The sequence below is a fragment of the Chroicocephalus ridibundus genome, chromosome 2, assembly GCF_963924245.1.
Source record: "Chroicocephalus ridibundus chromosome 2, bChrRid1.1, whole genome shotgun sequence".
Classification (NCBI taxonomy): Eukaryota; Metazoa; Chordata; class Aves; order Charadriiformes; family Laridae; genus Chroicocephalus; species Chroicocephalus ridibundus.
The window spans coordinates 105,053,422-105,197,600 of record NC_086285.1 but is presented as its reverse complement, the minus strand read 5'-3'; the positions used below and the strand labels follow the sequence as shown (position 1 = coordinate 105,197,600).

Below are 144,179 nucleotides of genomic sequence, written 5' to 3'. Positions count from 1 at the left end.
AAGGATTGTTCCTAGGAGAGGAAGTTAAAATTTAAATTGCCCAATTTTTTCCTTAGGCTGGCATAAATCAGAAGTATCAAATGAGCTAGGCTGGTTGGAAAAAGCTGAAAATCTGGTCTGTAATCTCTGAAAGAAAATGCATTTCTATTGTACATTACTAGAAAATTAAATTTTGTTGCCTCCATAAGACAACCATGGGAAAGGAAGAGAAAATAAAAAGCTCAAAGTATTGTACTAGGTCCCATGGTCTCTTTTTGGAGTGTCAGTCATCAGTCCTAAAATAAGGTCCCTCCAAGGCTGCAAAGGACTCCAGCTTTAAAGGAATCCCAAAATTGTGGCCAGAAGCCCAGGGTCCTAACAGCTGACCAGAAAATAAAAGGGCAGACTTCCACCACAAACCTGTCAAACTTGAAATATTTCCATGAAGCATTTCGGGTTAAACTAATTGTCCCTTTTTGAGTTTTGTCCTGGCTCTACTCAGCTGGCCTGTAGTTGTGCCAGAAGATTTCTGTAAGTGAAGAACAGGAAAGCCTGAATCAAAACCTTCCAATTTTAGATACAGATGATCCGCGAAGCCCTGTCAGAGTCTGGCCTGAGGGGGGTTCCAGCTCTTCATTTGCCATTTATAATTTTTTCCCCTACGTTTATTTCAAAACCACAATCTTTCTCCTCTTTTAGTCTTGGATGCATTTCATGCACTGAATGCCGGCTGCCACTCCTGCTGACGGCCTGATGAAGCCTGCACCTATTTCTAAATGAAAGCTGGGAGTAGACGACAGCATGTCTGAGCCAGGCTGGGACAAGAGGGATGCTTGCATGAGAAGGATGCTTGAGGTAGGGGAAGGGACAAGTCAGAGATTTAGGCTCTGTGCTTGTTCTCAGGCTGATGATTTGGGGCAGACGACTCTGCCCTTTACCAATAAAAGAGGAACAAAACTACCCCTCTCCCTGCTGCTCCATGACACAGGAGTGGGGGAAGAAGGTATTTGTTTGGAGCATCCAACCACCCTATAGATCCTGGAGCCCACACCCCAGCCTTATAACAAGGCCATGCTGCTTCATCCCAGTAGCAGCCCTCCTGGGAGCGCAGGGATCTCCAGGCTGCTGCTGTACGCCTGACAGAGCTGGTAGGCAAACTAAGATGGATTTGAAACTTCTCCTCCTAACACGGGAGGAAAAAAAATTAAAACAAACAGGCAACAGGGTGGCTAATAGGGCTGGTACAATCACTGGCAATAGCAGCTGTAATAGAGTCAGCCTTGGAGCGAGCTGTGGGGTGGTGATGTTAACTTTATTCTTAGTAATGATCAGTGTTAACTAATATTTGTGTGCTGAATGCCTACAGGTCCTTGTCAAGGATCAGGCCCCCACTATGGCTGGCCCTGAGTACAACCTAATAAAAAGCCGCCGTCCTCCAGAGCTTGAAATTGAAGCACAAGTCAAAAGACAATAAGCGAATTCTGCAAAGAAACAGGTGGACCCCAGGGTAAGAATGAGACAAATGTGTGATGACATGGCCTGAAAGTGGCCAAACAGTTACATGCAAGAGGATGAGAAATGTAGCTATTTCTGTTAATTTGAAGAGTCCCTCGGACAGTCTATCCAAGTTAAAGTTGCCAGGTCTTTTGATGCTTTCTCAGAGTTGAAGTCCCCCCTCCTGGTAAGCAGCTGTCAGGGAGGCAGGGAAGAGGTAGCCGCTCTCTCGAGGTGACGTGAAGTGAATGTGGGAGCAGCAATGTTGATACCTAAGGCTAACGCTCTGCACATCGTCCATTTGAACTGCATCTTCCAGAAGCCAACCCAGGCTTCCCAAGCAGCTAATAAAAGGGATTTGTCTTCTGTACAAACTGGCTGCTGCCAAGTGGTCACTGCAGACTGAGCAACCGGTCCTTCCGCAGGCTCCTGCTCTTCAGAAAATAATGATGGCTTTGCTGTCTCTGCTGACCAGCTCTGTACCGAAACAGGAAAGGCTCCATACCTGTAATAGGAGCTCAGAGACCATGGTAATGAGTATGGTATAAAAAATGATAGATAGGTGGATGGACAGATATCTCTTTATCATTTCTCTGAGCCATCCAATTTCCCCAGGCACGGAGTACACCCTGGAGATTTGGGTTTAAGGCAGAGAAAGCTTTACACGATGGATTGAGTGTTGCGTAAATATGTAAATAAAGAATAGCTCTTTAATTTTTTATGAGGAGTGCATTTTAAAGCCCTGCTTTGGCTTCCTTACTCAGGCAAAATTGCCACCTAACAAAATGGCAGTCATACCTGAACAAACATAACTATGATCTGCACATAAAACATCTGCATTAAAAATTAACTAATGAAAAAATATTTGGATAATATGAGGAAAAGCAAAAAAACCTGTGCTGAACATCAGGTGAAAGATTCCTGGGGTATTAAGTGCATTAGGCTATGGAAGATTCCCTTCATAGGCCACATGCGGCATGCTAACATGCTCGAATCCCAAATAAACAGGCTTTGCACAGGGAAGCTAATGGGGTTTGGGGGCAAGTAGAGTGTCAAAGCCACCCTACTGCTACGCGTGACGTGTCTTGAGGCAGTCCGTGCACAGCAGCATGTAGTGGTGGCACCGTACCGAGCTTTTCAGCAGCAAGAATGGCACCTAAGCATCCTGGAGATGCTGGGCCCTTGGTAAGCCTGCTAGGCAGGACTGTCAAGAAAGCCTGAGATGGTGTTTAAGCACACAAGCTCCCAAACTGGAAGCTGCAGTGCCACCATGCTGGCAGAGGGAAGCAGAGGGCTAATCCCCCCTCCACAGCATCGCCTGAGCTGGCCGTAGCGTGCTGGGTCCCAGGTGGGCATATCCACAGCCTGTGTCTCCAACATACAGCCTGCGCCTCGGCATCTCTGAGGTGACCTTAGGTGTTGTAGTTACGTATAGCCCGTACAACTGGTTTCCTCGGCTGTGGCAGCATCTCCTCACAACGCCTCTGCCAGCATTGCAGTAAGGGCACCTGCACGTCTCCGTTCCCAACTACGCAGAGAAGCCAGCACTCCCCTGCCTGCCTGCCTTCCCCCATCTTGCTCTGCCTTTACATAAGGGGAAGGGGAAGGGGAACGGAAGGGAAGGGAACCTCCAAAGCAATGAAAGACACATTGCAGGTGATGTACATGGAGGGTGTAAGGCAAAGCAATGTACGCGACTGGGAACAATCCTGAGCCGGTCGGAGCACAGACAAGATGGTCCGCTCATAATCACTCTGTTCCCCCTCCAGGCTCTCCAGCAAGATGTGAAAAGTTTCATTAATTGATCACCATCATCCAAAGGAAATCCATATATTATTTTTTTTAGAGCTGTGGTTCTGCTTGCATTTAAGAAAAAAGAAATCTCAGAACTGTTTTCCTGCAAGAATTCCAAGTGTAAATATCATTTATAAGGAGAGACTCTCTGCCATTAAAAACATCCTTGTTTTGTTCATACCACCAAAGACACAGTGTTCTGCCTAACTAAAGGTCACAAAACAGCAGAAATTTGAATGCCGCAATCCAAGAGATTTCACATAAAGCCTGTTTACCATCCAGTAAACATACATACATACATACATACATACATACAGATATTTATATACACACACATACATATAATGAAGGAGGAAATGTTTCCTTTAATAACGTGACCTTGTTGTTTGGTAGCACTGTTTAAGAAAGGGGTTATTAATGAAGTCAGCAGAAGTGCAGCAGTGTTTGTTAAGGCAGGGAAAACACCCTTTCCTCCTTTTCCAGCCGAAATGAAACCCTCACATGCCATCCACGCTCTTGCAGTGTTTAGGTGTAAATAACACCCGGTGTGTACAAAGCTCCCCCTTTCATATTCATTACTGTCATAGCTTTGAAAGGAAAAAAGCAGAGGTCATTTATTAGAGGTTACTTTTCATGCAAAACACCCTGTGGTTGCTGTCATTCAGAACTACTTAGTCTACGCCCTCAGTCATCTATTAGCAGGGCTTCAGGTCATAACCTTTAGTGGCATTTGGAATCCCAGAACCTCTGATTAGTGCAGGATTTACATATCCTTCAGTAAAAAATGCTCGGCTATAGAAACGCATGAAGTGTTGTAAATTTGTTTGGCCTTTTGTCTGGGATACATATGAACTCTGCATTCAAAGTAGGGTGCATTAAACTATATTTGTTTGTCATGTTGTAGCTCCTCTATTAACGTGGCATCAGTTAACCCATTAAAGACGAACTGCCCTTTCAAAATGGACTCATAATTGAGCACAAAGAGGAGGTGGACGCTGGTGCAATTAATAGGTTCAGACTACATGAACCAACCGCTAGTGTTTCTTTAGGCCCATTATGTTTTTCTCAGAGAAGTAGCCATGCCTGTACCAAGTTTGATTTAATGGTCTCTGCTGGGATCCGTATCATGAAATTTTACTGGAAGGTGCGAGACTACTACTGAGTCGTTGCCTCGGCAGATGGTAGCAAGGTGTAACCTATCATGCACTTTTTGAGTTTCAGTAGCGCAGAAACATCATTCATTTTCAATACAGGATCAATACATGTTATTTTTTTGTTGCCAGGGTTTGGAAATAAAGCCAAATTACACTGTTCTTCTAACAGAAATGTCATTAACAAGCATTAGCATGACTAATTGGTTGATTTAGCGCAGCAGGGAGGATTTGTCAAACAATACTAAGCTGGTTTCCCAGATATTCAAGTACTTGGGGTGCTCTTCTACATTCTCACGTATTTCAAGGAAAACATTTTAAAGGGTATAACATTCACCGTGCATGACTAGAATTAGTCATGTGTGCGATTGAGAGGACCTCGACTGAACTGAAGTTCTCTTAAGTCATACATGGTGAGAGACCATCTATGTTTTATTCAGGTTGGTTGTGACTCCCTTACCTGGACATGAATTCTAATAGCGATAACAAAAGTGGTAGCCTGGTGCAGTGCGGGTCTTCTGTACCTCTATACCAGAGCTTCACCAGCATGTCCTGACCTTTGAATCAAATGAGATTCCAGCTGGAACATCATTTAGCCTCTGGTCTTCCTGCTGAGGTAGTTAATTTGGATGTCAGTGAGTGCCAGTGAGTACCCAGCAACCACAATACTTGACACACATTTTGACTTTGGGTGGTTATATGTCCCCTCCAGCTAAAGCTTGAGACATTTTCGCCCTAAATTTTCAAAACTATACATTTAGGGTCTACCTCCTTACACTACGTGAATACATGAGCATGAATATAAGCTGGTGGACATCTTTGGCCCCCAGTTCCTTTCAATTTACAATCCAACCGAGAGGTGACATGCTGAACTAATTAAAAACAGTGAAAGGAGATGAGAAACCAAGAGACAGGCAAGCCAGGCACATAGCAAACTGGTGGTTAATTGTTCTAAGCATTTTTTGCACTTAGAAGTCAGTCTCACAATCGTTTGTTCAAAGATCAACCTTGGCCACCTCCCTGCCAAATCCGGCATTATTTCTGGATGTCTCAGTGATTCATAAACTTGCACGTGAGAGGAACTCCTTGAAGTCCTGCAAATATCAATGAGAGACACAGTCTGGAGGGATGCTCCCTGCATGGACAGAGCTTTGGCAGACTGATCAGTGGTAAACAAAGAGGACATCACCTCCACAGGTCTCTGACATGTCTTAACACCCAAACGATTGTCCAGTTCTGCTGGTACTCTTTGACTTGCCTGCAACAGGTTGAGCATGTCTGAATGGCCTGGCCTTCTGAGTGTGAAACTTGACTTTTGGTGTTCTGGCTGTACGTTGTTTCATCTGGAGGCTGCAGTTCCGGACGAAAGAGGTCAAGCATTTAAATGTATCTGCTGGTTTAAATTAAACTCAGTCATAAAGGGCAGAGAGACTCCACATTTGGGTGATTTGCTGCATTGGCTTGGAACCAACCCACCAGTGAGCAGAAAGACACAATTTCACCTTTAAATTGGCAGTGATGGAGAAAGAATGCCAACACATGAACTGTATCTCAGGTGATAGTAAACTTGACTTTTTCAATTCAAGAGAGTATTGCAAGGCATTAGGGGCTGAAATAGAAAGCACAAATCTAGTCATACTCCAAGAAGAAAAAAGCCTGACCCTTTGTCTCTATCTTTCTTCCCACAGAGGAGCAATACCTTTTCAATTGTAAGAGACATCAAAAAGCCTATCCGTGGCAGGCAGAAGGCTGAAGTACCAACTTAGGAAATGTCATTTACCTGCAACATCAGGTCTGGCATAGGCACCTTCATTGATCAGGCTTCATAAGCCCTCAGGGTTACCAACTCAGCTGGGTAGAATCGCACGTACCTTTTACATATCACAGCAGAACCAGAAGAAAGGCAGATGTCAATTTTTCATTCTGCGGGATCAGAAAAGGGTATGACACAGAGCAAACAGTTACATGAGCTCAGGACCAAAGCTGAGGACATTTCCTATGGGAATGTGAGGTGGAGAATGATCAACCACAGGACATATCCAGACTGAAAATAGCATCAAGGGTCTAGCAATGTCTTCCGTTAATGTTTTGAAAGCCTGAAATGCTACAGATTCTCCAACATTGTCCTCAGAAGTTGTAGGAGGCAGGACACTGCCAGGTGAACATGGTGTCTGGTACACCCGAGCCACACAGGGAGAGCCTTAAATGCACAAGGAAAGACCTCTGCCATTCTCATCCCGATGTGGCACTGCTTCAGTGCACTTTTGTACTAGAGTAAACAACACATAAAAAGTGCATTGGTAGGTGTTAAGGTTGGTCTGCGGGGACACAGGTGAGAGCTGGCTTTCTGACCTTCCATGGGATTTCAGAAAAAAATCATCAGTCATCCCCTGATGACAAAAGAAGCTTCATGCACGGGACAGTGCTCACCACCTGCAGAATAAGAGCCCTGGGGGACATATCAAGGGTAAGGAAGGATTAATAATGGGAAACAATGAAAAGTAATAGAGAATTGAAAGTGAGAAGCAGTAAAAGACATGGTGGAACGGGATCAAAGCAGTAAAACCACTTTGAAAGCAAACTTTCACATGGCTGGTTGAAAAGAACAGATTGCATATGGCCACCCCTTAAATTATATAGTGATTTGTCAGGGCAAGTAAGAAAGCTACCCTACAGATACCTCTAAGCCTGATGACTTCTGGCTGCCGGTGGCATGCACATTTATTCAAATTTCAAATGGACAAAGGGAGCAGCACTCCAAAATGGAGATTTTTTTAGTAATATGAAGAAAGAGAACTGGACTGATACCACAAACTCTGTTCCACATGGGCCAGTGGTGGAAAAGATTATAAGATCCAACAATTTTGAAGAGAATTTGGTTTCTTCTACTAGCTAGGCAGTTAATCCTCATTCATCAAAGCTTTTACACCAACTTTAGATTGTTGGACACCAACGGGTCTCCAGCCCACCTTTAGTTAAGCTGGAACAAAAATGTTTTGCTAAAATGAGACCCAAGGTTTACACAGAAGTCAAGGAATGCTTTGTGACCAGCTTCAGCGAGGGAAGACTGAATCCCATATTGTACAGTCACAAACTGTATTAAAAAATGAATTTAATTTAGGAATCATTTTGTTAAGGTAAATACTGTATTTGTTATCTCTTCCTCAAGTAAATCCTCTACCCTTTAACTACTTTTCTCAAAACCTAGTTATATAAAAGTACAACATTCAGGAGAATATTTGATATATTGTTCATGTTAAATTGAAGACGATACATAAATTCAAGCGCTGATCAGTCCCTGCTACTGAACGGGAGGAGCCACTGTTGAGGTCAGAACTGAGAAGAGTTGCCACCAGATCCCTACCATGTCCCATCAGTTACTCACATAGTTTTGATGTGCCAGACGCCCACTGTGATTTAGTTAGATGAGAGGTTTTTAGCTTCTGTTGGAACTTGAATGTGAATCACATATTCTCAAGTGAATAAGGTAATAAATTAAAAACAATTTTGGTCAACTTTCTAACATAAGTGAAAGTTTTGGGTTTGTATATACAGGCACATATATCTCTGTGTATGCATGTGGGTTCTAGTGGATTATTCTGATTGTCTGCCCTACAACTGCAGCACATTCACTGTGCTTAAGAAGGCTGCGACCTCCCCCTGTAGAGGAGACTGTGACTGCAAGGGCGGAAGACACAACGGTATGTTCTCCCCTGTGCTTTTCCCTCCTCTGCTTCAGTACTCCCCCGCATCCTGACACTTGCTCAGACAAGGAGGTCGGATCTTTTTTCCCACTTCACAGGTTAACTCAGTTTATTATACCACCATTCTTCAAAATTCGCCACCCCTGTCCATGTTTGCAGTGCCTGCGCACTACGGCGCCTTCAAATATAACTGTCTCCTGTCTTAGGGGCTTGTGCATTGACCTTATCAACTTCCCTTGGAACGATAATTATAAACAGCACTTTAAACACCAGATTTATTTAAAAATGAAGCGATCAAGTGAGCACGGCACAACCAGGGCTCAGGGAACACGTTTTTTATCCCTGGCTCTCCCACTGACTGGCTATTAAGACTTTAGGCAAGTTACTGAGTTTCTCTGTGCTTGTGTTCAGCGCTCAGACACGTCTCTCTTTAAACTTCACAGTCTCAGAGACAAGGACTGTCTTTTACTCCAGATTTGTAAAATGAGTGGCACAGTAAGGCCTTGTTAGTAGCTGGGATCTGTAGCTATTATGGCAATACCGCAAACGCTGTTAACGTTTTATAATCAAATACTGTACTGCAAATGTATTTAGCGCCCGACGGTCAAATAACGTAATAGGTCCCTGCCACATAATCAAGGTTAGATTTCACTTAAAACAATAACGCTAAAGAAGGCATTTGAGTGGGGCAACTGGAGCAGGCTTGAGATACAGCCTCCGTGACATTTTCCCGGCTTACAAAAGCGTTTTCTGCCTTCCATCTGAGCTGCCACGGCTTGACTTGCTTGCCTTCCCAGCAGAGCAGCGTGCGCGCGGGTTTATCAGTGCCGCTCTGACCAGCAGCTGACCGGCCTCAGGCTCATGGTAGCCACGGGACGTTTGGTCAGCGGGGGTGCTTCTGCCTGAAAAAGGTGTTGTGTAGAACCATCCTCACCTGGCAGATGGCCGAGAGGGAAGCTGTTCAACAGAGCAGGCCCTAGTATAGGTCAACAAATGGAGACACGAGGGGAGGAAATCACCGTCTCCTAAAGCTGCAGCCCTGTGTCCAGCCAGGACTCTGCTGTCCCCTCCTGCGCAGAGGAGGTTGCGGTAGCTAAGCAAACGTCTGCTGACCTCACTTCAAGACAGAAACCTGCGGCAGAGATAAAGCAGGCGACAAACACCAAAGGCACGGTTTCTCAGATAGATGCGTTTGTAATTTGTAGGCCTACACACACATGTTGTAGAGCAGAACTGGGACCTCAACAATTTGTGCGCATTGATTTTTGCACTAGACTCAAGCTGTTCAGTTCACCTCTGACATCTCTTAGCAGAATTTTTTTAAAACTATCATGTGACAACGAAGTGAAAAATCCCTGTTGAGCTGCCTCTGTCACAAGTGTCTCCACCTCTCTGAACTTTCCCAGTAAAGCATCCATGAGAAACGCAATAATGCCACTTTTAGTCATTGTCTCATTTTCCAGCTGTTGGTAATGGACACACTGTGCTTTAGCCTGTAATGATAAAACTGAAACCATGCTCTCTGTGTTTATAGGTCTCTGCTCTTTCCAAGCGGTGACATCTTTGCCAAAGTAGGTCTTTTTGGCTACAGCTGGGAAAAATACACCGATAAGACACTTAGCTGAAATGTATTTTATCTCAAAGAGGTGAGAAGGATTATTAAAAAAAAAAAATCTCTAAATATAATGATGCCTTTTTATGATTTTTAAAGACTAAAGAAGCATTTGATTTATAAAGAAAAAACAAAACAAAACCAAACCAATTCTGGACTGTTTGGTCTTCCTGTATCACAGAGTGAAAATTCCTTAAACCTCTTTTAGCTGTGGGTGCTGATCAGTGAAATATCTTGAAAAGTAGTGGGGTTTGGGGTTTTTTTTGGGGGGGCAAGTGGGCGAACCCAGCAAATCCCGCCAGAAAAATGTATTTACATACTGTGTATGAGCAAACCAGTGCTGCTGGGACTGGGATTGCCTGGTGAAAACCACGGAAAAGGCTGGAGCCGGCAGTGCAGAAGGGTCCCTCTCTCTGTTCCTGCGAGTCTCACACATTGCCATAAATGACCACCTGAAGGCTTTTCCAGAAGGACAATCCTCAATTAACAGAGAACCAAGACAGTGGGTAGCGTTTCAAAACCAGGAGACGGCACGGTCCCAGCTCGATGGACTCCAGCAACACGTGGCTGATGGGAGAATCCCCCAGGTTACTGGGTTGCACGTGTGACTGCCCTAAAATATACCAGTAATGAACTCTCTCTCTCTCTCTCTCTGCAAGCTGAGATTTGGGAGACCTCAAAAGTTCTACTGAAGGTGTTTTTGCTGTGCCCCCCATGGCCCCAGGCTGCCTGTCGAATGGCCCTTGGCTGGAAGCCCCCCACCAAACCAGAATCATTTTGAGGGTGTGTTACCCACCAGAGTTATGCCCCATAAACACGCTGCTATGCCTGTGCCTCCTTGTTTCATTACCTACAAGAGCAAGTGCAAAGCATGCAAAGAAAAACTTCCAACTCCCATTCAAAAGCAAACAATGGTAACACCCAGGATTTACCCCTTTTGCTTTCCCGTTATTATACCCATCACGGTCTGGAGGACGGGGAGGTGGGGATGGGAGAAAGGAGAGCAGCAGATGTTTCCAAACCTCCCGGCCAAGCTGTCTGGAAGAGGTTTCACATCTGGGAGGGAAACCATTCACATATGAACTGCTGTAGTTACTTAATCCCTATACCCACAGAAAAATTGGAGAAAACCTTAAAGGTTGGGGCAGTTCTATTTGTTCCTATTGAAAGCCCCTGTTTTGGCAACCCAACACCGAGCCTAGGCTGAGATGGACCCTTTCCTTCTTACCTTGCCCCTCTCTCCACTCCCTCACACCCCCAATTTAAACTGGAAACCAGTCAAATGTTTTTCTTAGGCCTGCAAGTCTAATTCTTTGTAGGTTTGGGTTAGTGTTTTTTTCAACTGAAAATGCCTAGTTATGTGTAACATATGGATTTTATAAAGGTAGCTATGTATTAAAGGTAAAACAGAAAAAGAAAGAAGTTTATTATTTTACACAGTGGAGTGGACACCCTATATGGCTAATTCTTGAGCTAAATGAGTTTTCCAAGAAAATGTTTAGTCTTTCGTTGAACAATTATTTTAAATACTTTGCCACCAAGCAAGTAAGGCGGTGTAAGTTTTATGAACATTTTTTTTTTTTTCCTTTCACGGAAACATTTGCTTGACTGATCCCTTATAGTTCCAGAAACAAATATGAGAGTGCATTTGCTTAAAATAACAAAACCACACACAATACTTAACTCATTAGGATGATTTAGCGGTGGTTCAGTATTTCTTTTGGCTGAGTGCTCTGGATGAAATCCCATGTATACAGCCTTGTATTTTACACCAATACTTTTACTTCAGGTTATACAGTAATCTCTGTCAGACGCCATGCCCCATGTACAGTATAAAAAGATATCTGCTTGCGGAGTGTCTCTGTCTAAAGGACATGTGCAAAATAGATTTTTAAAATTAAACTTGTTTAATGCATTACGCTTTATGGGTGCTAGAGCAGAGAATTAACTGAGATAGTAAACCCATACTCCCCACCGCTTAAAAGATAAACACAGTCGCTGAGCAAAGGATATATTCGCAGCTGTGAGGAAAAAACTCGCCTCAGTTCTAGAAAAACTATCTTAGACTGTCCTCTTTCCTCTTCGTGTCTAACACGCGTAGAAATAAAATCTGTTAAACTGTAAATTTAATTAAAAGAAACCTCATAAAATATATTAGCGCAATCTCTATGAGTACTCCTCTGTACCAAACTTTTATTGGCTTCCCTTTTAATGTGCCAGAATAATCCTTTGTGAAATTTCTCCTTAAATATCTTTAATTTATATCTCTCTGGCTGGTGACACTCACTCTTAACATCCCTGCGGTACGGAGGCAGTTGACAGCAGCCTAAGTGTTGTGTATCCAGTGTTGTGGCACAAGGTTTTCCAGCTCAGACTCACCAAATGCCACGCTGTGACCCCATACTGCCTGCTACCTGCGACCATTTAGGTACCAAAATGTTACTTTGCCTGAGGAAGGGTGACAGAATCCCGCCCTAAAGAGGTGCGTGTATTTACAGGTCCCATTCTGCCATCCTTCTGCAGACACGTTTCCTACTGGCTTAATTAGAGCTGCAGGCGAGCTTCTAATTTTTCCGGTCATACTTTATTATCCTCTGATTACTAGCCATTAGTCTTCATCTTTCTCTAGGTTTTGGGTGGGGTTTTTTTTTGCTATTTTAAAAAATAAAAATTAAAAAGCGGCCAGGAATGAGATATATGTTGAAAATCAATTTATCCTTTCGTCAAAGTAATCGCTAGCTGGGGATGATAATTTCTTTCTTCGGAGCAGAGACAGAACTATTGTCTTGGCCTTCTAAATTGGTACGCCATACCCCATGCTGCCTGCGAGTATCAGTATGGAGCCATGCACAGTAGATGCTGAATATACTATATAACGGAGGTGTCCCTGTCTCACAAAAACTAACTCCTTTTCTTTTCTTTTTTTTTTTTTTTTTAATGGAAGAGAAATAATGAGACAACCGCACAGCATTTTAGTCCACATTTCTCTATTTCCTTCCCATAAAAGGTCTCAAAGAAATGCAAAGCACCATTGAAGAGTTCAAAGACATACCTCAGAATGTGACTGCACATTCAAGGCACACTGACATATTCAAGACTGGATAGCTCTATTGGAGGGGGGGAAAAAAAGAAAGAAAGAGAGACAGAGAGAGAGAGAAAAGAAAGAAAAAGGCTCAGCATACAAAATACAATACACAATATCTAGTTCTACTGTGTGAAACTCACTGCATTCATTTTGCTCACTGAGCAAACTAGGTCCCAGAGTAGAACACATACAATAAATCTAGCCATTTTTTCCATAGGAGCTGATTTCTAGAGAAGCTAAAAATTACTTGGTGTAAATGATGCAGAGGCTGATGCAGCTGAATTTATAAATCGGGTTGAAAAGTTTGACATGCTGAATTAGATTATACCGTATAATGCATCACTAAGTAATTGATATGTACATTACGTGCAAAGAAAGCCCCGCTAACTCGAGTGTAACTTTTTTTTTTTTTTCATTATTGTGCAACTTGGCCATCAGCTCATTGTCATTTGAACAAATTTTCAAAAGGAGATTTAGTCCTTTATAAACTGAATAAAAATACAATTTTGTTACATTCTTGTATTCTAAAAATAAAATTCAGGATAAAGATATTTTAAAAGTAGAAAAGTAGAAATGCATCAGAGCATTTAAAGCCCTTTTGGGGGGCTTTTTTTTTCATTTTTAGGGAAGTTTTCCCTACGTTTGTTCAAGAAATGTAACAAGTCCAGATGAAAGATGTGCAATACCAGCACCAACTGGAGAGGTGATGGGCGGGGCTGGGGGGGGGAATGGAAGGAAATGGGGAATATACAATTTTCTCAGTTAAAAGCAAACAATGTAACACAGCATTCACAGGGAGGCTCTGGGAGCACAATAGAAATTAAAAAAATATCTTACCAGAAAGAAATCTGAGTTTTATACTAGCTGTTCAGTGTATTTCCAGTCTTCTACTGATGATCTGCATTTATTTCAAAGAGATGAGAGCATTTCCCTCTGCAATTACGAGCATATCTGCCCTGATCCAATGCTGATTACAGCACAGGGTCTTAAATCTCTGTAATCTGTCTGAAATGTTATTAAATATTAGATTTCAGTGTGATTTGTTTTCTTATCATTTTACTTGTAACTTTACTGCCATTCACCACCAAGAGACCTTGAACTGGAGGCTGCGGCTTTAATCTCAATTTGTTATACTAAAATGCAAAATTAAAGAAAAATGAAGAAAGTTGAATATTACCGAGGAATGTGATTGATAACATTGTGTCATTTTTGAGTTTTAATATTATAAACTGAATTTTATGATACTGTACCCTAATAGTGACATATTTAACATTTTAAGACCGGATATAATAATTTTATGGGACAAAATGGGTATTGTTAGAAGATTATACAGTAGTACTTTGTCAAATCCTTGTATATTAAATACCAAAACACTATGATAAAGTAATGGTAAGAAAAAGTCTCACTTCTTCTCAGAGAAGAAAGCCCATCCTTACGTCTCATCTCTGGTTGGAGACACCTCCTGGAGGTCCCTGGTCGGTGAGAAGCGCAGCGTGCAGCACGTGCCACCGCACCTCTCTGCTTGGGGTCATGGACAGCCGGCATTTATAACGTACTGACAGTTTTAATTTGCAAACGTGAAATAGGGACATTTTTATATCCCGACAACTTCTGCTTTGCTTCCAGGCAATTCCAGTTTGGTAGATGCCCGAAGGACGTATACCAAAGGGAACAGGCACGAGCATGCTTTCAAACAGCACAGGAGCAGCCAGGAATGGATCACTTTTTATTTTTCCCACTATGACTGACCACCTCCCAAAAAAGAGATCCCCTCTTCCACATCACCAGCCAGGCTCAGACTTCCTTACATCCACGTCCCTCTAAAGTGTTTCTGGCGCACTGCTGATACTGATGCTCGTTGATTTGCATCACGTTTTCCCCCCAGTATTCTCTTTCCCTCTCTTCCATCTATCTCCCGGCCCATCCTTATACTGCGGAGAACTCAGGATACAAAGGAATAAAACACATGCGGAAATACAAATCTGTGTTCAGAGCGAGCTACCTCACTGGAGCGTGGTAGGACACCATCAACGATTATAGCGTTGGTACACGTCTGTCGTGGTAAAGGATGGTGACCTCCTTGACTGAGAAGGGGGATTCATTCCCTGCTGTCAGGAGTCTGAAACTCAGACAATGTTCAAACCCAAAATAAAACCAAAGAAAAACAATATATTCATAGCAATATTAGTCATTATGGCTGCAGTGTGCACTATACCAATGGCAGTAACTCAGGAGATGAGACATAATTGTATGTGCAGGGTACAGATGTACGAAGAGGGAGGACAGCACAGGACTGGCAGCCATAGAAATCTGCAGATCGGGATACGAACTGAGCAATTCCATTGTGCTTTGTCTGCCTGTGTTGCTATTCACCATCACCCAAGCAATGTTCCTCCTTAACAGTCTATCCTTAAAGTGCATATAATAAAACGAGGCCACTGAGACTTGTACAGGGCTGGCTCTCTCCGCTGATTTTAATTCACTAAGTAGAAATGCTGCACAAGGTCAGTTTATGTGGAAAAATACATATGAGCACTCGTTGACCCTCCTTTCAGGAGGAAATGATGTGATTTTAAATTGGGTTTTCTGTATAGGTGAGTAGGGTCCCACAATGAGAAAGATGTCTATAGAAAAGAATGGCGACTGAGATTTTTATACGTACATATATAAAGGGTTTGAATAGCGATGTCACGTTTTTGTTATTTATATAGGTCTCTTTGGGGATCTATAAAGATTGTGGATTCACAAAAATTAAACATTTCAGAGCTGTCAAATGACAAGTGTCAAATAAACGAGGTCTGGGGGAGTTTTCAAGTCCATTCTAACTGGGGAGGAAAGAAAGAAAGAAAGACAAAAAAAAAGGCTTATACTTTGAATATCCCTAAATATGAAAAGACAATCCAGCTACATTTGATGCTGGCGAAGGGCTTAATGTTAGAGTTGACTGCTCTAGAAAGTTCTGTCCAACAAGCGCTGGTGCCCCTGATGTAGCACCCCAAGCATGATACGTTATTGCTTAAATTTGTCATCTCTTACGGGTGAGATTTAGGGACAGAGGTCTTTCCCTAAATCCTCCCCACCAGATGCAGGTCAACAAAGGTCTTACGAGCTGGTGTATTTTCCTGGCTTCCTTTCACATTCACATCCCAGATGAGTATCCCAACACCTCTGCTGTCTTTCTCCCACTCCCTCCCTGTTTTTTGTGCACGTACACACAAAGTGAAACACTCTTCGTTTTGGTCTGTTAGAGATATGGATATTTTTTTAAGTGGATTTTTTAATTCTAGATTATCCCAGGATGGGAAAACTTTAAAGTAAAATTTAGGGAAACTAAGGGATGCGTATCTATAGCAAGAGAAATAAACTAGAGATTATTTCCTCTATTGTATTCAGTTTAAACCAACTAGAAACCTTTGCAGATACTAAGGACAAACTTCATCCCAAACAGAATCCAAACAGATTCTCCCTCCATCCATGGACAGTCTGGGAAAGAAAGGTCACAATTGCCTTCCAAGGGGAAGACGATCACAAAATAAATTCTGAGATGTTAGTTTCAAAGAAACATCAATTGCCGGGCCCGCAACATTTTCCCAGGGCACAGTACCGAATAGAAACATTTATTTAAACATGCCAGCTTTGTTCAAAGTGAAAGAGAATTCCCTTAAAAATACTTTCAAAACAGAAATGAACAGCAATTCCCCTCAAAAAAAAAAAAACCCAACCAAAACCAAAATCAAAACCAGCTCACATCTGTAGAATGAGAAATACAACCTGTTTGATCACACTGAAAAAGTATGCGCACGTTTCGCAGCACAAAGCAAGGAAGTGAAGCTGGCTAATATTCTCCGAGTTTTGCCTTTTTTCTTCTCGGAAAACAAAGACAAAAATAAAAATTAAAAAAAAAATTAAAAAAAAAAACAAACAAACCAACCCAAAAATAGGGTGTGAAAACGTGAAGGGAAAAGGCAACACTAGCTTGGGAGAAAACCCTCCCTAATTCCACTTTCGAAGATGTCAGCAAACATGAAAAGCTGCGGCGGCAGCGGGACGAAACGTTACCAGTATTGGGAGCCACACACTTTACAGCAGGCTGGGGTCCCCGGGGAGCCGTGACGCCTAACGAGGAGCAGCCGGCGCCACCACAGAGGTTTTACTGCCCAGGGTGCGGGGGGGGGGGCGGACAGAGCGGGCGCTGGAAGGGGCCGGGGGTGGCAGCGGGCTGGATTTTGCCCATCTCGGCGTAAGGGCGCTGGAGCGAAAGGAAGAGGACTCCGTGTACTTGCACACGGTGGCGTGCTGTTCTAAAAATGATTCTTCCCGACACATGATGGCTGTGACTTGGCTCGCTGCTCTATCAGAATTAAAAAAAAAAACAAAACCAAAAAATAAACCCCATCCATCCAAAAACGGTCTTCTAGAAAAATTCTGGTTACATTTCAACCTGGAGGCACAGAAGCCCAGACACCCAAGAGGTCCATCCCAGAGCTGTGGCACCCCCAGCAATAATCAACGGGAACATTTTTATATCATGGCACAATAGAGTCCTGGTGTTTGGACTTGTCAAAACAAACAAACCGTATTCAGTGAAATCCGTGGCACAAAAGAGCTAAACAAATTACGGGGTAGAGGCAAACGTGGCCACACCATCAGCATTCAAGACCTGAAGAAAAGAGTGGAAACTTTCAGGGTCTGAATGCAGGAGTGGAAAAGCTAATTGAGCACAAATGAAAGGATCCATTACGGCTGAAAGAATAAGTGAGAGTACAGGCAGGACAATACTCTCATTTATGATTCAAATATCCACGGATAGTGGAGTACAGCTCTAAATACAATTTACAGCCTTGATTACAAATGACTATGTGCATCAACTTGGAAGGAATGCGAAGACTGTGAGCGAGAGAAAGAGCCTGCCTTGTCGGAAAGGAAGGAGAAGGGGATAAGTGAAGGCAGAGCTGGGCTGGACACTCAGAAGCAATGGGAATGTGCAGAATTATGAAATAGCGCTTTTAAAAACCTGAAGATGAACTGATCAGTGAGCAAGAAGGCTCACATTTAAAATAACCGAATTGCCCAGTGATAAGATTATAAAGGGAGATTTATGCTAGATAATCAGGGCGAGATCGGGGGGGAGGGAGTATCATTCTGTCCCTGTGTCTTCCAAAAGCAAAATGTAAAAATATGAATGTGGTAAAAATAATAAGTACTGGAAATGAAGAGCAAGGACAGGCTCCTAATTTTATGGAAAGCAGCAGCAGCTTTTTTCCTCAGCTTACAGGAGACCCAAAAGTGGTCTGAAACCAGCCGAGTTATAAACTGTGTTCTACCCAGAAGCTGTGTCCTCACTGCTCTTTTTTTTTTATTTTTTATTTTTAAGCAGTGTTATGTTTTATGGCCCGAACGTTTCTTCCATTAAATTGACGATTAAATTTTCCAAGAGTTTGAAAATTCTAAAAATCTTAGGAAAACTGTAACACAATTCGGGCTGTGTAGCAAGAAAATTAGCACCAGCCTCTCATGGCTGGAGCCTGGCACCTAAGACAGTGCACCCACCCTGAGGTTGCCCGGGCTGTACGTTCTCGTGTTTTCTATTCCACATCTATTCCTAGCTCCGGAGGACATTGTGTACCACAGCAGCTAGCAATAGTCAGGAAAAAAACATCAACCCTCCACAGGTCACAATTTCCTAATTTTCCCAGAGCCTGCCTGAAACCAGAAACTCACCAAAAAGCAACTGGTGGGAGCTACACCTCAGCAACAAGGGGATGGCCACAACCAGAAGCAAACAGATGGGTGAAGCTGTGACCTTCACACCTGCGGGACATCAGTACCTGAGAACTCAGCCCTGCTACGCTCCTTACTGGTCTTGGCTACACAGTGAGGGTAAGGATGCTTTTACCTCTTTCCCTAGGTGGCCCCAAGACGTTGCTTCTTCCAAGTGGAAATCGCTGACTCAAAGTGATCTGTGCATCCACGACTGTCAGGCTTAATCACTGGCAGGGCACCATATGCTCGGGAGTGAAACTCAAATTTAAAAAGCCTCCATGGCTAGGGCAGCATGCAGCAGTCCCTTGACTGAATAAAATCAAGGAGCTGTACATACATCCCTGCAATATCCCAACCGGCTCCCACCAAACTCTCTTCAGAATGGGTTTCCAAAATTTGCAGGTAGCGAGAACGATCAGACATCGGGAATTACCTCTCCTCTCGTAACCCAGAGCTGCAGTCTTCATTATTATGTGCATGGGCATCTATAACTGTGTAACGAGGAGGTAGAAAATGAGAGGCTTCTAATTCAAGGCGATGGAGCCCACATCTATAAGCCCAAAAAGTAACTACACAAAGGACAAAAGCGAAGTCACCTCTGTTTTCCTCATCATAACCATTCATTGCAGAGCGCAATAATGCTGGGGCAAGTGTGTGTATTTTTACTTCTTTTGTAAGGGTTCAGCTGGCACCTCTTTTAAGCAAGGCAGTTAGCGTGAGTAGCCAAACATAGTACCATTTCCCTACAATTATTCATTTTTTAAGGACATTGTTTTTGAAACGAAAAGAGAATGAAACTATACGGCATGTGCTCCCAGCCTCAGATTGGGTGTGGAAGAAAATAATGGCCACACACTGCTATACAATTAGGTCTGTCTTGGAAAGGAATTATACTGATGTTTTTCTAAGCAATGCCAGGTGGTTTATTCACCAAATAATGAGACACTAAATGGATCTAAAGATTCTTGGCAACTGGTAAATGCTTACCTTGGACTCCCTATTCCTCTCTTCAAGAAATGGTTTGCTTTTCCCAAGAGTTTTCTTAAGCAGCTCCTCAGCTGTGATTAAAAGCAAATAACAGTGGACTGAAGGTTGGTTAACTTACTTACACTTGTTTAATGATACAGCTCAGGGAACTGTGAGTGCACATCAGATGTCTCTCATTGATTAAGTAAACAGCATCAGCCATTGGAAGACCTTGTTTTTAAAGTCCATAATTCTCTTTAAAAAAACCGAAACCAAACCTGTTGTAGTTAACTTTTCCCTACTTGATCTCTGCCCAAAACCCTATTTAAAAAAAAAATAAATAATAATTTTAGCTACGCTGTAAGGAAGAGCCACAAAAACATGCAATCATTTTAAACTGTGCTGCAGGAGGAGGGCAGACAACCTCAGCAGCGGAGCAGTTCTGGGAGCAGGAGGTGGCCATGCGTGCGCCTGTGGGCAGCGCTGCAGTGAGGACTGGTGGTAGCCATAGACCAGCACGGAGCACCGGGGGAGCTGGGCTCCTACCTGCCTCCAAAGCTGAGCAAGAAAGGGAAAGGCCATAACTCAACAGGCTTACGGCAGCCTCCCTGCTCCATGTCGACTGTGAAGTGAATCTGCTCCATGTGGGTAAGAAGGACTTGAGTGGACCCAGCTCCAACGTCTGCCCAAGCCCAAGCACCACTCGTGGTGGGGCAGCCAAAGGCCTTGAAGCCGACGTCGCAGAAACTCTCAGCGTTACCCCGTGCCCCTGAGTTCAGAGAAGCACCAGCTGAATCATCCCATTGATCACCGGGAAACACAATGTTTCAACGGCAGCTCTGTCCCCCCACACATCCACCCACCCCGTCTTCAAGGACTGGAAAGCAAGCGCTGTAGCTCCAAACAAAACTGACATGGGGATGGTGCACCTCCTGTCTATATGCAAAGCAACATATTGAATAAACCTGTGGCTGCTGAGGTCAGGCTTAAGTGTGGGCTTCTCTGTTTCTCCCACCACTGTGGATGAGTACCCTGCACAGGCAGGGGTGGACGAGGCCTCGTGGGCTGGGGTGGACACCAATGTCAGGAGAAGCACCAGCACCTGGCAGGTAACGGTGGCTGGACATCACTCAGGGGAAAGACTTTGCAGAAATGCACCACTTCATAACTACCAGCAGATAGAAAAATTGATTAGCCGGCAGATTTTGCTTCCCCTTCTCTTTGTCAATTCAGGGAGCAAAGCACATTATAAAAAAATTAAGAATTTTTTAAAAATTCTGTGAATAATTCTTTGCTTATTTTTTCTCCTGGAAATATTTGGTATTTACAATTAGTATGGCTTTGGCCATGTCTGTCCAAAGATTACTTCCATTTCAAGAGATGACTACTCACAGACAGCAATTTAAAATCTCATTTATGTGAATACAAATTGATATATCTATGTAAAATCCTACATCTCAAGTACATCTACTTAAGAGTCATTTTCTAGAATAGTCCACAAAACTCTAAACATACTGAACATTGCAAGGCTTCTCAAGAAGAACTAATTACAATGCCCAAATTAATATCTGAAGGAAAACTTGAAGCAATAGCTCTGCTCTCATTTAAATATGTGACTACTGTCTTTGTAATGTGCAAAGCATTATAACCATTTATATAAGTTCCAAGTGATATATTACCGAGTTGAACCTAGTTTCCCCTTCTTTTGTTCTGGGTTCGTAACCTTGCTGTATTATCTTCCATAACTCTATAGCTCACTAATGCATAATTCAAGCCTCTCTTATTGACAAAAGGCGGCAGAAAGAAAGAATATTTCAATGCCACTTTCCCACGTAGATAGTATTGCTTTCACTTCAACTGGTATCATTTCCATACTAAAGCCAAATCTTTTAAAGTATATTAAGTATCATTTTCATTGCTTCCTCGCAATTGATTCACTGGGACAACTACACCTGTTTACCTCCATCTTCTGAGAATACTTTATTGCAAGTTTTTTGTTGTTTTTTTTTTTCTTTTTTTGAAAAAGATGTGCTTCTTGCCAAAAGAAGAAACTTCAGTTAAAGCATTACGAGCTAATGTATGACATCAGCTTCACACTAATCTCTTGATTTAACTAGAGCTTGGCTTTAGGACTGGTGTCACAGTTGCCCAGATGTGTGTAGGGAGCAGGACTATTTTGCGATCATCCTGTAATCCCTGTTCTAACCCCTTCCCTCCATAACATAACTAAGCAAATAGGCATGTATCAAGTTTCTGTGCATCAATGACTGGAGGTCAAATTTGTCGTCACAGTCAGCCATGCAACTATGCAAAAACCCCACTGATGTTTAGCATAGAATCATAGAATCTTCATGGTTGGAAAGGACCTTTGAGATCATCGAGTCCAACCAAACACACACAAAAACCCCCCTACAATCTCTGCCACTAGAGCATGCCCTGAAGTGCCACATCTGGACGTTTCTTAAACACCTCTAGGGATGGTGACTCAACCACCTCCCTGGGCAGGCTGTTCCAGGGCCTGACCACTCTTTCAGGAAAGTAATTCCTCCTAATATCTAATCTAAACCTCCCCTGCTGCAGCTTCAGACCATTTCCTCTGGTCCTGTCATTATTCACGGAATCACGGAATCTTCAGAGTTGGAAGGGACCTCTAGAGATCATCTAGTCCAACTCCCCTGCTAGAGCAGGATTGCCTAAAGCACATCCCTCAGGGCTGCATCCAGGCGGGTCTTGAAAATCTCCAGAGTGGGGGACTCCACAACCTCCCTGGGCAGCCTGTTCCAGTGCTCTGTCACCCTCACTGTAAAGAAGTTTTTCCGTGTATTTGAACGGAACTTCCTATGTTCTAGCTTGTGCCCATTGCCCCTTGTCCTGTCACTGGGAGCCATTGAAAAGAGCCTGGCTCCGTCCTCCTTAAATCCACCCTTTAGGTACTTGTAAACATTAATCAGGTCCCCCCTCAACCTTCTCTTCTCCAGGCTAAAGAGTCCCAGCTCTTTCAGCTTTTCCTCATAAGGGAGGTGCTCCAGTCCCATAATCATCTTGGTTGCCCTTCGCTGGACTCGCTCCAGTAGTTCCCTGTCCCTCTTGAACTGGGGAGCCCAAAACTGGACACAGTACTCCAGTTGTGGCCTCACCAGTGCAGAGTAGAGGGGGAGAATGACCTCCCTCGACCTACTGGCCACAGTCTTTCCTATGCAGCCCAGGATGCCGTTGGCCTTCTTGGCGACAAGGGCACACTGCTGGCTCATAGATAATTTGCTGTCTACCAGGACCCCCAGGTCCTTCTCCTCAGAGCTGCTTCCCAGCATGTCCGCCCCTAACCTATACTGGTGTTTGGCATTCTTCCTTCCCAGGTGCAGGACCCTACACTTGCTTTTGTTGAACCTCATTAGGTTCTTCTCTGCCCAGCTCTCCAGCCTGTCCAGGTCACGCTGGATGGCAGCACGGCCCTCTGGAGTGTCGGCCACCCCTCCCAGCTTAGTATCATCAGCAAACTTGCTGAGGATACACTCTGTCCCCTCATCTAGGTCATTTCACCTGGGAGAAGAGGCCAACACCCACCTCTCTACAACCTCCTTTCAGGTAGTTGTAGAGGGCAATGAGGTCTCCCCTCAGCCTCCTCTTCTCCAAGCTAAATGTGCCCAGCTCCCTCAGCCTCTCCTCATATGACCTGGTCTCCAGACCCCTCACCAGCCTGGTAGCTCTCCTCTGGACATGGTCCAACTGCTTCAAATACATGCAGGTGGGGAGGAGAAGATAGCTTGCCCTTTTTCCATGTTGGCGAAGGATGGAGAGAACTCCAAAGGCCTTCAGTCTCTTCTCAGAAACAGCTTGCATCCTTCCAACGGTACAAAAGTGACACCGACTCAGGGACAGACAGAATAGTTAACAACAATTAAGGGCTCTATAGAAACAGTGAAGTATCAAACTTTCCACATCATTACCTGAGCAGGTTAAGACTGTCAAGTTCTTGTGCCTCCACAGACCCTCGCAGCTCAACGCCCTCCTGTTAGAGCATCTTTTGGAAGCATAAAAAAGGACACAACATCTTTCTTTACAGATGGCTGTAGGGCAGTGAGGAGCTACTCTTCCTTTGTACCAGCCCAGTGGAGAGATTGTCACCACGTCCTTCACGCGCTCCCTGCTGTCTGTGGCTCAGCACGCCATACCATGCAAGGAGCTGTGCAGGCTGAAGCTCCTCCATAGCCGTCCTACAGGCCTGTGCATTTACCTGAGCTGTGAAATCCTGCTCTCTCGCATCTGACTTGCCCCGGTAGGCAGCCTGGGCTCAGTCTGAAGCCAGACTGCCTACACATCCCACCTGCCCTTGTGGCAAGCAATGTCCAACACCCAGCCAGCATTATTTGCTTCGTATCTTCATTGCAGTAAGAGCAGAAGTTCAGGGCGGATTGACCGAAACCAAGAGCGCCAGGGCCCACCCCCATGGCAGGTAATGCCTTTAGAGCGCTGCCCGTGTCCCCTGGGCACTGCACCTCGCTTCTCAAAGCAGCAACTGGTTTGCCTCACAGGCAGCTTAAAGGCATTCAAGCAGGTAAGTGAGGTGGGCAGAGGGTGAATTTGCCTGGCAGCCCAGCTCAGGGTCACTTCTGCATGGCAACCCTCGTGCAGCTTCCGCATCAGGAAATGTCTCTTGCCATACGGTGCCCAGCACAGACAGACACCTACCTAAGAGGCCCTTTATATAATAAAGGAAACTGTAATCTTACAAAGAAAAATATTCTGCCACAGGCAGTATGACGAATGATCAGAGGAGGCCCTACAAGGCACCTGTGCTCCCCGGAGTCACATTTACCAAACCAGCCTCAGTAATAACGTGGCCAAGTCAACATCTAGCTAGGTTTACAGCTCTGGTGCTCCTTCCCATGCCACCTCAGCGCTCACTTGTTTCTTGCAAGTTCAAATTCCTGAAGCACTGTAATTCCGGCTACAGTCAAAATAATTTCTCTAAACTTAGGAGCTCGTTTTTCTTTTTCTAAAAACTCTCAAAGACTCATTTGCTGCAAAAAAACCTCAGAAAATACAAGTTGAGAAGCGAAATTCAGGTGGGTTTAATGGTGCCTCCAGCTGTGCCTCATTTTAAAGTCACTGTTTATTTAACAGAACCAATGCAAAGGAGAACTAACTCAGTTATCAAACAATTTAATGTAATGCTCTGAAAAAGCAGCAGCTTAGGACAGCAACACTGCTGCTGCTTGGACTATTCCCCTTCTACTTGCCTCACCTTAAAAACCATGTCATTCCTCACATCGTGTGCTGTCGGAGGAGGCAAAATGAAAATAACTTCAGTAACTTTGCGGGGAATTCCTTAGATGTTTCCAACCCTGAAAGCGCTAAAACTTCCAGGGGCAGTGTAGGAAATGGAGCAGCCCGTAAACAGTGTGCTGTGAAGTAATCATCAGCCTCTCCAGCAGCAACTGAAAAGCCTATGTCATTTTTGACACGTGCTCACTACCTCTCCTTCCCCCTACCCTCAACACTGTAAATGGCAAATTGCTTTCTCAAACACCACGTACAACACTGAGCAAAGAACCAGATCTACAAAATCATCCACCAGATTACCTTCAGCAATAACGAACGGTGGATTCACTGGCATTTTGCTTGGATTTAGCCCTAGCGCTGTGCTCAACCTAGCTCAGGAAGTTCCCACGGGCTTCTCGCAGGTCACTTCTGCCCATAAACGACCCCTGGCCAAATGCTAGGGAGCCCTTACTTGCCAAGGGTGAGCACAGAGTTGCGGCGAGCCTTTCCAGAAGTGACCACTTGGAGTCTCAGTTGCTCATCACACACAGGGTCCTCCAGCGTGGCCTGGAACATCTCCCCAGCTAAAAAAGCTCAGGGATGCTGGCTTCTGGACTGCTCCCACCGCATGGTTGGTGCAAAACAAAAACCTCAAAATACAGCTGTGCCAAGAGACACCCTCCTCGACGGCAGGGCTCAGACCAGTCGTGATTTCCTTCATAGCTCTCTCCTGGTGGATGTGGCTCATGAGACATGAGCGAGCAGAGCTTCCCCCTGCTCCCAGGCTGTGAGCTGGGGAAGCGAGCGGCTTGGGGAGGGGAGCCCAAGGAAGAGCCATGCACATGTGTCACTGCCAGGGACATGTCCCCCCTCACCACCCCAAGGCCAGTGACAGTTGTCAGCCTTGCCTTCTCAAGGCAGGGATGGTCGGCAACCAGAGACCGAGCAGTTGAGCAAATTTCTACAGAATTCCACCTTCTAGTTGACAAATGTCCACAAATCCACTAGTGCAATGAGCCCCTAGAGCCTGCCAGTACGCCTAACTTTCCTACAGATATAAAATGTGCTTAATATTGCATCTGCATGAGGCTTCCTCCAGACTCTCTCTCTAACATTCCAGTCCAGGGATGCTCTCTACTCTGTCAATATTTGAAAAGAAAAACTAGGGAAAAAACAATCATTCCCATATACACAGCTGGCTTTTGTGTGTTACTGGGAGCACAGTCACACAACAACTGATTTGTCATTTGACAGGAGAGATGGGAGGAAACCCCAGCAGAAGGGACAGGACTATCTGCAAGCCCCTGACGTGGACTTATAGCTGACAGAAACTCTTCCCAGCTGCCTGTTCCCACCACTGCTCTGGAGATGTCACTTCCTCCATGGTGCGAGTAACCCCCTGCATCTGTGCTTTCTGAGGGAGAAGGAGAGGAACACATAAAGACGAAAAGTTTGGTAAAGCAGTAGCCAGCAAACCGGTTACCATTTAAGTCCATGGTCCTCCGTGGGTGAGCTGACCACAGTGACCTCCCACCACTGGCTCCCATCTGGAAGAACAGACCCAGTGTCCCTGCAGCATCAGCATGACTTCAGTGAAAACAAGAAATTGTTCAGTTCGTGACCTGCCTTCGCCAAGGGAGATCCCTAGCAGAAGCGTGTTTATTGAAGCACCACTCCAGCGCTCTGCATCAAGCTGTAGGTCTCAGAAACCACTAGTGGCTCGTTAATTGTCCCAGGCGAGGTACAATGCTGCCCTGTCCCAGAAAAGTAAGCTGAATTCTGGGAGTAAGGACTGGAGGGCTGGCGTCCCATTTATTTTATGTCACATCAGAGCAATGAATATTTAGAAGATAAATATATCATTTTTCTCTAGAAAAATCTTCTAAGACTGCTGTGGTACTTGGGTTGATGACAATGAAATATGATGTGCAGAGATTTTCACTTACAGAAAGGGAACGTGAGTACCTCACACTTTCTAAACTCTTGACAAGTAACTCACCTTTGTAGGCAACACTGATGACATAGGAACAAGCAGATCAAGCCATCTGTACCAACCTTATACGAACCACAACTTAAATTTGAGATACAAAGGAATTCACAAAGGAGAGGGCCAAGTGTCTCAAGCCATTTTAATATTGGACGTTTTTTTTTAACAGCTTTGAGCATCCCCAGCTCTTTTATTCAACACACTATGAGGCATCTTAAAATATTCTGTATTAGAGAATGCTATCTGAACGTACCCTCTAGCATCCTCAAAGGATTGCTTCAGTTCAGCATCTGCTTAAAACACTATGCCTTCTTGCCTGCCTTGTTGGTTGTTTTTTTTCCCCCTCCTGCTTGGGGCTAATCAGAGTCCGCTTGTTTCTCGAAAAGAGCAATATGCTTTTCAAACCCCCTTGGGTATTGGAGAGACCCTTCAGTCCAGCCTCAACTACTCGTAATTATAGTCCTAACTCTGGTTCACCCATCAGTCAACAGTAAAGATCCAAAAAGGCGTTCCCTTATTTTCTGTCAGAACGTCATTCAGGCTTATGCCACAAAAGAACATTTTTGCAGAATAAGATGATTCACCAAGCTTAAATTATGTGCTTATTTTCTGTAGTTTCTAATCCGTCTCCCCAGAAGCTGCCGGCCTATCCCTCCTCCCTTTCATCTGAATAGGAGGCCTTTGCAAAGAGCACGGACCTCTTCTGGTTTGGTTTCAGAGTTTCGGCTCCACCTCCATATCCTTCTGATCTCTCACACTGTTGTCTTTGCCCTTTTTGGCAACTTTTTAGCTCTTTGGTGATTCTCATCTAAACCTCTTGCTCTACTCCTGACTTCTCCTTGGTCCTGTCCTCAGTTTGGCCTTTCTGAGACACTGCCTTATGTCTACTTACTTGAATTTCAGAGGGTCAAAACTTAGCCCCTTACCGATCTTTCACGTGCTTTCTCCATCTCTTTTTCTTATGGCCCTATGGGCAACATCCAGCTCATTCAAGCCCATAGAGCTGGGTCATGTTGATGCTCTTGACCCCTTTACCCAAAGCCACAACAAAACAATCCCCTGTTCTGTGCCTGCTTCCTACTCCCAACACAACATCCTTTTCTCTCTCAATAGCAAGTGCCCCCCATTTTGACTAGTAAAAGGTGACCAGTTTGGAAATACCAAACATATATGGATTTATTTTTTTTTCCCACCTACGGTTTGCCCTTTGTCCACCAGCCTCGAATGGAAGGAAACTTTTTCTGGGGTTTAGGGTTGGTTTTGTTAGGTTTTTTCTTTCTCCTAAAAGCAGCACTGATGAACCTGAAGAAAAAAATATAGGCATAAATAAATTTTTAACAGCTACTGTCTACCTTGAGACAGCTACGAATGTCAACACATGGTTGTAGTCCCTCTCAAAGACACCAGGATACACGCAGCCCCACAGAAAGCAGTTCATAGTGGAGTAGGTCTATGCTTTCACTGATCTTCAAGTGTTTTACACACCTAGCTGTTCCAGAAGCAATCATTTCATCATTTACAATGACAAGCTAAAGCGTAAGAAATTTTTATATATGAGAATATACTCCATTTTATTTGAGTTACTCTCTAAATATTGGGATCAAGCAGGCACTCCTTACCTACAAGCTCCCAGGGAATGCACACGAGCTTTGCCTCCAAATATTGGACTTCTCTGAAGCATGGGGCTGTCAAACACAGCAAGAGAGAAAGGAGAGAGCGCGAGGGAAGAGGACTCTCTGCAATTCAGTGCTTTGCACAGAAATGCTGGCTTAAAAATCCTGGCTTGCACGGGGAGCAGGAAATTTGACTTGACATAAAATGCAACCTCTCCTACTTTTAACCCAACGCATTTTTATGTAGCAAGAACCTAATGAAGAAGTTACCTCTTGCTTTGTTCCAGGTCATCTTGGGACAGGTTGGTTTTTCAAGGTGAAATCCCCAAATGTGTCCATGAATTCTAGGCACTCTTGCTGGAGCTGCTGAGATATGCCTTCAGCAGGCCAGCACGGGAATACCACAAGGAAGGAGAACAAAACCAAACATGGGCCTGGTCAGAAACACAACCCTTTGAGCATGAAAACGCGGAAAACGGGGATGCACTCCCACTAGAATGACACAATTTTGTAAAATGGCTCAAAATGTCACGCACGGTCTGATGCGGCGAGCACGACAAACCTACGCATGCCCTCCACGACACGCAGCACCCCAAGGCACGACAAGGTGGCAACATGTTTACGGGAATTACCATGAAATGCACACGGTATCAACACCTGGACATCACTCCAGTGATGTATTTTTATCTGACGGCTAGTTAATAGCAGAAAACTTTTTTGCACCAACAAGAGGATGCTGTTTTCCAAAGGATAATTTTCTTAACTAGTTGGTTTCATACAGGCAGAGTCTTCCATAGGATGAGGGCAGCAATTTATGCTAAGGCTTTTCGACTTTAAGTGGTTTTGAAATATAAAACTAAAAACTGTTTTGGCTTTTCAATTTGCTTTCCATTTTGCAGTATGTACCCATTCACTTGTAGCATTTCTGACAGAAGGAATTCCAAGCATGCAAACAGCATGATGGCCACATAGTAGCTGATGAGCTCCGTGGAGTAAGTGTTCTCCAAGTTCGCCTTTTCGGTCAGTGCACAACATTGAGGGTACAAAAATACTGTGGAGAGGAAGGTGGTCTTTCACTTCAGCTAGAATAAAAAAGGTCTTCTGCACTTTAGCTACAGTAAACCACACGAAAACCAGAGAGAGGGAGAGAGAAAGAGAGAGAGAGAGAGGGGGAGAGAGATGGCAGATACACTGAGAATCTGCAGCGTAGATAATCAAACCCTTTATTGTCTAAGTTACATTAGACTTGCAACACCATAAAAACCTGTAAGAAGAAGAAACAGTAGATTGGTAGAGGTAGTAGAAAGTCCCTGTAACAGTCATAAAAGGGCTTTACAGGAGCATGTCATGCCAAAAAAAGTTATCACGTTGCTTAAAAGAGCTGATCAAAGCCCATTGACTAAATAAATAAGGAACACAACTCATTTTAAATACTATGGCCTAACTAAAATAACAAATCAATACAATACAATGATAAAGAAGAAAAAAAGAAATTGTGGGATTTGCCTCTGAAAACAGATGGTCTTTAAGGTTGGTTTTCCCCCACCCACTCTTATTTCTTGTTTAATTAAGTGAAAATCTCATTTCTGTGCTATACACAGCATATAATTATTTAAACTGATTTCCCCTACTGTTGTTCTTCATGGAGCTAAATTATGATTGTAAACTTTGCTGATTAGTACCCTGGTAATGGCAGTGACAGCACTAGCTTCTCTGTCAGAGATTCTGGAAGAAAAGCTCCAGAAAAAAAAGCTTTTGGCTCTAAATATTAACTCAGATTTTCTAGATCAGCTTGCAAACAAATGCAATTTAAAAAAAAAAAAAAAAAAAAAAAGGGGGGGGAGAAATTACAAATGTAGACTACACTTTTGTGCCATTTTGGGTACAGAAGAGTTTTTAATAACTAAAACACAAACAAATAGGCTAAGCAACTAGCTTTTGTGCATTCCTGAACTGCATTACTTTCACTCATGGAAAATATGACTCAGAAAAGCAACAAAACAGAAGCGCAACAACAACAACAAAAAAAAAGAACACAAAAAACCAACCCAAACAAAACAAACTGAGAAAGCTAGTGCAAACCCAAAATGATAATCATTAAGCAACACAGCAAAATATTTCATTTTTTGTTTTTTTTTTCTCTTTTTTTTTTTTTTTGGTGTACAATGGAATGTGTCTATGCAACCTCCCTCAAAAATAACTTCACAGAACAGTTAATTACAGTCACTTATAAGTATTTGCACAGACATTCCTAACTACACCGAGACTTACAGAGAATTCTGGTATACATCTGGTGTAATAGCATAAGGAAAAACTAGTTTAAAAAAAATACATAAGAAAGTTAATTTGCATTGTTGCAAGTGTTGCGAAGTAACAAAAACTGTCAAGTAATTTAAAACAAGTAACAAGTAGTATCCAGAACCAATTGCTGACTAGATTTTTTTTTTAAAAAAAGCAACCCCCCGCCCGCCAAAACTGTTAGAACAGAAAGATCACGCTTTTTTTCTGATTTTTTTTTTTTAAACAAATCTTTGTGTCAGAAGCCCATTTCTACAAAAACAGCACTATTCCGTTATTGTATTAAGTAAACTGTTGCTCTCACCTGTATTAAAGGTTAGCATAATTTCTGTACATGTAAAATTATTGCTTTGTTGAAAAATATATTTAGCATGCTAGGGTTTTCTTTTTAATCCATTTCCTGCCTTTACAAAATGTTACAATTTAAAAAAAACTAGTAAAGCTTTTGCAAAAATTTTCACAGAACATTTTCTTTCAAGGCAGCAGTAACTTTTGATAATGCATAAAATTATATGTGCAAAATCTGAAACTCTCAGAAATATTACCATCACACATAGTGTCACAGCAATAAGAAAAGAAAATATTTATATCTGTGGAATACATTTTTAATTGCTTACACCGCACGGTTTAACAACCTGTTATGTGCCACAACCCCACCTTGAAAACTTGCAGTTAAAGAGTTACTGTAGAAGAGGTATATAAAGCTTTTTTTTTTTTTGCCTTTTTTTTTTTTTTCCTAACACCACCAGTGATCACCAAGTACAAGACATGACACATTTATATGAACATTAACCTGCCACCACAAAAGAAGTTCCTCGTCTTTCCGAAACGTCATCGGGCCCAGGAAAGGAGAAGTGAACCCGCCGAACCAAATGCAGGAGCAGAGAGTACTGTATGGGCCCAAGGGCTGCCTCAACTTGTTCAGTGACACCTTTTCTCTTCTAAACATACAGATCAGCGGCGTTAGAGAGCTGAGCGTTTTGTTTTATTTTATTAATTTTTTTTTTCTTAACATGAAGACTTCCTTTGTGACCAGGTCGAAGAAAGTAGCCCTGTTACAAAAAAAGGTCCTGAGAGTAAAACACAGAAGCCTGGTGTTTTGTTTTTTTTTTTTTTCTTAGTGTTCGACTAGCTTTTCTTTTCCAAAGCAGAACAGAAGCTTTTCTCTGGAAGTGTTTCAATTTCCATATTCACATACTATTAATGGTGCGCAGTCAAGAGCAAGAGCACTAGAAATGCAAGTGGTCCCCAAACTGTAATGAAACAAACTATTGCAGAATGACGGTCTTTCTCTTTAGTCCCTTTAATCCTTCATCAAGCATTGCTTTCTCAGCACCGAATGCCACCTTTTCCCCGCACCCCCCCCTTCTTCCTCTCTCTGTTTTGTTTTGTTTTTTTTTTTTTTTCTAATTTGCTTTTCAGCATGACAGGCAGTGGCAGTTTCATTAATTAATACTTCTCCAGCCCTCGAATCCACTGCTGTTTTTCAAATGTATCAAATAGTCATTGTGAGCATCAGGGAGGTTTTTGTTACAGTGCTTAACTTCTTCATGCTGTCCAAATCACATAAAGTTTAATTTTTCCAGTGTCTCAAACTTCTCTTGATTAATATAGATGCCTTGTGCTGCCACAGTGCTTGCCAACTCCACTGTTTATTATAAAGGAAATAAGGAACCATGGGACTGATTAGTACGTCAATTTATATATATCTTGTGTAGCATCTTCATTTATTTTAAAATGATTAACAGCGCAGAGGCACCCCCCTCCTCGCAGAGCGCTGGTTTCAGTCCTGCGCAGCGGCTGCGGGCGAGGCGATGGCTGGCAGGGAGGCTGCTCGGTAGCCGCCGGGGCACGGGGGGCCGCCAGCACTGCCCGTCGGGGTGGGGGCCGCTGGCCCGGGGGCTCCTCTGCCGGGGCTCTAGGTTCCCTTCCGGAGAGGCAGCGTGTGGGCGACCTCTGCACCTCCGTGGTCTCTCCCCTGCAAGAAGGACGAGACAGAGAAAAGCTCATTCTCGCCTCTGCTCCCACGCGCAACCCTCCAGCAAGCCCCTGCTGGCGTTCGTTACCCTTTATTAGCATCACCTACGTTCATTTTGGCCCCCCACATCGGAAGTTTTTTGGGTTTATTTTTCATCACCTCCAGCAAGACAAAGCGTGTCAGGCCCATACACAGTCCCTGACGGACTAGAAGAGCAAGTAATAGCGTCTGATGGGGCAGTTCAGAGAAGGCTGAGAACAAGGAGGGGAAGAAGAGGCCTCCAAAAAGCAGAATTTTGAGATAGCCCAGAGGGATTCATAACTAGACCAGTGTTTTAAAAAGGCTGAAGTTTGAGGTCACAAAAGCAGCTAAAAGAAGAAAAACTGAATTCTTGCGCAGGTCTGTCAAATACTAAGGCGGCTTTTTTTCCCCCCTTGTCATCTTCCTTTTATTTTTTTTTAGCCAATTTTCATGAATAATTACCACGTTGAAAAAAATAGCAGGGATATTCTAAAATCAAGTGAAATTAAAGATAACATCATGAATAAGCGGGAGCCTGCAGCTCCCAAGAAAAGCTTTAAAATGACATTTAGAACATCACTGTCGGAACAATGCAGTTTACAATCCTGATCCTAAAACAACATGGCAAGATTAATCTTACATAAATGCATTATCCTTAAGCTAAAGTCTTGATGAAGTGAAACAGACCATTTTAAATTAATGCAACATAAAATACGGCACCCATGTAAAATCCAAGCAAGTTTCAAGCTGTGCCTATGGCAGCCCTCGAAATAGCTAAAGAAAGCCCAGCTCTGGTTGACATAATGTATTAAGTGCATCTCTTTTGTTAATAGATTTAGAAAATTCCTAATTAAACCTGGCCTGAGATTCATGACATTTACCAGTCAAAGTTTGGTTTAAGTCGGAAAGATTTGCAACAAAATTAAAGAAAAAAAAAGCTGCTGTACAGACGGCAGTATATTTGAAATGTAGGAAACAGTAACTGAATGAGAGATGTGATAAAACTTCCTTAGTTGGATGCTGAATTTCCTGCAGTAAACCAAGAAAGATGCTTTACATTTTTGCGCGGCTGCATCATGCCTGAGAGACAGAGCCACAATTCCAGGAGGAGGCATTCATCATTAAAACGTCTCGTATCGAACCGGCTCTACGTACACGGGGGAACGCAGCAGGGTTTCGCCAAGCCGGGAAAAGGGAGGGAGGGAGGGATGGAGAGAGGGAGGGAGGGAGGGAAAGGGGATGGTAGGCGCCTCGGCCCAGTTTCCCTGGGTAAGAACTGAAAAAAGGGGTGTCATTTGGGGTGCTTTTTTGGGATGGGCAGCCTGGGGGGTGCTGGGCGGCAGAGGGGTGCCCCGCAGGTCCGGGTACCATCCACCCACGGACCATGAAAAAGGGTAATCCATCCTCCTCCTACCTGGCAGGGAGGCGCAGAGGGATCAGGGCCAGTGGGTGGGTGGACGCCACGGCAGTGCTCCCAGTTTCACGGGGCAACAGCACCTGAGCTTCACGCGTGCCAAAACGCACCCAATGGCTCACCCCCTTGTACCCACACCGGCCCGAGGGGGTAGTCAGATTTTGAACCAGCTGACACACAGCTGGACTGAATTCTTCCCGATGTGAAACGTTTATCGGTTTAAAAAGTAGGCTTTCTTTCCTTCCGGCATTTTGAAGGGGAAAACCAGATCTTTTCTTAAGTGAAACCTATAGCTTCCATGCCAAAAGCTGCTTTCATACCAACTTCTAGTGCTTTTCACCAGTTAATAGGAAAAAAATCAGTTTGTGTGCATGTTAAGATATTGGAGACAGATTATCGCGTGACATATTGAAATAAATTGCTATGATCTGTTTGGAGCACAGATACCGCTCCAGTTTGCTGGCAAGGGGGAAGTGTTGGGACAAGAACTAAAGCTGCTAATCCTGTCTATAACGCTCAGAAACTAACGGACATACAGTACATGCATATTACTCAGATGCCGGTACAGCAGCTTCCATGATTCCTTGATTGTTTGCATTATAATCTCCATATGTATGAACGAGACAAATTAGGTTGCCATTTATTTGTTCATTATCTATTATTTTGATTAATGGAATTCTTGTTCTCAGAATAACTATTTAAAAATAACATTTGCAATAATGAGGACTGAACTATTAATCATGGTCTTTAGCAGAAACTCTGCAAGGAACTGGGGCAAGACATTTCATATGAACAAATGTCATAAATAGGACTTCTAACAGACAGCGCTAAAATTTCAAATGCAAATAAAGCCCAACCAAACCCAACTAAACTCAGAAACCAATGGTTTAAGTAACTTTTAAATATGTTCTTATTTTTTTGCTCCTCCCCTTCTCTCCAAAGTTGCTTTAGGACAAGCAGGGCTGTAGTGGTGCTGGACTATAAAAACATTAGAGGTACCAGATGCCCCCAGCCCTTCTCCCAAACTCCCTTACGATATATGTGTGTGTGTTTATATATATATATATTAAAAAAATAATATATATTTATTTATTAAAAAATATATATATAGTGTTTTCTTGATGGTTCTTTCCAATCTGTCTATCAGCCAAATTCTGACTATTCGCATTTATGCTATCTCAAGTATTGAACACTGCAAGAAATAGTATTTTAAAATACTAACGGTGGAGAAAATTAAGGCTTACGACTCCTTAATGAAGGTGGTTTATCCCTGTCACACAGGACCCACTGCACACCTCTCTCTTCAGTGAATGAGGCCCAAGAGTGGTGGTGTCCACAACTCTTTCCCAGAAAAGGACCATCACTGCCTTCTGGCATGGGGAAAGCTTCAGCCAGACATAGCCATAATACCAACACTTTGCTTTTTTTTCTGGGCTGTAGATTTTAATTGATTTTCTGTGAGTAAAAGGGTATTTTTCCGGAGAGGGAAAAGGTTGGAGTTCTGGGGGTTTTGCTTGCTTCACTCGCACGAAAGGCAGAGAACTTGGTGTCTCTGGCTCCAGCACTGCAAATCTGCTTCACATATTCTCAATTAGACAGAACTATTCCTCGTTGCTAACCAGTAAATCATGCCTTCTGAACACCCAATAACTTGTCCCTTAACATTTTTAGAGCATACTGTAGCACCGACAGAGGATAAACTATATTCCTAAAGCGGGCCAAGTTTTTATATGTTTTTAAAAACGCAGCAGCAGCAGAAGTTAAACGCAAGGCATGTGTATTAGAAATTGCTACACCACGGCTGTCACCCTTTTGCAAAAGGAGGCTAGAGACTGAACTCCTGTGCCACTGAATGCACTTGGGAATTCTGGCTGCAACGCTGCAGCACCAGGCAGTGCCTCTGAAATGTCCGCATGCTTTAGGAGAGCTTTGCTTTGAGAGCTGCAGCGGCTTCAAGATATGCGCGGTCGCAGGGACCCTTCCGAAGGGGAGCCAGTTTTTGTCTTACCGTGTATAAGCAACTGGAGCTTAGGCGAATTCATGCCTACTAAATCAGGTCTTTGGATGCTGCTTAGTGTATTCCAAATTAAGATACATATTCATTGTGGATAAGCAAGCTTAATTATGGATATATTGGGATATTTAGCATTTATAAAAATATTCAGAATATTCAGTACATTTAATATGGCAGCATTTCAAGAGAATCTACATGACTTTGCACAGATTGTATTGACTTGGGGTATGTAATGAGCGTTTTTTGTCCTTTAGACAAAGAAGAACAGGAAATATTCCAGAGTTCATGGGAAATTCATTTGATGTAAAAATGTCCTCCTCTGGTTTTTTCAAAGCAGTCAGGTAAAAGTAAGAAACCACAGTAAATAATGTTATGAAGGAAATGAACATCTTATTTCCTACATTTTGTTTATATTTCATTGGTGCTGATAACAAAGTATGAAATACAGCCCAGTGCTAATATTATCAAAACTGGGTGTGTATGGTCGTCTTTACACACCCCTATAGGTGGCCTGCTTTTCAGTGATGCTGAACACCTGCATCTCCTGCTGGTGATTCACCACCATAAAGCAGGTTTCCTATTTAGACACCTAAATATAGATTTAGCTGGCTCATTTTTAAAAAGCGTGGCTGTAGACCCTATTTTTAACATTCGGAATTAGAATTACTCCGTGAGAAAACTGCTATATAATGTATCACTGTTGTAAGCTACTATGCTGGGGGATTTTAAAAGCCCTACCTAACATTCTTTCATAAAGGAAACCTTCAGAGATGATCGTCTGGTTGACTACTGAAGGGAGTGGGGGAACTGTGAAATACTAATGTTAATATTTTTACTCTTTAGCAGACTACTCAGGGGAAGATATTTTACCTGTGAGGAGGAAACATTATGTAAAGTGAATCCTTTCCACTTAACATTAAAAAAACCACCTTTCATTCTCAAGCTACCGTACGTGGCAACTATTGTTTCTTGCTTGGAGCATGTGCATGGCACTTCTGTAACTTGAACTGACTTTACACCATAAACTCTCATGAATAGATCTGTCCCCAATTAAGAAACGAAATGAAGACACGGAGTGACAATGTTTAAAGTGGGAAATCATAATGTTACCAGAATGCTGCAGGCATCGTTCTCAGTGCAAGCTTGTTTCTGCGCTTCTAAAGGCCCCTACAGCTGCAGGTAGAAATGAGCATGTTCCCTCTCTAACGCCCAGGGACTGTGCAGGTGGAGGAGTCTTCTGGGGGAGCGCAAAGCCTGCTCGCGATGAGAACAAGCAAAACGGCAGACAACTGAATAATCCTTACCGACACAGACGCTGACAAACTGAGACAAAGGCTGATACTGAGAAGCAAACAAGACAAAAGAAAGGGAACTATCTGCTGGAGAAGTGATCATACCGCAGCTTCTGTGGAAGAAATACTGACTGGCAAGAGATGAAGCGATTCATGAAGCTAACCCCTACCCAGTAGTATTCTGCTGCATTGAGAGATGTTGTAATTTAATCAAATACTTTGAAGACAGATTGACACGGACTGAGACTGCAAGAGCAAACTACATTTGCCGTGGAAGAAGTTAGTCAATAAATTCTGGCATAGCAGTAGTTTACAAAGACAAGATTATGAGTAATTTTATTGTGCAGTAATATAACCCAAATTACAAAACGAGTCCAGATGTGGACTGAGTTGCCACATCTCTTTTTTGACAGATACAACCATTCCATAGTTTTTTGGAAAGGTATTTCCAACTGTAACCTTACATTGGCTTTTAGAGGAAAAAAGCCCAGATGCCTTCAGAATTTGATCTCAGCCACACACGAGGTAAAACCATGAGCGTGAAAGATGAAAGAGCATTCTAAAGATGCTTCGGTTTACCAAATCTACATTACTAAACCAAGGAGAACCAAAGACTAGTTGAGCTAGTTTGCAGAGCCGCAGTGTTTCACTCTGTCACATATTTCTACTGAGAGGTATGTCCTTGCACAATTTTATTAGATAAGCATCGCAAGGAGAACACTTTCATCTAGTTTTCCAACTATAGCACAACTTTGCTGCTACTGTCCCATGAAAGCAAAGCAAACGTTGCCCGCAACAACTACTGAAGTGCTTTGTCATCTTGAAAACTTTATGAGGTGAGTTATTGGCTGCTCCTATGGCCTGACAGCAACTCAGATACTCCTGTGGCAGTGGCTGGGTTCCCCGCATAGCCTTTGGGCCAGAAAGATGCAAGTGCAACAGAGAAGTTGCTAAGAGTCTCCATGAAGGCTGCAGCACGTGAATTATACAACGTGGTGGTGCCCAGAAAGGATGCTTACCGAGCAAGTAGAAACCAACTCATAAACTTCAGGAAGGCAGAACTAGCATGGAGATGCATTCTCTAAGCATGGTGAAACCACCTGCAATTGTTTAGCAGGAGACAGGAAAAGTGCTGTAGCCAAAATTAAACTAAAAACATGGATGAAAAGAAAAGTGAGTGATGCTGGAAGCAGCTTCACAATGAAAGAAAACCATCCACGAGAAGGCATGCCCTGAAACCCAGCTGCCACGCTGGAATATGGAGTGGGAAGGTCCAGGTGATGATACTGGTCTCCAAAGACGTAAGATACATGAAACAAATTCAGTTTAATGGTTTTCTATATAACAGCTTTGTCATGTATAATTCAGAGCACTGAGAAGTGTTAGCTAAGATGGGAAACTCTGTATACTAGAAACAGGAAAGCACACTGCCACACAGAGTCTAGAGAAACGGGAGGATGAGAGCCTTTCAAAGGCCAGATACGGGATATCAGGGTACAAATACTCTTCAGAAAAATACAGCCTAAGCGTTAATTGTAGTGTTGCAGCAGAAAATTTGTTAGTTGTAAAATCAAATTATTTCCAGGAATTCTTTATGTACTATCTCACTATTACATATCACTGTGCATTACAGAGTTAGCTATCCCACCCAGTCCCCAAATACATGTTTACTTTAACGCTAGCTACCTGCTCTACAATTAACTGACTCTCTATATAATAGACTTCGATAAAACGCTTAAAAAATTTAAGAGGTAAAAATCAAGCAACACCGTTATTATTTATACATGTTATAAAACAGTCAGCGCTTTAGTGATGAGTATCACTGTGCCACTTTTTCCCAGCTACCACATTAAAAACCAAACATCCAATTAATTGTAAAACATACTTGTTTTGGGGCATCTGCGGAGGTGGTGTGAACTTCAGTACCTCGGAGTCCATTAGACTCAAATACCACTGTGGGAACAAGGGGGCTTGTTAACAGATGAACATTCAAGCTTCGTTAGTGTGTGTACATTATTTGAGACCATTACAGATTAACCACGTTCAAAAAAAGACACCAGCTACTAGCCTGTGGCCGGAAAATACCAATTTACCGTAACACTTACTGTAAGAGAGTGTGCTAATGGCAGCCTAGGGCCACTGCCCTTTTTAATTCAGACTTCGGCGCTGAAGAAAGCAATCACTGACAACATTAATTATCAGTGTATGTGTAAAGGGACTCTCTTCTTGCATTACTTACCATTTGGCCTCTGTCATTTTGCATCAGACTGGCTTATGTATGCATCATTCACACTTTTCAAGAGGAACCCGCTAGTCTTACTGTCTCATGCAATGCTCAGGAGGTCTCTCGACACCGGTGGCTTTAGCCTCCTACAGCTTCAACCGCAGACCACGAGAGGTTAAAAATGGCTGGTAGGGATTTCCCATTTTAGGGCTGACCGGTCTGCGGAAAAATCTCGTTTCCCGCAAAAATGTTCCTGTCAACAGCAATGATGAGGCAAAACAAAGCCTTATGTTGTGCTGAAAGGGGTACTTTGATTTCAATTTGTGCTGGTGGCAACAGAATTCATTAGCATATTCATTTCTGAGTACCCTACTCTCTAATTAAAATAAAACATTTGCAAACAGACTCATCTTAAATGCATTGCAATTTTATGGAGTTCGGGCGGGGATCAGGTAAGCAATATCCGGAGAACAAGAGCAATAGTCATAAAAATAAAAAACCTGTCTATTAGATTTAGGTACTGGAATTACTTAGGTTATCATGGTATGTGCAGTGTAATTCTTGGCATTTTGTTAGCCGGATCCAAAAGCAGGCAAGCGGGAAAGGGAACAAGCAAGAGCGAGTGTGAAAAGGTACCTGTGTGGGACCTTTGATGAGTCCTGAGGTGACTGGGTTGGGTAAAGCATTTTCCACATTCTCTGCAGACGCAGTCTCCTTGGCGTGTTTGTGTCCTGAGCATCCCTGTAGTCAGGAGGGAGGGAGGATGGGAGGGAGGAGGGGTTGAGGGGGAGAGGAGAGAGGAAAGTTGAGAAGAAAACATTATGCCAGAAGAAAACATCATTAGTATGTCTAATGTGTCATTATGTGAGGCTACCTTCAGGCCCTGGATGACAACTGTCAGCCTTCATCTAGGCACTGGCTGACAGGCCAGGCACACACAGGACTGCAAGAATGCATAAATTACATTGAATTAAAAAATGCTCCCCATGATGTGCCCGCACCAGGACTGGCATGTCAGGTGTGCGCTTTTCAGAGCAGCTGGATCCACTTCTCAGCCATCACCCAGCTTTGTCAAGCAGTACATCAGGCAAATCAAAGTGACTCCAGCGTGGCGGAGACAAGTCACATGGATAATAGGAAGTGAGTAGGACCAGAGCCCGACTGTCCCCCCCGGGCGGCAATACCTCAGAGACAAATGCAGAGCGAGCGGAGCCATCACAGACTGATCAAACCTTTCGCCCCTGCCTACCTGCCTGCCGGTGCTGCTTTGACCCTGGACCTCTGAGGCACAGACGAAAGACATCTGTGAATGAAAGTGTCATTCCGGACATTTTGAGCTGGTAGCAGCACAGCAGCCTTCCCCCAGCCCTGGGTAAACATGTTTTCTAGGCCATTAGCATTTGTGGGAAACCGCTCAAACCTCTCCTTTTTCTCCAAAGGTCAGTTTACAGCATCTGACTTAAAGGGCTGGTCTTTGTCTTTTTGCTGCTGATCAAAAAAGACACATTTGACTTTTATTGGGCTTTTTTATTATTAAAAAAAATACATTTGAACATCATTTTTTCTATTTTGGTAAAACACCCTCAGAAGGAAAGAGCTGATGTTTCCATTTGCCACTAGAATACTTTGGCTTTTAAAGAAATTCTCGGGGTTGTCAGCGGAAGTGAAGTTTCAGCTTTTCCTTCATTCCCCCCCACCCCGTTACAGCATTTAAAAAGAATAAAATTCTGAACAAAAGAAGTGGCAACAAAAAAAACCAACCCACAATTGAAAAAAAATCAACTGCAGGATGCCGGAGCACTCACCCAAAATACAGATGCTGTATCTGAAAACGAATGGAAAAGACGACAGGCTGCCATTTACCCTGCCAGTATGGCACCAAGTGTCCTGCAATGTTTTTACCATAGCATATAGTGAAAAGAAATGTCTCGCTGGCAAAAAAAAAAAAAAAAAACCCACAAAAAAACAAACAAAAACAAAACAAACCCCAACACCTCACAAAATTGTTTTCTCTTTTTATAATAGCACCTCCTGCAGATGGCAGCACAGCCTGTGTAATGTAGCTGAACACACACTCCCAACAACTAAGTTCCCGGCAGTCAAATACAAGATCATGATTTAGGGGCAAATCCAGATCACGTATACCCACACACGCACACCAAAGGGGAAAAAAAAAAAATGACATAAATTTCAACGAGAGCTTCACTGTACTATAAGGTGACAGATTTGCCTTGTAAGGCAGTCAAGATTAAAGCAGATTTTCTGGTCTGTTACTAGAGTTTTCCCCTTACTGGCCAGAACTACGGCTGCGAGCTCAAAAGCGAAGCTGTGTGAAGTGTGTTGAGGGACCAGACGTGGCCTTTGCCGGATCGCTGTGCTGGCCGCTGGACAGGCAGGGACAGGCAGTGCAGGGCTCTGGTACCAGCAGAGCGGCTCTCGGGAACCTCAGGAGACCTGGGTTCCTCAGGTGGTTTTCTGCCACCTCTGGGAAGACATTTAATCTCTCTGTACCCCAAGTGTCCCTCTGCCAAAGGTGAATATGCTCGTCTCAGCAGCCATTATGGGCCTGATCCGACAGCCTTCATGGAAGCGCTGCTCCCACTTGAGTCGTGCATGAGGGCAGGTCAAGGATACTGTTGTAAGCCTGTGTAACCTGTACAAACGCCAAAGGTGAGCGTGTTAGGACTTTCATCTAACCCCACCCTGGCACTCACTTTATTAAAAAGCACTCACTTATTTAAAAAGCAGGTGGAAAAAATGGATTGTTTCCAGGTATATTTGCCATTGTTGCATTTCCTAAGGAGCACCATAAGGCTTTTGATAGTTCAGAGCTTTGAGGGATGGGCATCACCGCTGCAAGGCAATACCCCTATGAGTCGTCACTCAGATTATCCTATATGTGAACAAAAGAGGGTAGATGACTACAGGTGTTAGCAAATTAAGGTAAACGAACGTCACCATCTGAATGGGAGCTCCTGCGAAACCGATGCTCAAAGCTGGTCTCAAAGGAGCCCCACAGAAAGAGTGCATCTGCTGCCATAACCCATCCTTTCCTAAGATGGTGATTCATGTAAATATCATGAATAAAATAAATAACTACTATTAAATATAACAATAAGATTCTCCCTACAAGCGTCTGGGAAGCTGGGCAACGTGAAACAAACCTAGCCTAAGCACAGCAAGCTTTGGGTTTGCAGCTGTATCACAACAGTACGTACAACAACTCTCTTTTCCAAGGACACACTGGAATAAACACAAATGTAAAAGAAAGGATCCCAGAAATAAATCCAGCCATTTTAAAGGAAGTTGAACACCGCGCTACCACACACTAAATATTCTAGTGTGATCTAAGATGAGGTCGTATACCAAACACCCAAGTCAAGTCTATCGTGAACAATCAATTGGGGGGGGGGGGGAAGTGACAAACAGTATACCTAAGTGGGATTTCTGGTTGTCCTTTATGTCATGATTGCCATACTCCCATTGCCATATTAAGACTAAACTGTATGATGCATACTGACTCAGAGGGCTCAGTCTAGGGCCATGTGTTATTTCAGACAAGGTTCATTTACCCTCCTCTATTTGCAGTTGGTAGGACCTCGTTCCTTTTGCCTGCAGCAGCTTTTTATTTTAGTGCTATGAAAAACAGCCATCATGCCAATTGGTCTGGAGAACCATCAACAACCTGGAAGTTGTATATAAAATGAAGACAAGCTACATAAAAAAAGAGGTTTCAAATTCTGAAAACTTGATTGCTATAAAACACTTGGAATGAAAGAAGAGATTTCAAAGCAGAGATGGGCACTAAATAACTTTCAGTTAAAGTGTCTCTGGAAATCACTGCCCAGCAAAAACATTTTGGCAATAAAATCCCTCTTTTAAAAAGCAGGTAAATAGTGACCTCCTTGGAAACCCTGTCCCTGCTTTACTTTGCCCCAGCGGTCCTCATGGGTTTTCTGGTGCCTGCATTCACTAAGCCAGCTTCTAGTTCCTCGCTTAGAAACACGGCTTAACACGGCTAGGACTTCACTGGATCAGTAAGACTTCTCTGAGCAGGCTGACACAATGTAGTATTAAATAAGATCAAGGAGGGAACCCATGTGAAGGTACCCCAAGCTGATGGTGGAACAATTAACCGGTATTTAGAGCAGGAAGTGGGCAGGGAAAAACTTCAAGCATTCCTAGGCACTGGGATGGCAAAAGCAAAGCGGGCTGGACTACAACAGGAACACTGACCCTGCAGTTTTAGAAACCGAGCATGCCCTCCTCTGCTTCCTTAACGAAAACCAGGAGCCTGATGTTAGTTGCAATCATCACACAGCCTCTAGCCACCTGCGAAACAATCTACTCAACAGTAACAAGTAACAGCCGGCCCCTACGCAGCATTACTTTTTAAATGATTGAGCAAACCCGACAATGGAGTGGTTGAAAGGTGCACCCCTTGGACCATTTCAGATAGATTTTGCCCTCCTGTCTTCTTCTCCAAAAGGCCTTCCATCAAGACCTGACCAAACACTACGGCTCCTTCCATGCCTCCCAGCTGCCAGAGTGGTCAACTTGCACGCACGTTCTGGGCACTAGACCATAGCTGTCCTTAAAATACCAGCGTCCAAATGTCCTGGGTTTCATCACACTTGCAAAATGGGGTTAGAAGCTCCATTTTGCACATGCTTTTGACAAAAGAGAACAATGTCAGGTGAGGACACCAGAACACTGGTCTGGAATGCATGCTCTTTCTATGTGGAGTTCAGCTCTTGCACAACTTCTACAAAGAGAAGCAGCATATAAAAAAAAAAGGGAAGTTTTACAAATGGTGAGAGCTGGGACTATGGCTCCCATTCTCCCCCCCCATACACACACACACCCATCTCAAGAGTAATAAATCAGTGTGATTTTCAGTTTCCACCAAGACAAACTAATTCTGGCAGATCATCAAACAGTATGGTTTCAAATGCAAATACATAGGTTTCTCTCTCTTCCCCCCCCCTTTCTTTTTACACGGCAGTTGACTGGCAAGAGACAGAAGGAGAGCTCTGATACTTTTTTAGTCCCTGAACTTTTAAACTGGCTATTTGCACAACTGCCTTTCCTGCTTAGGTGAATTAGCAGCCACGTATTCGGCCCTACCTCTTTTTAATTATAAACATACAAACAGATCAAAAGAATCATTTGAAAAATAGGATAGCAGTCTTTGATATGGACAAGGAAGATCTTAAGACTTTTGTCAAGAAAGACAAAGGACACTGACAAGTGATTATCTCTCTCTATTGTTGGAAGACTTGTTTGCAGAAAAAATTGAACAAAACCTCCAAAATAACATCACAGATAAGCCCCAGAGGATGTTTATTTTGCCCGAAGCAAAAAGATGATGATGTGTGCCAGCACCAGCATATCAGGGGGATCTTCGTGTGACAGCACATCTGTGTAACTTGAGCCTGCTGGAAGGGAGGGGACAAAGGAACAGTAATACTCCAGGTGGAACCAGATACATTTAACCTGCGACAGAAATGTCACACAGTGCAAGAGGGGGAGATCTGTAACGTTAGAGATTGGCAAACAAACCTATTCAAGCCTATCCAGAAATGATAAAAAAAATGAACTTGTAATCCCAACCGTTAAAGGGAGAGAAGGAAGAAACTATGAAACAGCATGTCATGGCTCCAAATGCAGCAGGAACAAGCAAGCCATGTCCACAGCTAAGGAAGGGCTTGTGAAAATCTTACCTGTGTGGTCCAGGACAGGGCTGTTGGCACCACAGGTTTGGTACAATGAAGCAAGGTCCTTTGGAATGTATGTTTTAAAAATATTTAAAACGTCCAAACGTTTCTCATGCCCATCCGATCCCAGATCCTGTTTGCTGGAGTGTAAAGCCGGAGAAACTACCGTGGGGCTAGGCTGGGGCTGCAGCAGTGGACTTGCTCGTGCTACCGCTGTGCAGTTTGCCAATGTCCTCATTTCATTCCCAGCCTTCATGTGAGACTCCCTCTGAGGCACCGATGGCTCTTCATGTTTAGTGTACTGCTCGCTTTTACACAGAGGATGATACTGTGGCGGTGGGTTGAATTTGGCCTTCATGGAGTCAGACACACAGTGCTTACCTGGAGGGGCAAAACTAGTACTTCCTTGGGGAACCATGTACTTTTCCACTTGCTTACTGTTGGTGGGCTGTGTGCTAGGCCTGGATATGACCGTCTGAGTAGGCGTTACACTTCTGCTATAGGCTCCCATTTGCATAAGTTTGGAATTCGCTTCATATTTACTTTTTTGTTGTGCTGTTATGCTGTATTGCTCCTGGGAATGGTTTAACTTGGGCTGCCTGTACCCCTCTAGACCTGATAAGCGTGGACCACAGTGTCCAAAGGCATGACCGTCCTTTGACTGATGCGTACTCCCAGATTTCCCAGTCATCCCAACAGAAAGAGAGTTGCTTTTGGACCCTGGCAATGCACTTGGCACTTGAGTGCGCGTAAATCTGGCAACGGGCAAAGGCTGGCATTCCTTACCGCCAAGAACAGGAGGGGGGCCAGTACGCCCACTCCTCGCCAGAAAGACCAGGTTGTTTTTAATACTCTTGAATCCATTCTGTTGAACCCAAGGGGGGACCATCGAGTTACAGCTGATTTTGTGCAAAATTCTTTTGTGCATCCACAGGACTTCAGGGTAGTAGGTCTTGTGACTGCAGAAAGGACACGGGTAGACAATTAAAGCAGCCTGCAAGGACGTATTCAGATTTTTATTGCATGAATTATCCCTTGTTGATTTTTCACTCAAATCGAGTGGAGCTACCTCTTGAGCTTCAGCACCTTTTTCTATCAGAGGATGCTCCCTGTTTAAGTCTAGCAAATTTTCTCTTGTGCGACTAGCCTGCACTTCAAGTGACGTTTTCAAGTCCATAACCATGTTTGAAGATGTCTGGCCCACACCCGCTGCAAAGCTAGCAATGCGACTGGAGCAAGGAAGCCCTTGGCTGTGGTGAAATGCTGGCATCTTGATGTCTGCAGAACATTTTACATCTTGGTATTTCGAAAAGGGCTGCTTGATGACACTCTCCAGGGCTGACACCAGGGCAGGAATCTCGGGTTTAGATTCCCTGGCCTCGTTTTCTCTGGTGTTGCGGCTTCCCAGCTTCGGGTGTTCATCCAACTGAGATGTTACCATCGGGGTTTCCTTTTCAGAAAAGTTGCAACGGTATGGCTTTTCATCTGAATGGGACAAACAAAAAACCATCATTGTCATTTTATGCAGAAAGGAGCCCGAAAGATAGAGCAAAACTCAAGACTAGAGCAAAATAGCAGGAGAAAAAGCAAACTTTGGTATTAGTATTGTAATGACATGCTACAGACTAAATGTACTGTATAAGCAAGAAAATCTTGAAATAAGACAAAACAGTTCATTTTACTTTTAAAGATGATGGCAAAGTCTGGATAAACTCTCCAATGCCGCATGTTCATGACATTTTGAAGAAAGAACAATTCAATAATATACCCATGTTAAAATTCTGGGACTGTGAGAAAAATAAACAAATATGCAACCATTTAATGCTTTAACAAAAGCAAAGATAACGGAGCCAGATAAGACTGACCTACTTAAAGGTCTGTCAGTGCTTCCATTACAAGCCCCTATTTTCAAAGGGTTTATAACTCAGCAACAAAAATTGGCTCCACACAGAAATCAAGCATATAAGCAGGCACCGCATATAGAACAAACTGCTCGCTTAAGAGGGACTTTTGCAGTGGCCAAGTATAAAAGATGAGTTACGGAGGATGTAAATTTTGAATTTTCCACCCCTTAGTTTAAAGCTGATACTTCTTTTTTTCAACATACTTCCGTGTTTGAGTCAAACTGTAGGAAAATTTTATGACCACTTGATCCACTGAGATAAGGAATTCAACATTTTTAGCCATTTAGATTACAGAATTCAAACCAGACTTTCGATTCTCCCACATTTTCTTCTTCACATCTCGGCTCTCCAGAGTAAATTTATCTACATAACACATGTCCTGGAAAGGGACCATACTGGGCAATAATTAAAGCCATTTAGGGGGAAAGAGAAGAGTAGCATTTGTTTTGCTGGGAGCACAGCTACCTCTGCCCGCTCTCCCGATGCCGATCTCTCCGAGCCATTGAAGCAGCCATTGAATCCCTCCAAATCAGTTCACAAATCAATTCCACAGAGATTTTCACCACAGCAGTAATGCCTACTGCACTGAATCCATTTAACATGTAACTGAATTGAATCATCTGACAAACTTTCAGTTTCAATTAACATGTAGTTAATGAGCCACTGCCAGGCAAGTGTAAGGAGACCATGCTCCATCTAAAATGTCACCAGCCCAAAGTGATCACTGCATCCGTAGGAGGGGTGAAAACGGCAAAGGAGTGAACTGCTCTAGAGCTGCATATCCTCTCGCATCAACTCACCAAAGCCAGTGCTTCAGAAAATCAAGCGCTGTTGGTTAGTGCAGCGCAATGCCACGGGCATTATTCTGCACGGCGCAATGGAAGATGCATGTCTTCAGCTGGAGTTTCACTGCAAATAAAGTCTACTTAGCCTCACCTTCAATTCAAGCAAAAAATTCTTAACGTTTTGTTTAATTCAAGGTAATTAGGTTAAAAATAACCCACAGATTTGCAGCCTTGCAGGGCTGAGCGCTCACTCTGCCAATATTGTCTTCCTTTTAAATTCCCTAAGTGCGTAAATTTGGGGGGGGGGAACCACAATCCAGAAACTTGTTTTTCCTGTGTTGCAGGGGGGCAAGGCTTTGGGAAAGCACATGCCCAGCACTACTAGCCAAATTTACAGTTTAAAACAAAGACACTGCATGCAGAGGTGAAATCTGACACTGCACATCTGTGCTATTTTCAAAGCACATCTGTCAAAGCCCAAAATATTTGTGCTCTTAAATAAGACTTCAAGGCTTCTCTTTACGATCAGAAGGAGTGGCTCCTTTGATCATCGTAGTAAACAATAAAGCAAAGCAAAACCAAACCATTCAATTGTAGCAGTACTCAGCAGAGACTGAACCGACCTACTGGCTACGCTGAGCAGAGCAGGCAGAGGAGGGAGGTGGGGGACCACCACTAGCCCAGCTCCAGCTGGGGCTTGGAGGCTCCAGCTGCTCCTTGGTCCACCTGGGCAGCCGCGATGAAGGGGTGAATCGGCAGATGCCCAGAGTCCCGGGCTGCTCTGAGTACCTCAGACACTCCGTGATGCTTTCTGACTTGGTCAAAATATATGTACTGTGCTGTTTCAGCAGAGAGGACAAAGCCGAACAGGTGGAATGGGTTAGGTCTGGGCTTGGTCTCGAGATCTGTGCTTGGGGAAGGGGGGAGGAGGAAGAAGCAGAGAGACAGACCACGGGGGTAAAGCCTGGGACTGCACATCTAGAGGTGGCTACAGTCCTTTTAGCCCTATTACTTTAATGCAGCCTCCAAAGAAAAAGGAATTTTCCAGGTGGAAAATGTAGCACGGAGTAGAAAAACGATGAAGGCATTTCTAAGGCATATCTAGGGCTGCAGTTGCCACAATGCTAAAGGGATACGCTGTCAGTACAATATATAAAAATTTGTAAGGTTATTACAAAACAGAGCTTCTAACATCTCTTCGTAGCGTCTTGCTAGATTCAATTCCTCTGATGTCTCACACAAACAGTACTGAACATACCAGGAATAATTGTAAACGCTTAGATCAGGAGCCTCAATAGCAACATTTGTGTTAATTGCTCAAGCTAGGCTTCTAGAAAAACAAAACAAAACCAAACCACACCCCTACCCCCTTCCCCAAGATTTGGACAAACAGGCTCTTCACCTGCAGGCCAACTCAAACTTCTTCACCAGCACAAAGCACAGCATAAGCTTTTCCCTAGCTCCATCCTGCTCTCCACCAGGGACCCAACCCTCCACATACATCAACACCCAGGCTGAAATGTGCCATCCTTCCCGTCATGGGTGGTGGTCCAGGATGGGCGGCTGCAAGCAGGTAGCAGAAGCCAGGGGGAAAGAGGAGACACAGACAAGAGAAAGAAGAGATGGTATGCAACCCAATAATATAGGCAGAGCCTTTTTACAAAAATAGATTTAATTTATTTCTGCCTGCTCCCAGCCGCTTGCCCCAGCTGAAAAGGGGTACTAACAAACCTTTTAAATCACTGGTATAAAATATTGCTCTAACCAGCGCAGTGCAGGCATTACTGTCACCAGAAACTTTCAAGATTTTATTATGGCCAGGTCAAAGCAAAAAGCCATGAATGGGATGCCTTTTGCATGATCTCCAGGGACTATAACTCACATTTCCCTATTGCAAGAGTTCTTGTCTAAGCATGCTCTCACTTTTTATCCTACAGTCCCTCTCATGGACCCAAGTTTGTCTCAATTCCTTTGTTTCTTACCCAAAACGGCTGTTTACCTGTTGCATGTAAGAGTGATGAAGGTCCTTTTACCACATCCCTGAAACGTTACAGTTTTTCTGTGCCATGGATACCCGGCCAACAGCTGAAGCAGACCTATTTTACAAGATGGCCAGCTAGGAGGTGGCTGCTGATGCCATCTCGTGCCTTCAGTTTGACCATAGCTTCAAATACCGATGGCATCGCAGACCACAGGAGAGCAAAGCAGTGCAGCACTGAACACTTCAGTATACGGGAAGCCATGTCCCAGAAACACAGGAACATTCAGGGATTCGACCAATTCTTCAGAAACATAACTAATTGCCATCACTTAGTTACATATCTAACACAGGCAGATAAAAGTGACTCCCCTTCTCCCCACAGACACGTGCACCTCTTCTCCTTCTCCCCCTCACATGCATAAACTCCACTTGTTTTCTCCCCAGCTCTGTTTCTCCACAAAACCGAATTTCAGAACGGGCAGCACAGCTGTTTTAATTCATGAGGCTTCCTATAAAGTAAACCAGGCTACAAGCCCGAGGACAATGAAACCGTGATTTCTATTCAGAAGAGCAGAACAGGCTAGAAATTGGCCCCTTTTCTGGCTAGCATTACAGCACTAGGAGTCGAAGGAAAAGGAGCAGATGTGATGTGTTTGACTTTTAGTAAACATTTGATAGTGATTTGCACTTTGAGATGAGTGCTATGGCTCGATTTGAAAACTGACTGCAAATAAATCACGATAAAAGCAAAGGATAACATTGGAAGAAGGTGCAATATTGCAAAGACCTGTATTAGGTCCTGTTTCACTTGGTATTTTCTTTAATGATCCAGAAGAGACTCTAGACAGCATGCTAACTTAAATCTCCAGGAAATATCGCATTTGGAGAAGCTGCAAAAATAACGGGGACAAGGAAATAATGCACAGGGACTTAGAGGGAATAGAAATGCAGTCTGAAAATAATCAAATAAGATACATTTGGGGAAAAAGGCAGGCTAAGACAAGTGAAGGGAAACAATCCAAAAAAATCCATGCAGTGGGAGGGCGAAATCTGGGAAGCAGTGATGTTGAAAATAACAGATGTTACAATAGAGGTCAAGTAAAATATGAATGTACTCGGTAAGGTTCTTGAGCTTAGCTTTCACAAATATAAGTATGCATTACAAAAAAAAACAAACAACAAACTAAAACTACCACTCTGAAGAATATACTTACATGATGGCCATGCTGGTCGCATTTATATATATATATATAAAAATAAATATAAATATATATATATATAAAAAAATCCTAAAATATATATATATATACACACCATTAGGTATATATATACACACACCAAAAAAACAGTAATGGGCACTATGTAAAGCCCACGCTAAGAACAATACAATGGGACATGGCAGGGGGAAGAAGGCAGAAAAGCAAGTTTGCAGCAGATAATTGAGGTCTTTTATCCTGTGAAAGAAGGTCCAACAAAAATACTCGATGCCCCCGGAATATCTGTGCAGATCTGCAAATACAGACAAGTCAGAAGGAGTTCTGCAACAGAAAAGTAACCAACCAGAAAACAAAGATGATGAGTTAAGTGTCCCTCACATGGCTGAGGGAAGATGGGAGGGTGACAGGCCAGTGCCTGCAGCCTCCCCAGGAGTGCCAGGCTCTAAAAGAGGGAATTATGTCATTCTGAGCACTGGAGTCTATCACAACTATCAGATATAACTGCACGCAGGAAAACTCACCATGAACAGGAAAAAACCCAACCCCAATTACGTGTATTTGCAGCTTGCAGAATGAATGCCAAGGGAAGTGGTAGAACACCACTTGGAGACTGTAAAACCTATATGGACAAAACATGGATTATCAACGCATGATAAAAATCCATCCTTTTCACAAGGAGGCAGAAAGCCTGACTTACTCTTTGGTCTACCAGCACAACAAACCAAAACCCCTCAATAAGCCAATATCCACGCACTACAACTGCATTGTAGACATATGGCAAAACCACCCTTCCTTTCATACTAATTCCCTATGTGGTTAGCTAAGGAAAAGACTCCTTGAGCATTCAACGGTGAGCCCACGGACCCTTCTTGGCAGATAGGGTTTATCATCTGAGTGCGGGTCGGGCTGTTCAAAGAGAGCCGGTATCTGTTTTGCAGAGGATGATTTGTCTTACACCAGCCATGCCCCCTGTTCTAGCTGCTTGCATCTCTATTTCTTGTAGTCCACAAGCTATCCACCACCCCCTCTGCTTTCTGCTCTGGCTGCGTCACTCAGCAGATGCCAAACGTGGTGGCAAAGCGGGCTTGAAGTGAGAGACACCTCCTACAAACCCTCTTAGCTTTTCTTACAGCACAAGGCCACGTGCTGCAATGACAGTGGGAAGAAAAAGTTACGGTGTTTTGATACGAGATCCAGCTTCTCACCTGCAAAGTTCATCTTGCTTTACATGTTATTAGATGTTTTCAGACGGAGCTACACCAGCTCGACAATAATTCAGAAAAAGAAATGACCAAGGATCAGATTGGAGGACTCGGTACTGCAGGATGGGGCAGGACAGCAGGTAACAGGGTGATGCTGAAGGGTAGAAAGCACACGATCAACTAATACCCCTGCTTCCTCTCGGACTAATTTTAGAACTGACAATGTTTTTGGCTGAGGTTTGATGTTTTTAACAGGGCAGAAATCCAAAGCAGCTCCTGAGATTGAGATGCTGGCTGATACAGATGGTTTATCAGTCCACCAGCTCAACCCATCCTGCAGAGGTTTCACTTTGGCTATACACGGGGGGATGGGGACTAACACCGTCCTGCGCCACAGCCCGGGAGTGCACAGAAAACAAGTCCCAGGCCCCCCAAGAAGTCCTGCCTTCATCTGGTCCCAAGAGAGATGTTTCTGCTTTATACCGCACTGCTTTTCTGTATTATTTTTCAACAATTTTTTTTTTCCTATCGTTTTCATGGCTAGCTGCTGGGGAGTTACCTTTTCACTTCCACACCATCAGCTGTACATTTCTAACACCACCATACTTTCATCTTTAGCAAATAAAGGCAGATCATGGCTTTACCAATCAGAAATAGCAGCCCTTTGGTATAGCTTGCATTCATGGTCTCCTCCTCCTTTTCTAAACCTAAGAGATCCTAAAGTGATTTCTTACTGACTTTTTAATCTCACGGCCAACAATTTCAGGGCAAGGCTGCATGATGGCAGCCGTCAACTTGCAACCAAATACTTTTTGGGAAAGGATGTTGACTACGGAAAAGCATCGTCTCACAAGGAGAGAGAGGAGAACTGCAGTTTTGTATCCCTGGGTTTGGGGAGTGGGGCCAGGGAGGGGAAATTATTATCCGACCAAAGCAACATTAGGGTTTTTATGAACCTTAAGAGTAACAAAATTTAGCTTTTTTCTTGTACTTTTCTTCTCGAACAGTAATACCACCATGCCATGGTGGCATGATGCCATGATGACTAAATGACTGATGTTTGGAGCCCTAAATTCAACTTCTATTATGACCACGCTATTTTTCAGCTGTTTTTCTTGCACATTTGTGCAAGAAAATTCCTGGAACTAGAACATACAGATTTATTCCAAAGTCCTGTTTGCTTCATTTCACTAACTTTACCCTCCACAATTTCTAGCTTTACCCGCAAGTTCCTTTTCCCCCTTGCTGTGAAACGCTTAAAACACCGTACCTCCATGCCCCGAGCGTGCAAATAGCTGAAGGGCCCTGTTATATTATTCACCTGCTTCCCTCTGCAGAACAGGGGGACACTGCAGGGGATGGAAGCGGGACAGGGCCAGCCGAGCACACCGCTCCTAACACTCCCCAGTCTCCATTTGACTAATCTCTCTGGCATTGTCCGGGAGGACACCTGCTGCTTGTGGAAACAAAACCCACTGAGCTCTTACAATCTGGGCAGCAAAAAACATGAATAGGCAACCATCAAACTAATTCAATAAAGTTTGTTCAGTTCTGGACTGCACATGTTGAGGGTTTTGAATTATTTTAGGTTATTGTTGTTGTTATCTTATATAATGCATAATTTTGAATTTTGGAAAGAATCTGAAAGGTCACTGAAGTGATCGGGGAAAAAAACACAAAAATTTTAGTTGATTAAATTTGAAACTTAACCTTTTAAGATGAGTGAAATCTGAGTCTGAGAACAGTTACGGTACAGCACACAAAAGACCCCTTTCTACAAGGTATTCCCTAGCTCAGTAAAATTACAAATTCCTTTGCACAGCAGAAATGCTTTAGAGTTATGTCACACTTCAAGGAACACTTTTTTTTTTTAAAAAAAAAAAAAAAAAAGCCTGAAACCATCCCCCATCCACACAGCCACAGATGCAAATGCCAGCAGGGTTGTTGGAATTTCAAGCACAATCTGTGAGTAGGCACCAACGAAGTAACTGAGGAAATAGGTGGCAAAGGGTATCAGGTCCAAAATCTGTTGGGCTGAAGTCTGAAATGCATGTTGTTAGGTACCAGAGGCATGATGAAAAACAAGCCCGAAGTTCACAGTAACCTTTATCTTTCCAGCTACTTGTATGTAACTTTTCCTTAAAGAGTATTTGGCTTTGTTGTTATCTAGGGTACCGATGCTACAAGCCTCCTAACGGCCAACTGGCTGCAAGAGCAGCTCCATGTGCAAATTACTCCACCTTGTTCTCGCATAGTATCTTTTCCATCACCCTCAGCTTCGCACAGGCGCGCATCAAGTGCAAAAAGCTTTGTGCTGAAGCCCAAACGCAAACTCTCTTCTAGCACCAAGTGCTTTGGGGACCTGCCTCCCAGGTATCAGCCCTTCCAGAGTCAACACAGACTTCATGTGAAGGTGAGGGAAGGAAAGCATCCACAGCAGAGCACGCAATGAAGTGAAAGTGCACGTGTGGGTAAAATGGCTGCTGCTGGCAGTGTGCCACCAACACGACATTTCCAGTGTTCATCACATCTCTCTGTACCTCCTTTTTTTTTTGACACGTCATTGTATACATGGTGCATAGGAATTCTGGGCAGCAGCAGAGCTAACGATGACTTCCCTATCCTTTCACCTCTGTATTTCTCACACAGGCCCATGAGGGTAATCTCTGCCCAGCAGCAGGGGAAAAGCCCCACAAAATAACGTGTGCTTATCTGCAGGCAAAACTGTAGCTCCTGTTATCAGAGTATATCCAGGAGCCCTTTTCACCCTTTATCCACACTACCTTGACCCCATGGTAGTTAAGACTTCAGTGGGGCTTTTGCTGGTTGAGAAGAAAGCTTGTTCTATAAATAAAGAGCTGCGGGGAGGTGACACCAGTCTGTCCATCCTCACGCAGCGAGGCTGCAACTAATACATCCAATCCCCACGCTGTTGCCGCATCCTGCTCGCATCCCCAGCACAGCCCCTTCTGGGACTGGGGACCGGACTTCCCAGTCATGCCCCACAGCCCTCCTTTGCCCTGTGAGCTTCAAGAGCATCCCGACGTCTTCCCATCTCATGAAGGGCTGCTCCAGCTACAGTCGGGCAAAGCACAGTGCCGAGAAACCAAAGTGAGTTGTGCACCTTATGCATGGCTTTTGCAACTCTGTCCTCACCTCACAAAACTTCAAACCTGCTTTTCTTCCTCTAGGATATGCAACACCAAAGTTCCCAGGTGGGTGCAGAGGAAAGGGTCCATCAATCCCACTCGCAGACCAAGCCGGAGCAAAGGTACTACATCGGCTTAAAAATTACAGGCACCTTCACAGTCCCACATCACCGTCTGGATCCTGGAAGGTGGTGAGGGAATGGCAAGTACTTACCTATAAATTACAGGTAAAACAGAGGGAGAGATGAATACGTACACAGGACCAACACAAAAACACTTGCAGGGATTGCTTGCCAAGATGAAAACTGTACAATTTGGCATTGCTTTAAATGTTGCTGCTCGTAATATACTTAAAGAAAATTATGGGATATAAAACCCCTGGAATGCTCTGCAAAATTAGGAAGTGATTAGGCCAGATGATACCAATTTGACTCTAGCACAGCTTTGTCGTAATTCCAGAGTTAATAGAATTACTGTATGAACTGGTCCAAAACCTAAGCAGAATACTTTCAGTATGCTCTGTAGCTGCTAGGCATTTCTGTGCGTGTGGCCCTGCCTGCTAAGTTTGGTGCAGGTAGCAGGAGGGAAAAGAAAGGGCATACGACCATTAACACAGCAGGACACATAATTAAATTTGAGAGGGTCGGATTTGAGCAGGGGGTGTTGTTTTTTGGGTTTGGGGTTTTTTTTAGCTTTTTTAGTTTAAGGCATAGAAAGAGAAGGGCAATTGGTTTTGATACATCAAAACTACTTGCAGAGGAGATGGAAAATTATGATTCAATTTTATTTTTTTTTTTAAGCAAGTGGCAGCCTGCCTGTAGAGCCGCTCCAAACATAGACCTAAACAATTGTAAATCTTCCTGGAGATTTTCCCTTTCGTTCCTACAGTCAGACTTGCCCCACTGTCTGCTCCGGAGCATCGTCTTTACCACCACCTGTTCCTCTTCCTTCAAGTACTTTACGGAGAAAGGCTTTCCAGGCCAGGACTGTGGACTGGCAGCCACCGCATACAGCTTAACATTCCTCAGCCAATATTTCATTTCTCCTATCGTTTGTTAAGCGTGGGTAGCGTATTGCCATACATCATAAAGCCCTTTACTAGAGCTGCTCAGTCTAAAAACAGAGGGTACAGCTGCGCTGTAGGCTACGGTTCTGCAGAAATACCTAAACTACAGCCAGCAAGCCCAGTGTGATAACAGAGGTAGCACAGCTATGGAAATAAGGAACTCTGTATGACCTAATTTACCTTGTTTCTCCTGCCGACGGCCACACTACTATGGCTGGTGGCTCCGTTCACAGACTTAAGGCAGTCAAGAATCTCTAGTCTGCATGTCAGTCAGTGGCACATCACAGCAAAGTGAACTTAGATTATAATTTTAAAAGCATTACGAGCATTTGAAGATTCTCTAGTTGTACTGTACTTGGGTAAAAAAAAAAAAAAATCAGTTTCCTTGTGTTAACTTTTTTTTGAGGCTTTCAGAGAAAAGATGAGTTTGGAAAGAGAATGGAAGAAAGCAGGGCTGGAACAAGGAAAAGAAGCAAGTCAGATCAAATCCAAGACATAAACTGGACAGACTGAACTATCATCACTGGAAACTGGATGCCCTCGATGAGGGTGAGATTGCTGGATTATAACTATCACCATTACGTGGTGCCACAAGGATGCTGCAGGACAGGTGAGGGGCTGAGCCCAGCAGGGTGTGGGATGTGCAGAGTTTCCTCGAGGTGCAGGAAGGCTCTAAGCTATTGACAGATCAAAAGTTGATTTGAACAGCTCTGCTCCGGATGGACCGAAGGGAACCAAAGCTACCAGGGAGCATGTGGCCGCAGCCACGAGGGCAGCTTTTGGCCACTTGGCCAAGGTCACTATCTTCTCAGCACCAACTGCAGCTCAACTGCACCAAATGCACTGTACACGTGCCACACAACCTGCAGCCCCGAGACAAAGGCCTCAAGAGAAGATGCTCGAGGTCCCACTGGCCAGACCCAGCTCCCCTCCACCCAGCCTCCAGCTCACCATGGCTGGCGTTTGCTCCTGTTGACCGCACAGGGCAGCAGCATTTGCAGGTTGGCTAATTGCTAGGTAAGTAGCCTTTCCTTTCCCCTTCCCTTTCTTTCCAGTGTCCTCCCTTGCTCCTTTGTGTAGGAACAGAGGAAACAGTAACAATAACTATGGGAGGCACTTCCAGCAAAGTAAATGGCCTTTCAGATCTGGCTTGAAACAACTCTTGTGACAGCCTTACGTAGATCACTAAAGACACCAGCCATTTACTGGCAACTTCCATAATCCCCTTGAAGAGCTAATAGACAAAGCAGGCTGGAACCTACCGCCACCAGCACGGCAGCAGAAAGGGCAGCTGCCTGCGGGTGACCTGCGCTTTAAAAGGGATTTGGAGTTTTAGCATTTTTGCTGACACTTTTCCTTTTATACCGAGAGGTAAATTTGAGAGCTCAGGAGAGCACCAAAGTTCTGAGCTCACTTAAATTCTCACTTTTTAAAGTCTTACTAATCTGGAAAATAAGTAAGGAAAACAGTAATTTCTAACAAGTCATTTAAAAGATGTAAGAAATCCCAGCATCTATTCATCTCTGGTGTGTAGGCTTCCCATTTCAAAAAAGAAGCAGCCTTCTGTTTGGGAAGGAAGTCAGATGAGAATCACCCCACGGTGCATGATGTGGCTCAGGAAGGTCAGGAGACATGAGGATGTCTCAAAGATGTATTGAAAAAAGAAGAACCATCTCTAAATGTATTTTAATGAACCTTTCAAATAATAGAAACATTGTTATGCTAAAGGAGGATGGGTGGGGAATCAAATCCATTTGAAAAATAGCAATAGCAACACATCACTTTCAAAATAAGCTTCATAGAAAATGAAAGAGTAATTCTGCGCCTGTGAGTCATGATTATTTATATCACACACTCATTTTAATAAGTACAGAGCTGTGTTAAAATGCTAAAGCGTTATTAAATACTGAAACTAACTATTGCATACAGTGCATAGGAAGCTTCCCAACTTTTCCAATTAGCATCAAGGCTTTAAGCTTTAAACGCAGCAGAAGCAAAAGAAATGCTGAAAAACACTGCCACAGGCTGGCTTAATTTGGAATTTCTCCTTTTCAAAAGGATTTGAAAAAAAACCAACACACAGACACCCAGAAAGGCTAGAAACTACTACAGATTTTTTTCCTTTCCCCAGCCCTTGTTCTGTTACGTATGTTACAAGAAAGTAGGAAAGTGTGTTTAAGGGCACTTTTACAAACTTGTTTTGATAGAAAAGAGCTTCTACACATGTATCTGCAGCAGCCTGCAAACACCATTTTGGGCAAGAGGCTTGGTTAACCTCATTGCCATCTTTCGTCTCCATACTGAGAGCAAGGCCATAGAAAACAGCATGAAAAATCCCTGCGCCTGCCGCGGCATTAACAAAGGGTAGATTTTAAAATGCTGATGATCGGCTATGTACACGAGGTGTCCTTAAACAGAAAAATGCCTGCCACTTCAGTGTAAGCTCTTCTCAGATGTGCAAACCCAGTAGGATGGAGGAACACCCCGCTGGGAGCAAGGAACAAGCTCCATTGGTTCTTGGGCGAGGGCTGTAGTCTGGTGTATTTTTGCAAGAAGCAGTACTGACACCTCTCCTCCTGAGGAGCTCAAGTGTTAATTATTCCCCTGCGTTCAGGTCTTACGGGGACCTGATTTTTTTGGAAACTCAGGAAGGCCATCTGCTTTCCCAGCAGCGCACGACGGGTCTGGTCAGAGCAATTCCAGCAGGGTTAAACAACGCACTGGGGAGGGACAAGGGGAACTGAGGTAACTAAACCACCTCCCCACCCTACCGCCAGAGCTGTGCATCAGTTGCAGGGTCTGTTGTTATGCACATAAAACTCCTCTGAAAAAAAAATTATGAAGGATTAAGTTACCAATAAAGGCAGAGCTCCTCAGATCACCTACATCACTTATTTGCCATTTATCCACACCCTACTGTTACAAGAGGCAGGGCACCCCCCCATCCTAAGCACAGTTGTCTCTTTAAGACTGCTTCCAGACAGAAATAAAACTTGCCTAAGGAAGAATAGGCTTAAGATATTAATCTGGTTAATTCAGATTCTTAAATAGCAAGAAATCATACAGAAAAACAGCTGTTTGCCCAGATATTTGCAAAAAGAAAGAGGTAAACAATTGCATGGCGTGTGTGTGTCCCCAATAGCATCACACAAAGAAGTACTTATTACCACAACTACTCTGGCAAAGATACAGAGTAGGCCAATGTCAGGAAAATAAAGCATTTTGAAAATCCTCCTCAAAGTCAGAGTCATTTTAAATCTATTCACTAAGACGTATTTAATCCGTGACTTAGTCCACCTGCACACCTGACTACACACAAGGTCCAGGTGATAACTAGTCTTTACGGCACCGACATTGCATCAACCCGATTTCAGTCTTAGTCGTTTCATCAAAAGAAAGAGATAGCTTCCCATGTGACTCAAAGCAGTTATGAGAGAGGTTACGTAGCTAATGGAGTTACCTATCCCCATCAATTAAGTAATACACTCTCAGCACTACCACGCTGTACTTCACCTTGGCACCTACATCTGCATACAGCTAACGCTCTCAGTTGAAATCCCACCCTACAAATTCATCATCGCGTGCAGCGCATTTGACTTCTCCCTGACACAAACGCACCACGGTAGCTCCTGCGTCCCAAAGAGCACGCCTAAATCAGATTTTTTTTTTTTTTACACTACGCTGCCTACAAGAAAACTCTTGGCATCTCCACTGTGATTAGAGGGGCTGCTGTTTTCCCTGCGTGCCGATGTCAGCCCTTGGCTCAGCAGCAAGCAGGCACCGGGCAGCTGCGGACTGCAGAGCTGGCAAGGAGGAGGAGGAGGAGGAGGAGGAGGAGGAGGAGGAGGAGGAGGAGGAGGAGGAGGAGGCGGCGGCGGAAGGGGAGGGAGGACGACTCGGCGCCGGCCGCTCCGCCCACGGCCACCAGGTGGCGCCGCCGCCCAGCGGATGAGCCCCCCGCCGCCGCCGCCGCCTGGGGCTGCTGCCGCCGGGGCCGGGGCGGGGGCCGGGGCCTGCAGCCGGTTTCCAAACCCGCCCCCCCCGTCCCAACCGCCCCTCGCAAAAGCGCCTCGTTGTCTTCGCGTTTGGGCTAGTGCGGGTGCTTGCCTGGGCGTCCTGCCCCAAAACCCTCCCCACGGCGCAAAAACAACACCCCCAAACAAACCAAACCCTACACACAGTGCGAAAAATACCCGCCCCCCCAAACAAACCAAAACCAATCCAAACTCCTCACCAAAAAAAAAAAACAAACCCCACAGGTGACCGTGCTGCCACAGCTGCTGCTCAGGGCCACCAGCCCCAAGCGTGGCTAACCCAGCGCAGGTGGGAACCTCAGGTCCGTGCGTATGTACCCCCCTCCGGTCACCATCAGCACCCCAGGCCCCAGCCAGGTCCTCAGCGCTGGGAAACGCTGCCGAGTTGCGGGGTGCGGGGGAATAGGAAATAGGAATTTTCCTATTATTCCATAGGAAAAAAAAAAATAAAAATATCAAAAACCAAAACCCAAACCAAAACCAAAAAAACACCGAACAAATAAACAAACCAACCCAAAAGAAGGGCTCACCCTGCAGAAGCATCCCCAGGTGACAGCAGTGCCACACGGGACACCGGTCCCATTCGTGCCCTGAATATGAGCTGGTTCCACAGACCGTGCCGGTCGAGTCACCTGGTGTACCTGTGAGCGCCCACCACCGCACCTTGGAAGCGCCTTGCCGTGCCGAAAAGAGGAGAACTAGCCATGGGACCAGAAAGGGGCAGCCAGCATCCCACAGGATCTTCCCATTACACATTTCACCAGCTGTGAATTTGGGACATCTGGTCCCCACGCCAGGGAAGCGCCTGAGCTGCGCTCCGCTGCCATCCATAACTAAAACCACACGCATCGTTAGACCTCTGTATAATGGGGACACAACTGATCTCGTGGGGGGCGGAGTGTGTGCTCCATCCTCTCCGACGACAAACGCTTCCCGCAGGACCGAGTCCTGCTGACATCGAGAACTCACCCTAGGTCAAAGTGTTTGCAACCACCAAGAAAACAGAGAATAAAAAACTCACAGCTGAAGCTGTGTCTGGGTCAGTGTAATTAGAGAAATGGCAGGAACAGAGACAAGTACAGTATTTTGATGGGCTTTTCTACATAATGTGCTATATTATACATTTTTCTAAAACCAAAAGTCCCTTGAAATAAATAGACCCCAATAGGCTCATATAGGTTACTTTACAGGAAGCACTGTGTTTGCAGATGGTAGAAAAGCATCCATTTTAGGGGAAACAAAACCTCCAACACAGGGGTTTTGACTTTCGTTCACTGCTCCTGCTATGTAGAAGACCTCCATCAAAACAGGCCGGAGTCTGGGCAGTCAGCAGCAGGATGAGGTCATGCCAATCTCTGTCTTTTCCCAGAGTCATTCTTGGTGCATGGTAATCAGTTAGCCCACGTGCATCTCTCTGCAGGAACGGATCGCTTGAACTTTCCCAGCGCAGCCACTGGGGAAAACACAGAATTGTGGGAAAAGAAAATACAAAGACCTCACAAATGCAAAAACCTTTGCCTGCCGAGTGCTAATTGAGAGAACATTCTTGCAGATTAAAAAAGTGCTGCAGGAGTGGAAGAAGTTTCACTTACACACAAAACTAACCGGAAAGTACACCAACGAGCAGTAACGCGCACAAGAGGGCAGGCATCTATGGAGATGGCATCCAACGTTTGCAACCAAGTCAGTTTTAAACCACTCCGGACTGCTAGCTTGTGGTCAGAGAGGACAAGCTAAGATGCTGCAGCAACACATTACTAAATTTAAAATATTTGGAGAGGCCATGTGGATAAAAAACTTCAGATTTTTCCAAACGTAGTGAGGAAAATAAAAAAGTATGTATTTCTGTTCTGAATTCAACTTCAAGCCTCAGACCTGGAGTAGGATAAATGGAGACAACTCCTTATTCTCAGCAAAAAAAAAATAATCAAGGATCTAGGGGGAAGAGCGTCTGAAACAAAGGCCTAGGTTTGTTAAAGCAATAAAGGATTTCGGGTACTCCTATTTTTTAGCATTAAAACATACTTCATAAGCTTTCCTTCATAGGGCACAGCTTTCATTTCATTACGTTCTGAAAAACGTGGAAATGCTGTCACTAGGCACCCAAGTGCACTTGGTACTTTGATTGGCATCTATTTCCCATTTCAGCCTATCGAGGAATGAGAGCAAACCACCGACTCTTCCCAGACACTACACTTCTCCATTAGATTCTTTGGGAATTGAGAGCAACAGCAGCAAATTCAGAACAGGCGGTTTTATCAAAGTATAACAAAAAGTGTCTCTTTCAAGCTAAATTCTCAAAAAACTGCCTGGTTTAAAGATTTAGGTTTAATTCACGTAATAATTCTTCCATTACTACAGAATGAAGGTTCCTCCAAAAAGTCAGAGCATAAATGAGCACAGAGCTCACCAGGGACTTTCCAAGGCTCTGTCTTAATTTCGTGTATTTGTTGATGAAACACTGGCTTTCCCAAGCTCACTGTCAACAGTTTCCCTCCCCTCCCCCCTTTTTTATTTTAAAGGGAGCCTTTAAAGTTTTCTTTTGTCTATAATTAAGAAATTGTACGCTGTGAGGTACCTCTTTTCATCTTGTTTGGGATCTGCAAGCAGGCTTCCCATGAGAAGGGAATCCTTTGCATTGTTTCTAGATTTCAGCGGTCTGTGTTTCAGGTCGCCGGTGTGAAAGCCACCTTTCTACTGCAGCATGCAGAAATCGGCAGCAAGCGCCTTCCACCAACTAGGAAGCTGAGTCAACTTTTCAATCTCCACCGAGTTCCCACAAAAGGACTTTACCCTAACACTTTTCTCCTTGTTTGAATCTTCCTGTCTATCCTTCTGTATTATCTAGCCCATGGAACAGCTCATTACACCTACTTTTGCCCCAGTCAAAACCATAATGATGCCTTCTGGAGCTCTTTCCCCAACACCCTTCCAGTACCTTGAGAACACATCCTTCTTACTACTCACCAATAATTTTTCTCTGTCCTTTTGTCTTGCTTCATTCTCTGCTTCACGAGAGAAAAAAAAAAAAAAAAAAAAAGTATCTCAGAGGGTGGATGGTTTTGTAGTTAAAGTCATCCAAAGACATTCCAAGTTACAGTTTTAGGTTTTACCACATACTTTAGTCCCATAGACAACCATGAGAAAGTTGTTCAATCCCTCTGAGATTAAAGTTGTCTACCCTCTGGAAGAGGAGCACTGTTACTCGGAAGTGAGAGCGTCTTTTAGCTCCAACTAACTGAGAAGTTCTGTCTTCTACTTGACCCAACTCTCCACGTAAAAGTCTCTGGCTTAAGTTCACTTGTAGTTCCTTGACCACCTGCTCTGGCCAGGACAGGGAACTTAATCAACCGGTGCAACACCAGTTTTTGAAGATGTAACGCACTGAGAACAGCCATACTGATCCTAACTCCTCGTCATACCCAGTCTTCATCATTTACTATCTCTGCATATTTAGATCAGAGTTTGCAGCCCGGTTATTCCTTCTTTCCACTCAAGTTAACTAGTTGCAGTGAAGCTCTAGAGTCATTATGTAGGGCAAAAAAAGTCCCAGTCATTAAAAAAAAAAAAAAGTAAATTTAAAATAAACAAGGAGCGTTTTACATTCTCTCTGCCTTCTCCTTCCCCCAACATCTCTGAACACCACTCTTCAGTTTTTCTCAACTTTTATACTTTCAATGCATTATATTTCTGCTTAAGGAAAGTCAAAAAACTTCCTTTAGGCAGTTACTCTTGCCCAAGAAATTCATGCTCCCTCAACCTAAACATAAAATTCAGACTCCAACTAAACTACCAGGAATTTCATATGGCTGAATATCACTGGCACCTGCATTGTACTAGATGGTTTTTTGCTGCTTAATGTCAGACTTCAAAGAGAAGTTGAGTTTTACCCTGGAAATCTTCTCAACAGAAACAACTTAAAACATTTAAGACTGCAGAGTACTTTCAATATTGTGGCAAAATACAATCTTTGTTTTCAAACAAATCAGAAGTGCAAGTACCATAGCAGCTCTTCTAAAACACTCTTCATTCTGTATACCTAAAAAATGCATTATTACTTCAGTGTTGTATTCCTGTATTTACTTTAAAATGGAGCTGAATTTTTTATGCATACCCTATTTTGGTTCAAAACTGATCCACTACTACTGGTAGCAAACCTAAACTGTAATGTTAAAACACAAAACTAAATTTTTAATAGAAATTGTTTCTAAGTAACCTAATTATCCAGGTTACTATCTGAGTCATCTTGTTACTAGGCTGAAAAAAAACCCCACAAAAAACAAAGCAATACTTTGTCTAACAACATTACTGAATCACAAGAAATTAACTATTTTCTGTGGAAAGAAGTGATTTAAACACCATAATATCATCCTGCTACGAAAAGTACTTTCAAAATATGCATATTTGGATCTTAGACTCATTTTAAGTAGCTTTCATTCATTTTTTCTAGCCTTCATTTTAAAATTAAGTATGAGAAATTTAAAGTATCGGCATAAGATCAGTTAAAGCTGCTCCCAAATTCTAGGCTGACGGGTTTTGTAATCCAAGTCGAAAGGTGCTAGAAGGGGTTGTGAAGAGTGCCTCTATCCTTATGCCAATCTTCTCAACCCCAAATCCTTGCTGATTCAGTTTTCTCCATCCTGCAGATTCTCTCTGCAAGTGATGGCTGCACCCTCAAAATGGAGATCCACCACTGAACAAGTCTCACCTCTCTCTGAGACACCCTCAGAGGAGGTTTTCCATTCCCCCAATGTCAGAAATGCACTATCAACAGCCCCTTTTACTGTGATTGTCTCATTGAGGGTGGGTGCCAACCTACCTCTTCTACCAAGCTCCTTCCTGCATCTAAGAGGATCTAAGAAATCCCTTATTTGGTGTGGCCTGTCCTCTAAGACATGAAGACACGGGGTGATAATGGGTCAATACAGTCTAAAGACAGATCAGCCTGCCCTAACAGCTTAATAGCTTGTTACAGGGAGCTGTAGCACTTAACAAGGCAAAGAACAACAACTCGGCTCCTGTAAGGTGCTCCTCCCAACTGCTGGGAGTGGCTCTACCCAGCTTGGCCAAAAAATAAATGAAAAAAAAAAAAACCAAACAAAACAAAACAGAAAGAAAGAGAGACACGTACAACTTGTGTTCATCATCATTTTACAACTCATCACTAGGTCAGTCTCAGAGCTGATGAAAATATCTGCATGCCCCAGATGCAGAGCCCATGTTTACCAGGTGATGTTGGCCAGAGATGGAAAGGATAAATCACCTCTGCCTACTCACTCCCTGAACTGGTACCAGGATGGGCTCTCCAGCAAATTGCTGGAAATGGATGCCATCTCCACATCTCCTGATCAGCAGTTTAAAGGGAAAGCAGGAAAGCTGTCAAACTGGCAGCTCTTCCCCTTTCCCTTGATGAACTCCAGCACTGGAGCATCAGCCTGGCAGACGGTTCCAGATCTTCACCCAGTCTTAGCCTACATGTCTACCAAGCACTGCCAAGGAAGAGCCCTAACACCACACTGCAGCCTCAGGATACACGGTTTGGAAAAATGCAGAGGCTTGATCTTCTTAATTAGTTAATTCCCCAGAAGGAGTTCATTCCACGAACATCTGCTCTTCCAGGGAATGTCAAGTTTGGTTGGAAGAAGCAAAACCGGTACCAAATCCACAGGACTAACATTTTCAAATAAAACTTGCGTGACAGTTACAATAAGGGCCTTTTTCTTTAAGCGACCTTGTCACAGCCCATCAGTTTAAGACCCTGGAGAAGGGCCCACCTCTTCCATCTGAGGTTGCTAAATCGGCACTCTTGATGCATGCCATTTTCAGATTTGAAAAATCTGCAGGTTTATATTTTGCAGGGAAAAAGTGATAAAGGCCAGGCTATTGCAGGCATATTTTAAAAAACATTAGAAAAAAAAAAAGACAGAAGAAAAGAAAAGAAAAATGCCAGTACTGCTAGATCACCACAGAGGTTGGGTTCCAACTTCTTTCTGTATTAAAAAATATGATGATATTTTGGACCTGCTAGGAAATAACCGAAATTGCCACAGTGCTCCCCCTGTGAGCAAAACGAGTCAGGAATAGAAATGTATGAGCCACCACCCCAAGTGCTCCAATGGTACTTTGAGGCACATCAGACTGTGCTGAGCAGTGAAGCGTCCCTGAAGCACTATAACTTCAGTTAGAACTTGTAATTCAGAAATCTCCCAGTGACCCCATTATCAGCGTAGCATAGAGAAAACAGAGCTGGTCGCGGTATATGAAGGCAACGACTATTCAGGGAGCCTTAATCAGAAGGAATTTAACTGAACAAACAGCCGTGCCTCCCAGAGAAGGGCTGAGTACTTTTGAAAACTGAAAGTACCTGACCATATGCTTTAGAACAATAAGATAAAATTATTACACTAAACTCCTTTAATTAATGCATGCGATAGAAGCTGTGATTTTTAAACCCCAATCTCCCTGTCATTTCAGTTTTTAAGAAATAGTAAGAAGCACCCATCTGCTCAAGCTGCCACACGAGGCCCAAAGTTCTGTTCTCACACCAGTTTTGCGCCGGATGTCTCAATAAATTACTGCTTATTTACATCAGCCAAAACGGAGAAGAAAGCTGCTGATTTCCTAGGTTTGCCCTCCTGCAAAATGGCCAAAATACATTTTGCTGTTACACACACCATTTTTCCCCCCTAAAAGCAGGGGTTTGCTCCCCCCTCCCCCAAAAGAAAACTCATAGGGCAGTTTGAAAACCCTGACAGATGTTTAATTACAGAGGCACGAGCAGGCATTATTTTGAGAAGGTCAAACACAGAACGACTGTAGCCGACGACCAAATGGCTAAAGTATCCGCTGTACCACTAGCGAAGCAAAACTTTGCAAATTCACATTTTGCTAATTCAAACACCTAATAATTCACATGCAAGCAAAAAGCTGCTGGTAGTGCAACACGTCTGAATAACCATTTAATGGCAGGAATCTGTGGTGCGATCTCATATTACTAGGGGTGTATTACAAAATACAGCAAATGGCAGTCAGCGCTATGTTATGAAATACCAAACCAAACTTACTCTCAACATCTAAGAACAAAGTACCTTTTGTAATGCAGGTTTCTACCCCCCCCCCCCCACTTATTAATTCATGAAGTTCATTCATTTAAATAGGTCCTTTAGTCACTGATGTAAATGAACAGGGATCTACAGTACGTCTGTGGGCTGCGAGGCAGGGAGAGAATAGAGATGGCACTGCCTTCTCCGCTGTTATTTCCAGCTGTTTCTTAGAAATTTCTCACTGATTCCCTGGAAGTTCTCACACTATGTTCCGATTAAAAAAAAAAAAAACCAAAAAAAACCCAAACCTTTCTTCTATTCAGAAAGTTAGAAAATCCAATTTTGACGTATTAAAAAAACAAAACAAACAAAACCTAAAGAGACAGACACCTGGACCTGTGACTAAAATTTCTTGGATGTCCCTCTGAATGGAGCGGGACCTGCCCCTTCTTCGCTGAGTCAAATTCAGTAGTAATTAGTCTTCATCCTTTATCCACCCTCACAGCTGAGAGCAAGGCAGACGCGCTTTGCCGTGCTGTTGAATTGTGTACTGAGCATGCACCAACACGAAATATTGTCTTAACAGATTTAAGCATGCCTCAAAGCACATTGTTCTGACAGCGCCTGGGTCTCCGTCATCACTCTCGTAACTATCAATGATTCTGGTTAATTTTACAATCACAAGAGGTACAAGCCTCCATCTGGTTAGTCTACATATTATTGCAGAATTGGAATCACACTGATCAACAAAATATGTTGCCCACTAACGCTCTGTTAAGGTGGACTGGGGAGTGGAGAACAGCCCTACTTTCAGCTACACTAAAGATCCACTGCCAATGCAAGGGAGCAGAGCACGAGGACTGGCATTCCCTGGGGACAGGAGCCTGGGACTCCAGGGCCGCCAGGGGAGACAGGGCAGCTGGATCGCGATTCAGGTGTGCCAGCCGGACAGCTTGGTAACCGAACACATCGGGTTCCGTCTCCCAAACGCCTGCAGCATGTATGGTCAAAGTCTTCCACACTCCTTCCCTGGAATGAAGCTGAAGGGAAGACATTTCCTGGTTTAATGAAGCTTGTGACTGAAGCTACGTTGTGAGCACAGGTGTCAGGCTTTCCAAACACTTTTTATTCCCTGCTTGCGCAAACACCAAGTACAACAGCACCCTCGCCCACAGCAGAGTAGTGGCGTAGCTGTTACTGCAAGCAAGCCACCACTGTCCCCGTCACCAGGAAGCCCTGCCTCGCACGTCTGATGGAGAGCAGCTGTGGTGTCACTGCGAGGATCCTCACGCCACAAGTCCCAAGGCTACATCTGTGCCAGGAGCCAAAAGCAGACACCCACAGGACTGTCAGCATGGATGCAGATAACCCAAAAAGGCTGCTATTTGTGTTGTTACAGACAAAATACCCTTCCTCTACGCAAAACCCAGTTAAAAGTGCCACTTGGCTGACATTGCTGCATCTGTGCTAGGGTTCCCTTCCACCAGCCTTATACCAATTAGGGGGTGACATCGCCGTAACACAGATAATTCTGCTGGCAGAGCCTGCAACCCAGAGTGCATCTAGGTCTCCTGCGAAAGGGATGTTTCTTGCTTATGTTCCAGTTGTAGGTTACTTTTGGGTATTGTCATGGACTAGGACACCCCGCCATCCCCTTCTGTCTTCCAGTACCGGGGCCAGTGTTGATTTCTCCGAAGTCTGGTTGAATTTTATTCTTATCTTCTAAATTTGTCCTTCATGTGAACTCCTAAGCAGCATGTTTACATGCAGAACTAAATCTCTGCAGATCTGTACCTACAGCACATTCTCAAACAAATTAGCAAAAACCCCAAATACTGTGCTTGTAAGCAACGTACTCTGTAAGCAGAACAACTGCAAAATTAAAGAGCCGTTTCTAATTTTGGACTTCAGAAAACGCTTCTCCATTAGGACACTGAGTAAACAATTTAGATGCTCTTTAACTTCAGCTTATTCTGTAAAGCTAAATTTGCAGCTGAGGCTCTACACAATACAGTATATGTAATATATGGACCATACAATGCAACTTCCTTATGCATACAGGTAGGAAGCTAAACACCTCAACCCTCGTACTGTTTCAATCTGTTTCTTTGTATTTACCTACCACACAAACAGAATCAGGCCATGAGCAAAGGGCAAGCATCCTTTCTTTTCTCTGCTTTTGCTAAAGAACTCCCCATAGCTCTACTCGCCTCTACTCAACATCAGCCACAGCACAGAATCTCCTAACCACGTTTTATTTCATTCACCTAATGTTATTCTAAATACGTACAAGAAGCCTGTTAACAATCCCGCTGAAGTCACTGATGATATAACTATTAACCTTAAAGGAAGGAGAACTGGTCCAAAGAATATAAATAGATAACAAGCAGTAAATTCGGAGCCTCTCCCAGCTCTGGGCAGCTGGGGTTTTTAAAAACCCAGTCGCTCCATGGCATAAGCAAGGAAAAAGAGGTTACAGAACTCAGCAACAGGAATTAATAAAAACGACCAAAGGTCATCTGTAGTCTATCAATCACTATATCGTTTACAGTTCATATTACAGCAGAAAGGTATGAATGTTGTCAGTGTTGAACACTGGCTACTCTGAGATCTATCATGAATAATTGATAGAGGTTATCCATTTGAGTCCCAGCCTATTATTCAAAACTCTAAACCTGCCATTCACCAACAGCAAAGAGCACTCCAGATGAAGGATGGAGGGGCACTATAGGGAACTATTTTCAATGATGCACGCAGTGATGACAGAATGCAGATTATCTGAAAACAAAAGCTGAATTTTTCTGAGACCCAAGGCGCTATCTTTTGTGAAACCGCAAAACAGCATTTCACGTCTCCTATTTTGCACAATTTACTGCCCGAATAAAATACACCACCTAAATCTGAACTTGAGGTTTCAATCTTAAATCTCTTAAAAGCTTAGTTGTTTGAGCTGAAGACTGAGAAGTGCGTTTGCCTCACATTCCTTTACATACTCTGCATTGAGCATCTAGTATGCGTCTTCCTGATAAGGCGACTTTGACCTACAATCAAAGAATAAAGAGCCTCACCGTTATGGACCAAGGTTTGGATGTTACTTCTAAAATAAATAAATAATAAACCAGGAAGAGCTATATTTACAAACTACACTGGACACCTGAGGAACTAAGACTTGCAACACGACCTACACTGCATCAATCCTGACACAGCCGTTACCCAAGTAGCCTACTCCACCGATGGCATTAATTCCAATGGTAGCAAATGCCAGCACACCTTTGAAACATGGAGCAAGGTTAATACACCAAATAAGAACCTGTTAACTACTAACAGTCCTACTAACTACTGCCCTGTAAGACCAGGAAATTTATCTACAGTTCACCATGACTGACCTGAAGAATCACCATCTCGGACTCCGCAAGTCCGCACTGCAGGGTGCAAAACAGATCATAATTTCGTATTAGATTTAAGAAGGTCAAGCTCACTGAGACTCCTTTGTATGGTTTATAATGTCAGAATAATCCCTTACTACAATGACAGCCTGAGACATTGAATGGGATTGTCTAAGAACAGCAGCCCCACTGTTTACTCTCCACAGCAGCAGCTCATCAGCGGCATTCGAACAAGCCACAATACAGCATGTCCTTTAACGAGCAACACCTGAAACACCTTCCTTATCTTCACACATCCCAGGACACAACAGAGATGTAACATTTTTTTTTCATTAAATACGAGAGGTAGGCAGTCAAAAGAAAGATTTCTCTGCCAATTTAGGGACATCAGAGACTGTTTTTAATTCCCTTTGCTGAAACACAAGGCTCTGTCTAGACACCAGCCTTAAGGCACTCTCTTTGCATATAAGGCAGGCCGGGGTGTACTAGAAGTGTAAGGATTGTCAAAAAACCTGTTTGGGCTTTGGCAAATTAGTACTATATATTCTGTAGAGAGCACAATTGTTAGGCTTGTGTCTGACAGAAGCAAAAAATGCTACAGTCTTTTTGACAAACTCAAACTTTCCTTGCCAAAAGCCATCCTCTCTGTAGCTCAGCCTGTCAGGAAACTGGCCTGGAGAAGGCTTTGTTCAAATCTCCACTTTTACCTACCAGGAGATAAGTTTTGTTTATTTTGACTGAGTTTTGGAGCCTGCATACTTTGGTCTCGTAGAGTCCAAGATCAGTAATACAGGTTTTGTATTCGACTTCTTAAAACTTCCCACTCATCATTTCCACCAACCCCCGTGGTGCCACTTTTTGACCAGAAACTAATTAACATCCTGCCTGAAACAAAACGGCAGCACCCCTTGTCTCGCACTTCATGTAAATAGCAAAACCCAGTCCCACTCCCATCTTCACTTCAAAAGTATTTTTCTCACACCAAGCTCTCGTGCAACGGCTTGCATGTAGCGGTCGGGCTGTAGACACACATGTACAGTTGGTGGTTGCTTTTGATGGGGTGGATTCTCAGCTATTCCACTCCTGAGAGTTACAGATACAGACTTCAAGCAAGTGGATGAACCCAGTTTGAAACATCATTTTGGCAAAAGGATAACTGAAGAGACTGAACAGCTTTTACTAAGAAATTTACAGCTGAATTGGCTGAGCCCCTGGTATGGTGGCAGAGTGGGGAGAAGGAAAGACAGAGAGGGAAAAAGGTTATTTGTACACAAATAATTTATCACTAACTTAACTCTGTTGCTTCCACGTAATCCCTCAGCTAGTTACAAAGTCAAAAGGCCCATACAATATTTGTCGTGGATAGGCAAATACAAACAGCAACATTTAGTAAATCAATTATGAAGATTAGCTTTGCCTTACAACATCTGAGCAAAATACAAGATCTAAAGCTCAAATGAACTTCATAACGTAGGAAAAAAACTAATTGCACTTTAAAGAAAGCCTAGTAAAATTACTGCACAATCAGAAGGCAGTCATTTATTAATATGTGATGATCGTATATTTCTGTTCTTTTTAGTTTGGCTTAGGTCTGAAATATGAGCCTTATATGGAAAGAAGCTTTGATGACAGTCATTTATTTGGGAAAGCTTTTCCAGCCTTTTTGTTTTGCACAACTGATGTGAATGTTTAAAGCATTTAAAGAATTTCGTATCATTCTAGGTATTAATAAAGAGATGTTGTCTTTTCCATGCTTTATATTTTTATTAAGCTTTTAGTGAAAATGCAGCTGCTGACTTATAAGTGATTCAAAAATAATATATATAGAAGCAGGCAGCCATTTTCACAATCTGGCAAGTAACACATTTCCATAAATAACAAAGAATACAGGGTCATGGCATCAGCTGTTCAGAAATTTTAAGAAGTCACAACGCCTCTAATTTTGCAGTAACTATTTGCCGGATTGTTTTTATTTCTGGCTTGAAACTGAACTTAGAAATGCTTTCCCTGAACTTCAAACATTATGCTCCCAACAGACTGGCTGTCTCTCTGCTGTTTTCTCACTCGACTTCCACCTATCTGTGTCCACGCTGTCCCACAAGCTGGGTTTGCAAAGCTTTGTGAACATCTGGATCTGCTTCTCATGCACTTGTATGCACACATTGCACACACGCCTTCGGTTATTTGTTCACATACATGGTCAGCTGCCCTGCTACCTGGCTCTGAAGGCAATTAACATTAATTGCATTGTACAGCAGCTTTAGATAATTAGACACAGCTTTATGTTTGAAAATAGTAACACACAGTGGGAAATCCTGCTGGATGATTTTGGTCAGAAACACTTTCGTAGTTCTCAGATATACCATTATCTAGTCCTCAACTCTCTGTTCTCATCCTTGACGAAAGTTTTCTTTTACTTTTCGCCTGGGGACTTTGCCAAGCATTCCACTTAAAAATGATTCTGTGACATTGGCACTCATCGTCTTTTCTAATAGAAAAAAATCATGCAGATAATTCTGTGAAAATGCAAGCTGCTTCCTTAAAAGAACCAAAGAAAATGAAAAAAATATAACAGTATTTTTAACCAACAGAGCTGATGGCCATGAAGGGGTTGTTAATTTTTTCTTTTAACTGGCATGTGAAATAATGCATTTCACATATTTCTTTCTCCACCCCCCCACCCCCACCCCCCCAAAAAGAAAGCTGAGGTTTTTCCAGAGAGAGACAGCAAGCTCCACTTCTGGGAAAAACAAACAAACAAACAAACCCAAACCCAACAGTAAAATTGTCTCAGATCTGCTCAATTAATCTTCTTCCACAAACAAAAGTTACAAGCCATGTCAGCTTAGAAACCGATTTTGACAATCTCATTACCTCACAATTCGGGTGACTAAAAAAAATTCCATGTTACATTTGTCCCTAAAAATTATGAGACTTTTCTTGTTATTTCTCATCAGAAAATATAAACAAGTCCAGCCTCAGACATCTTGAAAGAATGGTTTGTTTTGTTGTATTGGAGGGGGTGTTCAAAAATAAAGGGGGAAAGGATTATACTGGCGATTGTGAAAGCATGAAAAGTTAATGGGCACAAAGGCATGCATAGAAATACATACTGCAAAATAAAAACAAACATGTTTATCCAATCTGACTGTATATCCGGCATCCCAAAACCAGAGTACATTATTAGTTTTAAGAATGTAATCAAGTGATTTCTTCATTGGTTTCAGGAAACAGAAGACTATGAGAAGAGCTCCGATAACACACGTTAACCCCAGAAATTAGAGCAGAGAATATCCCTTTAATTTTTATTCATGTGTTAAGATTTTTTTTTTTCTTCCTTTTTTCTAACTGCCGCTAACTGTATTTCTGGTCTTCTGCTTCAAGTGAACACCAAGTTACTAGGGGATTTCCTAAGTGGGATTACCCATGTTTCTTCAGTTCCTGCTAGCTGCTTACAGTTGCACCTGTGACAATTTAACTGAGCTGGCTGTCAACAACCAGCAACCAAACGTGAAGAAATAGCAGAAAGATTTAAGCTCTCTCAGAAGCAAAGCGCTTGGATGAAATGTAACCTCAGGGTAGGGTTTCTTCTTTTGGCTGAAATTGGTGAGGGCTTCTAATTCCTAAAAAAGAACAGAAAATCTAAGCTGCCCTAACAATTTCCGCGTTTTTGTCGGAAGTCTTGTTTTTCCATTCAGCTTTTGTTGAAGTACAGTCGCAGTGCAGAATATAATTAACCCCTGAGTAGGGGAAGAACGGGAAAATGGTTTCCTTCTCTTCTCAGGAAAAGCCTTTTAGGGTGGGGGGTGGGGGTCAAAACAGAACCGTACTGCAGTTTAAAGTAAAGAGAGGAGTAATTAAGCTTTCATACAACATCTGTATAACATTTGCACATGCACTCACTTCCAGGGAAGAGACAGACATGAAAACTAATGGAGAACATCCCGACTCTCCAAATGCAGGAAGAATGCTGTAGCCTTCCCAGCTGTGCTCTTGGGACTGTAAAACAAGAAATTGGCAAAGAAGCCTATTTTCTCCCGTATTGCTTTTACTGTTGTTTTTGGCCAGGTAGTGTTACAAAGTTCTTAAACTGCTCCATGTACTACGAGATACTTACGTACACCAAGACTACTGGAAAACAACAGCTACAGAATAAGCCTCATCATCTTCTGGATGTTATGCACAGTAATTGGTTCCAGGGTCAACACTGCGATGCCGCAACAAAGGGCTACAGCTTAAGGGTAAAAAATAAATAGCAGGAGTCCATGGAAGCTCTGTTACTATATAAATGCCCCCAAAACGAAAGAAAGGCAGAAATTAAAATATTCCATATAAGCAAAACTGATTAGGAATCCAACGTGCAATCTCAGCTCTCAACAAGCTGTTAATTTCATTAAAAGAAAGAAACATAGCAAGTACTTTCAAGTATCTGTAACGAGAAAACAACACATTAAGATTTTGAAGCCCAGTTGACAAACACAGTGCTTGCCAATGGTGTCAATTTACTTGTATGAAAATACAGGCAAAGAAAGGTGTCTGGAATTACGGTATTATTCATAAAATACCCATTACTAGGGTATAAGCATCTTTGTTCAAAACACCATGTATGATTGCTCCACTGAATCTAAACATCTGGGGCAAGTTATGTATCTGGCTTTAGTGCCTTTGAAATGACATGCTACGTTTAAGCCAAGAGGTCCAGCCACACCAGTTTTAACAGTCATGTTTTCAAAGTCCAGCACTTTATCATTTTGAATCTTCCCATTCAATGACACTTTTGATAAAAATATATTTATTCCCTTTCCCTGCACACCAGGAAAGTGAAACAGATGTAGAAGAACTGCAAATGTCTTCTTTCAAAGTGTTTTTCCAAACGTAACAATTATCTCCCAACACTCAAGCACTCAGATGAAAAGGTACAAAGGAATATAGTCAACTTTGTGATTTACCAGGTGAAACACTGAGACACACAACGTGTCAAAATGGAATCCCTCATGTGTACTCTTCGCTGTTATCACTTCTCCTTCCCTCTTCAGTTTCTGCTGTTCTCGGGACCTGAAAGAAACTTTTACCTGTTTTTCTTTCACCTGCTCTGCCGCCATGCACAGCTTCAAGCGCTGGGACTGCTGTTGCAGGGTTGTGGCAGAGGAACCATGTAACCTCCTGCCCCGATGCACTCCCACACCCGAACATGGACAGGATGAAGCTCAAACACGGCGCCTCCTTCCTCGGTGCTCCACTTTCTCTCCACGTGCACTCCGCGGTCACTCATTTCCTTCCTTTAAACAACACTGGCTTTCCGAGTGCCAACCGTGCCTGCACGGGCTGGCTCCCCGCAGCATGCCAACCTCCCTGGCACGTGCTGCGCCAGGCCTCGGCCGTCCTTGTGGCCCTTCTCCCGTTAGTAAGCTAACGCAGTGTCACCGCTTACGTAAACATAACACGCTTACCTTCAGCTTATTTCCTTATGCCATTGATTCAGCTTTTTTCCAAGGCTGCTCCTAAGGCTCCCACTTGCTACCATTCCTACATAAACCGCCTATGGTTTGCAGCTGACAAAAGCCTGAATCCAGACAGACCCCTTCAAAACAAACGCTTCTTACCACTTATCTTTGAGTCATAACCAGCTGGATCAGTCACAACAAGCTGGATCAAAGGGGAATGCCCCCAGCCAGGTCCCATCCACCACCCCCAGCTCTCGGCAGCGCCAGCCCCAGTGCCTGGCTCTCCCGCAGCACCGCTGACACACGTCAGGAAATGGCACTTTGTCTCACTCTAAATTCAGACCCTCACCAAAAGAAACTTAGACTGGTTATCTTACAACGTACACGCTGTGTGATACTTTCAATACCATGCATCAGACCAAGCGTATTCATGTCCGAGAGCAAATTCACAGCTAGGGCATTTATTGCAGAAGAGCACATTTCTGGCTCGCGCTTTTGCATGCCCTCCGTTCTCCACTATGACAGGGGTCTCTGGAGGTCTGTCAGCATCTGAGCTCTGCTTCGAAGCACCACTGAGCTTCCAGAAGCTGTTTACATCATTTGGATGCATCTCTAATAGTAACACATCAGTCCTTTCTCATTTACACATATACTTATCTGTACTTGTTACATACACTCACACACTTTCTGAATTCTTGCCTTGCCTTTCTCAAACATTTTTCAGCTTGACAGAGTTTTTAATTACATTACGTCTTTGGCCCATTCCAGCCTTCACCTCCCTAGGTATCGTGTTTCTTTCCTTTTGGCTTCTGAAGGCCTCAAAGAAAGTTGCGAAACTGGAATTTGAGTAAATACTGTATGAAGAGTACTCTCCATGATGCCTTGGTTGAGCGAACTCAGTATTTCAATTCACTGAATACATCCTAGTAATTATTTTTTTTTTAAATCTTGTTGTAATATAACTGACCAAGAAAGGTCAGTATAACAGAAAATTTCACCAGCACATAAAAATTTCATTATGCATTAATAACATCTCATTTTCATTATGAGCCTTAATAATAGGCACTTGCATGCTGATAACACCAGAGAGAAAAAACCCTAACAACTTCACTCGCAAAAAAAAGTGATTATGTTTGAATTATAACTAATACATCATGCCTGTGAGTATAAACTGACAGAAAAAAAACCACCACTCCGTATTTCCACACAAGTAACAGCATTGAGGCTTCCTTGTCAAACATATTTAGCACTACAGTAGCAAGCAAGTGATCCCCACTTACACACACCCATTTTGTTGTCCCCGAACAATACACATAAAGATTAATTTTTTCCTGTTACAACTTTATTTGCCATTCTGTGTTTGACTATTTTTGTTAAGGCTTCTCCAGGCTTCAACAGTACTTAAGGTTAAGATGTTTCTGGGAAATTGCTGTGCGTGTGGATACAGGCATGTGTAAGGACAAGAAACTTCTGCAAAGCATTATAAGGGGGTTTAAGATTAACGTGTTCCATGTGCTGTGTAAGCTGTACTTCCTGAATTCTCTGTTAAGGGAAGAGAAGGATCTATTTGCTTCGTTATCTTGTAAAAAAAGGCTTTACTACCTACTGAATAAACGCTAAATCCCAGACAACTGAACACACCTTTGGTTCACTGGTGCTGCACACCCAGTAAAACATGCAAAAGGCAAAGCTCACATGCAGCATCTGCTCCACTACCTTGGGGTACAGCGGGGATGGGAAGAAAAGTCCTTTACATCCCTTTATCATCCCGACTTACTGCACCATCGTGACACTGGCGTGCAACCTCTATTGTTAAAACACACTGAAAATGTTTCAGGGAAGGGAGGAGAAAGGAAAAAAAACGTGAGGTTCACATTTCCAAAAGAACTCATATATTTCCCTTGTGGTTGTGCTTCTCTCCCCCCCACCCCACCCCAAATATTTAGTTTTTGCTGACAGCAGCTTGCCTCAAATGCTATTTAAGCAGTAAGACATCACAAGACATATGCTATCCTGAGATAACACACACCTCTGAAGTGCTGTTAGGTGTAGCTGATGCCTTCAACTGCCTGATGAATTTGTTATCTCAAAGAAACACAAGGTTTGGGAGTGTCTCACATTACAAACTAACCCCAAATTTACGCTTAAAAAATAAAATAAATCAGTGATTTTGTATCCTTTCAGAAAAAAAAAAAAAAAGAAAAAAAGAAAAGAGAGATCTGACTCAAAGTAACTACCCTTAACTTACAGCTCCCAAAAAAGACTAGAATTGCAGCTGTTATATGACAAAAAAAAAAAAATCATTTTAATGGCTATTTATTTTGCTGTTACTTGAAGTAACATGGATAATGAAGTAATATCTGAGATTTGAGATTACCAATCTGGAAAACAAAGTTCTGAAAAGTAGGAGAGCAAATCTCCCTCCATGGGTCCTGTACGAGGAGGAGTATCTCATGCTCTAAATCCATGTTAAGTAAGCACTCATATCCAAGTTACAATAAGCAACAATTGAGAGAGTACTTTTGCCTTTCACACAGACACTTTCTCAATAGCGATTCTGCACTTTAAAAGGACAAAGTGTTGGATTTTTGCCCTTAGCATCACTAAAGCGTAACCGAATCCATTAACAGAGTATCCACAAAAGACAATTCTGAGACTTGCTCCTCCCCTATGTCTTATCCCGTGTAAAGTCTGTATGCTACAGTACATTTCAGGATACGCAATTTACACTGGCATCGATTACAGAAAAGAAAGATTTCTCTTTTCCTCTCTAACCTCAAGGCATTAGGTGCCAAGTGGTTCAACAAAGCAGTTAACAATGATTCCAACCTGACTGCTCATATGCTTAAAATCAAGCCAGCAGTTATGAGTTTTGCTGGATCAGGGCCAAAGCGCTCAGTAATTTGCCAGTTCAAACCCATGCTGTCTATAAACAAGGAAAACAAATTCACCATGAAAGTAAGTTGCCTACACATTTACAAATCCATTCCAGGCACTGAAAATAATGTCTAGATAGTGGTCACAAAATATGGCACAGTAGCAGTCACACACCAAGTGCAACAAGTATCCAAAAGTCTCATTCCATGACTAGGGCATTGAAAATTATGATGAAAACCTCAAAGTTTTCCTCCACAGTTTCCGTAAAATTCACTATATGCTTTTCATCTCCCCAAAAATCCAGGTTTGCTGCTGATAAACCTTGTAGGCATCAAGAGAAAACTGAGAATAAAAAGAAGTTATTGATGCTCTCACAGTAAAGTGTTCCCTTGACTGCAGCTAACTTGCTCTTGACTTTCACCAGTCTGACTGGTACCACAGTCAGGCCCATTCAAGTTAAAGCAATCCAGTGCTTGAATGAGACTACCAGGTTAAAAAGTAATAAAGGGAAGTCAAGTGACCCAGTAAAACTTGTATTTGTAAAATGCACCTGCAGAAAACAAATTATCTACCACATTAGGCCAAACCGCCCATTACTTTTATACCTTGTGCAGCCCTGGGACTCAAACAGGTTTCAGTTCCCACAGAATTTAGCCCACCATATCCACTGAAAGCATCTACTGCCAAACTTAACCTGTTAACAGAGAAAACCCGACTCTCGGTTTAAGATGGATGAAGGCTAAACTGTGAACCATAAAGTTAAGAGCAGCTGCTGAAATATCTGGAAATCAGATTAAAAACACAATTGCACTTTTCAAACACAAAAACACATTGCAATTTTCATTGCCTGAATTTTGTTTTACTGGGGGGGGAGGGGGGAGTCCTTACTGATCAGAAACTGCTAGAAAATAAAAGCACTACACAATGCAATCTTATGACTATAAATGTCACAAAGCAGTATTTCACATGCTATAGCTTGATGCAATAGAAACATCCAGTGCTACGAAATACCAGATTTGCTAAACTGGCTTTTACAAGGCAGCAAGGACAGGGTAGGCGTCCAGAAGTGAGGATTTTGAGAAACTGACTTACCGTGCAGCTGGATTCCCAAGTGCATGTTCCTATATGCATTTGTTTATAATACTTGCTGAAGAAAAGCTAAAAGCCTACGACGAAAACTGGAAGCCCTGTGCAACTGACATGAAGAGGTATTTTTGAGTGCACAAACTGAAAGCAAGATGGCTAATAGCTTTCCACACCCTTGGAAATATTTTTTTTAAATGCTACTGTTTGGTGAACATGGGACGGTAATTGGCAATTTTGGAAGGACTAAACGTAGACATAAGCAATCCTTAGAAGCAGTTCTTGTGACAACATTTCCAAAAGCTGCAGAAGAAGTAAGAAGAACTAATCTTGCTTTGGGTATCCTACATAAGCTTCAGGGCAAGGTTTATCCTACTATCACCTACCTTTAAGAAACCACATTCATTTCCTTGCTTTCTAGCAGATAAAATAAAGGCTGCCTAAACCTCTCTCTCCTTTAGCATCTTGGTACAAATTTTCTTCCAAGCCGAGCTATGCTTTGGTCGCTCATATCACAGATCTACAGCTACAATAAACTGCCTAAACAATACTTCTGTCTAATAGTGTCTCTTGTAATTGTATATGGCAATCTGCAAAAAAGCAGCACTAACAAATAAAGCTAAATACAGTAGAAGTATCTATGACATGCCATATCAAAATACCCTGCACGAAACTCTTGGGTACTGAAATGTTTAAGACCCTCACTGAAACGTTTGCAAGGAATAAAAGCTGTGCAACAGCTGGATTAATAACTTCAAAATGCTGCAGAAATTCTCTCTGAGCAACAACAAAGGCAATCTCTGTCATGAGAAATCATTCATCTACTGAAGTATCTCAAGCTCAGCCAGCAAGCCTTAGTTCTGACTTGAGCTGACTGTGTGTTATCTGTTCCCTATCACCCTGCCCCATTGGGAGAGGAACTTGAATTACTGTTTGACACTCTTGCTGGCCACCCACATTACATGAGGCTGAGTAAAACAGGACCTAGTAACGCAGAGCATGGTAATCAGGAACATAGTGGAAATTACTCAAGATGCCTACAGGGCAATCGTTAAAACATTGCTTAGTTGGTATGATGTCAGGGTAATGTATAGCATTAAAGGGTACAGATTGCATTATCCCAAAGCATTGCTGCCCTGTTCCAGTCAAACACTTTTTGCATGAGCTTCTTGAAGCACAGCTCCCTACATCGGCCTAAATTAAAGGGCCAAGCAACTTCACATGTGTGAGGTACACATCCCAAGGAGGTTTTAACCACACCTCTAGATATTCTATGGCTCTTCTATCTTCCTCCCCCGTCAATGAAATCACTCGAAAAAAATCCCCTTCAGTAATTCTGGCTGCCAGAATTTTTGTTATCCATTTCCTTGGCATGATCAGCATAATTTCTATTTTGTTCTGTTCTCTCAGTTGTTCTTCCCATTCATATTAACCCACAGTTAAAAATAAATGAAAGCAAAAAGCTATTGCTGATGGCAGCACCACAGGAATATACTCACACGCAGGAGATATCCTCTGCGGTTCTGAGGAGCGTACAAGAGTCCAAAGGGGAGGGAAGACGTAATAAAGTGCTGCTGTGAAGATATACATAGGCCTGCAGTGGTCAAAAATGATGCTCCAACCTGCAATGTTTTGCAGGGAAACTTCAGATTGTGACAAAGCAACACACTGCATGTGGCTTTGCTAACACGCATCAGGACTGAACTATGTGCGTTACAGCAAGGTGGATATAAAACATAAATTTTTGAATGGTATTATTAGGTTCAAAATAGGTAATTGATCTAGTCCTGATCTACTGAATTTCCTTTAAGGAACAGTTATAACTTTGCGAAGTACCAAACAACGCCCGATGGATCTTACTTCTGCAAGCACAAGGTCCTTGCCTCTGCCCAACTTCCCCTATGATTTGAATCATCAACTTGCTGTATGTGAAAGTCCAGGCATTAATCCCACTGGCATTAACAACCAAAACAATTAATTGGGGTTGAAAAGTCAAGGGGGTTTTATATTCCAACAACCACGCCTCGGCAATGCCAGAATTAACCGGTGAAGTGTGTAATCACAGTGCAACATTTTTATCTTTGTGGTAAGGATCTAACAGAAGTCCGCAAGACACTGTTCTTCCTTGAAACTACCTCACTTCTTGGAAGCCTGGGGCAGTAGTTACCAATAGTCCAGCACTGAGGCATTCTCTGATTTGTTGTATGCTTATTCTGCAAAATATGCTAAATAACTTCAACATACTTAAGACTGTACATACAAAACAAGATCTTCATTTGGTGTAAAATGTCCCAACACCACTGTCATCAGTGGCATTATGCTGTGAGACTTACAGTAATTGAGAGTCTGGCGTGAGAAGTATCTGAAGTGTAAATATTTGATTAAGACATATAGTAAAAATGTTTAATTTTTAGTGGAGAGGAACACACAGAGAAACATTTTCTCACATAAGCAGAACAATGAAGTCCTGGTACTGGATACTGGCAGCTGTGTTTCACGTACACAGTTCGACAACAGAAAACATTTACCAGGACTTTCTCTCCTCTTTGGAGTTACTATACATTTTTATGTTTCTGTTTTCACTTCCTTAGCTATTTTTTTCTTACTGTTCCTCTCCTCCCACAAATTACAGCCTCGCCATTTTACCGGAAAATTAAAGCAACTCTGGACAATTTTTACTTTTGATTTATTTTAAATCGAAAGCCTATGAAATTAGGTACTTTTTGTTAAGGTTCCAGGTCTTGGATTTATCATAATTTATATCTGAGCAACGCAAAGTCCACATTCATAAATCTCTCCTACTCTTCTTCTTTCAGGAAACGTACTAATGAATGCCATTATATTTCTATTCAAGCATTCGAATTTACAGATAGGATTTTTTTAGAACATATATGGCCTGGAATAAATGGTACGTGTGACATCCCCCAGTTTGTATAACCTGTAAGCAATTCACAGGCAGCTGTCTCTTCTCCTTCAATTTACTAGTAAAGATACAAAATCAGTGGCTGGCCATGGATTTCTAAGAGTTTTTAAAATGCAACATAGAGCTCCAAAATCAGGCACTACCTCCTCGTAATTTCTGGGTTGTTTGGGGTTTTTTTTTGGTGTTTTTTTTGTTTGGTTGGTTTTTTTGATCAAGCTAAAATCAAGGAAGGCACTGAAAGTTCAGACTTTTTAGCAGATTGATAAAAACAAGTCGGTGGGTCCCTTGGCAAGTGTGGACAAGGCGAGCTCCTGCTGCTGTCTCCCATTTGTGTGACTGCTCCAGACCTTCTGGTTGTCACATGGAAATCCTCTTGGAGTCACCCACCTCCCAGTGCGGGGCATCACGTGCCCCAAGGGCTCCAGTGCAAGACACCCAGCACCCTGGCACTGCCTCGGAGGGTTTGAATCCCAACACCGTCCCACACCTCTTTTCAGCCTCCCCTCCTCTTCGAAACCTCATCGCGTGGCCCAGCTCCCTCCACCGAGGCCTCCTCACCCAGGACTGACCCTCCATCTCCTCTCTGCCTCCCTCCGTCCATCCCCCTTTCTCTGCTCCCTGCACCCTACTCCCTTCTCTTGTTCTCTTGTCTCTCCCCTTCATGGAGCTCAGCTTTGTCTGAGCAACTCCCACCATTCCTGAAAGAAGCCAAACGAGGCCGAGCACCACTATTTTGTATTCATTGCTTTTTTATATTCTGTGCTGTCCAGCAACTCGTGTCCGCCTCACCTCGTCAGGCTACGAGCTCCCTGGGCCCAAAGCTGTGTTCATACAGGGCCTAGTGCAACAGTCTTCGCTCGCAAATCAGCCCTTCCCTGCATTAGCCAGCGTAATAAAAACAGCATGTGTTGAGAAAGAGTGAATCAGTCCCTCCTTAAAGCATTTCAAAAATCCAGAGGAGTGTGACAGAAGGAAAAAAAGGAAGAGAAAGGGAGAGAAGGGGCAGCAGAGAAAGGAAACAAAATGGAGGAGATGGCTTTCTATGGTGCAACACCCTCTCCTTTCCCTGCCGCCCTTCCCTGACAAGGTCAGGCTAGAATAAGCAGCACTTCTCTCCTTTATTTCTACATAACAATTCTTTTTTTCTTTTTTTTTTCCTCCCCCCCATCCCTCGATTATTTTTAACATTAACTTCCTGCCTAACCTGGCGCTTACATGCAAAAAAGCGGCACCACCTTTATGGCACTCCCTGACCAACTGGAGTGTCACGGGCCCGTGCTCTTACTACGCCTGTGCCGAGCGCCAAGCGGTATTTAAATCGTTTTCATTTTTCTTCATCTTCCCACCTGCCAGCAGCAGTCACAGCCCCAAAAATTATATTCCCTTCTTCTTTTCAGGACTGAAATAGTTCGTAGTGGTTAATGTAACAAAGGGTAACACCCTCACTGAGAAACACACCATGACAATGAGGGGGCCCACGTTGAGCCTTAAAAATACTAACCACCGAATGCACACAGGATGGATTATTTCTTTGGAATACCTAAAACTACATTTCAGTTGAGAAGCTGAAAGATTTAAAAAAATTGAGTAGTCTCCCTTTCACTTTTATTAACATATGCGTAATTCCCCTCTATTCTCTCAGTCATAACTCTGGGGTGTTTTTTTTTCTTTTCAGTTAAAAATGAAAATCACCAAAAAAAAAAAAAGCCTCAGGTTGAGGAAGTTCTAAGCAGCAACTCGCAAGTGGTTCAAACAGCTTTGGACGCAGCTTGGTGGAAATCCAGGTACAGTTTGCTAGTGGCTTGAACGTCAAATAAAAACAGAGACTCATCTGGGGCAGGAAGACCTCGAAAATATTTAAAGGCTACTCCTAACAGAGCAAATGTGCTCTGAGCCACCTTTTCCCACATGGCTGTCACATGAAGCATACATACATCATGCATGTATATTTGTACGACAGGTAGCATGCGATACACCACCTATGTGACTCTAGAAAACTAATTCTTACCCTCCTTCCAACAGGATGGAAAGCATTTTGTAACCAGCTAGCTTACCCCCTGGCAGCTGATAAACTGGGTTTGCAAACACTAGCCCGGTGTCTGAGAAATCACGATGTTACTCTGTGTACACAGCAGAGACAAATTACCCACGTGTTAAGAGCAAGGAAGTGCTTACCCTGGAGGCTCTCAGTGCCATTTCACGTGCAAGGTGCAATTCTTACTCTTCTCCCAGTAAGCCCTATCGGTACATCCCCAGCCCAAGTCACCCTCAGCCCCAACATCTGTCAACCCTAAGTGGCTGCGGAGGGCACTGCCAGCTTCCCTGCTGCAAGACACTGTATGTCAACAGGACTACTCAGATTATTAAGAATTAAACACACAAAGAAGCACTTTCAGCTGAGTCGAGGCCGCAACATTCAATAGTTGGCAGTCTCAAGGCCCCTTTTCTGACCCAAGATATGAGAGTAATGTGTCAAAGGGGGTAAAAAAAGTAAAGATATGAAAGTTAAAAAAAAAAAAAAAAAAACACGAAAAAATACAGATATTATATAACCTTATGAGTAGCACAAGATTTTCCTGACCACAGCCTGAGTAAAAATAATACTGTAGAAGGCATGTCAGAAACAGGAACCGAGAGCCCTGCTCGCCTGGCCTCCACTGGGGAGGGATGCTGTCTGTGGGGCTGTAGCCCGGCTCTCAATGGAAAAGCTTCACTGGCAAGAATAACTACAAAAAGCCACAGTGGAGGACAGCTAACCACAGCACTTCTAGGACAAAACGTGCTTCAAGGCCACACACCAGAACACCTGATTTTAGCAGGAGCGTATGTGAGGGCGGAAAAAACAAGACACACCACCAAAACCCAACTTTCTGTTGAATCCAAAAAACCTTTGTCACTTATAAAAAACGTTCACTTCATTGACACAGTGATTTCATTTAAATAAACTCTATTAAGAAGCAAGGGTAACATTTCTCTTGGTCATAAGATTAAAATGTTTCTTATTAGCCAATTAACTGGTTGATCAGCTCTGCAGCTGTGACATTAGCAAATATAAAATGCAAAAACCACCCTCCCATTCCATCAACACAAACACATCCCTTTTCCAAGATGCACCTTTGTTTAGACCCATCAGTTTGCTGCTTCTTTACAGTTAAAGAAGATAAAGACCAATTTGGCACCCAAAGAAATGAGTTTCCAGGTGTTGGCTAGTGACATTGGTTAAGCCAGTCACCTTAATTCCCGGGAGAGAAACCACTGTGTGACTTTAACTCTCATCTTTCACTCCCGCAACAAGGGCTCAGAGCTTTAGTTGACGCAAGAGATGAGATGGCTCCTCTTGTTAAAAATAAAGTGCTTAATGCAGAGAGTGCATAAGAACAGTTTTCCTATTTGAAGATCATGTGCAAAAGTGTTTCGGTGTTTTCAGCCCGTCTCCAGAGAGATGATTTTCCATCACAGCAGCTTCCATAAGGGCACTGTACATTACACCAGTAAAACATGGCAGCCCCATATAACTCCAGACAAAGCTGCAGTTTTATCATCGCATCTTATGTGACCTGCACCAAGGTGTTTCAGGAGGCAGCTGTTGTATTTTCACACAAAGTATGTATGCTCCCATAAGGAACTTTGTTCAAGTGTACAAAATCCAACAGCAGATTCGAAAGCCAAATTTTGAGTCTTTTAAATGGGCAAGTAATCATAGCGAAAATAAATTTAAGTCAGCTTGTCACTAGGACTGTTTGGAGTTGTGGTTTATGGAAAGGGCAAGAAAGCATAAAAAAAAGTGGAGTTCTTGGTTTAATTTACATTTCTGTTCTAGCATGCACCCAATTTGTCCATCGGGGACTTGATCCAAGTTGCAGCAAAATCAAGTTTAGGACCGTTCTTGTAAATTTAAGGACAAACAGATGGGTTTAATTTCTTACAATTTCAATCCTTTCGAGCTCTCTTCCTTCTACGCTTTACTTTTTGAAAGTTATATTGCCAAGCAGTGTTGGCCCCAATTTTAGCTGTCCTAAAACCATGAGACTTTCACGAAAAAAGCTTAATGACAAAAAAAAAAAAAAATAAAATACTATATCCACCACTGCTTCAAAACTTTATGGAAAACATGTTACTGTTCATACACAATTCTGGAAAATGTTGCTTTGCTGCTGCAGGGTCTGTAGCCAAGAGAAAGCGCAACATTATATAAAATCCTGAAAAAACCCAGCTAATTGAATAAACCCACTCTTCCACAATGGTGCAGATTACTTCATCCGCAATGGTCTTGAAAATGAGTTTAACTCTACAGATAACTATGTTCTTCACAACAAAAGGAATTAAAAGAGAGGAAAACGTTATTGTTCGCCAAATAGAAAACAAACAAAACAGCAGCGCGAGGCTAGTAAGGAAAGAATGTCTAATCTCACGTTTCTAAGAGGGTATTATAAACTAAGAATGGTGAGCAACAAAAATAAAATATATTAAAAAAAAAGAAGATACAAAAGTGCTTAATGGTGTTCTTTTAAATATTTACGTTGCTGCTATTTGGAGAATAATTTGTTCCATTTAGTAGTGTTGGGCTCAAAGGACCGCTTTAATCCAGAGAGATTAATTATAGCCTTTGGAGCTATAAACACAATTTGGGAAGCGAAGCAGAGAAGAGGAGAGAGACGCCTCTCACTCACAAGTTTAGGCGCTTCGGGGCTACACCACACAGGCCCTCGCTACACCTGCACGCTACAGGCAGAACAGTGCACGGAACACCCATAAATCAGGGAAAACCAGCCCCCGAGATGCCCAGGGAAGACACTCCCCTACCCTACAGCATCAATATAGGCAACTCAGATACTTCTTGGGTGTCCTTCACTGAAATACAGGTTCACCTGCACCTTATGAAGACGTCCTTTGATCTCACTTTTATAACCTGTGTCAGAAACGGGGAGATGCCGCACCAAGACACTGCCTTTAAACCTCTTACGTGCTTTCAAACACCCCTCCCTGTGATCACCACTGTGTCCCACACGAGGGGACAGTGGAACCAGCAACAGCGAGCAGGAGAAGGCTGGGAGCCATCTTACCTAGCGAGGGGTCGGCTGCTCCCTCCTCTGAGCTCTCCTCGGCCCCCTCCTCCCCCAGGCCGGAGGTGGCTGAGTCCTCCGGGGCGGACGCCGAACCGGGGGTGCTGGGCCCGCTGACAGACCCCGAGTCCCCTTCCTCACTGCTGGAGCCATAGCGGTCGGGCTGGGCGGCCGTCCCACCCTCGCCGCAGCTCCTCCGCTCCTTGCGGTGCACCCGGGAGTGCAGCACCATTTGGTGGTAGGTGCGGAAGATCTTCCCGCACTCGAAGCACTCGGTGGACTTGTTCTGGGCGGCCCGCCGGCTCTGCCGCGAGGCAGGGCGGTAGTCCAGGTCCCCCTGGGCGAGTGGGCAGCTCTCCCCCGGCAGGGCGCCACTGGTTTTCTCTGGGCGCCCGCTGGTGCAGCTCTTCTTCTTGGGGTTGCTGGAAGAGCTGGGCAAGTCCTGGTCTCGCTTGCGCTTCTCCTGGTTGACGAGGATATACTCTCTCTTATCCTTGTCGTAAGTCACGTCCGCATCCGCCAGGGTCTCGTCCCATCCCACATACTTCACATACTCGGAGGGCTCTACTACTTTTCCTTTGGTGGCCAGCTGCCAAGCTTGGTAGCTACTGACAGGATCCAGCTCGGCTACTCTTTTCCCAGGCTGTCCTCTTGTAACTCTATCCAGCCCTACAGATGGCCTTAGATTGAGACACTGCAAGAAAAACTGTTTCGTTACTGAGGAGCTCAGGCTCCCGTCAGTTAAGCCCTCGGCTTTATCCCCGGCGCTGCCCCGCTGCGCCCGGTAGTGAACAGCATTATGCGCTTTCAGGCTCTCCATATTTGTAAACAGATTTCCACACTTGGTGCAAACTTCATACAGAGACAGGCCCGTGACAATTGTCTCCTCCTGTATCACATCATTGATAGTGGCTATGAGCTCCAAATCATTTTTTGGTTTGTTTTTGCTCCCGGTCTTGGGGCCATGCGACTTCATGTGGTTTTTAAGAAACCAGGGCTCTTTGAACCTCCTGCCACAGATGTGGCAGCCGTGATCAAATGACCCCCTGTGCTTTTTCATGTGAGCTTTCAGGAACCAGGTTTGACTAAAGGCCTGGCCACAGACTTCGCAGGGAAACTCACCCGCGCTCAACTCGCTCTTGCAGTTCTCAGTGTAGGCCTCCCCGTTTGGGACCTGAGCTGTTATATGGTCCTTCTCTACGTGGTTTAACAGCGTCTCCTCCCTCAGGGTCATGTAACTACACAATCTGCACTTGAATGGTTTGTGAACCTGGTGCAGGTGCTGCTCCAGGTCCTTCTTCCTTTCAAACTTGTTTTTGCAGAAGGTGCACTGGTAAGAGGTCAGCTTGCCATCCTCCTCGGCTGGCGCCGTCTCCATGACCTCCTTCTTGCTGCTTCTCAACAAGATCTTGCTGCTATCTACCTGAGCGGTACCGTTCAAGATCTTGTTGCAGGCAGAGGTGCTTTTAGTGGGGCTGGTGCATCCACCCAGGCCCTCTGAAACTCCCATCTCCCCCAGCTGCGCCTCTCCCATCTCCGCCTCGTGCCCCTGACTTAAAGTGCCTGTTCTGTGACTACGGATGTGGATCTTCAGGTTGCCCTTTTGGGAAGCTCTGTGATCACAGTAAGGGCATTTGTAGGGCTTCTCGCCCGTGTGCTTCCTCATGTGCTGCGACAAGGAGCTCTGAAAAGGGAAACTTTTACCGCAGATGCAGCAGCTGTGGCACATGGTCTTGTCAGCATCCATGTCACTCTTGCTTAGCCTGCCTGGGCTGGAGGATCTCCGTAACTCCATTTCTGCCTCTCTGCTACGATCCATCTGTATTACTGCAACATTGGGTGAGCGGGGCAGGAGGACAGAAGCATGTCCGGCAGCGAAGGAGGGCTGGACCGTGTTTTCAATCATACGGGTCTGCAGAGAGATGTTTTATTGCTTCATTCTCAGGGTAACGTTTCTCCTTTCAGCTGCTCGAGAGAGTCCGAAGCACCAATTTATTTCCGTGTGCTCTGTAAGCGGATGGCATAGATCACCTGAAACAAGAACAAAAAATCACACAGATGTACAGAAATTGTGTAAGCAGACTCTTAAACATATTTAAACCTATTCATATTTTTCATTCAACAGCTTCCATCACCCGCCCCGCATTCAGTAGCGTACCATACTACAATTTATTGCACCAAAAAGCAGCAGCTTCTCCTTTTGCGGATATTCTAGGCTTCAATGGCAAGCATTCAAAGCGTCGTTAATAAGCAAGTAAAATAATAACAAAAAAAAGAGCATTCATTTCCACACACAGACATCACAGTGTCTTTAAAAAAGTGCAAACTTTAAAAATATTTTTTATTTTAAAACCAAGCAGAAGTGGCTAAATATACACCTTAAATAAGGAAAACATTTCTTGAGGGAGTTACTACACTTTAAATCTGTGGCTTTACCATCATGTGTAATTTCATGTAAAACACTTACTTGCCAAAGATAAAAGGCTTTCCTAGAGACTTTAGCAAGTATCACATTCCTGCTGGCAACTGCATTACTTTGTGGCTCAGACAGCTCTGCTGTGCTTGATGTGGCATGCACAGAGCAGGCGCAGAGACTGAGAATGCTCAGTACTGTGATTAGACAGAAAACAAGAGTCCAGACCTTGACAAAGCATTCAGGAAAACTAAAAGTTATGTCCTGATTGACAATGAAGAGGAAAAAAAAAAAACCAAACCAAACCTCTAATTGTAGTATTTAGTCTCAATCCCACAAAGTAAACTGATAATGTGCATAGGTATCAAATGATCTTAAAAGTGAGTGATTTATGTCAACAGGACATACAGGAAACCACAGCACCACCCTCCTGAATGAAACAGAATCATAACCATAAACAAACAAACAAAACAAGAAACAACTTTGATTAACAAAACAGATTAATGAAAGTTTAAAAGCTTGTGTGTCTTGGCATGATTCAATGCAAGGGTCAGTACCCACCTCAGCAACACAAGACACAATGCATCAGCAATTTGCTACCTTGTACGCTGCAAAAACCAATGGTTAAGATCTCCATAGACTGTTTGTTTTCCAATTACCACACTGTAAAACAAAAATCTTCCCCCGTTCCTACCCTCATTAAGTACTACAAACACCACATGACTATGACCAAAGAATACTGCATTCTCTAGTAAACAGAACCAATCTACTACTACATTAAGAAAACAACAGCTTCTTAGAACGTAGCTAAAAATATGCAGAGCAATAACAAGAGTATATATTCACAAATCCATCGCTTGACATCTGTGATTCAATAAATAAAGAGCTGCAGATGTGTAGTTGCAAATTTTAAGGTTTCTCATTGTCTTCACCTCTGAGTCTCTTTCATATATATATATAAAAATAAACAGTCTAACCACATCACCAGCATGAGCCTAACAAAAAGCAGGGTAAAACTGATGCAATGCTCACCTCGATTACACAGTATAGAATAACCTTATTATGTTTAAATTAATCTAGCCCTCTTACATGCTACAAGACCACTCATTTCTGGGGTTGAATTTCTGCATATCTAGTACCCGTTCAGCATGTTAAGAGCCATCAACATCAACTACGCAAACCACCTTTTCCTCAGAGACCTGACAGTAATATCTAAGGGATGTGTTACAAATGCAGTTTCATTTCTTGAATGAAGCATTTTTATGTTACGACTAATTTATTATGACTGGGAAAAAAAAAAAATAAATCACATCAGATCACAAATTCAGAAGTCCCTATGAGCAGGAAGGTTACAAACAAGAGTATCTAAATTGATCTCTGAAATTAGCCATTTAAAACCAAACTGAGGGGCAGCCTCAGAAGCAGCGATCTATAAACGATGGCAGTCACTGGAAGTTGTGGCTGTACCAGAAGGTACGAACACGCCAAACAGCAAATACAAATGCAGTTTACACTGCATATTGACGGATGAAACAATTCAGAGTAACATCTTATTTATTTGACCTGTAATTTAAATCTCCCAAGTGACAACCCATATTGTCTTATAATCAAGGACACAACCTAAAACTCATTAAATCATAAAAAGAAACATCAAGGTAACTTCTTGCATTTAGCACGACAGTATACTTGAACAAGCATCAGCTTTTTCCAAAACTGTTCTGCATCATTGTAGAAAGATAGATAGCAAGCTTTGGGGACAGATTTTTCAAGGTATTTTACACAATGTTTCCCACGTTATGCATTTTCTACAGTTTACACCAGTGAGAACACTGTTTATTGGTAGGCTGACATTTAGACTAATGGTGCTTTTTTTTTTTTTTTTTTTTTTAAAATGTGAATGTAGGTCCCATTTTAACTCAACTTTCTACAGTGTTTCCTGTCTGAAAGTTCAAAAGAGCTTTAAGAGCCAAACTTAGACAAGAATGCTGCATGCAGCAGTTCAGGCACATATAAATCCAAAGCTTCAGAGTCCCCTTGTTTACTCGGGCACAGCTTCCCTGTGTTTAGTCTTGACATATTTCCCTTTAATTATTTATAGCATTTTCATTAATGAAACTTAGTTACGAAAATGAGGATATGAAGAAAGCATTACTTATAAGAGGGATATTAGCCACTTGCAGGAGATCCCCCTTAGCCCTGTATTAAATTAGGCCTGAGGGGGACACAAGTCAGATTTTAAAAATTACCAAATTAATTTATTAGTCTAAAATACTTAATGGAAGTGTTATCGTCTTCACCATAATATTCTGAGAAAATTTTTTCATCTTTATTACTTTAGCTTGGCCAATGCACTGCATTTTATAACTTTAAAAGTTAAAATAAAGTATTCCTAGATATGAATTATTTGAATTCATGCTTATTTAGGAATGACAAAATTTCAAGTCTGATCTTCCACAGAAAGAAATTCCAGGGGGAGGAAGGGTTTTCACCCAATCTGAGTTCACTGTACACAGTGTGTGGAGGTCTCCCTTAGGCTTTAGTAAATTGACTGACACAAACATATAAGAACTACTTACAACTCCCTCCTCACATCATTTGAGTGCCACTTAAAAGTAATTCTTTTAGAGGGGCTCTTTGCAGAACAGCAAAGCCAGCGTTCACCAGAAAGAAGCAGCAAAAACAAAATAAAAATTACAACTTTGAAAAAAGCTTCAATTCGGAAGACTGAACATACAAACTGAGGAAAACAACACTTGAAAAGAATCCTACCAATAGAAGGTAACATTTTGGCTTAATAATTTCCACCTTAGTATCAATTATTAAACAATTATTTCAATATAAAAAATGGCACAAGGGATGGAAGACGTCAACCAGTAAATCAAACCACACTGATTACCCTTCCGCTGTCAGTAAAATTTTGCCATAGCTATTTTTGTTTATTTCTGACTGTGATGATAAAAATATTTGTATTTTGAAATAATTACAAACTTGAAAGTATTCTGAAATAATTCTCTTTCAGCACACAGTGCACATGGCCACCTCCAGCTACCCTAGGGCTGTTAAAAAAATGTTTCAACTGTAACTAATTTCAGGTGGTAACCAGTAACCTTTCGTCGCTTTGGTCCAAGTTCAGCCTGCAGTTCCTTAGCACAGGCTTGTCACACAGAATTCACAGCAGAGTCACATCCAGCCTGCAGATTTCGCCCAGACTGTCACAGCACGGAGATCCCCACTAGCACAGAGGCAAGCCGTAAGGAAATGCAAGTGAATGTGAAGTGTAAAGGAATACGCAATCTTTAAAAACATTTTGTGTGTTTTAAGGGCATTGCAGCCTATGCTAGATGCCACACAATTATTTTTTTTTTTGAGGGGAGTTTGATATTCTGTTGTAAGGGGCATATGAACCAGCTTAGCTTCTTTTTGTGGAACTAGGGATCAGTGGTTCACGTAAGACGCCACTGGCCAGTGTCACAAAGGCATTTTCATCCCCTTTAAAATACACTGAGGCGCTTACCGTCACTGTTTACATGCAGGTTTGGTATGTGAAGCAAGGTGGAATAGAAACATGTATGAAGGCCCAAGAACAGGAGGGGTGGTGCACTGGGAAATGCCTTTGCTCAGCCAGTCGTTTTAGTTACAAGCCTTGTTCCTGCACCCATTGCTCACAGAGAGTCTTTGCCTTGACCTGCACGGGAAAAAATACAAATAACCTTATTTTATTCACCCCCTGAGGGGAAAACAAGCTTTCCCCCAAGTTTAAACTAAGCATTTGTCAGAATCATAGAATATTTCAAGTTGGAAGGGACTCATAAGGATCACCAAGTCCAACTCCCTGCTCCTCACAGGACCACCGAAAACTAACCAACAGCACCGTCCAGATGCTCCTTGACCTCTGACAGGTTTGATGCTATGACCGCTTCCCTGGGGAGCCTGTTCTAGTGACTGACCACCCTCCCAGTGGAGAGCCAATCAACTCCGTTTCAAACATGTAGGCATCAAAACTTCTCTGCTTTTCAAAACAAACTCTGACGGAGTTCTTGGCTTGAGAGAAAATGCATTTGGCCAAAGTGACCTGCTCTCACCACGGAGCCCCAGCTCCTTTCTCAGCATCAGCCACTGTTTCCCCACTGAGGCCATGGTAGCCCATCCCTGTGGGAGCCACAGCAGGTAAAGCAGTGTGCAGCTGCATCATCCCCACAACTTCTGCAAGACCCTCACACAGTCTTGAGCTGAAGCATGGGCAAAAGTACAGGGGAACAGCACTTTAAATAAAACAGGAGCACTCTGAAATACCTGTTACTCCTTCATGCCACTGGCATGTTCTGAAAGAGCACCAGGTATGCTCTGAGGACTCCCCATAGGGCCAGAGAGACCCTCTTAAGACCTTTTTGCACCTCTTGGAAAACAATTAATGAAAAAAAAAAAGAAAAAGAAAATAAACAACACAAGAAAAGTGGAAAATAGAATGCCAGGGATGCCACACTGAAAAAGTAATTGCAAATTAACTTCTTACATATAAATACCCAGTGCAGTGTAGGAAGCGAGAAAAACATAGAAGAAAACTATTCCTGTTCCAACATACAGAAAACTATACATTCTTTTTTTAGTTTCTCTTCAGTTAAACCTTCAATTAAAAATCATATTGCATGGGCTATAGTAGCAAGAAGGGCAAACTCTTCAATAGGTAATAAACAAGAATATACAATTTGGGAAGCTACTAGATTTATTCAAATAGCACAGTGTGTATTTTAAAACAAACTGCTTTCAGTTTGGGCATGAGTATTTCAAGTCCCATCTGAAAGATCAATGCACTGGAGAAATATTGCTCTTCTAATCTCCAAGAGGTTTGAATATACACTGCAATCACTCCACCATGCTCCTCTTCCAAGAGCAACAATAACTTTAAAAAAAAAAAGAGCAAAAACAAAATTCCCATACCACACTGTGAGGTGTGATCTTGGGGAAAAAATGTATTACTGGAATTCCTTCTAGATGATGAAATGATGGACATAGCACATAAACATCTAGGTGAATTGGAGAAAGTTGTATCTGTCAAAGAAGAGCAACCTGGAGAGCTGATCTCTCCTCATTTGAGAAGGCTCAGGTTGCCCCAAAGCCAAGCACACTTTGCTGTTCACAGTAAAGAGGCCAGGAGAGAGCGAAGTGCAGGAAAAGAGTTGACGAAAGGCAGAGAACATTCTACAACTGCCTTTGTACTCGCCAAACCGCAGAGAACTTTCTCCCCAAGCTGCAGAGACACCGTGCTCTGCACACACCAGCCTCACTCCACCTGCACACCTTCCACCTCATTTTGAAGGGACATGGCTTCTTCTGGACACCCGCATCCCATGGGGGACATCAGGCCGACACTTCGATTAAAGGCTCAATCCTGCCATCCTCATTTAGGCAGCAGTCCTACCAAAATGCCTGTTATGGACCACGTCACTCGCCTATAGACCCTTTACTGCCTTGAGCTGACAACATCCTTTAAACTGCACCAGAGGGTAGATGAGCAAGCGTTATCTTTAAATAGCATGCCCGTACTTGAATTTCCAGGAAATCCTGGCATTCTGCAACTTATAGACCAAACTTGCCATTAGATAAAGGTCTGAATTGATTTTCTGAGAGTAATCCAAACTAACCCAGTAAAAAGCTATCCAAAAATCCTGAGCCAGTTGTAGAAGACTGTCAAATTTTCAAATGTATTCAGTTATTAAAAGCAGCGATTTTGACAACAGACCTCCTGAAGTTTGTTTAAGCCTGCCAAAACTGACAGGGGACTGGAAAGGAAAAATAAAAAGCTCCTGGAAAAACAAACAAGGAATTTCTATTAGTCTATTTCCGCTTAGGCTTTATAAAATCCTTCAGCAGCATTTTGCAATATTTTTTTTGTTTAATTATTTTAAACCAGCCTTCCCCTGCAGCTGGGGAAAGCTCTTCCCATTTGAAAAGTCCGCTGTCTGAACCCTGAGATATTATTTGAGCTTCTCCAAATACACGGTGTGTTTTTGTATCTTCCTCCTTCCATGAGATAGTGACGTTTTGCAGCAGGCTTCAGAGCGGCAGCCAGGCCTGTGGAAGCAAGAGTCAGGCCTTTTCTCAAGAGATGCCACACCCTTAGCGGGGGTAAAAATACACCGAAATAAAGACAAAAACACTAATGCTGAAAAAGCTGGAGGTGATCTCTCTCAAAACAAAGTCAGCAAAACGGCCAGAACCCAGATTTTTTTGTGGCTCCTCAAGAAGCAGTTCAGGAACAGGGGGGCGGGAGTTTGCTTTTGTGCTGTTACAGGGTATGTTGAGAAACACAGAGCTGTCACCCACTCAGTACATATTTTGTGTTTTAGCATACTGTGCGTGTTTGTCTTCTGGGAGACAAAGAAATGTACTTTATTAGTTACACTGTAGTATTCTCAGCAATGAATTGAAATATATCATTAACATCCAGGACAAGCTTTATCTTGCTACCAAAACAAAGGGACTATTATTTGAACAAATTGAGGGGGAAAATCCCATAATGACAATGAAGAGTTCCTCTCCCTAAAAACTGCAATGCACAAGAGCAACAATTACAGGCTTATATTCTACAGACTGGGGTTGCGAATGGCTGCATGAAGCGATGCATTCACTGTTGGGAGAGTAAGTACCATTGATGACAAGGCCTTGGGGCTTCTGCTGTTCGCAGACCAATCAATAATCCATTATGAACAAACTACATTTCCCCTCTAATATGAAGAAATGAATAAAAGGGAACCAGTATCACTAGTACTTCCATGGAAAAAAACAACAACGCAGAAACCACAAAATGCCACCGTCACAAGACTTACACTAGTGGGGATGTCTAACACTGACAGAACTCCCACAATAACCCTTTCTTTTACAGCAGTTGTTGGAGACTGCTATATTATAGTCCAAAATAAAAAAAAAAAAATTAAAAAAAAAGCTTATTTTAAAGGCAAGATTCTTTCAAGGCTACTTATTCTGGCTACAGGACAAAACAAGCAACAATAATCTTTCAAGGCAAGGAGGAGAAAATGAACTAACTTCATCCAAATATCTACCAGTTTCCTTCCAACTATTTTCTAACGCAATGTAAGTAAGAACTTCTAATTAGAAATAACCGTCCAAATGTGACTGGTCAACCATAACAAGACTTTATTGCAGCAGCTGTGTTGCCATCCAGACACGAGGCCCTGAAACTGTTGTTCTTCCATTGTCACTGTCACATGCTACAATACAATCAAGAGAGGATCCATTTAAATAGCAAAACCATTGCAAACCTCAGCATCCTCTGTCCAGTTCCTACCTAGGCCTCTCAACACAGCACCGTAAAGGCAGAAGAAGAGAAAAGGTCTCCTGAAAAACGACAGATAAAGTATTTAAATTAAAAAAGGCAAAAAAAAAAAAAGAAAAAGATGTTACTGATTTTTTGATGGGTAACAGCAAATTAGATCCAAAGGAAACACTGAGACCAATATTATTAATGCATAAGGCAGTCTTATGTCCTTTTTCTGAAATATAAAGGCTAGTAGTTAAAGTTGACCTCGCAGGGTGGGGGGCTGGGGGAATGAATACACAATGTGATTATTGATCAGCCCTAGAAAAGCCAAGAACTGCACTAATGCAGATGCGATTTTTTTTTTTCCTAAGGTCATTAATGATATATGTTGGAAAGCCAAAAGCTCTTATTTTGACATGCCGTAATAGCATCACTAGTTCTGAATATAAGCATCATCTTAGGTTCAAAAAAAAAAAAAAAAATCTTAAAAAAAAAAAAAACAAATAAAAAAGCCCTCCATTTTGCTTCAATGTAACAATGTTGTTTTCTGATTTGGCCACACCCACCAAATGAGTTACTTCAGCCTCTTACTTCTCTCAAGCACTAAAAATCAAAAAAAAAGTTGAAGAAACATAAACAATTCTGATAGTATCAAACCAAAAAATAAGTTACAAACACAAGCAAAGTCACCTCCGTACTGTATATTACCTCCTTATTCAAATCGATGGCATTGATGCTGTCTATTCATGCATGGCTGTGGAGATGCACGTATACATGGGCAGCACAGGATTTTCCCAGCATCCAACAGTGCTTTCATATTTAATGATCTTGCTTTGCAGTGGAAATCCTAACAATTTACACAGAGTTGTAACATGGCCATTTTAAATCCTCAGTGTGGGGGCTGATTTCAAGCGGTATGGGCAGGGTATTTTCCTGCCAATATGCCCTGTTATGTGCTCGGTTTGTATCTTAAAATGGGGGGGGGGGAAATGCATCTTTTTATGACAAAGAAATACTTACTTTTATAATTTTTGCATTATCTGCAGAATAACAGGGACTGGATCGTCAGCTGGCAGAGAATGCGGGAGTGCAGTACATCGCACACGTATACATCCACCCAGCCACCCCTTCTCGCTGCCTCTTTCATCTGCCCCATCAAGGCAGGCTGCACACAAACCACATCCTCAGCTGCCGTAAGTGCACACAGTGCCACGAGATCAGTTTGTATCAAACGAGAAGCTACACCGCTAGCTAAAACTGGAATGCCTTTGTGCTGTGTAAATCAAGACCTGAATGCAAGAAAAACATCAGCATAATTAAAAGTAAATATTTTGAAGCATTGACTTCCTAGCCCAGCAAAAATTACACGAAGCAACCTTGTCCTAAGTGCCCAAATTCCTGCCTGTCACAATCAACAATTAAACCAAGGAGGAACAAACTTCAGTGCTTCAGTACATACATACAGTGCTGTAATGACTTGCCCACAGCAGACCTCAAATGCAAAAAGCTGTGTTTAATACCAAGCAAATTTACTAGCTACAGCTATGTGATCAGCAGGTCAATGGAAGGTACGTTGCTAAGAAATAAGCTGTGAGGAGAATTAAGAAATTCAAGGTAATAACTTTATTTCTCTTATACCTAATACATCCTACTGCTCCAATTGCTACAATAAAATCATTACCTTATAAATAAAAGTGTTGCCAAGCGTTAACCTGTTAACAGATTTAGAATTACAGCACTGTTGTTTGATTAACTATTAAAGCCTTACCATAATAAAAAAACATTTCTGAAGTAACACCAGCAAGTTTTTGCTTACTTTTCCCTACCACCACAGCATTATAAAGAAATCACGAAACACTGAAACAAGCTTTTGTGCTATCCTTCCTTATCTCTTTTCAAAATGACATTTTTAAGAGAGTAAAAAGATTACATTTCAAAAAAAAAGTGGAAAAAAAAAAAAAAGGAAAAAGAGACAGAGGGAGAGAGAAAGGGCTGTGGGGAAAGGAAGAGGAACTGTGCCCTGAAATACAAGGAGAGATAATCATACGCAATAAGCCTTAAAAGCATTCTGTTAAAGATTACCTTCTGAGGTAGCACTGTTTAGCACTGAGAAGCAACACAAAACTCACAAAACACACACCACCAAAACTTCATTTTCAGTTGTTGGGTTACTTACATATATATATCTATGTGTGAATGTATATATATATAAAAAGTATTTCACTCTAAGCTCTTGCAAAGCACAAAACATGGATGAGCTCTATTTTAGGAAGCTTTCTTAAACGTTTAAGAACTTAAGCGGGTAATTAAGACTTTCAATCACAGTTTTTCCATTCTCTGCAACATTTCTGAATGTCAAGCACGCAGACTATGCCCAGGCCAGACCCCAGACGCCCTGCACTTCAGGGATCCCACATCAGCCCCGCTGAAGTTCGCTTTGCTTCAGGACTCGCCGTGCTGCTTAGACTGCGCACGGCTTTGGCTCGGTGACACCAGCCCCAAACCAGCAGAGGACAGTGCTGGGGGCCAATCTACAGATAGCCAGTGTCTCAGAAATACCTTCATTTCACCTTCTTTTGCTAAGCTACACAGTACCCCTGAAGATCACTTCATCCACAAACTAATTTGTGATGACGAATAACAAGACAGGCAACTGCTAGTAGCTTAAAAGAGGAATCACAAGTTTCTAAGTTCACCAGCAGTTTTAGAGATGTCTGCTGTTGCTTCATTACTCCGTTAATTCATTTTGGGGTTTTCTGTAGTTCTCATCATTAAAAGCTACTTCCATTAAATATGCGATAAACCCAACGTCGCAATATACTGAACCTTGTGCTGACCCATCACTGTCAGCACAGGAAAGGCAACAGGTATAGCCAGTACAACAAAAATGACGTTACCATAAAGCATGAGCTGACTTACACAGTAGGGTAACTATTTTTCTCCTCATTTATTTACTTTTTTGAACACAAAGGGAAGAAAGCAACAGTCCTGTGCACCAAATGAATGTGAAGCACAGGATGACTTTTTCTGGATTTCAAAGCTCCCAGCCAAGAGAAAAGAAACCAGACCCAAAATCAAATCTTTCAGCTGTCTGATGGTCCAGCTTGTTTTGGTATGAAGTACTAAGATAGTCTGAACTATCTCTGTGGAACATCACTGCAATGTATCATCCAAAGAGACAAACAGATTCCATCCGCTGCTTATAAATACAGACTTCAAGGCACATTTTACCAACCTTGTTAACTTCGCTCTCATTATCGCACAATGTAAGGCATGCTTCAGATTTTGGCAGGTCAGGACATTGTGGATATCACAAGATAAACCCTGACAACTCTGTTCAGAACTACACTTTCCTTACATAAACAGGTACGTGTATTTCCCCTCCCCTTGCCATGTGACTTTGAAGCTTTGGGCCAATCCCTTACCTACAGCATACATGTCATTTCCCCAGAAATGCAGAGACAGACAAGTATTTACCCAACCGCAGAAAATTTTTCTATGGAAAAGAAGGGCCTGGATGGACATCCATCCCCAAAACTGTTCCTGAGCTTATTGCTGGCCTTCTCTGGTCAGCTTTAGCTGCAGCAATGGGAACAGGAAGGTAGAGCTAAGAGCAGAAAAAGGCAAAGGAACAAAAAAAACACTCCCCCACTTTAAGAACTCCTGTATAACCTCAGCACACAAATGCTGAGCAACTACTTAAAACCAGAACAAAAAACTCCTGAAACTATCACTCACAGGACAGCAAGCTAACAAGCCTGCAGGGAAGAAAGGTCTGCTGCACAGGCTGTTGCCGGCTTGCTTATTTTTCCATGCACTACAACTTGCAAGACAGATCTATCAACTGCTGAGACAAACACGAATTACACACACCAAGAACCTAAATCTGTATGCATCACCCGATACTGTAGTTAGACTTCATTTCTCCTCTCACAGAAATGAGTCTGTGTACCGCATATACATACCAACACCCACCTCTCACATGCTCTCCGTGACAGAGAAGCCAAAACACTGTCATTACTATATACGTGTCACTTCATCTCCCGCCACAATGCACGTCCCTGTCCACCCCACTCGCTCCCCTCACCACTCCTGAGGCACTGACCTCCTTAACTCCGCTCTCCTACCCGGCTCCAACCCGCTTCCGTCATCCACCATGCCTGCAAGCCCCAGCTATCCCGGCACACCGCCTGCCTGTCAGATCCCTTCTGGATCACCTGCAGGCAGCTGCCAGGCGTTCGGTCCCTCTCCCCGGCCATCGCCATCCCGCGGATGCAGTTGAAAGGCCACTTCTTTTTCCCACTCCTCCCTTTCCGTCTGCTCACTCTTCAGCATCGGCTTTCTCAGTTCTTCCCAATGCTTCTGCGTCTTCCAGAAGCACCTTCGCCTCCTCCTCTCTCCCAAACCTGTTTGGGCTCTTCATGACTAATTCTTCCATTTGGGCTCTCCCTCGCTTGCACGGCTTTGGTCCCTGCTCACTGGCTCCCTGTTTGCCAGGACATTTCAGCACGAGCTTAAGCGCTTCCTCCTTGCCCCTTCCGTCCTCTTCCCCAGAAGACGCCCATTCTTCAGGCTTTTCTATCTTCAAAGTCATCTGCCGAGCCATTAAGCTCACAATTTGCTTGCCTCTGGTCTATTCAAGTGACTCCACTGGTAACAGCATAGTGCTCTCCCAAAAATCAAAGGATGCCAACACCCAGGTCAAATGTCTTGCATGTTAGGTTCGAGTGCCATTCTTCTCCTTCAAGGACCTCCACAGTTTCACCCTACTCTCTTCTGTGTGGGCAGTGACTCACTCTCCCTAATGCATCTTTTGTATCATTTCCCACTTACGACCTTGTCTTTCGAAACTGCATTTAGAATTGGGTTTTCTCTTTTTCTTTTTTAATTCATTCTTAAAAGCATATTTTCCATAAACGACTCAAAATGATTTTCCAAAATGAAACACATCACTTGGTTTTGTTGGGGTTTTTGTTCCCCCCCGAATGCATAATATGTATAGCACATATTGCTATGTTCTAATTGGTATTTATATTCCTCAAGGCAGGGACTTAAGATCTTTTATATACTTTTATACAGTGCCAAATGTTCCGACTTCAAATAATTTCTAGATGTGAATTATCATTATAAAGTCAAGCTTCACCTTTTCAAAGAGTCAAAGTCCCTCTTTTCATCAGAGGCACAGCCAGAAGTTGAGAGACAGAGATTCTTTCCCGTGAGCCCCAAAAGTAAACTAATCCTCTCTTCTGCCTACCCAGAGTTCATCTCTTAGTCAACCAAAAGGACCATCAGATAGTAAGGAAATGAACAAAGCATAAATCACTTGTCACTAACCTCTGATCTCTTCGTTTTTCTGAAACGTAGGTTTCCAGCCTATTTTATCCATTTGCAGGATATTAACAACAACAAGAAGCATAACAACAAACAAGTTTCAAGTGCCACATACCACCAAAGGAAACACTTCTCTCCATTTCTTCAGTTCACAAGCAACTGGAAAAGAGTGGCCTATGCAGAACATCAAATTGAAGTATGAGATCCCTATCGGTGAGTCTCACTTAAGTGAGGGATTCTTCTGTCAGGGGTTACTCTTTTTTCTGCACCTGGGACTACAGGTCTGATATAAAAGCTTTGCAAACTCGCTTTCCTCCAGCGTGGGCACGCTGCTTTATATCACACATTTTACTGTTCTGCAAATACAAATATACTCCTCTAATCTTCCCGGCCATGCTGAAGCGAACAGATTTTCCACCAGAGAAGCACAACGTAACTGTGACTCTTCAACTCCCAGAGCAGAATTTGAGCCACACTGCTAAGTCCTGAAACCTGTTACACAACAAATAAGCATGGATTATGGCGTGGCTGGTTCATTATGGGATGTTTGGTGATGCTATTCCTAATACACAAACGTCGTTTGTCTTAGCCACACACGTAAAGACCATTCTCCTATTTTTCATTACGCATCTTTTTTAATCACTGTCACTTTTCTGTGCTCACCCATTTATTACTCACCTGCTCCCTATTTAATATACTTTTACACCATTAAGAGTGGTAAATAATCATTATGTAACATTGCATTGCACTTGCTCTGTGTATAAACAACTGCTCGCACTACAGTTACTTGATACTTCCTACTATCAAAACAAACCATTTATAACTATGTATTATCTTTAGTACTCCACGGCTACTCCACTTGCAGCGCCAAACACAGAGTGTACAAATAAAAAGCAGCAATCTACACTGAGAAGGGGTTCATTTCAGTAGAAATATCAAGCAAAACTAATCAAAAATGCCTGACTAAAAGCACATTTTTAGGCAGGTGTAATCTAATTTTTGCAGGTTTACAATAGTCAGCTACGATGTTTGCTAGTACTTTAGATGATTTTGGATTATTTTTTTTTAAAACAGGTTTAGATAAGCACACCTGTATTTACTTCCTTAGGTAATGGTACATTTATCAAAGTCACTGCTTATATCTGAAGAGAAGATTTCCTTGCAAGAAAAAAACCTGCTATATAGAAAAAAACAAACAAACAAAAAAAAGAGTCCCAGCCTCACAACTTGACTAAACCAGAAAAAACACATTCTTGAAGAAAAAGCATACATAGCATTACTACCACTGTGTATGGGGTCACAAGTATAGCACCTTATCATGTATTTCCTAAGCGTAAGGCAACTTTTTTCATAAAACCCACGTTATCAGGCTTGCAATCAAGTAAGACAACTCCTTTCAGCATCACAACACTTAAAATACAGCTTTACTACTAAATGCTAAATATCATTCCTCATTCTATCGCACTTCTCTACCGACAGGCTTTCAAGTACCTCCTGAACTTCCCATGTGTGATTAATTAACAAATAAAGTCAAGGTGTTACTTAAAAACACTATCCAAAACCAGGAATGGTTAAAACTTGCACAGAAAGCCCAATAAAAGTGATGATTATAGCACTGTCAACTCAGAGCACTAAACCTCATGGGTCAAGCACTCAAATACCGTGAGATACCCAAAGACTCAGGAGCGGGTTTTGAACGTAACCTAGCTGTGGATTCTTTCATTTGCCTCTTGAGCTTTCCCAGTACACTCAGTCACGCCTCAAGCTTCTTCCAACCACCATGAGGCTGAGGAACTTTCTGTTTTTAGAGGCTTCCATCTTTTGTTTTGCAAGCACCGTACTGGAGAAAAAGGGGCTTCAGGAAATGATCCCCATCTTTTCCACTGACAAAATCGTAAGAAGTGGGAAGACCATAACTGAAGTGTTAACAGATGTGGTATGCCATTCCTTTCCTCCACTGCTTCACCCATAAAACACTCCTCAGAAGGCTACAGCAGCTCACCTATAAACATCTAACGCATGGGGACAGAATAATCCCTCTACGTACTCATTCGGTGGACGGTGAGATGCACAGGGCATGCGTAGCCTCTGCTTACTGCATGGGATTTACATGTAATATAAACATTAGGCAAAAGAAAAATGAACTATTTTATTTGATTTGGAAAAAAAAATATTTGATTTAGATATATAACATTTGAGATCTCGGTTCATAAATATTTTCCTTAATGCTTTTTACTAGGCTTAACAAAATTAAGAACGCTAAAAATAAAATACAGTGTTTAAAACCATCTTCATTTGATGAGCCTGTATAACCATGAAAAAAATCAAGGTACCCGCTGACAGACACCCACTGCCATATTCTCCATGGCCCCAGATACTTCTCCTGCAGGACACAAGTCCTTTGTTAGATCTGCCAGGTGCCTCGTGGTGCAAATGCAGCACAAACACGGCAAAACCTTGAATGGTACTAAAAATACCTTGACCTTCTGCCAGAACGTTTCTAGGAAGCCATAACCCTGAATATAAGTAGAATAGATGGTGATTATACTACTGTCAGACAAGACAGCTCTGAGGGAGCAGACAAACCCCAGTGTGTCTCACTGGGTCTGTCATTTGCAAAACTGGTTTGTCTTGGGTACAGCTAAAGGCAGCTGCAGCATCTGCTAACACCAAAACCAGTAAGAGGAAAGGATTGGGTGGTTTCGACTCAAAACTATCAGGTATCCTGTAAAAAAGAAGTCAGCAAGCCAACCCTGTGAGACACACCAATAATCCTGGAAAACAAAGGTCTGGGTTAGCATCTATTTCACTGTCTTATTCTCTAGCATATTACCACCTTCAAACTTGTGAAGGCAACATTCCTCTATATGCTGCAGACCACAAACCAAAGGTACAAAAGGTGGTCTCATGCTGCAACCTAGATGCCTCCTCGTGCTGCCTTCTAGATGACTGGACCAACCAGGGCTGGTCCAGCCTCTGAAGCAGTGTTTGGCCACCATGGGGCAACATGGGACCTCTTGCACAAGGCAACTGCTCTTTGGGAACACCATTACAGCAGTTTTATCTCGCTCTCCCATTCCACAAGCACCTCTCATCTCAGGGCTAGCACAGAGATGGCCAGCTCACACAAGGTTCAGGCACGCTCAAGGCTTTTTTGGTTACAAACTGTGAGTCAAATTCTAACCCGAGTCAGATGGGTGCCCATCCTGATTTACCACACTGATTTGAGCAGAGTCACTGCACACTTACACCCACATGAGAAGGGAGACACCAGCCCTTCCGTTTTCATTTTTAAGTGCAAGGCTGACATTTATTTTCCTTATACATTTGGAATTATTTCCTATTGCACTAGACTTCTTTTTAAACCCCACCTAAGCCTACGAGGTGCAGATCAACCGGAAACCAAGGTACCCAAAATTGTAAGAAAGTCCTCAATTCGCTTAGCGCTTCACCACCACCACCAGACTGATTCAAACAAAGTTCAAACTTTGCAAATGGATGAGCTCATGAAAGAAAAGCCCATCCAGGGCTAAGAAACTCAAAAGACACAGACATGACCTCTACCTTAAGAAGTCACTGAGCTGCAAACTGGGAGAGTACCCCAGGAGGAGATACCACCAAAGGCTTGTCCCACTTCTCACGCTCCTTTCCCCAAGCACCTGCCAACCCAAGCACTATCAAAGGGAGGATACTGGAGCACACAAGCCTTCAGCCTGACCCAATTCAGAACCTCTTATGTCCCCCATGACTATTAATAACAACTCTCAAGCCATCTGTTGCTCCAGAAGAAAAGGCTGAAGGCCTCCCCGCATTCAGATCTTACAGCCCAGCCACCTCCAGTTGAAGGGTGGGGAGACGCTTTTGCGTGACCGCAGAATTCCAGACCAAGCCTTATCTTTCACGGCGAGTTGCAAAACCACCAGCGCCGCAGCCTCCCAAGTGCGCAGCCAGCATCTCCGGCAGAGCAGTGGGAACACGCCTCACCAAGGTAAAGCTGCCTCCCTTCCCTGCCTTTTTATGAACATATGCGAGAGGTCAACGGTCTCCAGAAAAGCTGACAATGCAACTTTCAAGCTGGGAAGGCAAATAGCACTGGTTCCCTGGGACATAAAAAAAATAAAAATAAAAAAAGCTCTAAAAACATACACGTCTCCTCCCACGCTGCTACCTGCTCTGCTTCTGTGTCACAACGTCCCACAGCACAGGCTGTCGGGAACACGGACACCTTCCTTACTGCAAACCACCGTGGCTGCCTACAAGGAGCTTCAGAGGCATCCTCCTCGTGGCTTCATCCAACGGACTCCAGCGAAAAACTCAAGCCAAGTGTCTTGCACCCAAAGGGAAAGAACAGAAATCAAGGAAAACACACGCGTAATTAATCGCAGGGATCTTATTTTCTTAAGCAATGACATTTTAAAAGATGTTGTAAACTTTAAAGGTCTTTTGTACCTGAACACCATGAGATTTCTTGAGTGAATGACGAAGAGAGGACATTATCAGTGTATTTACACACACACACACTCACACACACGCCTTCCCTGCTTTCACTGTACGACCAACAGTTTCTGTTTGAAACAGTGCAACTCATCTATAGAGATTTTGTGGCTAACAAGCATTTGATTTCACTTTCCAGCAACAATACAGCCGTCATATTACAAATACCATCAAATGAAATGTTAATTATTTTCCAAGAGTCACTTGGTAGCTGTTAACGAAGGCATACTGTTAGGGAAATCCTGCCAAAAGAAAGTAATGACCAGATGTGTATCAGTGCAGCAAGGTCTAATTTAACCAAATAACAACTTTAAATCATTAAAAAGAGTCAGACCCATCTATTATCAACATTCATCCCAAAAATCATTTTAAAGTATTTCTCCTAAGCCAGAATCTCTATCAGCCCTCAAAAAAGTAGTTTAGAAACCAGGAAAAATACGTAAGTATCTGAATAAAAGAAAGAGCAATAATTTTAAAGGCTTTCCCATTTAAATCTCGAATTGTTTTCAGTAACTTCTATTAACCTCACTTTACAGCTTTTTCAGAGTTCATAATGCTACCTGCAACCCAAACCAAAACAAACTGCAGAGATGTCAGAAAGTTAGAGATGTGCGCTTTAATCCTGCTAGTTAGGAGTGTTTGTCATCAGCATTAAAATTGTAAATGAAAACACCCCATGCAAATTCGGGAAGCTGCTGGCAGTAGTTGGTACCCTTTGCCGTCTCGTCTGTGCGGCAGCAGCTAATTATGGTGGGGCGCTGAGCCCATCCGGGGCCGTTGTCGGGCTGCAAGATACCACCTTCTAACTACTTGTATCGCAAGAACAGCCAGTTCTAGTCCGGCTTAGTTTTAACTGCACAGTGGGGGGGCTTTGAGGAAAGACTCAACGTTTCATACTGATATTATTTGACCGGTATTTATCACAACGCTGAAGTGAACTGCGTTTCCGTATACATTAAATAACTGGAAAGTGCAACCGACTGAACAAACAGCTTGTAATCACCTTACACTTCCTTATATGGGATTTGCAACCCAAAAATATTTAAACTACTCTGATAGTCCTTTGACATAAGCATACTAGACTCCAAGGCATAAAACCACAACATATCTTCAGCACAGTGCAGAAATACCAAATTTAAAAGCCATTTCATTTGTAAATGCTTCTCTATTAGAAGAATGCTTATTGCTTCACTGGTTCATATTCCCATGTCTCCAGCCTATTGAGCAAATAAGTGAAACAACATCTATGCATTTTATAATTCAGTTATCTCCACGTTATTGTTCTTGTTCTCTACTGGCGAAAGCCCTAAAGGAAGAAATGCAGCTGCCGAGCACTGAAGGCGCTCCTCATTTAAAGTACCTTACAGAACAAAGGATGAAGCCAAAAGTTGGTCTCATCCATTCAGCACAATGAAGTCTTTCCAGGGAGAGTCTCCACAATGATCAAATACCAACCATCAAACGTGCACAAAATCAACACAGTTCTTCACCCATCAATTCTAGCACCCACAGGAAAATTTCCTGGGAGCCCTACGATTCTTTTTATTTATAATTATTTGAATCTCTTCTCTAAAGAAAAGTAATCAACACTGGAAAACTACGTGCAAGGTTTTAATTATTCTCTTAGTGCCCTGCCATGAAGTTTGTTCTAACATTTTTTCAGCTGGCCAAGAAAAGCAAACACGTGTCAAGGTCAGAGAGAAATAGCTGGGTTTTGCTTCATCTGAATTCCAGTTCTGGGCAACAAAAAATCCAGCAATTTAAACAGGAAACTGGCTTGATAGCCCTGAATTAATCTCTTCTATGAATGGAGAAGCAACACGCAGCAAGCCTGCCTGCTTCTGCTTGTTTCATCATTGAAAGGAAAAAAAAAAAACCAAACCCAACACATTTTAAAAAAAGCATCTGATTTGGTCTTGCTGGGTAAGATCTAGAAGCAGTGGCCTGTTTAATAAAGCTATTCTTCAATGAAGCACATGAGATGTAAATTGCAGAGCGAAGTAGCGTGTTACTTTCCTAATACTAGAGTGTTTGTTCCTAATATGAACGGGAGTCTCTCGTATAAAAAAAATCCTGAAGATAATCAAGCGCAAGTGTCGCCAGGTCACCACTCATTCTCACACAAGCTACGGCAGTTTCAGCGACATCACAAGCACTCTGTGGCTTTACTCTGGCTGACCTAGAGCTTAACTGCTATGCTATTTTTTTTTTTAAAGTCAATTTTATTGGAATAAAAAGCTATTTTACGATGAACATTGTTTGTATTTGGTACCAAGATAACAGAGTACGCATGAGGACATTTCCTTCAAATCTGAGCCACTACAGCAGTGATTCACAGGGGGGAAAAGAACCACTTTTTCTAAAACCAACGCCATCACTTCATCATAAGAACAGCCTGAAGAGATGAGACCAATGCCCCAACTTCAGAAGGCACAATGTAATTCAGAAGTAGGCAACAGCATCCTTGGTTGAAAAGGATGAAACTCGACTTCATGCTTTGAGTAGCCCTTGTGCCATAAGCTGTATGTAATAACCTCTCCATTAGTTAGCTTGAGCTGTAACGTTTTACTCTGATATAGCTTGGTATAGCGAGTTCCACAGACAAAATGCCTTTAAGAGGTCACGTCACTGTTGTACCCAGCCACATGAAGACGTCTCTTTTCACTCAAGCACCGCTCCAACTCCACAAACTGTTACAGGCAATATTGGTTTTGAATACAAGTTTAATGTAGACTATTGGTAAAATAACCTGAGCCTAAAGCAACCTTTCCTCAAAGCCTACATTTAACTGCAAAGAGATGTTAAGCCAGTTTTACAACACAGTAAGTGTTATATACTTGCATGTGGGCAGATGTGCGGTATAGGCAGACAAAGAGAGAGGTGTAAACTGAAATTTTGAAAGTAGCTGAAGAGACTCAGGCATGTCATTTTGGAGGTTCCTTCGAAAACTTCAGCTGTGCTTTTTGCAAGTCTCCTCATTTGCCTTTTTGTACAAGGGTTAATCAGATAATTTAGTCTTAAGTACTCAAGAATGCAAACCCAGAAAGGAAAAAAAAAAAAAATCTCTTGCACAGAGGAGGAAAGGGGGGGGTGGGAAGAAAAAAGAGGGAGGGAGGTTACAGAGTGAGTTTTTGAAGGAAGTACTTTTTGATCTACCCTTTAGCGCATGGGGGTTCAGTATGCTTTAACTGCTACTTTGAAAATGCCCTATTTTGTCTGCAGAGCAAGCCAAAATGTGTCTGAAACCATTAAACTTACAGGTATTACCCAGAACAGCTATCTAAAAGGACACATAGTGAATTCTGTTTAAAATTTAATAACAAGAAGTATTTTGTATTGTCTGAGGAAATCTACGATGTTCTGAGTCTCAGAGCTTCTCCATGCTGTACAGCACTATTAAAGGATATATTCATAAGCTACCAGTTTTAAATACATTTTCCTAAAAGATACAGTCTTAGCATTTCCACGTGTTGTTGTGCACTGCCTGAACAGAAATACCCGAATCACATAATTTATAATGTCCTAAAGTGGCCTGCATTAGAGAAAGCCTCATCCGTCTCCTCGTTCCACATAAAACCATTAAACTGCCCCAGATTGTAAAGTCAGCATTTCATAATTATAGCTCTAAATTAAGGCTTTTGTGTTGTTATTCTCCAGGAAAACTTGCACCTACATTTTACAATGAGGAGAAAACTATCAAAATACATCTTACTAAAGGTTTATGAATGAATCCATTGTATCATGGACGAAACACGCAAAAAGCCTAAATCCGTTCTATTTCCACATTACTTTTTTCTCCTTCTACAGGAACAAAAGTTGACCTAAAGTGATTTTCCTTTCTGAAACCAAATGCAGAGGCTGGGCTGGGCTGTAAATACAGGCTTTTCAGGCATCTTTAAAGGGAAAAAAAAAAAAAGAAGTTATTAAGAACGGAACAAAAAGAAACTTAAGTCATTAACTGAAACTTTACACAAGCCCCAATTCTGCAAACACTTACGCAACTGAGTAACTTCACACACATAAATCATCTGATTAAGTCCAGTGGGGCTACTCGTATTTTCAAAGCTACCCACACCTATTAAGTGTGAGTAGAATCACCTCACAGTAAACTTAACAAAATGTGAAATCAAGAGATTTCGGTGGGAAACTTCAAAATTTCTTCCAAAAAGGCAGTACGTTAAACACTTGATTGAATTCTACTCATCCGCTCTAAACAAAAAACCCACAATATTTAGAATTATTTCAAATTAAACCTAAAATTTCCCCAATGACATGCAAATATTTTTCAAAGAGTTAATTGGCTCTGGAGATATTAACTAGGTTACTAATCTAGGCAAACACTTTTCAAGTCTCAGGTATCTCTATAAACCATCATGTTTAAGTGCTTAACAAGGACAGCTTGCTTTTCAAAGTGCTTATTACTGCAATTCCCGTTGACTGCAATGGGATTTCTAAGTACTCAGCTCTTCTGAGTAAGGGAATACTTAATACCGGGACACAGGAGTGCAAATTTAGAAATCTACAATTAGGTCATCCAGATTTTACAGTTTTTGTCCGAGTAGCTCATTTGTGCATTGTTCTAGAGATGATAAACTGTCACACACACAAAAAAAAACCCCAACCAAAAAAACAAACAACACAAAACCAAACAACAAAAAAACTAAACCAAAACGCTAGAAATTATGACACAGTAAAACAAAAAGCACACTCCCTTTTACAGAATTGTAGGAGAGGATGCCAACAGAAGACTGGAGCTTTGATCTTCTTTGTAACCATCACTCATACAGCGGCAGAAATATCCTTAACCCTCCAAAATATATTCAGCCAACACTACGAGATGCCAGTGCTTTCTCAACAAGCATTAAATAGAGGATGACTTCACCCGAAAAGTCCTTTAATCCTTCCTGCATTACTTTGCCGTCTAAGCGCATGGCAAAAACCTCCTCGTCGCACCTCTCCCTGTATCTGTGGACGGCATTCTCTACAACTTGGATGCAATAAGCTGCACTTCATTTTCCAAATGTCGAATCAATACTGTTACGTGGGAATCTGGGCTGGCTTCCCCCTCCACACACCCTTGTATGAATGCTTGTAACCATTATTGAATCATTTCTCACCTGCTATCTTGCATAACGTCGGCATTTGCTCTTTCAACTTTTGCCTTTGTGTCTGCTGCACCTCCACCTTCAGAACCTGCCTCCAGACACCTCATTTCGGAGGCATTTAGTCAGAGCAGGGCAGTAAATATCACTTCCTTGAGATGCTCACTTGGTGTGATGTTAAGCAAACAAAAAAAAAAGCACACCAAACATTTAAAAAAAAAAAAGTCACTTCCTGATGCTTTCATTGATTTTTCTTCTCCTCAATTTTAGGGTGTTAGTGAGTCAGCTCCCAAATGAAACTGATGCTGGAAAGCTGTCAGGGAACTGTGTCTATCTTGCAAGTTATTAAGTGTTGCAGACGTTTACGTTTTAATTTAGAAAAATTATCTGTTGCCAATACTTCAAACCCTCTCAATCGCCGATCTCCTACCGTAACACACCCATAACCGTAAGACAGATCAATGCACGTTTGATAATCACCAAACATAAATTGATAAATTGCCCATTTATAGTATTGATCAGCTACTCTTTTTTTTTTTTTTTTTTTTTTTTTTTTTACACGTGCAATAGTTCGAGGGAATAACAGGCACTTGGCAGTATCAACACCGCGCTGACAGAAAGAGAAACTGGCTGGCGCTCACGCAACATCATGTCAGTAGATACCACGTCCATCACGCGCTGACAGTTTGGCAGATCAGGCGCTCCCTGCCATCATGTCATAATGACTTCAATTTACTTCTCCGCAGCACCCACGGGCTGCGATTTCATCAGCCATCCAAGTCTCTTCTCTTCAAGAACAAGACTCTCTCTTGCTTTTACATCCTTGACAGCTCCATATATTTCCTTCAAGTTTCCTAGCAGGCATAACCAGAACAGTAAGAAACACGAAGCTGTTACAGCCTCCCTCATCATTTATACGAATAACTGAAGTTTTATTTAGCAACTAAAATTTCACGCTCAAAATTCAAACAGCGGCAAGTTTCGAGTGCTGAAGAACAAACAGAAACAGAAGCAGGAAAGCCGATAAAAGGCACTGGAAGAGTGATTTTTTTTTTTTTTTTTTACAAGCTCAAGGTAGGTAGGGCTGCCTACGCTTCTAACTGAAGACTAAGATGACACTCGTGTTCCACATCCAGAGATGTACTTCCATACAGCGAGAGGAGGCCATAACAGTTGTAATCAAGGATGGGCAGCAGCACAGAGATGAAGCCCGGCAGTCACTCCTCTCCACCTGTGGACGGAGGAGAGCACAGGCAGCTGCAGGCATTCGGGCCCCAATGGGAGCAAACAGGTCCATCGCTGCATGAGGTCACCAAGACATCGTCAGCAATCAGGAGATACTCAGGTGTTTCCTCACAGTTAGTCAGGTGCTGCAACTGGGGCAATTACCACGTCCATCATCAGTCGAAATGAAACTGCCATCTGAGTTTTGGCACAAAAATACAGAAGGGTCCTTCAACTTCACTGCAGCAGGATTTTTAACTAGGCAGGTACCTTCCTTTCCACCTCCCGACGCCCTAAGGTCTCCTCTGCTGGCCAAGATGAGTAGTTAAATATTTTACATGGCCTTGAATCTTGAATAGTACAATTTGAATCTTTTCCTTTAAAACTTAACAAGTGGAACAAAAAGAAGTGCATAAAACCTTTTACTTCTGAAAGAACAGAGAGACGCAGAATTGAGAAATCAGACACAGGCTTCCGTATGCAATTTCTGTTTGCCACAGGAAACATTTTCTTCTTGTAAAGCACGGCAGCTAAACCTACGCTTCTGGTAAAGCAGAGGTAGAAAAACCTACCCACCTGAAAGCAAAGACAAGGGTGAGGAGGCAATCTTTCCACCAGAGGACTTCAAAGCACTCCCCAACTCGAACAAAAACCTCTCAACGCTTCCAGTGGAGGTGAGCCACCACCTCCAGGCCATACCCCTGCCCTCCCCGCAGCGCAAAGGCCGCCATGGGGCCAATGAGACCTCTCCCATGGGGGAGAGGTCTCTACTCCCTCCTCTGCAACAAACGAAGACACCACGCCACGAGGGACAGGGGATCTTTTTTATGGGATTTAGTTGCTCAAGAAGCGTTGGCCTTGAAAGGACAGGTAAGAGACCCACACAGCGTGAGGCACGCCAGCAAGAGGCAGGACTTCCATGTTGCTGGGTCAGCATAAAGCAAACGATGCTTTCATTTCAGTTTGCACCACGGCAATGGTTACAGCCTACGCACAGAGGGGGAAAAAAAACCAAACAGCTTCATCTTCAAGTTTTATTTAAGAAAACCAAACCAACTTCTCATTCACCTAATAGCTTTTAAAAGTGAAGTAACGAGAAACAATCCTAAATAAAAGTTTATATAAGCTACCTAGCATACACCACTACAAGTGATTGCTATATAAATACAGAATAATTACATCTTAATCCCCTGCTTTAAGAGACAGATCTTGCTAATCTGCAGAAGTATGCAAACTCTTTTTGTCATGCTGTAAGACCTCTCCAGATGATTACATCAGTCAGATCAGGGTACTGTACGACCCAGCTCAACCACGCAGAGGCGGGTGACAGGACAGGACGCCTCACTTGGCAGTAACCACAGGGAAGAGTCGCACAGCACAGGGCGACCCAATCTGACTGCACCCTGGTGATTGCATCGAACTTGGCCTCACCACATTTTAGCATACTTGCCAGTTGCTACATCCCAACCAAATCTCTCCCTCCTCACCCAGGCAAAGTTGCACGGGACATCTAGCGTGTTAACGACATCTCTCAGCAGACCTGGTTCTTCACAGGCATCAGTGTCACAACCACAAGAGAAACAGTGCACGTGGATTAAAAAACAAAACAAAAACAAAACCCACATGTCCCTTAATATTGACTCAGCCATTTCATAGCAACCCTTTCTTGAAAGAAGGGATACAGCAGGCTGAGGAACCGACCTGGCCCAGGACCTCTATTAACATCACCTCTCCACCGACAGTCACAGGGCAGTGCCCTCTCCGTGCCCAACTACATATACCATTGTGCTTAGAAAAAGAAAAAAAAAAACCAAACCACCCCCACCTCTACTTTTGGCTGGGCAAGAGGGTGTATTTTTTGCTCTGTGAAGATGACTTTGGAGTTTGAACTTTGCTTTCAAAGCCTGAATTTTCTTCTCCTTCCACACAACAGGGAGGATTCCACATCCATAGGTGTCTCCAGACACCGACAACAGGATTTAGTGAATACATCAGTCTTGCTTCTGAGCTTAATATTTGCACATTCCTACTAGGACCACACAACTAAGTAGATCTGCTTGTCTATGAAAAAGTAGCAAGTTTGGGGTAAAATGGAGGTACCTGAGACTGCAGCAAGCACTTTCTTGAAAATGTTAAAACACCATTTTGGATTAGCCTAAACTTTTTATACTTGCTGATATGATTCCCTTCACCTGGAACTTTCCACAACAAAGATGTCATATTAAAACAAATCGCCTCTCCCCAGATAAACCCAATGTTGATACATCATTTCCTAACATTTATACTGTTTTCAGGAGGATGAGTTAGTTACTTTAAGAAGAACAAGTAGTTCTCACTGACTTCTTTGCCTTGGAGTCTTCCAACCGCACAGCAGAGAAGAGTCGTCTTTGCAGTGACACCTGCAGTGACTCCCTCTAAGCACATATGCAAGCAGGCAGTGTCAAAACATGCTTCCTAAAGTGATGCCTGAGAGAAGTTTTTGGCCAAAAGACATCCGTATAGGCGCTGCAGCACAAAAACTCAGGGAGAGGAGCAGTGACGTGCTTCCAGGCTCAGCTGCTCCTGCTGTCATGACATGGAGCAATGGGGCAAGCACATCTCCCCTGCGCTATGTCAGCACTGCATTTATGAAATTGTTTTGTTTACCCAAGTTGGCATTTTAGCTTCCCTCAACCTTCTTTCACCTTCTCCTCATTGCTTTTAGAAATATCCACAGGAACAAACACTCCCGGTGCTCCTTCAGCTCCCGACCTTGCACCTGTAGCAGATACACTCTGCCATCCCACAGGTAGCCAGCTGAAAACGTTGGCCAGGACACGAGCCCCTGACCTGCAGCAGCAGCAGGATAATCGCAATCATAGAATGGCTCAGGTTGGAAGGGACCTTAAAGACCATCTAGTCCAACCCCCCTACCATGGGCAGGGACACCTTCCACCAGACCAGGTTGCTCAAAGCCTCATCCACCCTGACCTTGAATACCTCCAGGGATGGGGCATCCACAACTGCCCTGGGCAACCTGGGCTATCGTCTGGGCTGCCCTGAGAGCCCTCTGACTGAGCATAAGTTATAGCAGACTTGGGAAGGGCACTGAGCACCTGAACATCTTAAAGACACAGCCAGTGGGGAGCTGTAAGGATCCAGGCACTTTATAGATCTGAAAACTACATCTGAGCTGAATCTAGCACTCGGGGGCACTGCGGATTTGTGACACTTCCAGGAAGACCCTGAATCCATAAACTAATGGATGGATTATACTGACAAATAAATACAGGGGTTTCATGCCGTAGACAAACTTCCTCCTGCCTTCTAACGTAAATTACCTGGTTTTACACCCTAGTTAGGAACGTTTCAAAGAGAAGCACTGTTTCTTCTCTTGAATAAGCAAAGCAAGTATTTGAGCTCTAAAATTAGGCAATAGTGAATCATTAATTGCCTCTGAAAACTAAACCCCCGGTTGTACACACTGACCCACATGAGCAAATCTTTGCAGCCAGTTCAGTAGGTTTCCAAGTGGCCACCAGCACCTGCCCACATGGATCAGCTTGCCAGACCAACGACGAGTGTTAAATTACAAGCTTTGTACTCGTGGCAAGTATGTTGATTGAATAAATAAATAAATAAATAAAAATCCATTTTATTATTGGCAGTATGGCAACCCCACGCAAAATCTTCAAAACCTATTTAATTTTGAGCTCACTCTAATATTAGTTTAAAAATATTGAATCAATAACATCCTTTAATGTTTAACCAAACGGCTACATTTGTCCCTGGATAAACTCTGCCAACACTGGAAATGAACCAGAGATTAATTTGGTTCAATGAATTTGGCTTTTAACCTAGACAATAAAATTTACTTGTATAAAAGCTCAAATCCCAACTGGTAACGTAAGGATGCCTTAGGGTACACTCTGGTTCTTGCCAACACCACATATCCACCTTTATAGCTTTACAATAAATCTGTGACTTTTGTTTCCACACGTATAGGCATATACTCTACTTACACGGCAAAAAAATCAACTTGCAAGGGTTAATAATATTATGCTTGCTAATGTATAATCTCAAAACCGTAGAGGACTACAAACAACCTACTTCTGCAAAACTGGAAGTGGGGGAAGGCGGGGGGTGGGAAGAAGAAGAAAAAGAAAAAGGAAATCTTTTGCTCTTTACCAAGGTAAGAGAAGCAGAAATACTGGACTACAGAATTCTGAAGTCACTATATTAAATTGCATTCTTACCTTTGGCATTAACGCTATCAGACACTTAATGCTATTCTAGCGAACAAGTACAGGGTTTAACAATACTTAGCTAGGCATCTTCTGTCATATTTGAGAAACTACAGAAAACAATCTGTTTCTGAAGTCATCACCATGACAATAATGCCTTCTTTTTCCCATTGCCTAACAAGTCATGTATCATTTTCTCTTAACAACTGACCTGTACTTTAAACAAACACTTTCACAGGGCGTGGAGGTGTACGTCCTGTATACACAGAGGACCAACTTGGCCCAATGTGCACCCCTGAAATCTCCACGGCAGCGGGTAGCGATGGCCAAGAGTAAGAGTCAAGGAGAATCCAGCCCGCGATGCCAAGGAGGAGGCAAGGGGGCAGAAGCGCATCACAGCGCTGCCATAAACACAGTGTTCTGCATCATCGTGCGCGGCCAGGGAGGCACTTGTACCTACAAGGTTGCAGGTATTCTGTTTGCCTGGTTTTAAACAGATGGCCAGCATCAGTAACAGAAGTGAAACCAACAATTTCACATTTTTTCAAGTCCTGGCCTGGTATTACCAACACCTTTTTTTTTTTTGTGTGTGTGCGTGTGTGTGCCCAGGCGCTGCCAAGCTTGGGATGACTGAGTCATAACACCACCCCATGGGGCCAGGCTGGGTAACCAGTGCTAACACTGGCAAACTCTTACTCATGAGAAAGTGCCTCTGAAGTCAGCGAGACTCTGCAGATGAGTAAGAAGTGCTCACTGATGTCAGTAAAGATTATTCAGTGAGGGCGCTGAAGGCTTTATGTTGTAGTAGTGCATGTGTGTGTACATGCACAGGAACAGACACGACTACCTAAAAGCCATGAATTCATCACCGATCTACAAGGAAGGCAGCGTGGCGTAAAGAGAAAAGCAATCAGAAAGCGAGATAAATGACCCCCATGCCATGACCTAAAGGTAGGAATAACCTCAGTGTAGGCTGTACCTACTGAAGCCAGGACAAAACATGACTCGGGGAGCGCAGGGTTGAAGTAAAGTACACAGAAGCACAAGATATACGCCATTAGCATCTCTCCTTCTGCTGGCTCAGGCCCCTGCCGTCCTGCTACGCTTTCTATGCCACAGTGCATAATTAGCACACCAAATGCTAACCTCTAGTCTCACGTATGCTGATGTAAGTTTAAATTAACACGACTGAAGTCAGTGGAGAAACACCAATGAAATGCAGAATAATTGAGCAAAGCTTAGTCTCTGGCGTCAAGCTGATACAAGGTCCTAAAGCGATGGAATTTGTATCATTTTTTGACCAGTGCCTAGAAGAAATTACAAAACCATTTACACGTCCATGGGATATGGCACCACTTTACTCCCAGCTGCACTGCTCAGAAAATGCATAAAACATGAGCTTTGTATCCGTCTACATTTACTGTGCCACACCGCTCTTACGCATAAGCTGAATTACTGAAACCAAAAAGTTGCTACTACTGTTTGCAAAAGCAGAGGATCTTTGCAGTGAAGGAAAATTGCATAAACAATACTTTACCCCAGGGGTGGGCACTGTACTCATATGAATACACCCGTGCTATACGACATGCCAAACTTTTTCCTCCTTGGCTGCTCTCATCTCTTGCGTGACTTTCCACTGTCATCTTTTGACTACTACCCTTCTGTTAAAGACACAAGGAGGGCTAACATACCAATGAACCACCCTCATTTTTCCAGGTAGCCGGCAGGTTAATGTCTGGGATGACCCAGGAACATTGGCATTGACCACATTCCGAGGCACCCACGGTGCCATGTGGAACTGGAGTCCCACGGTGCTGTTTTCCGTCAAGCCTGGGGCAGGACCAGTCCCCACACGGAAACCACCCCAGTTTGGAGGAAAGCTGAAAGCACTTCCACAGCATCAACACACAGGCAGCCATCAGTACCGGGAAGACTGCTGCCAAATTTTTGCCTCGTACTGTGGATACATGTTCAAACGCCAAAGTTGGCTTCCTACCTCCACCCTAGTAAAATGCACGGTAAATTCAATTCTAACAACTTATTATTGTGAAGAGGGCTGTGATAATTAACAGACATTTATTAGCATTTAATTTGACAGTAAATAGGCTTTGAAGAACTTTAATGACCCATTAATGGATCCATACAACCACATGTACACAGAGAAGATGCAATCAAGTCCTGGGACTGATTCTTACTATGTGTTTGTACACATCCTGGAACAACAGCAACAGATCATCATTGCTACTGGGTGCCACCGTATGACACAGCTATAATTATATTGTCCTGATAAATCATAATCTTCTGTAAGCCTAAACCGCTGACTTTGTGTCAGATAAAAACAGATGCCTGCCGTATTGCCACACACCTCCACCTGATCATCACATTGTGGTTTCATTTAGAGGATCACTGTTAGCAAAAGGAACTGATCAAAAGCTTGGAAAAAGGAACTGCTGCATGTCCTCATTTTATCTCCTTTATAACGCTTAAAATGTGAAGTTATCACTTCTTTCTAAGAGACCAGAAACATTATACCTAGCACATTCTTTGTAAAAGTAATCAGAGTTAAGGTCGTAGCCATAAAAGTGACGTCTAGAAAATGTGCTTTCAGGACAGATTCATGAGTATTCACAGAAAAGACGGGGGATGAACAACAGACTTCCCAAGTGCTTCTGTTGGGTTTTTTTGGTTGTTTTTTTTGGTTTTTGTTTTTTTTTTTTTTTTTTAAATGCCTGATTTTGCTGACATGCATCTTTCACAAACCTAGCTAGTCCTAACAAATTCTATTCATTCACAGCAATTTCTTTGTCTCCTTTTTTAAGGAAGTTTCCTGCCAGTCCTAAAAGCTAATCAGCCTCAGCTGGCTGCCGCCCTCCCAGCCCTGGCACAGGGTGCCAACAGCCCGGTTTCTCGGCATAGCCCCGTCCTTCTCACAGGCCCCTTGCAACACTCAGATTGTTCCCGCTCTCATCCTGAAGCCAAACCTGCTCCACTTCATATTCCTCCTCTAAAATATCTCAGGCTCAACACGCCACATCCACCCACTCATCCCAAGTCTCTGCCACCTTCAGGTTTTGAATTTTGACACCAGCTCAAGTTCAGAAGCGCACAGCAGCCGGGAAATGGGGACTCCAGAGCAAAACGGATCTGGGGGACAAAAGGCAGGAAAAGGGGCTACTATAAACAGTGATTTGTGCAGTGGGAACCAAGTTTTAAGCCCCTTCAAGTAGCTACGCAAAAGAAAAATTCAGTTACTTCACGCACATGCGAACTCATGTGCTTGGCCAACCTCCTCTTCTCCTCCTGCTTAACACCTCCTCTCCATAACCCCCACCACCACCATTATATTTGCACTGTAATTTTTCCCAGGACCCCTGGTGACAGAGCAGGACCGCAGACACTGGGCACCTGGCAAACACCAGGTATCTCCATATCCTGCTCCTACACAGCTCTGCACACTCCCTGTCTCCTTCTTGTGCTGCTGCAGGATGGCAGAGGCCACCCGGCAGGCCGGCGCTGTGGGAAATAAAACAAGTAAGATCTGAGCTGGGCCATGTTGACCCATCCCAGACAGCGACATCCAGCCACTCTGTGCAGGGACATGATGACTGGGGGAGCTCCAGCCACCACCTCAGCCTCACCGCTCGTGAAGAAAAGCACAACCAAGGGGCAACAATTCTTTTACTGCCTTAACGCAGATAACCTCAGACTCCTGCCGTGCTGATTTCCAATGAAACAAAGAACAAAGACACCCACCTACAGAAACCCTGTGTCCCTTAGGTACAGGGGGAAGGTGGTTCTCCACCTTCAACACTCTTCCTGGACATCCACAGCTCCTCCAAACACCCATTTTCTCCCCCCTTATTTCTGTATGGTCTTGTTACATCCTCTTTTCCTTCAAGGCTGCATTCAGCTCCTCATGCCCTGCGTTTTCCTCTCCTCCAGCCTCTGCCGCGGCTGCTGCTCGCACCAGCTCTTCACCGCCTCTGCGGAGACCGGTGCTGATGCCGGCCATGAAGCAGCCGAGAGATCTTTACAGGTCAGCCAGCTCACCTTGGCACAAGCTCCGCTATCTCAAAAGCAAGGTGTAACCTTGGGGGTGGAATTACAAAGGGTAATCTGGTGTATCTGGCTTTCAATAAACGCCGCAGATCTGCTGTAAGACTCCACAGGAAAACTCCCAAGTTGCACTACTCAAAATCCACTAGACCCAAAGCGCATGGAAGCAAAGTAGGGATAACTGCGTGAAAAACATTTTTATTGCTCCTCCACAAAATTATTTTTCATATTTTTTTTCCATATTCACATACCCCTATACCTACATAGATATTTTCTTTTTAAAGGAGTAATGAGAAAATTCAAACTGAAAACTTCATTTTGCATATTAGAATGAGACACCAGGACTTCAGCCCTTCAAACACTGTTCTCTTCTACAAAGTGTAAAATACACTAAACAAAGCAGAATAAACCAGGTTTGCAAGAACAACACGAATCTGTTTCATGTCTAGCATCTTCTTAGCTGTCAGACTCGCACTTCTGATCATCTTGTCCTTTTTCTTAAAATGTTGAAGAGAGTTTAGTTTGAGAGAGAGTGCGTGTCCTCTTCCATGGGGACAACAGAGGACAGAGACTTTCTTGAGTGATGGGGCTTTTTTTCCCTGTGCAGGGGAAGCACCAACTGGGAGGGCAGTGTTCCCGACCCTACTGAGCCAGCAGGATGGCCGAAGGGTCCCTACACACTGCAGAGTAACCTGCACTGGTCTGCACAACAACCTGGAAGAGAGAAGACTCGAACCAACTTTAGACAGACTTCTTGATCCTGCCATTGCCCGGGCTGCTCGTCCTTCACCACGTCCATTACACAGTTCCTCCAACATCCCATCCTCTGGGAGCACAAAACTCAGGCACAGAAGAGCCACGTTAAGAGGATAACCATCTGTCTTCCTCCCCAGTGTGGTGATGCAAGCCCTGACCCCTGGACTCCAGTCCCAGCGCCTGCAGGAGGCTCAGACGAGCTTTTTGCAAGGAAAGAAGAGGACCTACACTTTAGAAAGGTAAGGAATTAGCCTGATTTCTTATATCTCAAGGACCCCATTTCCTTGCCTTTCCTCAGCCTGCCAGACCAGCCAGTCCCCAGTGGATTCCTCTTCACCTGGTATCTTCCACTCCTCTTTCAAATCAGGTCAGCACTTCTCTTAATTTGTTCTCCCCCTTATTTTCCTGTCAGAGCCAAAGAAGCGAAAACAGTTATGATTCTCTCCACCAATTTTCTCCAGCGCACCACATCTAGCTAAAAAAAGTTGCAGACATCCTCTTCACCTTCTTTCACTCGGCAAGTATTGAAAAGCCAATAAATGTCACCAGGTTATCTCAAGCTGCGCAGCAGGACAAGGTAGCAAAGGGTGTGAAAGCCACAGCGTCACCCAAGCTAGATAGCAGAAGGTAAGAGCAATATCTAAGGGACTCCATCGTGCCTCTCATCTTCTTACGAAGACCCAGAGGGGACGTCCTGGTTTGCAGCCCTGTGCCTAGCTCAGAGACAAAGGTGTGACCTGTAATATAGCGGTGGAAGCTGAAAGACTTTGTTAAGCAGAGGTAGACATGAAGACCGTTTCTTTGCAGGTTAGAACAGGACAGGCAGAAGTCATCAGTCCATTGCACAGACTGCACATCATACATGTTATCATGACTAAAAAATGCCCCAGGTTCTGCACGGAAACAGGAGACGTAACACCAGCCAATTCTGCAACAGGCATTTAAAATTGCATGCTCAGCGGCCTGCGTGAATTTCACAGACTACCTTACTGCTTTCGCTCTGTTTTTCAGACTTTTAACAAGAGCCAAGCCACCCCTTTACAATAGCCAGGCTCCTTAAGACATCCACTTCTGAGCACCAAAATCTGGGGGGAAAAGGCTGCCCACAGTCTAGAAGACACTTTTGAGCTCCAGACACCCTCCTTTTAAACATACAGAACTCTGAAGTGAAATATTAGCATTCCCAGCCTTTTGCACTGCTTACTTTTGTGATACAAATACTTGGCAACCTATAATCCCTAATCAACCTAGAAAATAAATGACTGATAAACCAATCTGCTTGTAACCCCATTAACAGATTCTGGCTTCAGTATCAACAGGGTAATTTGCTGAGACTATTTTTAATCCCAACTGCTAAACCATTAATCCCACAATTTCCCACATTGTATTTCCATACACACACAACCCCCCTCTAAATTTACCCAAGGTTAGCAACAATTTTGCAACTCATTAAAGAGCGGATAAATAAATAACATTTGCAAATATACACCTCCTGGCACCGGAGAACTGAGAGACTCCGATTACTCGGTTGATCCCGTTAAAGCCATTACTTTCTAATTGGAAAGAGTCATTCAGAAGCAAAGCTGTGTGCCTGGCGTGTCACTTGACACCTGGTATGTACCGTTCACGATAAGACGAACTCTCCAATATGCTTGCCACAATGAGAAGAAGTGGGTTATTTCATCATGCCACCGACAGTCACGGCTCCCTCTACCAAAATCTGCTCAAATTTAATGGGACCAGAGTTATCAACAGAAATTGTCATGTTGTCTCAAACCGGCATTAAAGCATTCTCCAAGTATCATTATTAATGTCAATATAAATTATGCATTGAAGATCACAGCATTCATTACAGAGGTAAAATTTATTGCGGGGGGTGGGGGTGGGAGAAAAAAAAAAAAAAAAAAGAGACGAACAGAGCAAATCTAATTAAAGTATTTATAGATTTCCTACAGCTTTTCTCAGTAGCAATGAAAACGCTTCTCTAAAATGGTCTTAAAATAAGCATTCACGGAGACATTAAAAACAGTACCAAGGAAGCATTGCGTTAATCAGCTAAAGGTAGAGTTATACACAGGGTGCTGCAGAGGGGCTGACGTGATAATACACGCGACTGGTAGTTTATCCAAGGATGTATCAACGTGCTAGCACCACAATCTGGAAGACAGACCCTTGGTTTCACGTAGGCAGCTACACAGAGGAGGAAAAGCTGTATTTAGTGTTGGAAGGGTGGTGTTTAATGCTCCTTTCAACTTCCATAAATGACAACGTCAGCCATTCCTAATTGGTATACATTAGTATTCAAACACCACGTTGAAATTAGAAGCTTAGCAGCTTTTTCGGTACGCTTACAGGCACTTCACAGGAAAACAACCTCGTTGAAATATTTTTTGTATTCCAAGGTTAAAAGAAAATGACTTTTAAGAGACAGATGGTGAGCAACTGGTACCTCACCGAGGAGCGCCACCGACTTTTGGAAGTTCTCACGCGACGCACCGTATGGGGCAAACTCCTATTGACTGCGCGCCTCGGGATTTCCGAGTATAGCCCCATCTCCTGAAACCCTGAAGATACGCATAGCCAGGATGGCACGGGGGAAGGAAAGCCTAGAAATAAAACTCCCAGGGGCTCCAAATCCAAAGGGAATAACAAGAGACCTAATTTCCCTAACTGCATAGTTGGAGTCAATCCTTAAGCTGCCTGATTCATGGTTTTATCATACTTGTGGCTGCCAATACTGGTAAGCAGCTCACCAATACAGGTGCCTCACAGTCTACCGCAAGGGAAGCCAGAATGCATGCATTAAAATAGACAACTAAGCAACCTCTGTGCAAAGACTGGAGCGGGAGGGGGGGGGAGTGTAGAAAGTCTTTCCAAGCACATCCTCAACCATCAAAGGAGCAGCTCTAGTTTCAGCCAGCAGAGACCGAAACACCTCGCCCCGCGATCCTTTTACAGCACACTGTGTCACTGGCTATTGTTCATAACTCTTCCCGCAAATCATTTCAACATTCACAGCCCGATTATTTCTTAAGGAAATTATTTCAGAAGGGGGAAAAAAAATAAAATAAAATTGCTTACTCATGAACCTGGTATCATTATAACAATGAGGCAAAACAGTTAAAGACACAGTTACATTGCACAATGCTAAATGCATCATTTATTGTACTAGATTTCAGAAAAAGAACATTCTGAAACACTAAAATAAATCAGAGCATAAATGTGACTTGTTGTCAGCTCATACAATATGGGTTAAATGCTACCATATGGTGAATGCACACACGTTACCCTTTTAAAAACAAAGAACATGGCTAATTTCTTCCCCAAATCTATTTTTAAACAAACAAACGTGATTCTTCTAAAACGAGGCTACAATTGTAACTAAAACACCTCAGTTTCCACCAGTCCCTCTCTCTCCCTCTTTACAGAGAGCCAATGCCACTTCACTGTTCACCACCTTTTTAAAAAAGACAAGGAAAAATCGCTATGAAGTCAGCTTTATCCCTGTAACAAGCCAACATGAGCATTTCCACGCAGCGTAAAAAACAGTGACAAGCCAACTCACCGTTCTTCCTTTATTCTACCTGCCGGAACAGCAAAGCATGCGCGCGCGCCTCCATGCAATACGTTAAAACTCACTGACATACGATCCGATTTTCAGCAAACACTCCCAACAGGACCTGCCCGATAGACAGAGCTCTCGTTTTCACTGCACTCCCCCCCACACACACACCCCCCAAGTCATGTACAGAAAACACACAGTTTCGGTACACTCCCAACCAAAAAGAAAAAAAAAAAAAGACCAAAGCCAAGATGTATGAAATACACGCAGGGTAGCTCGAGCGGATACTGCTGGTTTGAAAATTGTCTGTCTAGCCTCTCTGCCGAGTATTTGTTTTTATCATTATACTATAAATGAAACATGCCAGGCATCTAAAAATAGCTACAAATTGTAATTACACACGCTTTGTAGTTTCTGTTTTACTTTGAAAAGAAGATTAAAAGCTAGATCGCTTTAGAAACTGGCCTTAAAGATTTGGGGAGCCACAAAATTATTCTACTTTGCAATTTGGAGTACACAGCTGGAAAACATTTCCTTTGGGACGTAAATACGGGAGCCCCGACACGGAGAGGCAAGCTCCCAAGGCCGCCCAGCGAGATGGCAAGGAAGACAAGGGAGAAGAGCAGACAAAGAAAAAAGTCGTTTCTTTGAGATTCTGAGAGTGCCCTGATTACGGATGTAATACCATAAGCTTTAATTAGGAGCTAAGTGCTGTGTGCTCGATTCGTCCCCACACAGAGTGGCTCTGCTGAAGTCAGGGTGGGTTTACGAGGACGGCGCAACAGCAGCGCCCGGCCTTTGGCTTCTGTTACAGCCCGTAACCAAAGGTGGATTTCATTGAACAAGCGTTAAGCCACGCAACATCCTGCTGATACGAATTAAATTCTTTTCCACAAGCAACGGCTTTTAGCGTCAGGAAGGTCAGCAAAAAATGGATTTTAAGTAGTCATCGGAACGTTACGTGGGTGTGAAACCAGAGTAAAAACCCTCTGTTCCTCCCCAACAGATGACTTAAAGCCGTTCAGATGAGCGTCTTCGTTAACACGTGACTTTGTCACCGTGAACGCGGCCCCGGTCCCCGCAACAGGCAGTATTTGCCATGTCAGCTCACAACTCGGGAGCAGCAAACAAACAAACTGCCTTACAGGGGCCCAGTGCTGCTGCTGCTGCTGCTGTAAAATACCTGCAAGAACTTATTAGGCAACAAATAGTTTGGCAGCAACGGAGGAGATGCAGGTATTGTCCATCTGGGCGCTAATGTAATCCCAGAAGAGAGAGGCTTAATGCCCCGAGTCCGTTTGCATAAGGGCTGTTGCCGTAACGCAGTTTCAGGAACACAAGGAGAAACTGCTAACACGAAGCGTGCAACAACGCTGACGGGCCTCTACAGATAACCCAAGATGTAAACAACATCAAAAAAAAAAAAAAAAAAAGAATAACCGACGTTGAGTAATCATCGCATCAAGAAAAAAAAAAAAAAAATAAAACAGAGCTCATTGGCTTCAAATAGCAAAGCAGGTTCAGCAGATCAAGGGAGCGAACATTTGCTGACTAACAGTTAGGTAATGAAAGTAAACATTCGCAATGAAGTCATCATCCTAATGAAAGCCATGGCGATGTCAACTACCTGGACCATAATCCACTAGCATGCTTTAATGCGGGCTCGCTGACACTGTATTTACCGGAGTCGCTCCTGCTGGAAAAGGAGAGGAAGTCTCATTTGCTTTTAACACAGAAGTGACAACCAAGAAATACGGCTATTTGTTAGGTCTTTCCAACTCCCCAGTTCTGTTCCGATGACGCCCAGAGAGTTACTGTGCAGTTACAGCGGGTAACTGAAAAACAGAATTTTGCCTTCAGTGACTGAGTCACAACAGCTTTATCCTAGCACTGTATAAACATTTGCAGCATGTAAGATGTCTGCTTTCAAAAAGCAATGTTGCTCCAAGGTTCAAATATTTATATTGCAGATATCTAATCGAATAAATGTGACTTTTTTTTTTTTTTGCTGGGGTTTTGTTTTGCCTTTTTTTTTTTTTGCCATGCAGTGATTGATTATCTGTATTAATCTTATGGCTACGAGGAAAAAAAAAGCAAAGAAAGACAAACAAAACACTGAAGTAAGTTTCAGCTGATTAACTGCCAATATTGCTAAGCATTTCAGAATCACATACAGAAACTGTAATTCCACCCAGAGACACCCTCATGCAACTCCCAGTAGTCAATGGGAGTGGCAACGTGCTTATTCGGGGACAGCACTGGGCTCACAAGCAACGAGTCAATTTACAGGACGGTTGTACGTACTCCTACCCAATTGAGGAACACCACACAGCAATGACAAACAGTCCATTTCCCTTTTCTAATGCCCATTCAGGCTTAAAAGGTATGTATCTACAAATTCATACTTGTGTCTCAAAAACTTAAACAGGCGTATTTTACTTGTAAAATCTGCAAGCTCGGACAAGCTGCTTCCCGTAAAATGCAATCACTTTGTATTTCAACTGTCTGTTTTGATGACTTTAAGGAACAATATAGTCAAACCTAGCTTTCCAGTTTGAGTGCACATATGCAGACTTCGTCACCGGTCTCACAAAAGCTTACACATTGGCTCATTTTGCATACTGTATGTAATCCCAAAGAAGTCCTGGAAGAACTTGGCATGAATTTAAGTCTTCACAGAAGCAAGGTCTTTCAAAGTTGAAAGTTTTGGATCATACTAAATATATATTCCCCCCATTAGGTTGGATCTCACTGTAAAATTTGCCAGTTAACATCACAGCTAGCTATACAAGAATTCTGCTGAAGTCACCTGCATGTAAAGACCTCTTAAAAAAAAAGGCAAAAAACCCACCCAGAATAAATAGACATCCTGAAGTTTGCAAGAGTTGGCGACTACACCCTTCATCTGATGATACTCTTCTAGGCTGCACCCTCTAGTACAAGCACCCACTGCAAGGTGCGTTTAAAAGAATACTAATTTTTCAGTCAACTGAAGCCAACGTCCCTGCTTCCAAAACAGATCTGTAAAGTGTTAAGACATAAACATCCTCGTTTGCTTAAATGAGGGATGGCCACACTTACAGATAGAGATTCAGAACGATGGCACAATCGTTTTCACCCCTTCAATGAGCACTTCCGTACTGACACTTGCAATTATTAGATCTTGGTGACAGCATGATACTATGACCAACTATAAAAACATATGATGAACCTAATTTTTAAAGCAAACACATTAGTCACTGTCACCGGAAAACTTTAATCTACAAAAGCTGTGGCTCCATGCCAGCCAGCCATACTGTTACCCAGGTCGCTTGCAAATAATAATAGGTAGCTTTCACCTTAGCGATGTAAACTGTTTTCTCTTCTATGATGCAGTCATAGAAAAGCAGAGAAGCAGTCGTTCACATGCACGGAGGGACAGCGTGCAACTCTCCATGCATATTGTTTTAGTCAGGTACACAATTTAGAAGGTCGTGCTAAGCTCCGACAGGAGCTGTGCTAACTAATACCACTCCCCTCTCTAAGCGTGTTCAGGACACCCCTCTGTCAGATCATTCCTTAAGACAACGTTATTCTCACCAATGTTTAATTTTTCTCTTTTTTTCCCCTCATGTAAGCATTATATTTGCATATTAAACTAACAGTTGGGGGGGGGGATTATAATGCCCTATTGTTCACACAGGCCACATAATACTTATCACTAAGATGTCACTTCAACATCACTCAGCTTTGTAAGAGGTAAAGGCTTGACAACAAGTCCCAGGCACAAATTATCAGCGACGCCTGGAAAATATTCTACACGAGGAGCCAGTGAAGGTGTGCACCGTGCCAGTAACAAAAATCGGTTTACTGTACAGAGCTCACTCAAGAGGGCAGCTGCTCTTGTGAAACTAAAGATGTCTCCTGGAACAAGTGCATCATAACACTAATTACACCGCAGGCCCGCACATCTGGCGATGCAACATACCCCATCCCTGGCCCTGCATGCACACACACACACGCTCCCCATCCCGCTTAGAACAACCCCTCTCGGCCCCACATGCACCTGCCCCACATGCACCAACCTGACCCCCAGCATCTACATACACAGGCACCCCCTGGCCCCATCCACGACCCCCCCCCCGAGGTTGAGGGGGAGATAACGGGGAAGCAGCCCCTCGGGGTCAGCATCCTCCCACCTGGTCCCCCCTCCGCTGGGACAGGAGGGACCTTCATGCACCGCGGGAAAGACACGGTCAAAAAAATAAATAAGTCAAGACGTGCATATCCCGCCAAAGAAAACTCTCAGCTATCAACTCACCTGCACGCAGGGAGGGGGGGCGCAGAGGAAGTCTCACAGAAGAGCTTGAAAAACAGACACACACACACACCCCCCCCAAAAGTAACCCAACTTTGGCCATTCAGGTTCTGCTTGAAATTATGTTTTTCTTTTTTTTTTTTTTTTTTTTTTTTTGGGGGGGGGGGGGGGCGGCGGGAGGGAAGGAAGGAAGCCAACCGAATACACGGTTGCCAAGTCGAGTTAATGAAAAACCCTTTGGCTGTTAACTCATTTAGTGCAGCGAGCATGAAATAAAGTCGGTGGCACGGGGCCAAAGCGCAGCGGCCCTTTGCCGGGCGGGCTTCTGACACCCACCGACCAGGAGCCGGCCCGGAGCAAACCCCCCCCCCCCCCCCAATTCTCGAGGGCTGCCATCTTCCCCAAGAAACCCGCGAATCCGCCTCAAAAAAAAAAAAAAAAAAAAAAAAAATACTAAAGAGGAGAAAAACGGGTGTGTGTCCCCCCGGACGCCCCGCGGCCGAGGGGGCGGGGCCTGGGCGAGGGCGGGCCCTGTGGTGGCGGGGGCGTGGCCTCGGGCGGGACCGCCCCCCGGCGGGGCGGGGACCGCCAGCGGGCGGGGGCTCCGCGGCGCGTCCCCCCGTCTGTCCCCGGCCCCCCTCCACCATCACCACCGCCTCCCCCCGCCCGACAAACTTCTCCGGTCTCGCAGGGAAAGAGTTGGGCTCCCCGGGCCGGGAGATGCTGCTGGGGGCGAGTTGGGGAGGGGGGCGATGGGGAGCGGGGGGGGGGGGGGGGGGAAAGGAGGAAGAGGAGGAGGAGGAGGAGGAGAGTTGCGCCTCTCCCCAAAAAGGGACTTTGACCTCGCACCGCTCTCCGGCGGACACCGAATTCCATATATTTTTATTGTTACAGGGCCGGCCCCTAACGCACGGCCGGCCCGGCGTCTAATTTATGAACTCATCAGCCTAATTTCATTATTTAATCATGCGCCCAGCAATCGTGTTTCCTTAAGAAAGGACTGACCTATTTTTGGCTGGAGATAAACGATCATGTTAACAGATGTTAATCTTGTAATCTGTTTTTCCTGTAAGCACTTCGCATACCCGCGTTTCAGACATTAAAAATAAAATACAAAACAAAACAACAAACAAACAAAAAAAATCTTTCCCAAACGACTTGACGTCACGATTCAGTTCTTAATGAAAAAAAAAAAAAAAAAAAGAAAAAATCTCGCAATGGTTTCAAAGACATTAAATCTTTTTCACTTTATAAATGCTGATTTGTTCTGCCTCAACTCCCACAGGCTTTTATTTGCATTTCAAATTCCACAGGTTACACCAGTCGCCTTTTCAGAAAATGTAAACCAACAATAAGGCAGCAAATGGGGGGGGGGGGGAGGGGAACCCTGCATCTGGATTAAATAAAGACCAGAATTAATGTTTAGAAAGTAGTCCGAGCAAAATTATATTTGCGTCTATGTCTATGGTATCTATAGGGGTAACGTAAAGGAGAAGCTGCGGGCGCACACACACAATGCACATTCCCCAGAAGATCCTTGTCTCTGCTGCTGGGAGCTTATTAACCCTCCTAATAAACGGTGCTGACTCCAAACCCACACTTTTCGGCTTAAAACACGGGGTTTGTCTCCGGCAGTTAATTGCAGAGGTTTTGCTGGTTCCAAGGCGGGGGGGGGGAACAACGGGCGGCTGTCATGCCCCGCACGCCTCCCCACACGTACCGCCCGCGTTAACACCCCACCTTCATCGCTCGTACCAAAGTTTACCCATCCAAGAAAAAAAAAAAAAAACACCAAACTTTCCTCAACTTGCCCCGAGTGCTTAATTCGCATTAGGATCGCGACTAGGCGCTATGCTAATTATCACCCAAGATAGTAGCGGGGGGGAGGGAGGGAGGGACGAGGAGGAGGAAAGCTTTTATAGCACGAAATGTCTGGAACTGCATTATTTCTATTCTTCTTTTCGCCCTCTCCTTCTCCCCCCCCCCCCCCCCTTAATCTCCCCCCCTTGTTTTTTTTTTACCATATACATTAAACTCCCTGCCTCTCTCCCCCACCTCACCCGCATCAAATGAGCTATTTTCCTCTTCTGGAAATAATCGCAACGGAGACATTGTCCTTTCTCGCTGTCTATATGTGAATAATTGTTTTCTCTGCCCGCCCACCCCCAACTTCCTTTGATAAACTGTGTACTTCTGTAACGGGGATCGCGCAGCCAGCCGCTCCGCACGGAGCCCACAGGGGATAAAAAACAAGGGGGGGGGGCGGGGGACACACAGCCACACATCGGGCATTCCACGCACACGCTGAATCAATACTATCGGGGAAAAGGGGGGGGGGGGGGAGGCGTAAAAAAAAAAAAAAAATTAAAAGAAAAAAACCCCAACCCACTTAATAATTTAAGTGGCTACTCGGGGCTCGGAGACCCATCACCCACCGTCATTAGACGAAGCGTTTTACTTTAAAGTGCGGTCAATTTGCTCTTTGTTTCTTAATGGATTAATATCGCAGTCCGCCCCACGCACACCCACACCGGAGCGCACAAAGCCGAAAGGCTCCCAGAGCCCCCCGATCTCCCCCCAAACACACAACACTTCCCGCCCCCCCGCCCCCCCCCCGGCACCACCACTGCAGTAAAACCGACCTTCTCCTTCTCCTCCTCCCGAAACAGCGCAAAGTTACCATTTTGGAGCCGCTCCGGTGACCGGGAGGGGGACAGTCCCCATTCCCGGAGGAGGGGAGGGAGGGAGGGAAGTTTTGGGTTTGTTTTTTTTTTTTTTTCCCCAGGGGTGCAGCCCACCCACCCCCCCCCAGCCCCGCCGCCCCTCACCTCCTCCTCCGCCGGCGGCCAAGCGTGGGGAAGGGCGCGCCGCCCCGAAGGCGAAACCCCCTCGCCGCATGCGAGCGGCGACCAGCCGCACATGATCCGCCGACTCGCAGTGGGGCGGGCGGGGGCGGCCCCCGCCGGCCCCCGCCGCGCCCCGCGCCCGCGCACCGCCCCCGCCCGCCGCGCCCGCCCTGCCCCGCCCGCACCGCGCCGCGCCGCCGCCGCCGCCACCGCGCGTCCCCCGCCGGCAGCGGTAGCCTGGGCGGTGCGGAGCCCGCCCGCCCGTCCGGTACGCTATTGTCTCCGCCCGAGCAAAAGTTGGGGCGTGGGGGTGTCGCCGCTACCGGCGGGGGGGGACACACATAAACCGGGCGCCGTGTTGTGTGCGGGCGCGGAGTCGCGCCTCTGCCCGCCGCCGCCCCGGTTCCCACGTTACCTCGGCGGCGAAAGGTGCGGGCTGGAGTTGCCCCAGATGCATTTCTATTAGAAACTTTTCTTTTTTTTTTTTTTTTTTTTAGTCGGGGGAGGGGGGCGAATTCCACTGGTAAAATATTTATGGATCTATTGAAATGCGCAAGAAGAAACAACAACATTAAAGTCCTCAATCAAGATCAAAGAGGCGTACTGTTCAACAGCCACGCTGGGGAAGTTGAAAGACCTCCGAACAAATCAATCTGCCATATGGCTTTTTTTTTTTTTTTTTAACAAAAAAAAAAAACACACCACAAACCAACAAAACCCCACCAACCACTCCTATGGCTGAAAAGTTCCAATTCTTGTTTTCCTGCGTGTTTGCGAAGCTCGGTTTAATCACGCCAAATATGTGTGCCATAGGCGAGGGGAGTATGTTTAGTCTATGGCTGGGAAGCCTAATTTAATCTGCTAAAGCTTGGTACTAGACATCAAGGGTGTGCAGGCTTTTTTTTTTTTTTTGCCCTTTTTTTTTTTTTTTTTTTTTTTTGCCCCTCTTTCTTTCTTTGTCTCGTAACGTGCGATGACGTAGAATTGACACGGAGGACTTTTGACGGAGGGTCGGTGTTATCTCGACGCTCCGGAGCCCCGCTCGGCCGCCGCCGCCCCAGTCCGTTCCCCCCTGCCGCCCCGCGTCCGAGCACCCCGGCTCCAAGCCCCCCCCGTCGGGGGGGCTGAACCCCCCCCCCCCCAACACCACCCCGGCCCGGTCCGGGCGCACCGGCCCTGTTCCTGCTTCCCTCCATCACTTGGGACGCAAAAAGCTCCGGTATCGCTGGCAAAGAGGAGAAAACAAAACGGGGAGGGGGTAGGAGGCTTTAAATCCTTCCCTTTCCAGTGCTTATTACCAAAAACCCTCGGAATAAAGGAAAGGGGCGGGAGTGGAAGCGGGGCGGGGGGGGGGAGGAGGGGGTTGGCAGCGAACGAGAGGGAAAGTTGGTAATGAAGGATACACGAATCATAAAATGTAAGCTATGTGTGATTAATGATCTGCACTAATTTGAATAGCAGGCGTGTTAAAGGTCATTGACAATTGTTGCTGCTTTCAGCATGAATGCCTGAGTGGGATGTATTTGGGACAATCAAATTTAATTCTAATTCACGGAAGAAAAAAAAATTATCAGACGCGCGTAGCAGCTGGTCAAAATATAAGGAGGACGCGCTTTAAAAAAATGCGTTTTGCCTGTCCTTCAAAGGCAGCTTCATTACATTAAGGTAGTGTTTTTAAATGCCTCGATAGTAAATAATGTATCTGGAATGTCTGGATTTTGTTCCTTATGCATCAGCATCTTTCCTGCACGCTTTTTCAAACGCAGGCCAAATTGCGTTCCCGGTTACTCCAGACTCTCAGCGTTTTGTGGGGATTCCGAGTCCACCGATGCCGGATTTACCTGCGAGTGGACCCGAGCAGACGTCACCTCTCTAAGCTTGAGGAATTCACCCCCGGCACACACCTACAACACGAGCCACACCTACAACATGAGAGTGTAGATTCTCTAATCACAGTTTATATAGGAGGTTAGCATTTCTTGACACAAAGAGTAAGAAACCCATTATAAATCAGCATTCCCGGGCGGTATTTAGAACTACAGTATTAAGCTAATAATTTCCATATGGTGAAAATTGACAAGTCAGAGCAGTGAAAGGTGCATGAGACTTCCCAACTCCTCTACGTAAAAAATGTGATTTTTACGACCTACTCCTTTTCTCTCAGAGTCTGTGTAGATTCTCTTCCTTAGACAGTAAAACATGAGAATACACAACACAGTGCTTGCCCTATTACTCGATAGGGTAATGCTTAAAATGCTTAATATTTTCCATATTTGCTTCCATAGGGCCCAGTCTGGCACTCCTTGTTCCCATAAAAAAACCAGGATACTCAGGCTTACGGGGGTGAAAGGACTGGAGAACCCATCTCAAGCTTAGTAAGCGAGGGGTATTCCACTTTAATGGAAAGGCAATTAAAAATTCAGAAGATGCAGAGACTTTAAAAACAATCAAGCGGTATATTAATTTCACGGAAAGTCACTAGCAGAGTTCCTCTGCCCATGTAATTTTAAATAGGAGATTTTCTCACATTTCTTCTGCTGAGTCCAGCACTTCTGGGTTTTAAAAGCAAAACTTGAACAGTGTATGAATTTGTAGACTTAAAGGATAGGCAAAATGTATTTGCATAATATCATTGGTGTCGTTAGAAATTTCAGGTAGAGAAGATATTCTTAATTTTCAAATCATTAATAAAATACTATTACCACGGGTGATTAATCTGTTTGCAGACACTGTTTACCCGTTTTATCTTTGCCAGAAATCTTCCAGGAGATGTCCTCCCATTTCAAATTCCTTAAATTACAGTATTTTGTATGAGGATGTCAGCGATATTAATGGCTCAATACGTGTTTTGCTATTTATAGACTCGCATGTATAATAATTCTGGCTAATGAAATACTTGGAGCAGGAAAACATTTATTTACTTTTGCTACGGTCTAATAAATTATTTGTTCAGCGTTTGGGACCAGGCTTTCTCAAGTTAAGGAAAATGGCATTTTGATGAAAATCTGTGCAATGACTTGCCTGCATAACTTAGCCTTAGGAATGATTGGTGGAAGTTTAGATAAGAAAAGGTTCCCGAGAAACACCATCGTCGAAGAGCAAGGAAAAGAGGCCGTCTCTCTAAAAGCAGAGCTGAAAGCACGTATAAATACTTCAAGGCAGGCAAAACAAGCCAAGTTGGGACTACGTTTTATGTATATGTGTGTGCATGCGTGTGTGCGTGTATACGTGTCACATACACAGATATATTCGGTGACGTGTAATCTAGAGGAGTCCGTTGCTTCAGCTTTCGCTGTGTGCTTGCTCAGAGTTACTCAGGTTTTGCGCCGATGGGCGTTTTTCATTGTTACACGTCTATCTGAAATTTAGAGAACGTACCTAAATAGTGCTAATCCAGGATTAATTTAGGCCCTTGATTTTTTTAAGGAATCTGTTTCTCCATCTCAGGACTTGGACTAGTGTTTTCCTTGGGGTCTCCCGTCGTATCTGTCTCTCAACGACCCTTTCTAAACACAGCCCTCAGCTTTATAGTGAGTTCTCCAGTTCCGCCAATAAACCAATATGTATCTGTTTTAATCTAAACCAGAGATTTTGCTTTCAAAGTGCACTTGGGTCAGGAAAAAAAAAAAAAAAAGAGCACGCAAACGCCTGGCGACAAATAATCTTGTGCTTGGTCTTTACGTTCTAAACCAGACTTTTTCTTGGTATGTTTGGAAAGACAAAGAGCGTGCGCAGAAGTTAGGAACTGGAAGGCGCGGGCGGCTGTAATACCCATGTACATCTGCAGATCCCTGCACAGAAACATTCCCAATGATGATTTTAACAAGAAACTAGCATTTCTGACTCCAATTAAAACAGGCCGTTTTACCGCTGGTGCGCTTTCAGAGTTTATGTGGGTGGCACAAATTTCGCTCCGAAACAAAATGGTTTCAATCAATACTGAGCCTATACTCTTTGATAAAATGCATCGACGTCTCATGTGCACCACGAAAATCCTTCTCTCTTCTTTAATCGTGCCTCGGTGGCTGTGCGGCCTCAGGCTGCTTCCAAAGTTTGTACGATGGGAACGCGCCGCGACCCAGCAGAGTTTTGGACGCCGGGGGTACCCTGCGCCTGCGTGGATGGAGGCCGAGGTCTTGCACCCCACTAATTTAGCAAGGCATGAATCTGGCTTTGAATGGATTCGAAAAGAGTTTTCCGTTCGGAGAGCTGCACGGATTTCAGGATCTGAAGAATCTATTAACATGTAACCACAATAAGCGACTTGGGCATATCTGATGACAAATTGCATGGGGTGTCGGGATGTGGTCATATCCTCTCTACCTTCCACTCATACAAGTTGTCCCCTTGCTATTCATGGAATTGCTTTAATGATAAAAGATGGTCGGTGTTTGTCTCCGTCATCTCATCTATGGCATGTAATGAACTTTTCCTTACGGCAGAAACAATCCAGAGACTTTTCTTGAAAAATCAACGTTTTTAACTCTAATGTCTTTCGTATTTGCCCCTACCGTCAACACAGTTGCTAGGGTATAGCCTGATTTCGATTTTTGTGCTTTGATCCTCTCAAACCCACATTTTTTTTACATGGCGTTTTTCAACGTCGCTTTTACAATGCCACTGAGGAAGAGAGCAGAAATAGTTGTTAATCTTGAGAAGTAAGTACAGCCTCAGCGTACGTGGTTATTTTAGCTTCATGCAAAGTGCTGTATACGGTACCAACTTTTCCAGCCCTGGCAGTCAGATTTTCTCACCCATATGTAATTTTATAAACTACATCACGGCTTCACAGCAGGTAGGGAGCCCACAAACCTGTTCTTAATTTCAGCCTGACTGAAAGAATCTCAGCAGCAGCTGGTTTCAGAATAGCTGATACAGACTTCCACAGATGTGGCCCATAATAGGTTCAGAAATAAAGAAGAACTAGGCCACAACGTAGAATTAATTTCAAGGAAGACAAATTCAATAAAGGATGGCACTTTTAAGAGATTTTTTTTTTTTTTCCCCCCAAGAGATCTTTGGGAGGGCATATTTCTGTGGCCTGGGTTTTTTCATGCTGTCTACCCGCAGCAATGCCGCAGTACGCGGATTTTCTGGCAGGCTGGACCTGGCTGTGAGCGGGCTGCGCCCTCTCGAAGCAAAGAAACGGGCTATTTCTGAGTTTGTTTCCCCTCCCCTCCCCCCCGCCCTTCTTATGTTCCTCCAAGCATAACTGATAGTACTGGAGTGCTTGTGCGCTTTTCTAACTGGACCAGACAAAGAGGTACAATAGCTAAAAATGACCTCTGATGAGACGGCGGATGCGCCGCTCGGTAACGACTGGGGAAACTGGTTGCCGGCTCTAAAACGACGCATTGCTTGGTGATGTTTCACCAAAGCTTGAAATAAAGGAATACAGGAAAAAATAGTTCCACAAACATTCATTTCTGGAGCTTAGTAAGGGGAAGGCTTTGAATGGTTTCTGTAACACCATGGTAAATGCATCGACGTACTGTCATCTTCTGCTGAGTAAAAAATACCTCAAAAGTAAAAACGGAACAAAACAGTCACTTGTTCTCACTGGCAAAATTTCCCTTGACGTTCTGTGCAGTGGTCTAAGTGTTTGAATAATCTTGGTTTATATGGTCTTTCAGCTCAGGCATGCGAGGAAAAAGGAACTTCAAAAAGAGAATATTTTACCTGATGTGTACTATTTTAAGGCTTCAGTAATTAGAGAACTGCAAAGGTCAAAATAGCCATCAATATCACGAGCAACAGAGTAGAAGTAACACGTTTAAGAGGAAGTTAGTTGGTTGGCTGTAACATAATATGCCGTAAGCACCAGGACGGGGATCTGCAATGACGAGCAGCAGAAGAAACAGCAAAAGTTAGCCAGCGTCAGATATTTGTTTTGCCAAAATCACGCGACGACTTGCAAATAAGAACTAGAGATGCTTTCAAGTCTCAAAATCCCAAGATTTCATTACCTCGCTGCAGACATGCTGCATCCCGTGCTGAGGTCCGTCCGCACAGATCCATTCACAGGCTGGAGAAAAAGTTTGCCAGTGCTTTCTAACCTTTCAGTGAGCCAGACAAAAACTCGGGGTTCAGAAGCTCCCAAACCTTTTTTTTTTTTTTTCTCCACCTTCTGGATCTCATTCGATCGAGAAATGTGTGGCATTAGCCTATTTTTAGCGTAATACTGCTCACCTCTTAAAGTCAAAATCATGAAATACTAGATTAGGGTGGGTAGAAAGGGTGTTGCTGTGTATCTGCTGCTCCTAAAACTGTATGTTCCCGCCTGTATTTCTGAACTGGCGTAAATTAAAAATGAGTAAAAGTACAATGATTACGTCTGAGGGTGCAGTATTTTGCAACAGTATAAGCCGTAATAAAGATGTACAATTCTGGGGAAAATTATTTTGGGAATGGGAACTCTGCCAGAAACTTCCCACTATTTCTTTCGTTGCTGATAGACCATTTTTTTTCCCTGTACCATTTTATGCCAAATTGGCTACTTTTCTAATTTCCCCATAAATCACGCAAAATTCACGACTCCTTTTTCCACATTTGGACCCACAAATCACCCGAGTGGATTCGTTCCACTGAGGGAAAGAGGCTGAAACAAACACGCAGGATCATTAGCATAAAATTAGCGGCGTAGAATTATGCTAACTTTTAGCAAAAAAATTGCAGAAGGCTTCTCGTTTGCTGCTTCCATTGGGTTTGAAAGACAGAAGCGAGTTAGGGAAGTCGGATCACTACAGACTTTGCGAGGCATTTGCCTTTTTCCTCTGTTAAACTCCAAAGCTAATAAACCCGGAGCATTCAGTAACAAGTGAGGCACTCATGTCAACAAAGGCCTTACTTAGAGACGGCGAGGTTTTGAGAAACTTCTGTGGCGAGGATTTGAAGATATTTTAGTCATATGCAGCGTACTTTGAACATGCACTTTTGCTTCTCTGTTTCCTGCAGAATAATCCCCTTTGCTTTTCCCCCCCCTGCGTTTTAAAAGGAGCGCAGAAAAGGCCGAGTGTTAAACTACACTATTCAATTGTCCGGTAAGTACACAAATTCTGTTCAAATCAGACCAAACTTTCAAGGGGGCAGAAAGGGGTATTTGGATTTCTGTTTTATCCGGGAAACCCTGCTGAACGCCAGTGTGGCAGGGAATATAGCCATATCAGACCAACAAAAGGCTCCTAATGCAGCGAAGACCTCCTCCCCCCTCCTCTCCGAGGAAGCCGGCTGGCATAGCTTTTGCTATCGGAATTGTTTGCAGAATAACCAAACCAAAGCAGCTCCCTACGCGGGCGCCTCGTTCGGGAATAAGCAGCACTTTGATTCTAAAACACTTATCTCGCTTCCTAAAGAGACGGACGGGCTATTTGGGAGATATTTCTTCGTTTTGAATTTTCCTGTGGAGCAATACTTCATATGTTTGGGTTTTTTTCCTTCTATTTACATTTTCGTTTGCTTCTCTGACAAAAGCTGCGATGTACTCACTCAATAAAGCAGTTATCGCATATGCCAGCAACTCTTAGATTCCTTCTGCTTTGCAAAAGATTCCCGAGTACTGTTTTTATTGCAAAGGACCCCATTAATATCAATGGTGCAAGCATCCTGTTCGCTCCGAGGGGCTTTATGTAATAAAAGGGTTACGCTTAATAAAGTCAGATGCGGTAGATCTGCTCTTCACATCACTTGTACGACAATGTTCTCGTAATACAAGATGTACCACTAGTCATACTTTTATTGCTATGAAGTATGTTGCCATGTAATATCCCACATATTTTTCCCTAAGAACATTTCATGCCAGATCCCTCTATCGTCTAAGGAGTCCAGGATGCTATTTATTTTGTGGGACTTGGTGTAATAAAAATCATACATTGCAAAATAAGTGTGGTAAGAACGCTGCCAAAAATGCTCGCAGAGTGATGCTGTCGGTACTGTCCAAGCCAATGTTTTGTCTCTCCAGAGAAGAAGGATGTGTATGAGTGTATACTGGCAACTCCTTTTGGTGTGCCTGCGTACTCACTAAGGCTAAAGTTTCTGTTTGTTTGTTTGATTGTTTGTTTTACAGAATTAAAGAGAGTTGGGTTCACCATTTGGTGCTTAACTCCCTGAAGGCTCCGCTAGGTAGAACTGACCTAACACACACATCTGTACTTCTGTAGTCCATAGGAGAGACAGCATACGGTGTAAATGGGAAGAAGAGGTCAAGGGGCTGTGAAGAAAGGCCAGGAGCCCCCCAGCAGCGCTCTCTTGCCATGTAACCCCATCCACCGTTATGGTGGTCCCAGCGCCAAATCCATGCGAGGTCAGAGACTGGAAGCTGGTGTGAACAGCTGAACATCAACCCGTGCTCCCCCCGCTGCCCTCAGCTGTAGGAACCAGTGTCACGGTTTAACCTCAGCCAGCAACTAGGACCACGCAGCTGCTCGGTCACTCCTCCCAGCCCCCCACCCAGTAGGGTAGGGAGAAGAGGGAGAAAAGGAGGGGAAAGGAAAAAAAAGACTTGTGGATTGAGGTAAAGACAGTTTAATAGAACAGTAATGGAAGAGGAAAATAACAACAACAATAACAATGACAATAATAATGATAACAACAACAACAACAACAGTAGTAGTCATAATAATAATAATAATAATAAAATGGTAAAAGAATATACAAAATAAAGTGGTGCAACACAAGTCGCTTGCACCACCCCATGATCGGTTGCCCATCCCAAGCTGTGATTGTGGATTCCCGTCCCCCGGCCAACCCCCATTCGTATACTGAGCATGATGTCTATGGTATGGAATATTTCTTTGGCCAGCTTGTCCTGTCTATGCTCCCTCTCAGCTTCTATGGGAAGCTGAAAAAGTTCTTGACTAATGTAAACATCAATTAGCAACAACTAAACCAATATGTGTTATCAACATTATTCTCACACTAAATCCAAAACACAGCAGCTACTAGAAAGAAAATTAACTCTATCCCAGCTGAAACCAGGACAACCGGAGATGGGCAGTTGGTGAGTTCTCAGCCAGGAGGTGGGGAATTGGTCTACCACAGGATCTGGGACAAAATTGGCTGGTTTTGCAGACCCCTACCACCGCCCCGCTCCTGAAACCTGCTCTGTTCCCACCTCTGCCTCTTGGAGGAGACAACATGGCAGAGCATTAACAGTACCTCAGCACACTCCTAATTCCTGTGTGGCCCCTTCCAACTGAATGAAAGTGCGCACAAGTGCTTCTGCACGGAGTATGTAACCACATTAGCTTTACTTTCAAGAGATTTCTGCTCGGCATCCACACCACTCTGCTGTAGGGCAGGCGTAGTAGCCATAATCTGGTTATAAAAAAAAGTGCCGGTGAATGGGATATTTGCATGAATGACCTCATTTTTCACTTGCTCACTAGAACATTTTTAAAAGGAAGTATTTGCTTGGTTGGTAGCCAAGTGTTTTCTCCTTGACTACCAAATGTGTTTAGTCCATATTAAGGGTAAAATTCTCTCCAAAGCTCACTGGTGATTTCCAGACCCTGTAAGATTTGCACGCAAGAGACTGACAGCAACATTCTTATTTAATCATTTCCCACCATATTTAAAAAAAAAATGTGGTTTTCCAGATCCTCCTGACTTCCAAATGTAAAGTGGAAAATGTCCAAAAAAGGCATTACTTCATCTAAAGCAGTTTATTTAGCACGCATACAATTCTACTGTCCTCCTGCTTTATCAAAAGCAAGGGGATGTGTGACTAGTTTATATAACCTAAAGTTTCTGCTTATCTGGACCCACGTAAGTGCATTCAGCAGCTTCCTCAGATGTACAGTTAATCAGAAATTCCGTGAGTTTTACACTTAAACTTAATCAGAGATATGAATGGAAGAATGTAACCATCAAAGCTATTGCAGAGTCCTCCACTCCCTGACCTTTGGGCCTATAAACCCATGAATGAGTTACATTCATCCACATACTGGGGCATTTTTTTCGTCTTTAATGCAAAACGGGTTTAGAACTCCCAACTATTAATCTAAGTTGAATTTCACTCAAGCTGCTCACGAGTAAATACTCAGTCTTTACTAAGGGTTTGTAAGACTTGCGCTC

At 43.4% G+C, this 144,179-nt stretch overlaps 1 protein-coding gene across 7 annotated transcripts; it reads right to left on the bottom strand.

The window, feature by feature from the left end:
- Positions 1–29,616: 29,616 nt before the first annotated feature.
- On the bottom strand, positions 29,617–134,227 carry ZNF516 (zinc finger protein 516). 7 transcript variants are annotated; one of them, XM_063326418.1, is made up of 7 exons: positions 134,091–134,204; positions 94,453–94,623; positions 88,526–90,556; positions 45,375–46,853; positions 40,288–40,392; positions 39,313–39,380; positions 32,488–32,686 (listed from the first exon to the last, which is right to left on the bottom strand). In XM_063326418.1, exons 3-7 carry the CDS (start codon positions 90,429–90,431, stop codon positions 32,627–32,629), a joined length of 3,618 nt encoding a protein of 1,205 aa, XP_063182488.1. In that variant the 5' UTR covers positions 90,432–90,556; positions 94,453–94,623; positions 134,091–134,204; the 3' UTR covers positions 32,488–32,626. The 7 variants fall into 7 exon arrangements, 6 of the variants coding, with proteins under 6 accessions (XP_063182484.1, XP_063182485.1, XP_063182486.1 ...); XR_010069987.1 differs by lacking the exon at positions 39,313–39,380 and adding an exon at positions 39,667–39,904 and having other exon boundaries at positions 32,550–32,686; XM_063326414.1 differs by lacking the exon at positions 39,313–39,380 and having other exon boundaries at positions 29,617–32,686.
- Positions 134,228–144,179: the final 9,952 nt, after the last annotated feature.

What these genes read in the sequence shown, in the direction of transcription:
- ZNF516 (XM_063326415.1), bottom strand. Translation starts at nt 90,431, where the DNA reads ATGATTGAAAACACGGTCCAGCCCTCCTTCGCTGCCGGACATGCTTCT. An exon ending in AGCAGCCGACCCCTCGCTAG is followed by an intron (nt 46,854 to 88,525) that starts GTAAGATGGCTC and finishes TGTCCCATTCAG; the next exon opens with ATGAAAAGCCATACCGTTGC. An exon ending in CCCTGTCCTGGACCACACAG is followed by an intron (nt 40,393 to 45,374) that starts GTAAGATTTTCA and finishes TCCTGACTACAG; the next exon opens with GGATGCTCAGGACACAAACA.